We start from the raw sequence: 144179 nt of genomic DNA, 5'->3' as shown, positions 1-144179 counted from the left end.
CCCCCGGGTCCGAGAAGAGAGAGTGAAAGTGAGATTTCCCCATAGAGGACAGTTCCTCAAAAGAGGAGGCCTCTCTGCCTTCAGCATCCCTTAGCTTCCATATCGTGTTTGCATTCCTCCTCCCTTTTGCATAGTTATGGAAGAATTTAGTATTTTCATCCCCTGCTTTCAACCAAATAGCCCTGCTTTTTAATCTCCACTCCTCTTCTCTATCCAATAGAATCTTTGCCCTTCTCTTTTCCAGAGCCAGAATTCTTTCTTTCGACTCCTGAGATGAGTAAGAATCGTTTGCTGGATCTTCTAGAGTCCCCAATGCCTCATCAATACTCACTAAATCTTCCACTTGCTTTTTCCTCCTAGCTGCTGCCCATTCAATAGTAGCTTTTTTCAGTCTTTTAAGGTTCTCCAAGAACCGGCCAGCTTTATTCACCGAGGGCTCCTGACTTGCATGTCTCCAAGTCTCATTAAAAAGCTTAATGTATGATTCCTCCTGAAGCCAGGAAGCATTGAATTTGAAGGGCGCCGCAGGTTTTGTGGGTGGTTTAGAGAACTCCAGAAAGATAGGAAAATGGTCTGAGTTTCCCCCATCACCCACCCATTGTCGGAACAGAGGAATACCAGAGGCCAATCTTTCATTTATAAGGAAACGATCTAGTCTTTTCGCAATTCTGTCTTCCCCCGTTCTTCTATTTCTCCAAGTAGGTTTTGCTTTTATGATATTGACATCAATCAGATGATGCGAGAGAAGAATATTTGAGAAGAAGTCAGTCAATGGATCCTCCCTCGCAAGTGGCCCCCAGGCTTCAGCAATTCCCATCGAAAAATTTAGATCTCCCCCAATGATAAGATTTCTGTCTTTTAACAAATCTTTTGAGAGAAGGTCGTTCCAGAAAGAGACCCGCCCTTGACAAGGGCCGTAGACATTTACAAATAGGAGAGGGATGTCGAATTCAGGGGATACCACCTCCACACCCAGCACGTTTGGTAAACCCCAGGAACTTAAAACCTTCAGTCTTCCCTTTTTAAAACCCAAGGCTAGACCTCCTGAATGCCCACTAGCATCTGCAGCTATGAATACCCATCCTGGAAAGAGAGAAGCCAAAGAGGATTCAACATCCAGACCTTTCCCCAGAGTTTCTTGAAGGAAGACTATGTCCGGATTGTTTCGAGCAATAAGGTCTTTTAAAGCTAGTTTTTTGGGTTTACTAGCTAAACCCCTGCAGTTCCAAGAAAGGCAAATCATTTTATAACCGACTCTGGGGGTTTTGTTGCTCTAAGCGCCCCGGGTATTGTCATTTGTTTTCCATCTGCTACATCAAAAACGGCTTTTGCTTGAGTTTTTGACAACATAGATTTTCTTCCTCTGCCCTTCTTTGGGCAGGATTTTGGGGTTTCAGTGCCCAAACCTCCAACAGGGTCCAGAAGCTCCTTTGAGCACCCCGGTTTTTTGCTATGAGATCTAAGATTATATTGACAGCCGCCAGAGGAGGCTCCAACACCGGAAACCAAAGGGGGGAAATCCTCACAGTTCAGATTTAAGGAGGGAAGAACAGACGTAATAGTTTCAATATTTTGCATAACAGACTTAGCATTTTCTAACTTTGAGACCCCCCCTTCAACAGATTCATAACAAGAGACAGAGGTATGTTGAGGGAAAAGCATACCCGATTGATCTTCCGGTGAGACCGCGGCCGGAACAGAAGGAGAGGGGTCCAGAGTTGGTTGGTCCACAGTCAAAGTCCTCGCGTCTCCGACATCCTTGATTTTTCCTTCCGTTGTCTGCTGCGGTTGCTCCTCCACAGGCTTTCCATCTGGAATGACCTCCTCCTGCTCGCTCCCGACCCGCCTGCTACTCCTTTCCCATTCCTTATCATCTCTATAGGTCCTCCTCTTCCTCCTACCCAGCGGGCAATCTCGAGCCAGGTGCCCATATTCATGGCAGCAATGACAGCGGAATGGGAGTAATTCATAGTCCAACGGCTGCTCAACCACGTACTCCCCATATCGCAGCGGGATGGTTTTTGCCAATCCCTCCTTTGGATTTAACCTCACCAGTATCCTTGCCACCCCCATTTCGAAAGTGTCAAGATACGATCTATCTGCGTCCAGGTATGTTCCCAAGTGGTTCCCAATAGACTTGAAAACAGAGTCCGCCCAGAGATAAGGAGGGAGACTCGGAGCCCTTACCCAGACGGGAAACTCATCAACCTTTTCTTTTGCAGCATCAAAGAGCGGCGTCCATCGCTTAAAGAAAACCGGTCTGTTCCCAAATTCCCAAATTTTTCCTTCAACCCATTCCATGGCTTCTTTACTGCTGAAACGGGCCATGAACCAGCCTTTGACCAGAGAATTGATCTTGCATGAAGCCGCTGGGGTGTTTGCCCACTGACACGATGCCCACTGTCTAAGATCTTTACCGGAAACGGGCCGCCCCCTGATTCTGCCCACCAGAGTAACTTCGGCGAACTCTAGGACGCCATTCACATGCAAATCCATACCAAGAACGAGTTCTGAGAGGGTCTTAGTCTTTAAGGGTTTTGCTTTCTTTCTCTTCTCCCCAACCCTTGTCACCTCCGGGTGTGCATTCTGATCCCCGAGCTCTGGATCATGAAAACCCTCATCCCTTTGGGTCCCCAATTCCTGCCTAGTAACCTGCACGTCCCCATCCGATGTAGGGGCTTCGACCAAACCCTCAACTGGACTACCTACCCCTTCAAGCTCCGAGGTAACCTTTCCTTGAACAGTCCCGGCTACCGGTGAAGTCGAAACCGTTCCCTGTGAAACTTGTCCGCCTGCTCCGGAGAGCAATCCTACCGACCCACCGATTCCCAAAGGAGGGTTCTCTGTAAAAAGCCCCTTGCTTACTGCAGATGAATAGGAGCCCTTCCCGATCTCCTTCCCTGAAACGTTTAAGCCTTCAACCGATCTCCACACCCCTCTGTTCTGGACTGAGTTTATAATGTCTTCTAATCCCCCTGATGGACAAAAAATCTTGGCTGGAGAGGTTAACTTACCAGACGGCACTACGGAACCTTTGTCTCTCAACCCTGACAGTGAGGGTTCCTTCTCATTTCTCCTGCCATCGACGCCCAAAATGCCCGATAGATCCCAGCTTTCCTCCAACAGTCCCTTAGCGAAGCTTGCTGCCCTAGAACCAGCCGTCAAAACCGCTCCAGCTCCATTCCTTTCGAGCTTTTCGATCAGTTCTCCAATGTTCTGCTCGCTTAAATCCTTCCCCCACACAGTGAGCACATCCTCTGGCGAAGGGTCAAGTTCCACCGACTCGCTAGCAATAACCATTGTAAAAACCTAGAAGTCCGTAAAATGGTAAAAACCTTCCAACCGACGCCCGAAAATGCCAGCTGAAAAACCGCCTGCACAACCTAAAAAACGCATACAATGCTAAAGCCGGAACAGCTTCAAGGTAAAAGTCACGGGTTTTCGATAAACCGCTCATTCAATCCGCCTTTGGTAACAATAACCCGCCCGACTGTGTGAAAAGCTCCTTTGACCCGCGCGGCCCAGACCGCTTGACCGCAGATGCACCCGTCTCCTTCTGTGTATGCCAGCACCGCACCTACCGTACCTGCGTGTCAGCTTGCAGGAAAACCCTAAGCTACCTAGGCCCTAGCCCTAGGGGACCAGGGTCGAATCCCTGCCTCGCCATCTTCCTGATGGTTTCCCTCCAGCGTAGGAAGCCTTTATCTTCTTCACCCTTTTATTTAGTTACTAATAGAATGTGCAAAGGAACTTATTTATTTTGGAACGTGGAAGATGGATCTTGCCTTATTTACGTGCAAGAGAGGTTGTTCCTTGTTTAAGGGATTCATATAGATTTTGAAGCTGAAATGCTCATTTAAAGTTTTATCCATTCCCTTATCTACTCGGTTGAGTCGATAGGTTGAAACACCATTCAATACAGGCTAAGCCAGAATGAAGATCCTAAATAGACACAGGTTTTGTAGTTTGACAAAGGATTTCCATCTGGAACAAATCATATTTTTTGTTCATACGTCATTGACTTTAAATAAATGTAAGTCAAAACAAAGAAGAGGATACCATATTAGCTAAGCATTTTTGATCCTCACAAATTCCCTTTTCAAGATTTGCCACATTATATTTTGAGCCATACAAGAGAAATTTTCATGCACTGTATTATTACATGAAAGACCAAAAAAAGGGTAAGGAAGATACGAAGGCAAGTGTAAAACTAGAGCAAGATGCAAAACAAAATTGATAAAATGAAGAAAAGATGGAGAGAAGAATAGAGGGCACATGCAATTCAAAGGGAAACTAAAATGCAACTAGACCTACTCCTATCCTAACTGGCTAGAATGTTAGAGCTAAGTGTAATTAAATTTCCAAGGTAAACACAATAACTTGTCTTGACCTACAAACACAAAGATACGAACAACTAAAAGAGATATAAAGTAATGTGAAAAAAGTAAAGATAAGAGCTTGAACTACTTACACAATAAACTGAAGGTGCTACTTATCAATAGAAATATGTTCCATACCTATTGGTTTGAACTAGTCTCAAACTTTACCTCGTTGATTGAAATGACAATCATACAAACCATGAAGGCTTCTTTCGAATGTACATTCATTCATGTTTTTAGTTCTTGCAAACATCAAGAAATATCGAAACTTATTATTTGCAACGAAGCTTTCCAAGTAATATTTCTCTAACCATTCAACGATTGGATCATGGTATTCAAAAGAACCAATTTGAAAACCTTGAGACTCTTGGGAAAATAAAATTTTAATTAGTGTGTTCAAATCATAAAGAGAATCTTAGAAGAAAATTTTGATTTGATCTTGCCAAGAAATATTGTCAAGATGGTGACGACCTAAGCTAACCATAAACTCATGTTGAAGTGCCTTAACTATTTGAAAAGTATTTGCACAATGAATTTATGAATTGTGAATATCAATAGACTTGAAATGATTTAGGTGGGTCTCTAAAAGTACCAGTGGCATGGTAAGAAGGATCAAAACTCAAAGTGGTAGAAACTCTATAAACTTATTATCGGATCAAGGTGCTCATCATCCTAATTCCAATGGTGTGAACGACACTCAAATCTGACTTCATATGAAGAAGATAAAGCAAGTTAGAGCTCAAGTTTGAATTGGACAGGTGGCAGGAGGAAGATGACGTGGTAGACACTCTCAACGACTGGGGATGTTCCAACTGGCAAGCTGCCATTGGCCCCACATATCGTAGATCATAGAAGGAAGCTGTTGGAGTTAAAGAAAATAGGCCCCAAGCAAGTCAGGGATGTGATGCGATATATCACAATCGTAGAGTTAGGTTGCGATTTGTGATATCGCAATTTCACATCGCAAAAAGGGAAAGTTTAAAATAATCGGCCCATGGAGCAAGCCAGGTTGTGATGCGATATATCGCAATTGCAATTCAAGGGGAAACTGTTGCATATTGTACCAACGTTTGTTCTCGCCGATTGCGATATGAACTTCCAGGCTCGATATCTTGTATGTTGTTTTTAATAGCCCATCAGGTCCATGGTCATCACATGGTGCCTATTGTAAAGGTTTCGGTCTATATGTCGATGGAAAACATCAATTTTGATTTGCGATGGGTTATCAGCGCCGACAAAACCATCGGTTCTGGAGTAAGTGTCGATCCTTCGTATTCATCTGTCGTTTGAGGTTTAATGCAGTAAACATTCTATGGACTATTTTTCTATGTTTGAAAGGGTTGTTTCCGCATGCTATTCAGGGGCTTGAGAATCTCTACCTAAAACAAACCCACCATTTAAAACTTGTCATTTGTTTGGAATTGCCTGGAAATTGAGGAGTTAGCCACCAACATATATATATATATATATATATATATATATATATATATATATATATATATATATATATGTATATATATATATATATATGTATATATATATATATATATATATATATATATATGTATATATATATATATATATATATATATATATATATGTATATATATATATATATATATATATATATATATATATATATATATATATGTATATATATATATATATATGTATATATATATATATATATGTATATATATATATATATATATATATATATATATATATATATATATATATATATATATTGGACTGTCCGCATAGGAAAAGAGGAGGAGACTGGCCGATAGTTTAGAACATTGTACGCAGTAGTAACCCGACTTGGAAGTAGGGGTTAAAACCTCGCCTTGAGCAGCAGGGAGGTTCTGAGAGGGTGTAGAAAGCCCGATTATCCGAATTGGGTGTTCGGATAAGTGTTTTTGCACGATTTTTCGCCAGGATTTCGGTGGTACTATCTATTTATGAAGCTGGGCTCTCCATTCTTCATCCATATTCCAGCTTGGAGGTATAAGGATTGTAATTGAATGTTGCTTGTACTTTTATCTCTTTTTATGCCACTTAATGAAAGAAGGCCTCCCCACTATTGAGTAGGGGCCAAAGACGTAGTCCAAATTGGACGAACTCCGTAATCAAATATTTGTGTCATGGTTTCTTTCTTATCGTGTTATTTCGGCATTGCTTTATGTGCTTTTAAGTTCCATGGTTTATAAGCTCTGTCTCATGTAATTATGATGCATTTATAAGCAAAATATCTTGGATGATGAAAACATCAATCGATGTGAAACGACCATCATCATATGTCTTAGTGAGAAAATGATTGATTAAGTAAGAGTTGTTAACACCAGTATCATGATCTAATTAGTCGATTAAGATATAATATTTTCGATTCTCTATTGGTTCCCTTTGTATCCGATTATATACTGATATAACAATATGAAAGCTAAGGGAATTTAAAACAATCACTTTCATTGTAAATTAAGGAAAATAATTAGGATACCAGGTTGGAAAAAGATTAAAAACAAGTGTCAAATCAAACCAAGTATTCATATCAACACGAGGGTCTTGATTCACCGAATGAATCAAGCATTTGCTTGCACTCAAGAAGAGAGGTTGTACAAGAGAGATGATTAACCTCAAAACACGCACAAGAGAGATAAGAAGATAATCAATATTAGAAGAGTTTGGAAGGGAGGGATCCTCCAACCAAAGATGAAATTTATCTTGATAATCAAAATGATAGGCTTTGAAATTGTGTATCTGTAAAATATATTCTCTCTAATCGTGGGTCTGATACAAGGGATTCAAAAGCAAAGGGACTAACCAAACAAGAATCCTTTATCCAGGCAGAAATTCTATCTTGAGGATTAGGAGGATTAACTTGAAAACGTTGAAAGTCCTTCAAGAATGAGCTCACATCCAATGCATGAACATTACAGAAAGAATTATGTATGAAAATATGGATCCAACTTAGATCAAATATATCAATTGAAATGTGAGAGCCTAACATGACTATCAGTAAGAGCTAAATCACCTCGACTTCCTGACAAGTATATGAACTTTCAAACGATGTACAGTCGAATTTTGGTGGCTTATAAAAATCAATAGATAGATATGCACCATTATTGTCAGATGTATCAGTAAAAACATTAGTAATTCCACTGGTTTGATAAAATTTAAGATTAAGCATATTATACTCTTCATGGATGGAAAAATTATATACATCAATCATAAGATCCCTTGATCATTTAGAGTTGCAACATCTTCCTCTTGACTTATGAAATATTTACAATTGAATATATCATGAATAATGGATTCAAGATTTTCATCCTCTAATTATAGGACCACACCATCTTGTACCTTATTGTAATCACGACCAATAGAATAAAGATCTAAAAGATTTAGAGGAATTTCTAGTATAAGAAACTTATCAAACATATATGGGTACAATGAGTAGTGTGGTAGAGGTGAGAAAATATGAGAAGACTCAAGAGGAGAAACACCAGTTGTAACTAAATCAGATTGATCTTGTAACAACAATAGATAAATATGCATGTTATACTCTATGAGATTATTTTCATCAGCATAATAGTTAAAGAGAGGCATACCAATGTGACATTCAAATTGTCCTTGCTTTTCTTCAACATGGTATACCAAAGATTCAAAAAATGAAGAACTTACCTCTTTAGGTTTTTCATATAAAGATGTATGGATCAAAGGAATTTCAGGATCATTCTGAATTGAAAGGGTATCCCAACCCATAAATGGAGATTGTAAACTATGAGAAGAATATTATGGATTGATAAATTACAAATATATGTCCTATGAAGAAGAAAATATATCATCCCATTTACTTGGGCACTCATCACCACATGTATTAGTGGAAACATGGATGTCAAGGTGATGGTTGTCCAAAGTCTAAACTTGAATGAAGGGTTTGGAATCATTTGACAGGTTATCAAGATTACAAGTTCATTGATTAGTCATAAATTTGATATTATCATCTTGAAAGAGGGAATAAATATAGGATATATCTTCAACACTTTTCTCCTCTACATGTGAAATGAAACTACCTTCTTCTTGATTACTGCTTGAAACAATAGGTTGAAACTATAGAGAGTCTAAAGTAGGTTGATCAAGTGGAATAAGTGATGAACCCCAATATTGCAACAAGAATGTTGCAACTCCCAATGCTACCAACTTAAATTATCAACCTGAGGTTCGTACAAACTTAAGAGATGTCATCACTATATGTGTAGCATGCAATGTATCTTTCTTTCATTGATTTGATGCAGTGAAGTGAATGCCATGAAATCCAAGCCTAAACTTATTGCAAAAATGGAAAGGAAACCTAATTAATTTTGTTGAGAGGAAATACTAGTTAATTTTGCAAAAAGGAAGGGCTATTCTAATTTTCATGAATGTAAATGTTAATCCTATTTGTAGAAATGCAAACATTAACCTATTTGCAGAGTGTAACTGGTACATCAAAAGGAAGCCTAGTCTATGCAATAGAAATAACGATGTTGGAAATGGAAACCATAGCTTAAGAGGTATGAAACAAAATGAAATCATGAAATACTTCTTCAATCATTGAATTCAAAATATTTTTTTCAATAGAGTGAATAAGGTACTTCATGAAGTAATCATGAAAATCATCATTATGCTTTTCAAGTCATGAATTTGTCCACTAATCATAAATGCAGAGGTGAATTACAATGGATAAGAGGCAAGGCTTAAGAGGTATTTTTGTCTTACTCAATCATGGTTCAAAAAATAGAGGTAAGTATTCAATATTAAGGGGAAAAAACCAATCTTTTGGAGCAGATCTAATTAAGTTTACACGTGCTACAGGAGTGTTAATATAGGGGGTGCTACATGACGCTTTGTTTTGCTACAGGAGGAGATAAATTGCCGAATTCCAAATTAAATCAAATGAAAATGGGATGGGAATTTTTTTATTATTAAGTAGGATGTCTTAGGACTCCATTCCAAGTGGAATCACTCCAAAATACCCTGTTAACACATGCTAAAAAATAGCAGAAAATTACTACTCTAAAAACTGGAAATTCAAGAACTAGTGAGCTAGTTAACCTACCAAATGCCTAAATTAATCAAGTGAAAATACTATTGGGTAAATTTTGTTGTTAAATTGATTTTTTTATGACCATAGATAAGTATAATCAACTCAAATGAATCTTATTAACACGTTCTAAAAAATAACAGAAAATTACTACTATTTTGCTACAAGGGACTTCCAGAAATTCTAGATTTGTGAACTAGTAACCCAATCCAAGTAGCTCAATGATGAAGATAAATTTTAAAAGTTATTATAAGGATGAATCATGCTTGTGAATTTGTAAATAACCTGCAAAACAAATTACTTCAATCATTTAACCAATGTAACCTACAACAAAAGAAGCATGAATAGTAAATGCAAAAATAAGAGATGGAAGTGAAAAAGACATTCAAAGGACATAAAGAAATTATACAAGAGGGCTCTGAGGCTCCTAGGATGGCAAGGCCTAGGGAAAATAAAAGTCCTAAGAAGGAAACCAAGCTTTAGAAGCTAAAAATGCCACCAAACTTCATTATTTGAATCAATCCAAGTACATCCCTGCTAGAAATGAAAGTGAAACTGCTAAAGAACAAGGTTTCTCCACAAGAAGACTAAGAAACACATGCCTCTAGATGCCAATTTGAATTGGTAATTAGACAAAGTTGTTAGGTGTGGAGCCTGATTATCTTCTGTATTCAAAGGTTTCAACCGGATGTATACCCCAGGAAGACTGTACACCCCTCCAAGGCGGGGGTCCAGGGGGACTAATCCCCCTTGGTTGGGGGGTCCGGGGGCCAGCAGTCCCCCAGCGGGGGTTTGGAGGCAGTGCCCCTGAAGCTAAAAAAAGATGTAAAATTTCCTTGTAAAAGTCTAGTAATTTCTAGTCAATCTAGGCCGTTCATTAGGTGGATGATCTGACAGTAGAAGTTATGTTTAATTTAGGGTTTTTTGCCCTAGAAGGCAACCCCTCACTATATATGAGGGAATTGTATTGCGTCTATGCAGATATGTATTCTGAGTGAAGAAGAGAGAGGAGATTGAGAGCAAAGAGGGTGTTACAACAGATCTGCTGTAGGTTGTATCTCTTCAGTTTGCTGGATAATATAAAAGGAAGGATTGGTTGTTTCTCCGTGGACGTAGCCCAAACTGGGTGAACCACGTATATCTGTGTCTCTCTTGTTTTATGCATTTTCTATGTTTATATTTCTGCAATATTTTATGTGTTCCATTGCTCCGTAATATATAATTTTCTAACAACTGGTATCAGAGCCGAAGGTCTATTTGGCTGATAAACTCACAGGAGAGAAGGGTTCCTGGTTTGAGTGGGAGCAATGGCAGAAGATGGTAGGTTTAGGGTCAAAAAATTCAATGGCCAAAACTACCAACTGTGGAAGATGTAGATGGAAGATTATCTGTATCAGAGAGATTTGTACCTACCATTGAGCGGAAAGACAAAGAAGCCGATGAGTATGACAGACACAGAATGGGATATTCTGGACAGAAAGGCACTTGGAACAATACGGTTGTGCCTAGCGGCGTCGGTAGCATTTAATATTTCAAAGGAAATGACAACAGAGGGTTTAATGTCGGCATTGGCCAAATTGTATGAAAAATCCTCGGCCTCAAATAAGGTATTTCTTATGAAGCGTTTATTTAATATGAAGATGTTAGAAGGTGGATCTGTTGCAGATCATTTAAATGATTTTAATATAGTTACAAGTCAGTTAAGTTCTGTAGGGGTAAATTTTGATGATGAAGTTAGGGCTCTGTTATTTCTGTGCTCATTGCTAGAAAGTTGGAATGGTTTAGTTATGGCCGTTAGTAACTCTGTCTCTGGATCTAGTACTTTAAAGTTTGATGATGTTGTTGGTGAAATCCTTAGCGAGGAAATGCGACAGAAAAGCTCTGGTGAGACATCAGGTAATGCTTTGACTGCAGAGACTAGGGGAAGAAAAATGGAAAGAGGAAAGAGCCCAGGATATCGCAGTAAGTCAAGAAAAGGCAGATCCAAATCCAGATCAAGGATAGTGTGCTAGAAATGCGGGAAAAAAGGACACCTGAAGAAAGACTGCAAGTCTCAGAAGGGAAAAGAAGGAGATGCGTAGCAAGAAAATAATCATGAAGCGAATGTAACAGGTGATGTCTTGCAAGATGCTTTGATTCTTTCATTAGAAAATATTATTGATGCCTGGGTGATAGATTCAAGGGCCTTATTCCATGCCACACCTGATAAGAAACATTTTCATGATTATGTTCAAGGATATTTTGGACAAGTTCGATTGGGTGATGATAAACCTTGTAAAATTGTTGGAATGGATACAGTTTTCATAAAACAACAAAATGGAAATCAGTGGCTATTGAAGAAGGTAAGGCATGTTCCAGATCTGAAGAAAAATCTGATTTCAACAGGGCAGTTGAGAGGTGAAGGTTGTGTAACTACTTTCACAGATAAAACCTGGAAGGTCACTAAAGGATCCCTGGTAATAGCGAAAGGAGAAAAGGTTGGTACATTATATTTATGCAATGGTATTTCTAATTCTGTTAATGCTTTAACCTCTACAGGAGAAGATACGGCATTGTGGCATCATAGGCTCGGGCACATGAGTGAGAAGGGGATGCAGATTCTTCACTCAAGAAATTTGTTACCAGGTTTGAAGCATGTTGATTTAAAATTCTGTGAGAATTGTGTTTATGGAAAACAGAAGAGAGTCAGATTCCTTAGAGTTGGGAAAGAAAAGAAGAGTGAAAAATTAGAGCTTGTGCATACAGATGTATGGGGACCTGCTCAGGTATCATCTCTTGGTGGCTCTCGTTATTATGTTACTTTTATTGATGATGCAACCAGAAAAACTTGGATTTATTATATTCGAAATAAATCTGATGTATTTGATACTTCCAAGAAATGGAAAGCTTTGGTTGAAAATGAGATAGGGAAAAGGTTGAAGTGTCTCAAATCAAATAATGGAGGGGAATATTGCAGCAAAGAGTTTGATAGGTACTATGCAGAGAATGGAATTCGCAGAGAGAAGACAGTTCCAAGAACACCACAAGAAAATGGTGTGTCAGAAAGGATGAATAGGACAATCATGGAGCGTGCAAGGTGCATGAGATTGCATGTAGGATTGCCTTTAAAATTTTGGGCAGATGCTGTAGATATTTCTATTTATCTAATAAATAGAGGGCCTTCAAGTTCCTTGGATGGTGGTATTCCAGAGGAGGCATGGACAGGTAAAAAGGTAAACTACTCATTTTTAAAGACTTTTGGTTGTGAAGGCTTTGTCTACATTAACAAAGAAAATAGAACAAAGCTTGAGGCAAAATCAAAGAAATGTACCTTTATTGGATATGGTGGTAATGATTTTGGTTATCACTTATATGATTATGAAAATCACAAAATCATTAGGAGCAGAGATGTAATATTCAATGAAAAGGTCTTGTATAAGAATTAGTTGCAGGAAAAGAAACAAGAAAAAGAAAATAGGGAATACACAGTGCTTGACGATATCACAGGAAAAGTGATGGTGCCTGAAAATCATAATGATCAATAGCTAGAACAACAACCACAACAGCAACAAGCAATTCAAACACCTGAAAGTGGTGTTATAAGATCTACCGGGATAAGTAGACCCCCTGAACGATACTCTCCTTCATTATATTATGTATTGTTGACTGATTCTGGTGAACTAGAATGTTATGAAGAAGCAGTGAAGGTAGAAACCAGGAAGAAGTGGGAGCAAGCCATGAAAGAAGAGATGGACTCCTTAGCACATAACCAGACTTGGGACTTAGTCAGGTTGCCTGCAGGTAAAACAACATTGCAGAATAAATGGGTTTACAGGCTGAAGGAAGAAGGTGAAGGGGTTTGCATAGAAGAAAGGTATTGATTTTGATGAAATATTTTCTCCTGTTGTTAAAATGACTTCAATAAGAACTATTTTAAGTCTAGTAGCAGCTGAAGATTTGCATCTTGAGCAGTTAGATGTAAAGACAACCTTTCTCCATGGGGATTTGGAGGAAGGATATATATGCAGTAGCCACAAGGATATGAGCTAAAAGGGAAGGAGAAAATAGTGTGCAGGTTGAAGAAGAGATTGTATGGCTTAAAACAGGCTCCAAGGGAGTGGTATCTAAAATTTGACAGGTTTATGTCTGAAAAAGGTTATACTAGATGTCACTCTAATCATTGTGTTTATCTCAAAAGGCAAAATGATGGCAACTATATTATATTGTTATTGTATGTAGATGACATGCTTGTTGCAGGTTCTAACATGTAGGAAATAAATGTGCTCAAAAGGAAATTGGCAAAATCATTTGCAATGAAAAATTTGGGTGCTACAAAACAAATCCTTGGTATGAGAATAATTAGAGACAGAAAGAATCACAAATTAACATTGTCTCAAAGTGAGTACATAGAAAAGGTGTTGAAAAGGTTTAATATGTAGAATGCAAAACCAGTTAGTATACCTTTGGCTAGTCATTTCAAATTAAGTAAGGAGGCGTGTCCCAAGACTCAGGAAGAAATGGCTCATATGTCTCAAGTTCCATATGCATCAGCAGTTGGAAGCTTAATGTATGCAATGGTCTACACAAGGCCTGATATTGCACATGCAGTGGGAGTTGTAAGCAGGTACATGAACAATCTAGGAAAAGAACATTGGATGGCAGTGAAGTGGATTCTCAGGTATTTAAGAGGTACCACAAATCAAGCATTATGCTTTGGTGGTTCAAACATTTCTCTACAAGGATATGTTGATGCAAATATGGCAGGTGACAGAGATAATAGGAGGAGCATTACAGGATATGTATTTACTGTAGGTGGAACAGCTGTTAGTTGGGTTTCAAAAATCCAAAGTGTTGTTTCACTTTCAACAACAGAAGCAGAGTATGTTGCTGCTACAGAGGCTAGTAAAGAAATGATTTGGTTACAAAGGTTTCTGGATGAATTGGGCAAGAAGTAGGAGTTGGGTAGGTTATACAGTGACAGCTAGAGTGCCATACATCTTGCAAAGAACTCTGCATTTCATTCCAAGACTAAACATATACAGCTCAAGTACCATTTCATATGATCAACATTGGAAGATGGACAGTTGAAGCTGGAAAAGATACACACTAGCCAGAATCCTGCAAATATGTTAACAAAAGTTGTAACTAGGGAGAAACTGAGAATCTGCTCAGTTTCAATTGGTCTTCAAGTATGATGAAGAAGATGAGAAACAACCAGGTCCAAAGTGGAGTTATTGTCTAGCAAATGAAGCAGCGGTGGAGTTGCTATAATCAGTCTCCAAGTGGGAGATTGTTGGGTGTGGCGCTTGATTATCTTCTGTATTCAAAGGTTTCAACCGGATGTATAACCTAGGAAGACTGTACCGTGGGGGTCTGGGGGGGCTAATCCCACCTAGCTAGGGGGTCCGGGGGCCAGCGGTCCCCCGGCGGGGGTTCGGGGGTAGCGCCCCCGAAGCTAAAAATAGATGTAAAATTGCCTTGTAAAAGTCTAGTAATTTCTAGTCAATCTGGGCTATTCATTAGGCGAATGATCTGACGGTAGAAGTTATGTTTAATTTAGGTTTTTTTGCCCTAGAAGGAAACCCCTCACTATATATGAGGGAATTGTATTATGTCTATGCAGATATTTATTCTCAGTGAATAAGAGAGACGAGATTGAGAGCAAAGAGGGTGTTACAACAGATCTGCTGTAGGTTGTATCCCTTCAGTTTGCTGGATAATATAAAAGGAAGGACTAGTTGTTTCTCTGTGGACGTAGCCCAAACTGGGTGAACCACGTATATCTGTGTCTCTCTTGTTTTATGCGTTTTCTATGTTTATATTTCTGCAATATTTTATGTGTTCCATTGCTTCATAATATATAATTTTCTAACAAAAGTGATGAGCAAGAATTCTCTTTGAAAGGAGGAATTTTCCCTCCAAAATACCTCAAATAGTGGATCTGGTTCCCAACACTAGGAATATGCATTAAATTTCAGGGAACACATTCTTAGATTTTCTCAATCACTAGAGCTCCAAAATTTGTCAATAATTTCATGATATGTTGTTCTTTTATTATCAAATATTTATCCTCCTATAGTAGGGATCAACTCCCTAGATTATCTCATCCTCCAAATCTTTATAATCTGCCCAATATTCTCAAAATATTCTTCAAAAATAAATAATATTAGGCACAAATATGCAATTATCTCTAAACCTTCCTAATGAAGATATTAAAGCTAAAAATATGTCATCTAATGAAAAAAAATAGGTTTAATGTGTTAAAATATGGTCAGATGGGACTTAATTTATGTCTAATTTGGAGGCCCATCATACCCCCTGCTGAAAATGTTGCTCATCCTCTGAGAAACTTAGTGACCTAATTGTACCTCATTCATGGCCCTAATGGCCTCCTTAACATCCAAAGCTACCTTAGAAGGAATTTTGACACATCTTATCTTGCTCAATTTTCTTCCTCTTCTTCTCCAGCTCCTTCTTCTGTAGATCCAACCTCTTCTCCAAGTTCTAATCAAGCTTATGCTTGTGTCGTAAGAAAAGTCTCCTTGTTAATGTCCACAATGTTTGCCCATGATACAAGTTTTTGAACATTCTCCATAACATATGCTATAATTAGCATCCTTGATGAGTCTATGGACCCTCTTCAATTGAAACTAACCCCCCCATGATTTGTCATTGTTATTTTCCAAATTTTGGAAAACCAATACTCCCAATCATTCTCTTAGACATCCCTCTTCAAATGTAGGTTAAAGTTGCTCAAAATCAGGTTTTTTGCAGCTCTCTAGACTTTCCTGAAGCATAATGTCTTCTCTTGTAGCAAATTTGTTTCTTCTATAACACATAGTCTGTCTCTCCAGTGGTAGCCCTATTTCTCTTGTAGCAGCCTTGTTTCTCCTGTAGCACCTGCAAACACTATTTGAAGCAGCTTGGTTGCACCCTGGGCAATATTTGATAGCATTTAGCTCGTACTTTTGTAACTTGATGGGTTTCTCCAACTCTTTCTTTGGAATGAGTAATTGTGCCAATGAATTTGAGCCTTGCAATTTTATTCCCTTTTGTGGTAATGGCTCAGAGTGCTTTGGTGACTTTTCCTTTACACGAATTTCCTCTTTTAACCATTGTCCCCACTCCTTGTAATCATCACCTTTCTTAATTTGGCTTTTCCATGCTGCATGAGTGAGGGAGTTAGTTGCACTTAACTGGTTGAGGGTGGTCGAGTCTTCTAGCCCATCCTTATCTTATAAAACCTCATCTTTCATGCATTGACAACAAACTTCTAACCATAACATGCTCAAGAGAAGAGGTGAAGAATATTGCATACCTGTACCTACCTGATGGTTGCTGAAAAGGCATGCATGCCGCTGTTGAGTTGATGATCGATCCATGGTCCTCTGGAGGTGCTAATTTCCTTGTTTTTCTTGTGTATATGTCTTCACATGATGTAGTTGATTGATGGAACCTTTATTTCTTGCAAGTATCTCTCAAGTTTTCGATATGTTGTTGTTGGAGTGGATGGTTGACCTTACAACTGCTCCTCAGCAATGGTGTGGCTTCCTCAAGATTCAAGGGTGGCCAAATCTTCATTCTAGAGCAATAAGAATCCTTGGATCATGTTTTTTGATGAATCTATGAAAGATGCTACAGGATTGCTTTCCTCTTGTAGCAGTCATTCAGTTTCTTCTCACAATCTCACACTGCATTTAGGGAATGGACAAATGATAGTGGGTTTTAGGTACAATAATAACATATTCAGAAGGTGGTGAAATTTGTGGGAAAGGGAAAAAAATATGAAGTCAGAGTCCTTTATATGTGTTTTTTTTATGTGTGGTCATAGGTGGAATCTTGGTGATGGATTTGGCTAAATGGAGTGGTGATTTGGGTGAAGGAATTTGAGTGGACCTCTCCCAACATTTCCCAAGGAAAATAGGACCTTTGGGGCTCTTTTTCCAAGTTGATCTCCCTCCTGTAGCACTTCTGGTTGCTCCTATAACATTTTAGTACAATCTCTTGTAGTAGAACTGTTTTATCCATATCTCTCAAACGGTAGATTGGATTGACCTACAATATGTTTAGCATGTTTCCATCATCCTTATGCACCTCCTCATAAAACATATTTACCAATGGATGCATGAATGTCAGGAAAAATAAAAAATGGTTTTAGGTGATGGAGGTTGATTTATTGAAAAGTGTGCACTAAAATTTGCTAAAATTCCTTGACCATGTTACCATCATCCATATGCATCTCTCCATCAAACAGCTAGGCCAATGGATGAACAACTTTCAAGATATGGTAAAAACAATTTCATGCCATGTGTATTTTGGCCTCCTGTAGCAAAACAAAACCCTCCTGTAGCATTTTATGACAATGAGGAGAATGATGTGAAAGGATTGGAAATGATGGGTGGATGTTGGAAATGGATGAGGGTGATGGATTGACATGGCCTCGGTCATGTTGGAGCATTTGAGTAAAGGAGGAGAAATCCAAAGTTTGACTTTCTTTGACTAGGTTTTTTATCAACTTTTTTCTTTTGGTGCTAACTTATTCTTCTTGCTTGCAAAGGTTGGAGAGCACCTACATTTTTCAGAGAGAGATACATGGATTTTTTTTTTTCATTTTTTCATTTTTTTCTTTTAGGCTTACTAGCTTCCTCAATGAGGGTTTCAACTAGTAGGTATGCCTAAGTGCCTCAAAGGAGGTTTTCACCTAGGATTTTTTCTTTTTCTCTTTTTCCAACCCATTGACCACCTCATGGAGGTTTTCAATCAATGATCCAATCTCATGTGCCGCAAAGGAGGTTTTCACCTAAGATTTTATTTTTCCTCCTATTTTTTCATTTATTTATTTATTTCTTTTTTCTATCCTACTCTACTTGAAAAAAAATAATCTTTCCAGTATAGGAATACCTCCAATGGAACCATGTGCACATCAAGATGACAGATAAACTCATGTATAGGCTCAAAATATACGCTTTGAAATGTACCTGAATTTTAGAGACCATGCTTTGACTTTGACAATATCAAGCATTTTTGAAGAAGAGAGTGATGCTCCATCTTGTTGATTTTCTGGAACAAAACCTCAATATAGATTTAATGCCCTTGGTTTTCTTGTTCATATGGATCATTATTCATGTATTATTCTACTATGACATTCAAATATTCCTCTTTTTGTTGATTATTCTCTTGAACACATGGAAGATCTGATGGTAAACCTGACGAAACTTTCTCAATTTCTGATTTTGATGTCCGCTCTTCATCAAGTGTAACCCATGATTCTTTGGTCTTCTCATTTGAATCTTATTTTTTTGAATGTTGTCCAATAAAATCTCATTATTTAGAAATACTCTTCCTAAGCTATGATGAATACCATTTAGATCAAGAGGATATGTTTGGAAGTGTGGTCCCTCGGCATTGTAAGTGCATTGAGCTACTTCCTTGTGTGGGTTTGGAAATGGTGGTACAAGTAGTTGAGTGGGAGTGGATATTTGAGATGGCCAAGGTTTCCAAGGAAAGGGTGTGTTCCAATTACTTTGAGATGTGTTATCACAAAATCAGTACTAAGGGCTGCAACCAAGTAAGATTTTATGTAACTCTTTCAACCAAACTTTAGACTAGGAATTAGCCTTCCTAGTTAGAGAGGGCTCTCTCACAGACTTTTGATAGAAATCAATTACAACAACAGATGGCTAACTCTTCACACATTCATGAAAACAAAGCTGGTTGAACACATATCAAATTGGTCTTCATTGGGCTATGGAGTCTTACACATTTAATAAACAAAAGCACAGTCATTTCATGGAAGTCAAGGCTCTTTGCATTAGATGTTCAAACATATCTCACACAAACCACAGCTTGCCAAACATACAGGAAGTCAGAGCATTAGAAATGAATTCTGAGTGATTATGTTATAACAAGGCTATAAAAGAACATATAAGAGAAAACACCACCATCATATTTGAACAAAATAATCCATTGAGAATCTTGAGAAGAAACAACCACCGTTTTACTATTACTGTAACAAGTCTTTACATTGGCCCAAATAACTCTGTTTTTGTATAAAATGTCCAACCCCTATTACATCCTAGTTTTCACCATATATAGGAAAACCCCCAAAACTATCACTATCTTGAGTCTCCTCAACAAGCATGAAGGGAGAACTCGATGATCTACCATTAATTACCCTTATCTATTTCTAAACCAACTCATTAAATACATGAAGTGTTGGGCTGTAAATACATAGAAATATTTCAAATCCAACTCCATCTCCTCGTATGCATGATTCTCCTTGGATCCTTGACAGCTGTACAATTTCTGTTGTGGCTGAGACATGTTGAGGAACATTCACTGAACGAGCTGACCCTCGGGTGCTAGCTGTATAGATAACTCATAAATTGGCAAACCTGAACACCCTATTTTCATGGTCCCTGTCTTCCACTTTTCTTTACCATTTAAAGAGCACACTCCAAGTTCTTTAATACCTTTAATAACCACGCATAACACCATATGCTTTATGATCTGGATGCCTTGTGGAGTGAACAGGTGTGCTAGCCAAAATCTCGGTAACCCTACCAGAACCCTAATATTTCGGTCATAAAGTGCCTTTAAGAGAACTTTTAGCAAAAAACAAAATATTTCACTTTTTCTTCAAAACTCACACCTGTCACTATTTGAGCTGCTATGATATCCATGTATAATCTCCCTCCTGTCCTCGAGACATTCTTTTCAAAATTCGCTGACCTCATCATCAAATTTCATTATTTCTTTATAAAACAGCGTTCTACAGTAGTTTCGTAGCGCGCTACGAAACTACTGTTTCTTGCCAAAACAAAGCATATTCATCTTGCAGCGCTTTCAGCTTAAACTCATGACTTCTTCAGATATTTGTACAGGTGCATAGGGACCTACATAACTTCAAAATGATAGAAGTTGAACCAAAATTTATCAAAACTTTGAAAAGTACCTTTCTTCTTAAGTCAGTGAGCTAGTTTACCTAGCTTCTTCTTCAAACTGCTAACCTCTTTCTTCAAAGCCTTATTTTCTGATCTCAGGCTCATGTTCAGCTTTCATCAAGGGTATCTTCAACAACAGCTTTATTAGCACTATCATTTGAGAAAACTTCCTTCACTTCAGCTTCATATTTAACCCATAAATCTGCAATCGAACCAACTACTCCCATATGTTCTGGCTGAAAAATATGTCTTGAGACAGAGCTCGTAATTTCTCACAGAAGACGTATTTGGAAAAACTGAAGGAGGTTTTTGTGAACCCATCCGTGCTTAACAAAAACCTCTTTTGGTTTTTTGAAAAACTACTCCAGCTGCCCAGAATCGATCCTTGAAGAAGATGTGTAAAACAGGAAATTAAAAACTGCATCTACAGCAGTTTCGTAGCGCAACCTTTAGTCACTCGTTTCTCCCAGCTCATAATTAATTTCAAGAAAATGAAAGAGGTTTTTCTAGTTCAGTATGTTAGGAATAAAAACCTCTTTCAGTTTTCGAAAATATTCTTTCAGCCGCGCTAAATACCTCCTGGAAACTGACTGCTTAAAACAGAGAAATATGCCTTGTTTCAATATCATGATGACAGGACCTTGAGTCAACACATGAAGCCTGAATGCAAGCATTTGTTACAATATCATCTGCTAGTTCAGTGCCAACGGCAAAACTCAAGTTTTCTTCACGTTGTCTTGGAGAGAGAAAGCATGTGTGCTTGAAATCATAATCATTGTAATACAATGGTGAACCTTCCAAAATGCAGAGAAACTTGGGCATGTCTCAGCAATAGCACGAAGTGATGATGGCACCAAATGGTGGAAAGAGGACCACTCCTGCTCAAGCCTAGGAGAAATTGAAGCAAAATCATGTGTCTGAGTTGTGAAGATCTCATTGCCAGCCACTTGAATGAGTCGTTGCAATCGATGCTTGTCCTTCAAAATCCGTTACCAAAACAGAATTGCACAAAAATTTGCCATAAGAGTCTTTGTATGATACGAAGAACCAACAGATCCATTAGCATCATTATAATAGCTGTCCACATATTTATTGAACAAAGATTGCTGCCCAAATGGCTGTATGATAGGCATTGGTCGTGCATCCATCAATAAACCAATTATTGCACCCTCTCTAAGAAACCCACACTGACCAAACTTAATGACAAGCATTGATGCCTCCAAAGAAAGGGGAAGACTCCCAAGCAAATTGCCATACAATGTTGGTTCATACTTTCCCCTATGATGAGATGGTGCCTTCAGAGCATCTAAAGAAACCAACAAATCTAGTGCATCTTGAAAAACAGAATGCTGCACTAAGGAACTCGGCAGTGCAATCACTTCAACCCTTTCATTCTTACCAAGATCTTTAATGTAGTCCCTGTATCTTGTTATATCTGCACCTTTGGGGATTAGGTGGTTTTGCAGCTGCAATACCTCAGACTTTTCCTTTGTCTCTGCCCCAGAGCTATTTTGCATGACAGTTGCTATGGATTCGAACAAATCCCCAATTTCGTAGCGCAGCCAGTGCAAAATATGGATTATGCGCTACGAAATCACCTAGAAGATGTTGCGCTGTGAAACTGTCTTCAAGCTAGTCTGAGAAATTTTGGCATTAGAATTTTTAGTGATAACAAGATGGATGTGAATAAACTTGAAATTGTGAATTAGGTTCTTGCACCATATCAGGTTGACTAAGCTTCCATGGTATTCTTTGAGCTACATAACATAGCTGCTTTAGTGATTGAATTGCTCCATTTTCCTCTTAGTAAACTTCCTTCAACCTTGATAACAATGGGAAATATCTAATAACATGTGATTCTGCATGGACAATGCAAATATCAACATCTTCATTTTGCTCATATTGCATTCTTAACATTTCTACTTGTTTTCTTAAATTTCTAAGAATCAAGTAAATTTCTAAGTTCAGCTTGACTTACCAATCTTGATGTTGATTTACTCACCCTTTCCCTTCTTCTTGATATGCACTTGTATGTTTCAAAAATTTCTTCAAATAATAATTGGTATACATCACCTCTACTCATGAGATCAAGAAGATCAATCCACTCATCTCTATTTGTTCTAAGTAAGAGGGTTTTTAGTGTGTCAAACTCTAAATGATGTAATTTTTCCCTCTTAACATTATACATGAATCTCTCTATTAGATCCTCTAGGCTCTCATCTTATTTTTTAGTCATTCTAAATATTTCGTCTTTAAGATCATTATCTTTATATTTTTCTAGAAATATATTTTCCATATTATTCCATGATCTTATTGAATTAGTCCCTAAAATCATAAACCATTTAAGAGATCTATCTTTCAATGTTGTTGGAAACAATATTTCAATGTTCCAAGAGGATTATTGTCATCATCTTCATCCATTTCTTCTACCTTATTTGCCACATCTTCTTCTTCTACTTGCAAAAGTGGATGGTGATGTGGTTCTTACTGCAACATGTGGTAAAATGAGGGGTTGGTGTTGGAGAAGTATTTTTTTGTTTTTATAAAAAAGAATTGAATGAGATAATACAATGCAATTTTCTATTCTTGAAATGAAAGATGCCTAATTCAATGCAATTTGTTTCTACCATTGAAATGAAATATGCCTAATGAATTTTTTTGTTCTTGTAAAATGTAAAAGAAATGAATCAACTATGGAAGAAAACAATGCATACTTTGACACCTCTTTGACAATGGCACAAAAAAGTTATGAGGCCCAGTATTGCAGCAAGAATGTTGTGACTCCTAAGGCTACCAACTTAAATTATCAGTCTGGGATTCGTACAACCTTAAGAGGTGTCAGCACTATATGTGCAGCATGCAATATGTCCTTCTTTCGTTGATCTGATGCAGTGAAGTGAATGCCATGAAATCCAAGCCTAAACTAATTGCAGAAATGGAAAGGAAGCCTAATTAATTTTGCAGAGAGGAAATCCTAGTTTATTTTGCAAAAAGGAAAGGCTATTCTACTTTTCATGAATGTAATTGTTAATCCTATCTACAAAAATGTAAACATTAACCTATTTGCAGAGTGTAAATGGTACATCAAAAGGAAGCCTAGTCTATGTAATAGAATAATGATGTTGGAAATGGAAACCATAGCTTAAGATGTATGAAACAAAATGAAATCATGAAATCATTCTTCAATAATTACATTCAAAATAGATTTTTTCAATAGAGTTCATAAGGTACTTCATGAAGTAATAATGAAAATCATCATTATGCTCTTCAAGTCATGAATTTGTCCACTAACCATAACTGCAGAGGTGAATTGAAATGGAGAAGAGTAAATGATTAAGAGGTATTTTGGTATTACTAAATCATGGTTCAAAGCCTAGAGCTCATTACTCAAGATTAAGGGACAAAAACCAAGCCTTTGGAGCAAATATGGTTAAGTCTACACATGCTACAGGAGGCCCTGTTTTGCTACAGGAGGATATAACTTGCCAAATGCCAAAGTAAATCAAATGAAAATGGGATGGTTAAATTTTTTGTTATTAAGTAGGATTTATTAGGACTCCATCCCAAGTGGAATCACTCCAAAATACCCCTATTAACATGTGCTAAAAAATAGAATAAATTACTACTCTAAAAACTGAAAATTTAAGAATTAGTGACCTAGTTAACCTACCAAATTCCTAACCTAATCAAGTGAAAATGATATGGGGTAAATTTTTTTATTAACTTGAATGTTTTTATGACCCAATACAAGTGGAATAAACTCAAATGAAGCTCATTAACACATTCTAAAAAATAGCAGAAAATTACTACTATTTTGATACAAGGGACTTCCAGAAATTCTAGATTTCTAATTCTAGATTTGTGAACTAGTAACCCAATCCAAGTATCTCAATGACGAATATGACTTTTAAAAGTTTTTATAAGGATGAATAATGCTTGTGAATATATAAATAGCCTAAAAAATAACTTCAATCATTTAACCAATGTAACCTACATCAAAAGAAACATGAATAGTAAAGGCAGAATTAAGAGATGCAAGTGAAAAAGACATTCAAAGGACATAAAAGAATTATACAAGAGGGACTTGAGGCTCTTGGGATGGACAAGCCCAAGGAAAATCAGAGTCCTATGAGGGAAGACAAGCTTTAGAAGCTAAAAATCATACCAAACTTCATTATTTGAATCAATCCAAGTACATCCCTGCTAGAAATGAAAGTGGAGCTGCTAAAGAGCAAGTTTTCTCCACAAGAAGACTAAGAAATACATGACTTTAGAGGCCAATTCAAATTGGTACATGTAAAAAGTGATGAGGAAGAATTCTCCTTGAAAGAAGGATTTTTTCCCCTCGAAAATTCCTCAAATAATGGATTTGGTTCCCAACACTAGGAATATGCATTAAATGATAGGGAACACATTCCTAGATTTTCTCAATCACTGGACATGTAGAATTTTTCAATAATTTCATGATATTTTGTACATTTATTATCCAAACTTTATCCTCCTGTAGTAGGGAGAAAGTCCCTAGAATTTCTCATCCTTCAAATCTTCATAATCTGCTCAATATTGTCACAATATCCTACAAAAATAAATAATATTAGGCACAAATATGAAATTATCTCTAAACCTTCCTAATGAACATATTAAAGCTAAAAATATGTCATCTAATGCAAAAAATAAAGGTTTAATGTGTTGAAGGATGGCCATATGGGCCTTAATTTATGTCTAATTTGGAGGCCCGTCACTAAGGAACAAGGAATCAAGAGAGATGATTGGTAGAGTTTGATGGATATCCCTAGAGGAAATCATGTTTTCAATTGGATATGGTTCAAGATTAGGATTATGTACATTGATGTGATCTTAAAGAACCATATGATTAACTTTCACTTCAGACTTCTTGTAATTATTGAACCATTCCAAGTTCTCCTCAATAGGATCTAGATCATGGAGAGTAGATGAAGGTGGAAAAGAGGGATCAACAATTTGATTTCCAAATTTCCCAACTTCAACATCATCGCAAGGATGAACCAAAATTGGTACTGTGAAAGGAGGAGGACAATGAACAAAAAGAATAGTAGGTTCTTCCTCACATATTTGGGGTGTTTCATAATCAAGATAAGTTGGAAGAGTAGAATCATTTTAGGGTTTAGATTCAAATGATTTCACGGAGAGAAGAATGAAGCTCTAAAACTTTTCACTCATAAAATTATAGTCAAAATATTCTTAAGGAAACTCATAGTAAAGGTGAAGAAATTGACTAAGAAAATCCTCTAAGGATTCACCATATTTCATTCTAAGCCGATTTATTCTATCATAGACATCCTGATAACCATATCTATCAAAACTTTAGGAAGCTCCTAAATAAGATGCTCAAATGAATGGATAGAAGCACATGGTAATGTACGACACAGTTTCTTCATTCTAAATTCAAGTGTGAGGGTGAACAACCTGCTTTGAACATCTTTACAATGGATTCCATTAGAGATACAAAAATGAATAAATCGAAAGAAGTGTCCAAGGATAGTTAGTCCACCCTCACCATCAAACTTAAATTGAGACAAGTTATGAAAAATTATCGTAGGGATGGTTAGATAAAGATCCTTGGAAAAACATCATGGTATTATGATTTGGGAATGAGCCATTTATGATAAGAGACTAAAAACAAACTCAATGGGTACAACTTTCCTTTTGTCCCTCCTTCTAGCGCTAGAATGATGATGGTGTTGGATACCACTAATATATAGGGTATGAATTCCCAATCAGACCTCAGACCATTTGGAGTAGGAGCCTAGCCACCATAACTAAAAGGTTTGCCTTAGTTGCAATGGATAAAATAAGAGAGTATGCACATAACCTTTCAAATTAGCAATAAATTCGACACTGTGAAACACTGATTGTAATGTGTAAAAGGAGGCTTTCCCAATAGGGGAGTAAGAGTGAGTGTCTAGAAGGAAAGTAATTCTACTACCCTAAGAGAGTCACACGATTCAAGGAAAGATTCATTAATTATCTAGCGAAGTAGTTCACATAGACATAACAATCATTAAATAAAATACAACACACATTCAACAAGATAAGACCCAAAGGCAATGAAGTAGTTCAATTTATTTAGTACATGTGAAAATAACACATACTCCAAACATATAAATAATATTCGTACAATAGTCATGATACATACATGAAAATGTTTTGGATCAATGAGATTCAGATGATTGAGTGAAAGACCCAAGTACATAGTTACAATGGTGAGCCACTAGCTCCAGTAGTGAAACATTAATTCACTTCTTGCTTCTCCAAAGAATGATCTTCTCTCCTATGCCAAGCTAGAGAAGCCAAGGCTATCTCTCTAAGGTCTAAGACTCCAAAATCCATTTGCTTCAGTTAAGAGGGTGTACTCATAACAAGAGGAATGCCTTTTCATATCCCCATGACTCTTGAGCTAACCTCATGACTCTTGGACTCCTAAGTGACATTTGAACTTCCATTGACTCTTTGGTCCACATGTAATTTTTCATATTCCACATGTGACTCTTGGAATTCTACACATTTACATTTTTTTCATTTTCTTGAAAATACATAATTACATCGCACATCATGTGGCATGACACATTGACACATATGACATTGTGATGACACTTGTACAAGAAATAACTTGGAAATGATGACATGACACTTCAAGATGATGCACCAATGCCAAGTTGCTTTCCTTGCTAATATATATTTAAATTCTTCATAATAGATCTGATTTGTATTTAATCTTCACTCTCCAAAGGGCCTAGATCAGAGTTGGAACCTTCCAAGGAAACATGAGATGCCATCACTCTGTTATTGTCCAAGATTTCTTCATATCTTCATGATGGTTATTCTTTGTGTTGATTCTCTGCAAGTTCTTCCTTGTATCCTCTCCTTGACATTTTCCTTAAGTATCACCTTTCCATGTTGATATGGTACATCTACAGATGAAACTCACTCATGAAAAGGCAAGACCAGTCTAGAAAATTCTATTCAATCTATACTTTTCTCATGGAAGAGGCTAGTGGTGATGAGCTTGTGTGAGGGATGTGAGAGGAAGACTTGTTGAGGATAGCATAGTTGAGTTGAATAAGTGGTTGAGAAAGGCATCACTGCATACTAGGGATGTGAAATGCACTATAAGGAGGCGCTCTTCGTGGTCTATCACAATGAGAAAGTGCATGAGACAAGATTGATGAGCTTATTGATTGAAACTACATATTCCTCGGGGCTAAATTGAGAAGCAAATAATGATATCACATTTGAGATTCATAGTTACTATGAGAGGACCTCATTGTCCACTATAACTATGCAATGTGATGAGGGAGAAAAGGTAAAACAAGGCATGGGGTAGTGATAGATTCTAGTCAGCATAGATTGAAAGGCTAGGTACTACAACTATGCAATGCACAGTTCTTGAGGGGTAGGCTCCTATTTGGTTGAAGGGAAAGTACCCCTAGAGTCCTTTGGGCTGAGACTCTACCAGACTGAAAATTGCTTATACAAAGAAACACACACACACAGCCATCTTTTTTACTTTTAAGCAAATTCTAATGTTTAGGGTACATACCTAAGGTCCTACGTCCGAGAAGACCGTTAGGGTGCAAACCCTTCTTGGAGTTCCCTTCTTCTTTCTCTGACCTGCAAGACAAACAAATCAAAGAACACAACAGTACATGTATAGAAGTTTATGTATAAATCATCTTTATGCTATAAAGTTAGTTATAAATAATCTTTAAGTAACTACTTTCATAAGAATTCAACACAAGAATCTCGTAAGCATAAAGAAAGATTATTCGGGAACAAAGACGTGTTTCTTTATATATAAAGGCAAATAAAGTACATATATCGGAAAGATATCACCTGAACACCTTCAGCAGGCTCCAAGCAAGCTTCCTCCCGGATTCGTTCCAGCCTCCAGCCTTCAACAAGAGCTCCTTCCAAGTCTTACTCAATGATGATGTCAAGGATGAATGATCACCAATACACATGGAAACAAGGGTTTCCTATGCAAAATGGGGGAAGTGCAGGATGCACCAAGGACTTCAGACCTGGTCTAAGGGAAAAATCTCAGCATAATAATCTTGCTCTCCTTTCTCTCTCCCGTTGGCCTTCCCTTTGATGTCTTTTTATACCCTCTCCAAAGTAGTTTTTTAGTTAGGAGTTGGTTGGGAACAGTTGGGCCACGGGCACTAACAGGTGATCCAGCAGGTAAACCCGCGATCACCGCCCGAAAAAGAGGAAATTATATTTTTTTAAGTGTTTTAATAGATACACGCGGGTTGGGTATGACAGACCCGCGTGTACACGCGTTTAACACAGGGCAAAGTCGTGTACAGGGAATAAAACACTGTTTTTTAAATTTTTGGACCAGGTCTGGAAGGAGGGGTTGCCCTAGGCCATAAGTGCAGCATCACAAACCATAAGAGTGAGATTTGGAGCTATAACAGATGCCCCCTAATGTATGAGGTCAGAAGGGGAACATGATGGCCGAAATACATTAAGTAAGTACAAGGAAAGGAACTCTGCCGAAAAACCGAGGAGGACTTCACCAGAATTCAGCCTGCCAAGCCACCGAAAGGAGATCAGAAAGAAACACTGTCTGAGGCGGGCATACCCATGCTCAGGAAAAGTAAAGCATGTCCGCATATCGAGTACAAGCGGATCCACTAAGTATACAAGTATAAATGACTGTAAAAATACATAATGGATCATCTGATCATAATGAGTAAGTACATGTCTGAATATCACATATAAAACTGTCAATGATGCTGAAAGATGCAACGGATCACTGAAATCAAAGACTGATCCCATAAGGTACCAACTGAACATGATGGAATAGGATGGTACTACACTGCAAACTCAGGTGCCAGCATATAGAATGTCGCCATGACTGACTGCAACATATAAGGTGGAATGGTATCAACTAGCAGCAACAGGAGCAACTGTCAAGTGAACCAATGAATGCAGATACAACCTGAGGTCTTCACCGACCGCCGTGGTACATTTCTACACCATGGGAATAAATGATCTGAAGTCGACCATGTGAGAAATCGTTTGATTACCGGTCATTGATGTATACCGTTAACAAACGCGAGACTACTCACCGATAATGATAATGAGCGTCAAGGTACCCAGTACAATCTAACAAGTGTGAATAGATGAGCTGAAGTCGAACACCTGTAAGAATCTATCAATCAGGAGACAATGATGGTTTCCCACTGTCGATAGCGAGGAATCTGCCACTAATGACTGCAAACCCCAAGGTACTGCCAAATGGACTCTAGATCTTTGCCCCAGAGCAATGAGTCGGAGTCGATAGGGAAAGATCCGCTAGAAGGAAGGCATTAAGGCATCCTCCATCAATCTAGCGCGAGTGTAACCCGTAGGCCAATAATGTGGAAGGAATCGGACGAAAAAGATGTAGTAACCCAACCGAAGTACGTTTCCGGCGTACACAAGATGTGGCTAGCGCACGGCAGAAACCCTCTGAACCAACCAATAATGAAAGCTGACACAGAGGCGAGGTATCCACCAATAGGGTCAAATGGAAACCAAGGTACTGCACGAATCCCAATGTGTGATAATGTATGCTGATGTCGAACACAAGGGAAACCACTCAGTCAAAGACCCATGATACTGATCGATGCTGAGCACAAGGTGACCTATCAATAATGAAAATAGGGCCAGGGTGCGGTCTCTAGGTCTGCCCTCAGAGCAATGTGTCATCGTCGATAAGGACAAGACCCGCCAGCAAGAAGTCAATGGGGACCTTCTCAAACCGGCACGAGTGAAGGACCAATATAACTGATGTGATGATAGACATGACACTGACAACCAGGGATGGCCGACTGAAAAATGAGTCAAGAGACACCGCAGAAAGGCCGACTCAGGCTAACTTCCCTTGAACAAAAGCACGACTCAATGTGACTATGTGGCAGCATATAATGAATCTGTATAAGTTCGTCATGCAGGAGGCACGAACGAACCCTCCATATGATTGGAAGAGATAACCAATCGGGGGAGAACTGACTCGATAACAAGGTTATGGCTTACCTAAGTCAAACTAAATCCCACCCAAGCGGAGGAGACTTTGTTTTGAGTGCTTTGTTCAAGGGCGACACGACTGACTCTAGCTGCCAACAATAAATGGAAATAATGTCCCTGTTCCCGCTCTTTTTGGAATATTTAATTTTTTTGTCTTTTTCTGATAAGCCGGAAAAAGAATAAAAGAATGCTATGGTACAGTGGAAAGAACGAGTGTCGGTGAAACAGATGCTCTAGTTCCTGGGAAAGGAACGTTCCTATGCTCAATGCAGGGAGGTGAAAAACTGGTCAGTGACACTCAAAGGTATGTTCCTTCCACGGATCTGGGTATGTCAAGCTGCAGAGATCAAGGGGATGCAAGGTTGATTTTTGCAGACGCCATGGTCAAAAGTGGGCTTAAACACGAGTCCAAGTGAAGCCGGCTATAGGCCAAAAGGTGCAAATGGTCAACATGCAATGCAGAAGTACAACTCAACACACATAGGAGCCTCTAGGGTATAAGGCCAGAACGAAGCGAAGAAGCAAGGAAGAATGAGTCTTCAACGCATAAGTCATGGCGGGACTACAGAGGACTCCCGAGCCTACTCAAAACGAAGCAGCATGGGCAACAAATGTCAGTGAGGTGCTAACTAGGATGCCCATGTAAAAGGATGGCTCTACCATCATGTCATGATTTAAAGAATCGGCGAGTGAAAATGGCTTGCGAACCATAACATGATGGGGTCGACCCTACGGCAGATGTATCGGTCAAATGGAGGCTAGTATGCATAATGCAACGGAAAAATGGTGTCCCTAACCTATATGCCAGTGAGAACACGATACCTGCCATGACGGGTCAGAAGTCATGGAACCGCCTTGAATCGTCGAAAAATGTCCAAAATGTCCTGAAAAACAACTCAATCTCGACATTCCAAGCTCCCAAGTTAAAAGTGACATGAAACCAAACAAAATAAAATTTTGAAAAAATTTTGCATTTTCAAAACTTATAAAAAGAAATTTTGGACTTACCATTTTCACCGTTTGACTTGGAGAGCAAATTGTGGAGCAAAAGGAGCAAACTTTCCCCGTGACTTATTCAACCGTTCAAACTTGCCGAAAACTTCCAGGTAAGCACTAAACTTGTCTTGCAATCAATTGTGATAGTTTTTAGGAAGTTTAATTAATGTTTCACCGTTAGATTTTTGCAAAAAATTGCTCTGCGGCGTACACGCGGGTTGGATGTATATAAATCGCGTATACGACGGCCCTACACGCGACTGTGTATAGGGTAAACCGCGTGTGCGTAGCGAAAAATTTTTATACAAAAAACTAATGGATGAAATTGATTTTTTCTTCCAGGATGACTCTCACATGGCGTGAAAGAGAGCACTCAGCTGTAGATAATGAAGTTATGGAGAATGATGAGGCATTAGATGCCTTACGGGGGTGCGGATTGTTAAAATTCTTCAAGTTGCCGAATATGAAAGCAAATGTGCGTCTGCTCGAGAGACTTATTGATTATTGGGATGTCGAGGAAGAAGCATTTATGATTGATCAAATGCCACTTAGGATAGAAGTGGAAGATATATATTTCATCACGGGCCTTTCCCGAAGGGGAGAGGTAGTCCACTCCCGGGGCAGGACCCGGAATAGTCTCAGCGTAGACGACTATGTACAACTTTACTGCCCAGGTCATCGGAAGGTCAGGAGTCAGATCTCGATCCCACACGTGGCGAGTTTGTCACTGCGGATAATCCTGTTCACCATAGCTCGAGTGAACGGGTCATCTTCGCTACATCAGGCATCACGAGTAAACATGAGCGTAGCAGTGGACTGTCTCACCACGGTGTTTGACTGGTGTACTCCTCTACTTGCCAACATGAAGGAGCAGCTTGCTTCTATCAGGAAGGGACAGACCAAGAACTTTGGGTATGGAACCATTTTATGCACATTTTTCTTCGAGAAGGTTCCTGCACTCCGCCCCAGGGTAGCAGTTCCCATCAGTAGTCCACGTGATCCACGTATGGGCCGGTGGGCTGACTTGATGAAACGTCTGGGGGGTGGGGAAGTGCCCAGGAATGCATTCGACGACGACTTTTTTGCTTGGTGGGAGCAACAGATCATCGCCATAGACGACTACCCCTATGCTGGACTGGATTTCCGAGGAGATCCTGACCTAGTGCTGCCACCAGATGCAGCATGGGGCGAGATCGGTAAGATTTTTTGATTTTTATGATTTTATGATTTTTAGGATTTTTCAAGCATAATGATGAACTTTGAAAAATATATTTTTTTGATGAGATTCAAATGACTGATATGATGATCATGTTTCAGACATTGGGCCTGTGCGACCAGATGGATTCCCACGGCACGGACGGCGTGGCCGAGGAGCCGAAGAGGCGGCTGCGGATGCGGAAAGGACCCTCGCCAACGTCCAGCGACACTTGGCGAGATTGAGCTATCAAGTACCGATGGCCGAGATAGAGGACCTTCCTCCAGATATGCAGCGTCATGTGGTTGGGATGCCACGTGACTGGGTTCGCGTTTTTCGGCGCGTGGCCAATGCTATAGTTAGTTAATTAGCTGCTCATCCAGAGCCGAGGCATTAGATATGCCTGACATGATTATGGGCATTTGAGTCCCAATTTTGTATATTTTTGGACACACATATGTACACTCGAGACGCTTTGTGATATATATATATATACAGTTTGACTTGTTGATGCATGATTTTATGATGATGAATGATTGATATGCCAGTCTAATGCTTGATTAGCGATAGAATCAGCTAACCAATTTTGAGATCTTGGAATGTGCAAATAATTAATGTAAATAAATGATCTTTGCAACAACCTCACCCTTAAATATTGGCGATATAATGATGGATCTCTAACCCGATAAATGTTATTTAACTGAGACACTATCAATTGAGAATCAAGATAAACTACCAACGAGTCGATCCCGTAAGAGATTGCCTCGGATAATAAATTGATAACAGCTGTATACTCGGCCATATTGTTTGAAGCAGGACCGATACACACGCCTCTCGATGTCATCAACTGACCAGTTGGGTAATAAAGTACCCAAGCTGCGGAAGCAAGATTCCGAGTGTGCCGACTAGCACCATCGGCGAATCCAAAATAAACCAAATCATCCATCAACACCTGCCAAAGCAGACCAAAAGTGCTGATATCAGAAAAACGCTCGATAAGATATGTACAAATATACATAAAATACAAAGAAGCCATTGCCTGGTAAAACTAAGCAAAATACTTCTTTAAATAGAGCCCATTTCGGGGCTCCGCCAGCTTGTTTCCTTCGAAATCAATTAACTCATACGATCCTTTTTCTAAGACTCGTTTGATAATGAAAGGACCGTACCACATAGGCTTGAATTTGCCTGCCCCCAAGGTGTCCTTATCTTGGTCATAGACCAAGACAAGGTCACCTTCAGAAAAAACACGAGGTCTGACAGACTTATCATACTGAGTTTTGACCCTTTTCTTATGGGCCTCATTCGTCGTGGCGGCATCTCGACGCTGCTCATCGAGATGTTCCAGATGAACTAGGCGCTCCTCGAGACTCGAAGTCTCAGGAAGAAGCTCGACAGCCAATTTCAGAGATGGAATTTCACATTCGACTGGAAAGATAGATTCCACCCCGTAAACTAACTGAAAAGGAGTAAAACCAGTAGCCGTTTTAACGGAGGTTCGGTATGCCCAAAGAGCCGGATACAACATAATGTGCCAATTGGACCGATTTTTATCGATTGTCCGTTGGAGTATCGTCTTAAGAGTTTTATTGACCGCCTCGACCTGTCCATTGGCCTGAGGATAGTAAGGAGATGAATGCTCTTGACGGAAACCTAATTTAAAAGCCAATTCGGACATTAGCTGATTTTGGAAATGACTGCCATGGTCAGTGACAATCTCTCTTGGGATACCGAATCTTGAGATAACTTGATTGAAAAGAAACAAAGCTGCCGTGTCACTGTCGTTCTTATAAGTAGGCATGGCTTCAGCCCACTTCGTGAAGTAGTCTACAGCCACGATAATGTACTTGTGATTTGCCGCTGAAGGCGGATTACAAGTCGTAAAATCAATACCCCACTTAGTAAAGGGACCGACGGTGACAACGGGAAAAAGGGGAGCTGGATGCGCGCGCATCTTGCGAGTAAAAATTTGACACGGGTGACAGCGTTTTACCGCTTCCACACAGTCCTTAAAGAGTGAAGGCCAAAAGTAGCCGGCACGTAAGATGCGCTGGGCTGTAGCAAGCCCGGATAGATGACCACCACAAGCTCCACTGTGGCAATCATTAAGAACAGACTCTGCTTCCTCTAAGGTTAAACAACGTCGAAGAATTGAATCAACCCCTCGACGGTATAAAGTGTCACCAATGATAACATAGTTTTTAGCCAGGTGACGTAACTTGCGACGTTCATCCTTGGAGGAAGTAGAGGGAAACTTCGAAGTCTGGAGATAAACAATGATATCTCCATACCAAGGGTCTTGTGAAGAGATGAGGAATATATGTTCGTCGGGTAAACTTTCCTCATAAACAACATCCTCTCCACAAGGAAGCTCAGAAATTAGCTCCGCGAAGACCATAGATTTCTTAGACTTGGCGGACAAGAACTCGAGGTCGAATTCTTGTAAAATGACTATCCATCTATTATATTTGCCCCCAATCACTCGCCTACTGAGGACAAATTGGAATGGATTGACCGCCGCTAAGACAAAAGTTTTGCGTAGCAAAATGTAATGACGGAGCCTCTGGACAGCATGGACTGCTGCCAAGGCCAACTTCTCAACAGGAGAATAGCGGAGTTCAGGGCCTATCAAGCCTCGGCTCAAATAATAAATCACGTGCTCGACAAGAGCATCGTCTTCCTGAACTAGAACCATACCAATGGTAGATTCTGCTGCAGCGAGATATAAAAGGAAGTCTCTACCGTAATCCGGTGGACTCAAAAGCGGGGCAGAGACTAATGCCTTTTTCAAAGCATCAAACGACCGCTGCGCAAAGTCGTCCCACAGGAATGGAACTCCTTTCCGTAGCAAACGCATGAACCCTTTAGTGATCTCGGCATAGTTTGCTATAAACCTTCTTAAGAAATTGGCCTTCCCTTGAAGACTTTGAAGTTGACGAATTGAAGACGGGGGAGGCAACTGAACTATTGCCTCAACCTTGAAGGGATCAACTCGAATCCCTTCATTGGAAACTATAAACCCTAACAACCGACCTGATGTAACCGCGAAAACGCACTTATTAGGATTCAACCGGATTTTGTAAAAACGACATCGCTCAAAGACTAATCGAAGATGACTAGGATGATCAGTTCTCTTTCGTGAACGAGCAGCGAGATCATCTAAGTATGCCTCGATGATATGTTTGATGTCGTGGAAAGCGTAAGACATGGCCCGCTGAAAGGTGGCTCCAGCATTTTTAAGACCGAAGGGCATCTTTCGATATGCAAAGGTACCCCAGGGACATATGAAGGCAGTCTTATGCTGATCCTCAGGACGAATAGAGATTTGATTATAACCTGAGAAACCATCCATAAAGGAGAAAATCGCATTACCCGCACACTCGTCAATAATTTGATCAATAAACGGCGTGGGGTAATTGTCTTTTGGACAAGCCTTGTTTAAGTCCCTAAAATCGATGCATACGCGGATTGTTCCTTGCTTTTTGTCCACAGGGACTGGATTCGAAACCCAATCCGTAAGAGGAACAGGGTATATAAAACTCGCCCTTAGCAGCTTCTCAACCTCAGCTTTGATAGCCGCTGCTTTCCTAGGGTTAACCGGCCGAAGCCTTTGACGAATTGATTTTGCGTTTTCGTACGTCTTGATCTCATGTTGGACTATAGAAGGATCAATGCCGGGCATTTCCTCATAAGACCAAGCAAATACATCACGATATTCCTTGAATAGGTCGGTGTAAATTTGAATTTCTTCAGGGGAACACTCACTTCCGATGAAGATATTCTCGATGATGTTAGGATTTTTAGAGATGTTTATAGGTATCGTTTTTGAGATTACCGACATATTACCTTCAGCACGTGTGTGTGTTGGAGCCAAAGGGTTCGATACCGTACAAACATCACTACCAACGAGCTCGGAGAATCTAGATTCTACTTCCTGCAATGGAGGAAGAAAATATGAGCGGTGGTGTAAGTCTTCCCAAGGTCGATCTATACCCATCATAATTTCGAGGATTGCTTCTTCAGAAGGTAGAACCGAATCTAAGCAGTCCAAGGCAGAGTTAGAATCAAAGCTCCAAGCGGGGGCCACATGACCATCTAGCTCCTCTTCGGAAAAAGGAGTAGAATGGTTATCTGCAGAGTCTACGATAGCCTGATATCTAAGCTCAGCTGCAGATATAGGAAACGCCATTCCATTAACTTGCCCTTCAACTAATGTGGTCGTAGGTGAAGGCAAGGTCCAAGGGTCGGAAAAATGATGAGTTCGGAAGAACCCCTCTCGAGAAGATTCCTTGGATGATGAAATAGCATTGATTCTTGCAAAAGGAGAGGGAAGATCAAACGTACCCATCAATGAGGAATACATCCCTACTCCTAAATTCTCAGTCGGCGGGCGAGGGTTATCCACCAAAGGAACAGTAGAGTCGGAGGTTGCTTGAGGATCGATTGGAGCATAGTCCAATTGATCAACCTTAACGATTTTCCCCTCACGAGGAAAGCAAATGACACGAAACAAAGTCGAAACAACGGCTTCCATCTCGTACACCCAGTTCCTTCCTAATAGGAGATTATAGTCTAGGTTAGCATCTACGACTTCAACTTCGATATTAACGACCTTCCCTCCAACACATATAGGAAAGGCCGGGATAATCCCATGCGGCTTGTGAGAATGGCCATCAAATGCAGTTAAGACGGTTGGTGAAGGAACAGCCGAAGGTGAACCAATAGCCTTCCAACAAGACATGGACATGACGCATGTGGAAGCTCCTTCATCTATAACGGTGCGAAAAATATTGATTTTCCGGTATGTTGACTTTACTTGAAAAGCCATATGATGAGGGAGTCTCTTTTTGACATTTGACATGTCAAAAGAGAGCACTAGAGAGTTAGCTGAATCGACTGCTCCAATGGCGGAGAGTAAAGCACTTCTCTGAGACGGACACGACTGGAGAACTTCCAAAGCGGACATAGCACATGGGCTTTGAGCCAAATCCTCCACAATGGAGTAATTTTGAGCAGCTCTAGCATTGGGGTTAATTGTCGCGCGTTTGACGGAACCTTTCGGTATCCTAGGTACAGTCTCAACAGGAGGTCGCTCAATATGAAGGTCATTACTTCCGGGAACCGTTTTATCCTTAGATGTTTCGGCTTCACCATAATCACGTGACCGAGTAGTCACGTTAACGTTTGAACCCATCATAAAAACATTTGATGCTTTTTCCCCTTCCTGGTTGCCCCCTGAGGAGGTCCCAGGATTCGAATTCGCGCCAGCAAGAAGTTGCTGCCCTTGGGGAAACGGGTTAGTCAACACAGCTTGCGAACTAGAAGTCCCTTGCTGTGCTAACAAGCGCTGAGCGTCTTCGATTTTAGGGCAAAGATGAGTTAGATGGTCTCCACTGCATAACTTGCAAGGAAACTTGACTTTCTTTCTCGACTCACCCTTACCACCACCAGCGTTGTTGCCGGATTTATTTGCATCGGGCTTCCCATCCGAGTTCTTCTTTTTACCACGTCCTTTCTTTTTCCCATCGGAATTTTGATTTCCTTTGGGGTTATTGGATTGGATGGCGTTAATGGAAGAATTTTGGGAAGCCGGAGGATTAGACATTATGACTTGGTTGTTAGGAGCAGTTTGTAATGACAACTGCTGCAATTGATTCAACAAGTTCACTGTAGTCGAGTCTACAAACCCCACGATACCATCCGCATGCGGACCTGGCTTTGGCTTAGCTAAATCAACCTTAGATCCAGGAGCATCTGGCAAGTACTTTTGGAGGATCCCAGACTGAGAGTAGATCAGTTCTAACTGCTGGGCCCTGAAAATGGCTTGCTCCTCAGAATAGACCCCAGACATGGAGACATCCTTGGAGATCTCAGGTTGCAAAGACTTCAAAAACCACTCTAGACGGTACTCCGGAGGGATTTCGGCTTTAATGAGCCTTTTTCTCCGTCTCCATTCCTGTATGTGATCAGAAATGTGGGTTGCCTTATCCTGACGAAAGGTAGCCAGAAGTTCAGTTCCGGCATCATAGCGGACAGGCAACTGAAAGTGATTCAAGAAGATATTAGCTAAGTCTGCGAACGATGTAAAGCTGCCCCCTGGCAACTCTATGTACCATTTAGCCGCATTACCAGTCAAGGTGCGCTGAAAAAGTCTCAACCTAACCGAATCTTCGATGAGGGAGTTAGATGAGCACCACAAATGGAATGTGGTTACATGATCGCCCGGATCTTCACCACTCTTCCCTTCGAATTTTGGGATGTCCGAAGGGAGTTTGGTTGGGACCGGAGGCCAGGCTGGATTGTATCTGATAGGGTCGTTCGTTAGCTTAGTGAGATCTGGCAAGTTTAACGTTGCCAGAAATGGAAGCCTAGGAGGACCTAGGGGATTCCACCCAGACTAGGCAGAACTCCCCAAGTTCTGAAAAGATTGTCCTGGGATTTGAGAGGCACCAGGCTGCCCCAAGTGACAAGTAGAACCAGCTGAACCAAAGGGCAAGCCTTGTGGTCCAGCAAAATTCGGAGTTTGACCAACTCCTGCCGTATAAGCTCCATAGCTTGCAAAGTTTCCTCCTATAGAATTGTAAGGAGTCGATAACCCCTGATAAGGGTTCCAAGCCGAAGCGAGGGGAGGAATACTTTGAAACATGCTAACCGTGGAATACGGCATACTTCCTTGTTGGCCAATGAATGGATTCATAGTTCCTGCGTTACTAGCCCCAGGGTTATTCCAACCTTGGAAAGGATTGCTGCTTTGTCCTATTGAAGAAAAAGGCATGGATCCTACCGTTGGGTTGGAATGTGGAATATGACCACTTCCAAAAGGAAAACCCTGAAATGAAGCCGATCCGCCCATCATGGACGTAGCAGCATTGAACGGAACTGACGGAATACCCTGTGATTGGGTGCCAAAAAGGAAGGAACCAGTACTAAAAGCATTGGTTTGGGCATTTCCACTCGTGGACGGAATGGAGGTAGACCCAACCAAAGATGTGCTAGCAAACGATCCGAACAAAGAAGCGGAGGGGATGGAAATGGTTCCTCCCCCTTGCACCGATGTTGGGGTTTGCATAGTCGCAGCACTCGTGGAAGCCATGCTTCCAGTAGTGATCATAAATGGTAAGCGCGTAGCGTAACCTGGACTCGCTGGTCTATATAAAGGAGGCCCAACGTATTGCAATACGTCTGGGTAACTAGATGGTAGTGGAGAATTTGGAATCACTAATGATTCTGAAAGTTCTTCTACCTCTACGTTATCCTCCGCTTGAAAGCGAACTTGAGAAAAGACTGGAGCGTCCCTCTCTTGTTCAAAAGTACCAGGCCTTGCTTGGCCGCTAATATCCCCGAGAGGAGGATCAATCCCCGATGCGTCAGCCGGCGTGGGACGGACCCCACCGGTAGTATTCCCTCTGCGCCTTCTAGGAGAAGGCTCTAAACTAGGTGGCGAGAGACCACGAAGTCTTCGAGACCGTCTTGGAGACCGGTCAGCCACTTTGAATTTTTTTAAAGATCTAACTAAAGACTCAAAAAAATTAAAAGCTAAGCCGACTAGGAGCACAGAGCACACACTAAAAAGTTCCTAAAGATACAGCCAGTCAAACAACTTTCAAGTATTTCCGCTCCGGGTGATTGAGACCGGACACCAAAATACGAGAAAGTGAATCAAAGGGCCTTCCGAGGATAGTCTGGGATGATGAGGGCCCAGTCCTATCAGTGAAGGTATCAGAGGAAGTTACGCTGACCTCCTAACAACAGTCTGCGCCGGTGCAAGCCCCCAAGCTTCGCAAGGGTGCCCTCCGGAAGTACTGTCGAGAGTGATACAACGTCGACCTCAGGTGCCACGGGATTCCCCTCCACAGCCACCTATGCAGATCCCTAGGAGAGGCAACTATGGGTACCAACTCGTCGCAGAAGCCAGGCGGAACAGTCGTGAGGTAAGTTCGGACAAGTAGGAGAGGGGGTATCTCTCTTCCCTGTCTTCACAGACCCTCGTGCTTAACTCCCAGATCCGGAGTCTTCCTGGTCTCCCTAACGCTATTGGATTTACTCTCTTTAATCAGACTCTTATGTTTGACGTTTTGTGTGGCCTTGGAGAGTTAACTCTCCACTCGCCTAATCCAAGGCCCTAAAATCCTAAACTTGTTGGTGTAATAACTAAAACAAAAAGTTCTAGTGGATTTTAATTAAGCGCTTGATTTTATTAGGCTGTTCTTTAAGTCAAAGGTAATGTAGGTGAAACTTGTGGTGTTTTATGGACGCAAAAGAAATTAATAAAACCTAGCTACATGCACATGCACTTTTGTTTTCGATGAATAGCAATTTCTATGAGGTTCAGAAGGCACTTGTAATATAAACAAAAAATTTTCCTTTTTCTTTTCAGACTCCACACTCACAAAAACTAACAAAACTAAATATGCCTAAAAAGAGATGCAAATCTTTCCCTAATGCAAGAACTAAATGTGGATGCACGATTCAAAGACTACTCTAAAAACAAAGAAGGAAAGTTGCTGCTTTACCAAATTTTGTCTTGCCACTAAAATGCTTAGATAGAAGATGATTTGTTACTAATCATTTCGTCCAAACAATAAAAACAAGTTTTAAGATAAAAAACAAAGCACTTTCACTTCGCAAAAAAAGGAAATCAGATGAGAAGCAAGTTTAAGAAAGCGAAACTCAAAAACTTTCAAAAGATTTTCTTTCAATCAAACCAAAAAGTCTTTTTCAAAGGAAAAACTCTCAAAAAAAAAAACTGACACTAATGATTGATAAACAAGCGACCATACACTTTTGTGAATTGACACCAATGAAATGATGAGAACTCAACAAAAATAAAATGTGTTCGAAATCGCTTTTGACAATCAAAAGCAGCAATGAAAGTCCAAGAAATCAAAAGACGAGTTTCAAGGAAATGGTAACAAACAACTTTCCCGAAACGAAGGAGCAAATGGTCATAAAAATGATTTCGTTAAGCAAACACAAATGTCATGAAAACAAAATGGACACAAAGATTTTAAGACAATCTTCCCACTCTGCCGAAACAGAGCAATCAAGATTCTTAAACAGAAACCTTGTGTGTCAAAAATCAATGACGCTTGCAATCAACGAAAAACAAGACTAGCACTCCTAGAGAGAGTTCGAAACAAGATGCCCCCTGTTAAACAGAGAACTGTCACTGGGAATTGACTGCTTTAAACTGACCCAAACCACCAGACAGACATTCAGCCAAAAGAAAAATTATAAATCTTGAAAATTATGTGATATACGCGCCTGCAATTATTTGCAGAATGCATGTATACGCGACTGTAACTAAGGAAACCTGCGTATACGCGGGTTTACTTAGTGAAACTTGCGTATATACGCTTCTGTAATCCAGAAAAAGTGCGTATATGAAGTGTTTCAAGAAAAATAAAAAACACAAACTGAAAAACTGGAAAAGCTTGGAGTTCAAGAAAATATCAAACAGTCAGAACCAACAAACAGAGGGACTGAGCCTTGATTGGCTTGAGGACTACCCAAACTAGGAACAACAAGAATGTTGTCCCCAGTGGAGTCGCCAATTCTGGTTGAAGGGAAAGTACCCCTAGAGTCCTTTGGGCTGAGACTCTACCAGACTGAAAATTGCTTATACAAAGAAACACACACACACAGCCATCTTTTTTACTTTTAAGCAAATTCTAATGTTTAGGGTACATACCTAAGGTCCTACGTCCGAGAAGACCGTTAGGGTGCAAACCCTTCTTGGAGTTCCCTTCTTCTTTCTCTGACCTGCAAGACAAACAAATCAAAGAACACAACAGTACATGTATAGAAGTTTATGTATAAATCATCTTTATGCTATAAAGTTAGTTATAAATAATCTTTAAGTAACTACTTTCATAAGAATTCAACACAAGAATCTCGTAAGCATAAAGAAAGATTATTCGGGAACAAAGACGTGTTTCTTTATATATAAAGGCAAATAAAGTACATATATCGGAAAGATATCACCTGAACACCTTCAGCAGGCTCCAAGCAAGCTTCCTCCCGGATTCGTTCCAGCCTCCAGCCTTCAACAAGAGCTCCTTCCAAGTCTTACTCAATGATGATGTCAAGGATGAATGATCACCAATACACATGGAAACAAGGGTTTCCTATGCAAAATGGGGGAAGTGCAGGATGCACCAAGGACTTCAGACCTGGTCTAAGGGAAAAATCTCAGCATAATAATCTTGCTCTCCTTTCTCTCTCCCGTTGGCCTTCCCTTTGATGTCTTTTTATACCCTCTCCAAAGTAGTTTTTTAGTTAGGAGTTGGTTGGGAACAGTTGGGCCACGGGCACTAACAGGTGATCCAGCAGGTAAACCCGCGATCACCGCCCGAAAAAGAGGAAATTATATTTTTTTAAGTGTTTTAATAGATACACGCGGGTTGGGTATGACAGACCCGCGTGTACACGCGTTTAACACAGGGCAAAGTCGCGTACAGGGAATAAAACACTGTTTTTTAAATTTTTGGACCAGGTCTGGAAGGAGGGGTTGCCCTAGGCCATAAGTGCAGCATCACAAACCATAAGAGTGAGATTTGGAGCTATAACACTATTCTAATGCAATTGAGGGTTGAAGTGACTCATAGGTGGACTCCCTATCCACTAGAAATGTACACTAAGCTAAGGGAGGTTCATTGGAAGAGAGGATTGCGTAGTTGGTCGAGGCAAGAAGCAGAAATTCAAGTCACTTTTCCAAGAAGGTTCTCATTGCACTATGAAGGAGAGGGAGCCTATGTATTTCACAATTTGTTATTGAAAGGAGATGGGGAAGGCCTTTCTATCAACCATAAATGATCTATGTGTTATACAAGGTAGAACTAATTAGATCTCAATGAAATGAATTAGTACAAGTAACAAGGGTTAATGATTATGCTTTGAAGGTTCTCAATGCATAATGATAGGAGTTGACCTGAGAAAATATCCAGTGCTCAAGTCCATGGGGGTAAAGGTTTGGTCAATGAGGCTCATGAATAGGAAATTGTCATCAACTAGTGCAATATTAATGCTTTCATAACTTGCACTGAGTAGGAGGACCAAGAAGAGCTCCAAGATGGCTAAGAGAAAGAGTCAAGCATGTGTATGTAGTGTTGGAGGCAGTGACCAGGGGCCTTGGGATTGCAACTTCCCTAGAGATAAGGAGGGAATTCATAGTGAAGTTTTCAGTTGCATTGGTCAAGGGGTGTCTCACTACTAACAAGAAATGCGCACTACGTAGTAAAGAGGGAGTCAAAGCAGTTTCTCTACATAGTGGGAAAGTCTAGTGGACAAGGGTTTATGGCTTGATGAATAAAACAACGCAACGTATTGTGACTAAGGAGAAATCTCAAGGAAATGTGTAGTTTTATTCAGTAGTGGTCAAGGAGAGGCTGCACTATTCGCTAGAACTATGCCATGTGCTAGGGAGGCAAGCAAGACTTGTTGGGAAAAATACTGAGAGGGGTGGTGAATCAGTATATAAAAAAATCACAATAATAATTTTATTTTTTGAAATATATACGCGACTTTACTGAAATCAACTAGCGTATATACATGACTGTTGTAAAAGAAACTAGCATATGCTCAGTAAACTTGCAAAACAACTAATTCTTTATCTGTTAAATTTTGAACCAGAATGTAAGATATTTATTAGGCATTTGATAAGAAGTAAATAGGTGCAGTAAGAACAGAATAAAGTATCACACATAAGTAACACACATGAACACCAGGATTTAAGGTGGAAACCCAATGTGGGAGAAAACCACCGTTGTTGTCGTCTCAATCTTCAAAACTTATTAATATCAAAAACTTCCTACATTCTTGTACTGGTCCAAACTCATACCACTTTGCAGGCACCCACCTTGCTAAAGGCTACAACCTTCACTCATTCTCTAGCTCCTATGGAAGGGAGCTCCAACCCCCTGATATAATCACCTTCTACTACTAGCAGGAAGCTTTGACTTCCTTACTGAAGGCTCCAATCCTCAGAAACATCCATGGACCACGTTTCATAAATTTTCACACTGGATCCAATATCAACACTTATGCTCAATCATCACTGTAATACAATCATCAATCTCTGACACATAGAATCAACCAATCACTGAAACCCAATCAATTGACACTTAATCAAAACTCAACCAATCAACTGGAACAGTCAAATCACTGTAACCAGTACACAGAACTTAACTCTAAATACTCCATAACCACATAGAATCAAGTGCAACCTTGATCATTCAAATGCTAGAATGTATACGCTACTTCTCTTAAGGAAACCCACGTGTATACGCTCTTTTCTGTAGAGAAACCCGCATACAGATCTTAATATACTCAAAACTGGAAACTTGTAATTTTGAATTAAACACAGAGTTTACCAAAGATATTTTGAAATATTATGTTAGCTTATAGATCCCTCATATAGTCAGCAGCTGTCTAGTCAATTTAACGTCTTAAATTTCTCTACATAAATTATCAATCCGGGTATCGTAAACTGATGAAGTGTGGTGCACCATATGTGCTTAGTTAACCTTTTTCTTACTTCGTTGTTTTATAGTTTATGTTGTTTTTGGGGTTTTGTTCTTGTTGGTTTCCTAAAGTGTTTAACACAAATGGAAATCCTATTCTAAGGTCTTAAGAATACTTTTAAAGGTCAAGTATGGATGTAGATTTCAAGACAAGGTTTATGTCCCTTATGGTAACTTCCAAAACTTAGCACTTCAAAAGATCTCAAAACATGCTATTAATACTTGAACAGGAATGTAAATATGCAGCTACTTAAATCAAACAAAAGATGAAATACTGATCATGAAATCACTGTCTCTGCTACCCATCTAATTACAGAAATAAAATCTAAACTATTGCACTCAAACAAACCAAAAATTGCAGACTAACGAAAGCAAGATCAATTTACTTCACTTATAATCCGATAGCTCGCCAAGTAGCTTTTCTGGGTTAAGCCATGGCTCCGGAGATAATGTCAATAACATGAAGAATTGATATCTAAATTACCTATTTGCAAATGAAAGTAAAATCAAGTCACTTCACTTATAATCGGATAGCTCGCCAAGTAGCTTTTCGGGGTTAAGCCATGGCTCTGGAGATAACGTCAATAACATGAAGAACCTAATATCTAAATTACCTACTTGCAAATGAAAGTAAAATCAAGTCACTTCACTTATAATTCGATAGCTCACCAAGTAGCTTTTCGGGGTTAAGCCATGGCTCTGGAGATAACGTCAATAACATGAAGAACTCGATATCTAAATTACCTACTTGCAAATGAAAGTAAAATCAAGTCACTTCACTTATAATCCGATAGCTCGCCAAGTAGCTTTTCGGGGTTAAGCCATGGCTCTGGAGATAACGTCAATAACATGAATAACCTGATATCTAATTGCAAAGATGAAAGTAAAATCAAATCACTTCACTCATAATCCGATAGCTCACCAAGTAGCTTTTCAGGGTTAAGCCATGGCTCTGGAGATAACGTCAAATGACATGAAGAATTTTATATCTAAACTAACTAACAACAGCAAATAAATAAGACTAAAATCAAAGCATAACTGAAATTGAAAAGTTTAAGAAAAGGTTCAACAGAGAGGCAAATCTCATGTCACTATTTGATGCAAAAACATGTAAAGAAAAACTAATCTACAATCAACCAGTTGAACACACTTGCATGAATTAAAATTGCATCAATGGAAACTCTAATCTATCAAACTTGAAAGCAATCAAATGACATAATGAAATCAAAGCAACATTACAAAATAAAATCTACTCTACCTTACATTCTAATATGCTCCATGACATCTACTTCACATCTCCTTCCATGTTGAGAACATCAAAGCTTTATTCAAATACTTCAAAATTACAAAGTACAACAAAGCTTTCAAAAGCCATCAAGGAAGAATTATAAACTCCAAGCTAAGCTATGACTAACAAGCTAACAAGCTAACAAATGAAGGAGAGAGATCTCCTATATATACAAAAAGATGAGAAGCCATCTCATTAATGAGAGTCCATGAATCTCTCCCTCTACTTCTAGAGTCTTAATCAAAATAGGAACTGATAAGACACATGTCTTCTTAGAGTTTCAATACAATTAGGAGATGTGACACATATCCTCATGATCCCATGATTCTTTCCACTCAAATTCGAATTTTGCCTTAGAGTGCAACATAAGGGTCTTCTAGAAGCCTCCTTTTGACCTACACATGTCAACAATCTCAACCCATTTGTTAGGTATAAGCATATGCACATTCTTTTCTAATTTTTAACCACAAATTCACTTAAAAAGGCTAAGAATTAATAAATTTTGGAAAAACATAAATGTGGCCTAATGACAATGAAAGTGGGATGAATGTAGTGACATAGTAGTAAAATGGAGGTGAAACGGAGGTGATATAATGGACATAATAGTGAAAGTGTAATGGAAATGAATGACATTTTCAAGACCCAATAGCAACATCAATAATATTTTCAACCAATCAACATGTAAACAAATTCAACTTCATCATTCAATTAGTTCTACTTATCACACTATCACTCAACCCAGATCAACATGAGGACATCATTGACAGACAATAGAGAAACAACAACATTGATCAGGTTGATCAATCATTTATGAACATAAAGCCCTTACTTTATATACGTGACTTTGAATAAGCTAACTCACGTGTATACGTGCTTTTCCCGAGACCAACCAATGTATAGATTCACAAATTTTGACCTAAAATTGTGCAGTTCTTCAGAACTTCAAAAAGACCCAGATCATAATATTCAGAGATAAAAACATGTGTCAATACTATGATCTAGTCAATCCATGAGTAGATCATACAATGAAAACTCATTTCAGGTCTCATGATCCTGATCCATCATTGTATTCATTGGTGCATAATTATTTCAGATCTGTGTGACAATTATGGCCCTTACAATGAAAATATACTTCAGATTGAATTATACATAAAAAATAATTTCACTTGAACACTTAGCCCTTTGATCTTCACCTCTTTGAAGAAATCTAATAAATTAATAATAAAACACTCATAAAACAAATAGCAGAAATATACACAAATTAGACATGGTGGAAAAGGCATGAGCCTCACTGTATTCCTCTCATGATGCAATCCAATGTACAAAGAATGGTAATAGTACAAATAAATACATGAGGAAGTTTGTCTCAAGATAGTATGTTTATCTTGGACACTATGGTTGAGAAAATATCTCAACAACACACTAATCTAGGAGCCTAACTAGTTGGAGAGAATCTCTCAACCAACTAAGCCTAAATTGACTCCTAACCATGAGGAACAAACTCAATCTAGAAAGTAGGATTAAATCCTAAGTTTCATGGTTTTAATTAATTTAATTATTTGGACTTGGAATTGTTTTAACATATGAGAGTGAGGCTAACATTCCCCCCTCAAAGATAAGTCCAAAATAAGAACCCGGTACCATCTCCAAGTCCTCATGCTGAAAGTGTTGATCCTCAAAAAACACTGCCTGAAAAACTGCCAAAGATGGATGCTGAAAAAACTCAAATATGAAGAGAACATGAGTCAGCTGCAAGTCTGAGTCATCTCTAAAATTTTCCTTGACAACTCCATCATGTACCAAGATGAAAAAGGATCCATCTGTCATTTTCTTTCAATCAGCATCCTTTTTCCACTGACAAAATGTTGATGAATGCCCACTGGCGTATTTGTTGATGATGGTTGCCCACTGGCTGATGATGTTGAAAAACAACTCACTATTGCTTTTGCTGTGTTTAAAAACTGCTTACTGCTGACTTTGCTGTCGATCGCCCACTGGCGAATTTGTTGATGCTCACTTGCTGATGAAAATTCCCACTGGCTGCTTCGTGGATGTTGTCAAGACTTTCAGTCTGACAACCATTGTCAATTTCATTGACATTTCCCCCCCTTTTTCAGCTGAAAGGAGAGCAATATTCTTCAAATTATTTATGAACTCCCCCCCTTTAGGTGTAGGAGTGTTTCACTGGTGTACTCTCCCGTTCAACTGCACGAGAGTACCATCTTCATTTTTACTGTTGACTGCAATATGTGTGAGTGAATTCGATTGTATAACTTATACAATCTTCTGACCGTGGATGACCATTCCCAAGGATCAATCCATGAATAATTGATCTTTAATCTGGTTGATTGTTGTTGTTTGTTGCATTGTGTTGATGAATGATTTGACTTGCCACAATGGTGACAAGGATGGAGATCAAAAAACTGATCTTCCAGATGACGGTTCTTTGACAATGAAGGCATTTTGGTTTGACTGCAACTTCAGTTTGTGTGTATTTTTGTTTGTCTTCAACTTTCTCAGAACTAGCTGATGTGATTTGTGCAAGAAACCCTGCACTGACAAACTTAATGGGCCTTGAATAATCTGGGATATGCAATTTGACGTCATCTTTGACATATCCTAAGCCTCGTCGATTTCTGTTACTTTGGATTTCTTCCCATGGCTTGGTGATTGGATTGGAAGAAAGTTGAACTGGATCAGGGACCAATTCGACACTTGAAGTTGGTTGGGTTAGTGACTTGGAATCATCAATTGTATTTGTATTGTTCAAAGACTTGGAAGCATCACTCTTCTCTAGCAACTCAATTCTTTGTAGTTGCGACTCCAGTTGAAGGAACACAATCATTTCATGTGCATGTTGAAGATGCACTTGAATATCAACAAGAGTTGTTTTGCTGATGTTCACCATGTCGTCAGCTGATGATAAAATCAAATTGTTAAGAATTTGGGACATTTGAATGTGTGTCGCCATGTTAGCTTTCTCTCTTTGAATTCAGGCTCTCTTGTGCTGTTGCTTACTGCTCACTTGCTAGAGTTTTATAACTTGGTTACTTGAACTCTTGATTTCACGCTCACTTGATGATGATCGCTTTGCGTGAATGCTTCACTGACACTTTGTGATTGCTTCAATCAACTTCACACTGGCTCGTTTGTTGTAGATGTCGTGCTTTGAAATTTCACACTTAATTTTGACACACTCACTTGCTTGGTTGTTTGAATGACACACTCGCTTGCTTTGTTGTTTGAATGACATGCTCGCTTGCTTTGTTGTTTGAATGACACACTCCCTTGATTTATTGCTTATTGCACTTGCGTTAAACACTAGCTTGATTTGATGCTCACTTAAAGAATAGAATACTAGAATTCACACTCGTTTGATGATGATTGCTTGCTAGATGGCTTGCTTGAACTTACTTGATTGATTACTGACACTTTGTGCTTTCTTGAATGTACTCACTGAATGTGCTGATTTTAAAAATGAAGGGTGTCGAACACTGTCGAAAATGCACCCAAGAGACAAATGACAAGTTCAATCTTGATGACTCAGTTGAAGACTTACTTGACTTAATGTATTCACCTTAACAATTCAAATTAGGGTGTCAGTTACAACTGATAATTCACCCTTACAATTCAACTCAATTTAACTTTGGTTACAATCCAACTTACAAATTATGATTTGCAAGTTACAGTTTTGTATGAGCTTATTAAAAAAAATGGTGCAAGCACATTTTCCAAAAATTGCAGTTGAATTGTGTTGATGTAGATGACAACTTCATTAACTTGATTGGATGTTGATGTAGAATTGTCTTTGACAACTTGATTATGTATTGCTGCTTCTTGATTTCTTGTAGTTTGCTTGATTTGAATGGAATTGTTTATGTGCATGCATTGCCTTAATTTGTTGTGTACTTCATGTGTACCATATTAGAAGGATAGTGTCAAAACTAGACACAAAAAATAAGCTACATCAAAAAGCATGCGCCATCACAAACATACACACGGTGTACCTAAGATCCCCTTATTCAATTTCGGGCGGATCTAGGACACAAGCACCACAAAAGTTATTATTTTATTAATTACTGAAGTACATCATTCTTCAATGTCACAAATTTGTCGTGGAAACTTCTCAATGGGAATGTCACACTTGCAAACTTTGGAAGCAAATTGTCTTCAAAAACTGCTTGCACTGACTCAATCGCTCTCAAAGTAAAATATTACTTTGAATTACAATAATGACTTTCACTTATCACTCCAAATACAAAAATTCACTTATGACTTCATTACATAAAAAATTACAAATACTCCTTATCGATGTATTCGGAAGAAATTCTACATAATCATGAAACTTGCAAAAACCTCAAATACAAAATACTCCTTATCTCTCCAAAATGTACAAAAATACGATCATGCTTTTCTTCAAAATAATGGAATGATTTGTATGAAGTTACTTTATAAAAAGTTATTAAAGGTTTCCTTTTTTGAAAGCCATTCATCCCTCCTATATTCTCCACGCTTCTTAAAATATTAGAACTTTTAACTTTGGAAAAATATGACCCTTTCAACTTTGACTACAACCCTTTTTTTTAAAAAAAATTGGAAAACCTTTTAAACAATTTTTAAACTTGCCTCAACATTCTACAAACTTGTTCAAATTGTCACCATCTCGGAAGCCAGCATCTCATAAGAATTTTTTCTAGTCAGTGGTGGCTTCTGGTTATTTGAGCTTGTTGGTTACTCAATTCTCAACTTTCACATCGTTGACTGGATTTAGAACATGTCATTGTTTCCTGAGCCTTGAAAAATCCTACCTGGGAAAAGAATAAAGACCAGTGAACTGAGTTTGCACCACCTCTGGTGAACTTGATTTTATAGCTCCATTGTCCACATTTTTTCTTCTCCATACTGGACAATTCTTTATGCAACAATATATAATCATTCACATGTTCTTCTCCACTTTTGGCTTCACGCAACGTTGTTCCAATTTGACCTCACTTGGAGAACTATTTTTTGTAGGTACAACTCTCTCTAATTGACTATTTTGCAAACATCATGCTAAAAAACCAATGCCAACAATGACTATTGCATTAATATCTCCACCTCACAAGCAACACTCTTTCACATACAAGTGGTTGAAACTTATCTTTGCAACACTTCTTATTTAGACAGAAGGCCCACTTCTCTTCATGGAAAACAAAAGATTAGCAAAAATGGTTCCACCTCAGTGGCTCGAGGTTGCGTTTAATGCTAGAGAAACCCTCCATGAAGTGGCATGGTAAGTAAAAATATGAAATGCTTTCCTTACCCCATAATGCAAATAGCCATGGAAAAAAATTGATTCGATCTCCTGAGAGTTGATCGTAGCACATCAATATGTTTGCACTAGTAACATTGGAATTGCTAATCCCTTTAAATCCAACATCTCTTCTCTCTCACAGAGCAATGAATTGACCCTTATCCACACGTGCGGGTCACTCTCTCATGCGAATGATTCCTCCAACAACTGTATTTTTCTGTGTCAGAGATGGTAGTTATCTCTCCAAACTATATTCCCTATAGCTACAACAACGTGCATCTACCCACAATGTTCACACAACATTGCAGTTACTGAGGAATCAAGAATTCTTCGACCACGATTTGATCCAAGCACAAAACAACTCTTTAGGGTTTGTAACATATCTCTACAACAGCAAATCCTCCCATCATAGAAATTTCACAATAGCCATACTATCGATTCTTGTGGATTCAAATCGATCTCTCACATGATCGCGCAAGAATCTTTGTTGAGACAGCTTGATTTGGAATTTGACTTGGAACAACAGGAAATGTGAGCAGCAATTTGGAGAAAATTCTTGTGAACGCTATTTCTTATAGCATATTGCTACCATCATCGAAGAAACCAATGCTTCTCTTGTTGAAATACATTGCAGTCTTTATTCTGGATACCAACTCATATTCTAAACAGACAACAACTCACACATAGCAACTCACCTAGGTAGGAATCATCATGCTTAGAAAAAGCAGTGACACCACGGTCAAATGCCACATTAATGCTTGAATCTCTCAATTGGCTTTGTGGCTCCATGCATAGGCAACTGCACTAGTTAAGACTTATAAAGATATATTTGTCACTTCTCTATAGGCCACAGCCCATACCGCTTTGATACCAATTGAAGAAATCTAATAAACTAATAATAAAACACTCATTTAAATAAATAGCAGAAATATACACAAATCAGACATGGCGGAAAAGGCCAGAGCCTCACTGTATTCCTCTCATGATGCAATCCAATGTACAAATAATGATAATAGTACAAATAAATACATGAGGAAGTTTGTCTCAAGATAGTACGTCTATCTTGGACACTATGGTTGAGAAAATATCTCAACAACACACTAATCTAGGAGCCTACCTAGTTGGAGAGAATCTCTCAGCCAACTATGCCTAAACTGACTTCTAACCATGAGGAACAAACTCTATCTAGAAAGGTAGGATTAAATCCTAACTTTCATGATTTTAATTAATTTAATTATTTGGACTTAGAATTGTTTTAACATATGAGAGTGAGGCTAACACTCTTTATAAAGTTTAGACTTTATCCAATACCACGAGTCAAAACTACACTAGTGCCGGTGGTAATATTTGACGAGATCAATATATGTTGTCGTGTTCATTACTATGGGCCAATACCATGGTACAGACCCCTTGTATTTAGAATACCATGGTGAAAAAAACCATGCACTACTTTGTTTCACTAAACTCACGTGTATATGCGAATTTGCCTTGACAAACTTGCGTATAGATTTTCAAATGTTCACATGTATCAAACTTATGATTCTGATCTATAAACCTTTGCCCCATCATTATGTCACCTCTAAACTGACCTGTGAACTCATCTAGTTACCATATACGTGTTTTGTTACAAGTGAGTTTCCATCTAGGACAACACATGCATCATAATACCAAAAATCTCCCCCTTTGGACTTGATGGAAACCATGTTGGTGTTGATCACCTCAAGCTCTAGATATTCTCCTCCTTTGACATCAAGGACAAAGGGATGACCAATGTTGAATGAATACTTCTATATTTGAACTGCTGAATACTGATCTCTGATCATGCATCCCATGAGCACATGTTGAAATCTCTGACAGATGTACAATGAAGTACATGACTCTATGACTCATAGAACTTGTCCTATCACCAAAAACTTACATCAATCACCCAATCACAGTGGGTTTGCACATTTTATATCATTATTACATCAACTTCCCAAACATAGTGGGGATTCAAAATTCATCATATGTCCAAAAGTACTTGATGACAATAGTCCATACATGATTGAATATGAAAATTATTACATCATAGGTCTCCACATGACCTTTAAATTAAATGAAAGATATGACATTAATAACTGAGATCAAAAGATCTTAAAAGTAGCATAATTCAACAACTAGAATGCAAATAATGCATTATATTCTGCAAGGCTGATGCTCCCCCTGAACCTATGCTACCTGTTTATTTTCAACAACTCATTCATCAAAGCATCTTCATCAATCAGATAAATATCAGTGAGAAAAACATAACTCAATACCATATCAGTAGACTATACCCATCAACACTAGACCAAGAGAAATAAAATCATAGCTGCTAGAAGCATGTCATAGGCTGATCTTGAGTCTATCCCACTATTTTTTTCTATCAAATAAAAACATACACGAATGTCTGCAAAGAAAATCACGTATATACGTGACCATACCTCATGAAACCTGCGTATAGCCAACAAGCTTATGAATTTTCATCTCTAGACTGAGAAGACTGAATTAACAACAAAATGAGGCAGAGACAACTCCTAGTTTCTATCTGAGATATTCAAATGCTTCTCTGGGAAGGGGTTTAGTAAATATATCAACAACTTGTTCTTTGGAGGGAACATACTCCAATTTAACATTTTTCTCAAGCACTTGTTCTCATAGAAGGTGATACTTAATACGAATATGCTTGGTCTTGGAGTGCATAACAGGATTTTTCAAAATACTAATAGCACTTGTATTATCACATAGGATCGAGATAGGTGGAGAACATTTGATTTGTATATCTTGTAATGTTTGCATCATCCAGAGAAGTTATGTGCAGCAAGATGTAGCAACTACATATTCTACTTCCGCTGTAGATAAGGCAATGGAACTTTGTCTCTTGTTAAACCAAGATACCAATTGGGGTCCCATGTAAAATGCACCTCCACTAGTTCTTTTTCGATCATCAACATTTCCAGCCCAATTTGCATCTGTGTATGCATGAAGGGTAAGATATGCATCTTTAGGATGCCATAGACCAAAATCTTGGGTTCCTTGGAGATATTTGAATATTCTCTTTACTGCCTGAAGATGTGATTCCTTTGTATTTGCTTGGAAACGTCCAACAATCCCAAGTGCATGCATGATATTTGGTCTGGTACCTGTTAGATAAAGTAGGCTGCCAATCATAGACCTATACTCTGGTTGGTTTACTATGGAAGAATCATCATTAGAACTGAGGCTATATCCTATCATCATGGGAGTACATATAGGTTTGCAATCTTCCATCCCATACTTCTTCAAAATTTTCTTGAGATATTTTGTTTGTGAGAGAAATATGCCATCTTTTGCTTGTTGCACTTGTAGACCAAGAAAATAGGTTAGTTCCCCAAGTAAAGACATTTCAAATTCTTGCTGCATAATAGAAGCAAAGTTTTGAATCATAGATTCTTCATTACTTCCAAAGATGATATCATCAACATAAACAACAATAATTAGTAGTTTATCACCCTCAATTTTTGTGTACAAGTTGTTGTCTGTGGATCCTTTTGTAAAACCTTGTTGTTGAATATATTTGTCAAGACAATAATACCATGCCCATGAAGCTTGTTTTAGCCCATATAAAGCCTTTTCGAGTTTGCATACAAGGTTTTCATCATTCCCAAAAATGAACCCTTCTGGTTGTTCAATAGATACTTCTTCTTCTAGATCTCCATTAAGGAAAACATATTTTACATCCATTTGATAAACTTTGAAATTTCGAAAACTTGAAAATGCAAGAAACATTCTTATGGCTTCAAGTCTAGCTATTGGTGCAAATGTTTCTTCAAAGTTTATTCCTTCTTGTTGAGAATACCATTTACAAACAAGTCTAGCTTTGTTTCTAATGGCCTCTCCATTTTCATTCAACTTATTTTTGAATATCCATTTTGTCCCAATAACATTTTCATCATGAGTGTTATAGACATTTTTGGGCACTGCAACCCCAAGCATAAATGTCCATAAACCAAGGGCTCCTAAGTCCCTAAAGGTGTTTTTCCAACCCCTAAAAGAACAAGGTCAACTGATTACAGCATCTCCCAGAAGTTCTCCATGAAAAACTACTCAGAACTGGTCAAAACTGGACCATTTCACCTGCTCCATAAGCAAAGTGCGTTGCATCCCACCTGAATACACACAGTAGGTGCGATGCATGTCAAAAAGCCCTTCTATGGGGTGCGATGGACGAGAAGGGACAAACGGCAGGGTCAATCCGCAAGGTGGAGGAGCATGGAATCTTCCAGAAACCTCTCCTGTGACACTTGCCTCTCTGAATTCGACCAGGGATGAGTAAGAGATCATCAATCTCCAAGTGGAATCAAGAACTATCAGAGAGAAGACACTAATCAAATCTCAAAAGCTGACTCACCTCCCTTGCAGACATCTATATATGGATCCCTCATCCCAGAGATCCAGAGGCTGGAATTTTGTATCTTGTAAGGAAGTGCTATTGGTTTCTTGGTGCAATATCATAGTGTTGGGTGATCTAAGCTTTTCATGAGGTGAAGAAGGGCTTTCTTGCTGAGAGGATGATGATGGGTCAGAACAATTGGTTGTAATCCTCTTTGCTCTTTCTTGATTATCAATAAAGTTATTCAAGTTTTCCTCCACATTCTTGTATGATTGATGATTTATGCATTTGTGTGGTCAATGTACATCTGATCCTATATTGTTTATGATAATAGATCTATGTTCTTGGATAGTGTTATGCTGCTTTGATTCTACAGGTACTCCTTGAAGCTGGGTAGACAAGGAAGCGAGTGGCAAAGACCTACCAGAAGAGAGAGGAATCAAGTAAGGAACCAAGCACAAGACAAAGGTTAGTCTCCTTATTCTTCTCTTATCTGTTGCTCATAAAGGAAAACAAAAGTAGTTTTTAGTGTGTTTGTTTCTAAGGTAGCTACCAGCCTTAGTGGGACTAGCAGCTCTGCATAGACACTAGTTTTCGTGATAACAAAATGGCGACTCCGCTGGGGAACAAGTAGATTGTTTGTCCATCTACATTTGTTTACTTTATAAACTTACAGACGGAGCCTGAAGTCAAGCCAGCTAGCCTTCGAACTGCATTTGCTATGCAAGTGAAAAGTAGATCAACGCTGCTTCGGTCAATCTCCGGGTTTTGTTTATAAATTAAATGATTGATTTACAAGCTTTCTAATTGCCCTCGTGGTGGCTCTAGTAACCTCCTTAGATATACCCCTGTGATTGATTTACTGATTACCACTTGCTTGGCCTAAATACCTGAACTGAACTGCAAACTGTGACCCAGAATCCAATCAAATTCTCGTCCCTGGTCCAGCGCACTGTCTGTTCTGTGAACTTCAAATGCATCGCACTTCCCAAGTGTAGTAGGTGCGTTGCATTTCAGTTTCACTGTGTTACAGGTGTGTTGATCAGACAAGGCCTTGTTCCCAAATTTTTGTTTCTGTGTTCACTCTTTTCAGCTCTATTTAGGAGTTTTGCTGCCTGTAGTGAGTACACCTCTGTTTGAAACCCCTTTTCTTGCTGTTATTCCGCCTCCATTGTGCAAAGAACTGTAAATGTTTTTATGTATTTTGAGTCATTTTCAGTTCTCCTTTACAAAGAAGTAGCATAATTGTACTGTCGTTTCTTGATTTGAAAGTGTCGCAAGTGTTGTTTTTAGTCATAAAAGAGAATTTGATTGTTCTTGATAGTCGGTTACACTGTTACTCTTGTATTTGATTTGAGTTAGTAGTTTTCCAAGTGTCGAAAGCAAGTTTTAAATTCCAAATAACAAAGTGTTGTCATTGTCCTCATTTTGTTTTGAAAAGAAACTTGTTAGTAATTGTCGCTTTGGAAAATAATTCAGATTTGCACTTAGATTTCTTTTTATCATTCACACATTAAGAAGGCTGAAAACAAATACATGCATGTGCATTTGCATTTAGACTGTTTGTTGGCTTGATTTAGGATAGTGCATATAGTGTGTGCTCTATGCTCTTTGTTGAAAGAACGCCATCTCTCTTTCCTTAGTAGCTAGGATTTTCATTGCAAAAAGAATATTAAACAACTGTTTATCATCTTAGATTGCATTTTAGGAATTGTACATCTACATCACGTGGTGAACCTGAAAGGAAAATTTCTTAAGCAAGATCAACCATAAAATAAATTTAATGAATCTAAAAACGCTTTGGAACCTAACGCACAACATCTAGAAGTCTAGGCTAGAGACGTATTCCGGCGTCGTAAAGCCTGGTAACTGTTGTTTTCACTGTTGGTTGGGTGATTCCTCCACTTTGAGACGATAAGTGCCAGTACGGACTTGTGCTCCCATGTACCGTCGAGTATATTTTGGGAGACCACAATAGGCTTTATCCTTTATCCATAGGAAGCTGTGTCTGCCGCCCTATCGATCACAATGCACTGAACACAACATTCGGGAAGATTGATTGTCGTACCATAAAAAGTATTCTGCAGTTTTGCGATTGGTTTGTTAATCCCTCTGTCTAGATTTCCAGAGCAGTCCCTTTCGTTCCTTTTCAGACTCCTTAACGGAAAAGGTCCATCTGAGCACTTGTCACTTCAGGCTCATTAAAAATCGAAGGCGACTAGAGTCATCTTTTTTTTTTCTCGACTCTTAAAAATTGAAAAAACAAGTTGTGTCAAAGCGTCTTAAAATTTATTTTAAACGGAATAATCATCACCTTTCCTACATTGATCTTAAGTTAAAAAAAAATGGAGTCCACCAACCAAGGAGTTCCCCTTGGAGGAAATCCTAGTCCCTTCTCCTCTTGGGGAGATGTTGGTGCACCCCATATGGCCACATTGTCTCTTCTAGGATTGGCAATCGGCTTACCCGTATGCCTCTTCTCAACTTCTGTCGTTCAGAATACCGTGATTCCTGAACAGTCAAGTCAGCAACTAAACGATATTAGAGTTACCCCCCGACCCTCTACTTCGTCCAATTCTTCCTCTCCTCCTTCCTCTTCACTTGATGAAGCTGGTAAAGCCCGAAATCAAGTAACTGAGAAGAAGAAGGAGAAGAAGAAGAAAGAGAAGAAGAAGAAGGAGCCAAAGGCGAAAAGGGGTAACCAAGCATCGTCTAGCGAAAATCCACACACTGCACCGACCAGGCCTAAATCGCCATGTGTCATTTGCAAAGGAGACCACTATCATCGAGATTGTCCTTGCATCCCTCGGATCTTAAGGGACTGGTCTCCTCGTTTGCACAATCCGGTGTCATCAACCTCTGACGATCATGTTGAGCATACACCGTAAACTAGTGAAAGTGAAGCCCCTGGACAAAAAGGAAAATATAAATTTCCTTGTAAATTGTGTGAAGGCGATCACGTCGTCCACCGTTGTCCCTTCTTAGACGAAGCTAAAAGAGTTTTGGATGACCGTCCAGTTTCACCGTTACGGCTTCCTCTTGGATACAAAAAACTCTTGCTGAGTTCGTCGCTAGTTGAAAATCCGGCTGACACGCCCTTGTGGTCGGCCGAAGCATCTATCATTAAAGATAAACCATCTGAATCCATACCAGACAAAATTCAAAAAGTCGAGGCGGTAGTTGACCCGGTCTTGCCTTCAGAAGGTCCATCTTCAGATGATACAGTCACCGAAGAAAACAAGAACGACACCGTTCAAATTCTCTTCATAAGCACAGACTCCGATGAACATGGGGGCAGTCTACCCGTTCCTTTACCGCAGGAAGGAAGTTCGTCAGAGTCGTACCCGGCCATCTATTCCGTCCCACCTCTAAGCAACCTGGTTGTTTCCTTTGACTGGAATCTACTAGGTAGACCCCGTTTACCAGCTAGTGTACCATTCCGAATCATTGCTCAAGTATATAGAATGGTTATGGCCGGTACCATCATAGATGAAGGGGCTTCTGTGAGTATCCTTTCCTCAACTACTTGGAAAGCGCTTGGTTCGCCATCACTTTTGCCTGAGATGAGAAATCTAACAGGCTTTGACAAAGGAACCAGTCGACCGTTAGGGATCCTTCCCGATGTGTCGATAACATTGAGAAGGAAAACTGTTCACATGAACGTAATGGTAGTCCAAGGACCCCTGGATTATAATCTACTCCTTGGACGAGACTATATTTATTGCATGGGAGCCATTGTCTCCTCACTCTTTAGAGTAATGTGTTTTCCTCACGAAGGAAGAGTGGTCAAGCTTGTAGACCAGCTTTCATTCCTCGGTTCACACATAGCAAATAGTCATATACCAACCCTGAATGGTCTTTTCATGCAATGAATGTCTCATCAATCCCCAGTCCATCTTCCTGATGAGCGTGAGTGATTCGGAGGGCATGACTGAAACCCAGGGGGCATGCACCCTGGTCTGCTTCGGCAGGAAAACTTCAGGTATAGGGTAGGTTTCCGCGAAGGATATATGACTAGTCTGACACACCCGTCCGTTTAGGAAAATGGGACTAGGCTAGAATAAGATTCCCTCGTCAAAGTTATGTGAGTGGAGGCATCTGCGCCACTCACCTTTGTCTATTTCGGTAGACATCGCCAAAGAAGTGTTTTGTTTGTGGTACAGATAGAGAAATCTTTGGTAACCTAAAAAAGGTAGGCCTTTCCTGATAAAACAAATGTTTTGTCTGCAAATTGAGGGGTAACCTGAAAAGGTAGGCCTTTCCCGATAAAGCAAATGTTTTGTCTGCAAATTGAGGGGTAACCTTGAAACTCTATTTCACTATACCTGGGGGCATGCAAGCGAAGAGCGACCATTTATTTTTTAAATTTATAGGCCCTCTAACCCTTTAAACTCGTAGGATTGGTCGTTTCCTAACTTGCATAAAGAAAGGACGTGGGGCAAAGCTTTAAAATAATGTCGTTTTTGTGTATGAGACATCCTTATTATGCGACTGGATTAATCGAGCAGTTTTAACGCGGACTTCAAGCTCGTTAAAAAATAAACATAAGCAATGAGCAAGTGTTTCCCCCAACGTTTAAGCTCATTTTAAAATAAAAAATGAACCAATTTCCGGTAAATAACCATCGTGAATGTATTACTTCAGCCTTTGAAGCCTTGGTCGTGTTCTCATCATCACCTCCACTCTGTATTGGCCGATCATTCACCTCCACTTGATTGTTTACCCCTTTTGAGGAACAACTGTGAAGAGTGATCTTGTTAGCCATCCTTGTGACACTGCCGCGATTGGAAAATTCCAAACCTTACCTGGAATCAGCTGCTACCCGAATCTATCACTCGTTCCTAAAAAAACGAGTCTCCTTTAAGCTCTTTTCAACTGACTCGTAAAATATGAAAAGATTGCTGAGCCATTGGCCTCTCCAACTCATTAAAGTGACTGGAAGTGCTATCCCTCCTTTAGATTTTAATCTTTTTGGACCTGAGGGATTATTACACAAAAAGATCGAGCGCTTGTTTTGTTCGGCTCATTAAAATTACCGAAAATTCATCCCTTTTGTATTATTTTATACTTTTTCGGACTTAAGGGATTAGATGACGAAAAAGGATTTTTGGAGTTTCCTTTATGTCCCTTTTCAGACTCTCTAAAATTGAAAAGGACCGAGTTATCTTTGTTGTTAAACTCGTTAAAACCTAATAGCGACAAACTTGTCCATAACAGACAAGAACGAGTTTCACTATCGCTAGGCTCGTTAAAACATAGCGATGGGTTTGCCCGAAGGGAAAATTATAGAACAAGCATATGTTATCCTCCTCAAGCTTGACAAAAATAAAGAGGTACTGGTCAGCAATGACTGGGGAAAAATTGGGAAGAAAACTTGAAGAAACTTTGTTGGTAGCAAGTCACTCTTGAACATGACACTTTCACTCCGCATCCGAGTCGAGTTGGGTTGTTCCATTCACTGGTCACATCACCATGGTTCCATCACACCATCCACATTTGGGGTTAATGCTACTAATCCATCATGTCAGTGTCACTGATATGTTCAAGAGAAGTCGCTCAGAGAATTCACCTGTGTCTCACCCACTATAATACATTTTCGCTCCATTCTTTCATGACCGCCACCTTGAACCGTATATCACCAAATCGTTTTCACCTCCATTAAAATCATTTGCTCCATTCCGTGTCATTGATGTGGGATTCACTAAGGCCCTCCTATGACAAATCGCTTCTTGTCGACATCAGCTCATTATCCAAGAAGTCGATCTAGGAACAACCCTTTCAGTACTTTGAAGCTTGCATGCCTCAATGGCAAGTTTCTCACTTTCGGCGACAGGTTTACATCAATGGCCTTCGACCGAAAGATTTTGCGTGGTGTTCGACGCCAAGTCCCTTATTCACACCACGTGAATTGTACTGCAGTACCTTGAGGATCATTATCATTATCGGTGATTCCTCTCGCGCCTGTTAACAACTTACATCATTGGCTGGTAATCAGGCGATGTCTTTCCATGTTCGACTCCAGAACATCTCTCACATGGATCAACTTGTACTTAGAGTGAAGATCGAACGAGATTGAAAACCCCGGATCTAGTTTCATCCATCCGGGCTGCGATATATATTCAGGAAAATAAAGACATCAAATGTACATCATTGCTGCACAGATAATCATCCAATCAAGGGATGATGGCTCTATCAGAATCATCAGTCTACACTCAGACGATTGTCTGTCCTATGTACATGAAAATGAATTTATAAAGTTGAGCATGGGAATGCCCGCCTCAGCTAGATCATGAAAATAATATGAAGATATTGTATTGTATTATATCTTATTACAGGTCGCCTTCCAGCTCAAAAAAACTTCAGATCCTCATGATAAAGCATTTCACCCGACATCAAAAGATTAACAACCTCATGCTTTAGGGGGCAACTGTTATAGACATTTTTGGGCACTGCAACCCCAAGCATAAATTTCCATAAACCAAGGGCTCCTAAGTCCCTAAAGGTGTTGTTCCAACCCCTAAAAGAACAAGGTCAACTGATTACAGCATCTCCCAGAAGTTCTCCATGAAAAACTACTCAGAAGTGGTCAAAACTGGACCATTTCACCTGCTCCATAAGAAAAGTTTGTTGCATCCCACCTGAATACACACAGTAGGTGTGATGCATGTCAAAAAGCCCTTCTATGGGGTGCGATGGGCGAGAAGGGACAAATGGCAGGGTCAATCCGCAAGGTGGAGGAGCATGGAATATTCCAGAAACCTCTCCTGTGACACTTGCCTCTCTGAATTCGACCAGGGATGAGTAAGAGATCATCAATCTCCGAGTGGAATCAAGAACTATCAGAGAAAAGACACTAATCAAATCTCAAATGCTGACTCACCTCCCTTGCAGACATCTATATATGGATCCCTCATCCCAGAGATCTAGAGGCTGGAATTTTGTATCTTGTAAGGAAGTGCTGTTGGTTTCTTGGTGCAATATCATAGTGTTGGGTGATCTAAGCTTTTCATGAGGTGAAGAAGGGCTTTCTTGCTGAAAGGATGATGCTGGGTCAGAACAATTGGTTGTAATCCTCTTTGCTCTTTCTTGATTATCAATAAAGCTATTCAAGTTTTCCTCCACATTCTTGTATGATTGATGATTTATGCATTTGTGTGGTCAATGTACATCTGATCCTATATTGTTTATGATAATAGATCTATGTTCTTGGATAGTGTTATGCTGCTTTGATTCTACAGGTACTCCTTGAAGCTGGGTAGACAAGGAAGCGAGTGGAAAAGACCTACCAGAAGAGAGAGGAATCAAGTAAGGTACCAAGCACAGGACAAAGGTTGGTCTCCTTATTCTTCTCTTATCTGTTGCTCATAAAGGAAAACGAAAGTAGTTTTTAGTGTGTTTGTTTCTAAGGTAGCTACCAGCCTTAGTGGGACTAGCAGCTCTGCATAGACACTAGTTTTCCTGATAACAATGAGGCCTTGGAACCAATTCCCAAGTATCATTCTTTTCAATTTGATCAAGTTCTTCATTCATGGCCTTAACCCAACAGTCATCTTTTCTAGATTGATTTACATTTTGCGATTCAATGGTAATAATCAAGCTAGATAACTAGAAGATCCTATAAGGGTTCTTCTTGTTTGTACCCTAGATTCCTTTTCTCCTAGAATTTGAGTTTATGGATGATTCTTTTGAACATACTTGGATGGAGATTTTTCTTTATCTGATGTATCTTCTTTTGTTGCTTCATTAGTTTCTTCTTATATATCATTGAGATTTGATGTGGGGAAGCATTCATCATCATCCTCTTTTGCTGATATTACCTTTTTGGGCCTTGTGCATGCTTCATCAATCACAACATCAATGCACTCAACAATTTTTCGAAGTTTCTTATTGTAACATTTGTATCCTTTGCTTCTAGATGAGTAACCAAGAAGTGTTCCTTCATCTGATCTAGCTTCAAAACTTACCAAGTTTTTCATCATTATTTTTGATGAAACATTTTCTTACAAAAACTATGAAATGCTTTACATTGGGAGGCTTACCATACCAAAGTTCATATGGAGTTTTATCATTATTCACATGAACATGAGCCTTGTTGAGAATATTTACTACAATATGTGCAGCTTCACCCCAGAAGGTGTCAAGAGTTCCAGACTCATCAGGCATAGCACGAGCCATTTGTTGAACAATTCTACTCATTCTTTCTGCCACACCATTTTGTTGAGGAGTTTTAGCTACAAAAATTGTCTTTTTATGCCATGTTGTTCACAGAAATCAAAGAATTCATCTGATATGTATTCTTCTCCTTGGTTAGATCTGAGACATTTGATTTTTATATATAATTCATTTTCATCTTTGTGTTTCAATAAACCGATCCAGCACATTCTAGAAAAGTCATCAATAAATAAGATATAGTATTGTTCTCCACAAGGTGACTTTTTCCTTACCGGTCCACAAAAACTAGTATGTATAAGTTCAAGAGGATTACTTGTTGATCCTTCTTTGGAATTTAATTGAAATCTGGTTTGCTTATCGAATTGACATGACTTACATATGGTACTTTCTGTTATGGTGATGTAGGGTAGATCACGAACAACTTTGAGCCTGCTTAATTTTCTTATTTGAGAGAAGCTTAGATGTCCCAACCTTTTGTGCAATACCAGTTTGTTAAGTTATGGTATGTTCTATGCTTATAATAGTTTACTTCTTTTTCTTATTATATTCCACAGATTAGCAATCACATGTACATAAAGTAAAGTGCAGATAGAACATTAAACGATCGACAGAAAACAAGCCAAGACAAGAGACACAAGATGTGGCGGCTAGCCAGGGACAAACCCCACAATGTGTGGGGAAACCCTTTGATCAAATCTTCTTTTATATTCAATAATTCAGCAGAGAGAAACAGTACAATAAATCTGATTCATATTAGCAGTAGCAAACCGTAGATCAACAACATCAGCATTAGCGGCTTCATTACCAAACTAGGGCAGACGATATCTCACAAACTGACCGTCGGATTGACTTCATTCCACCACCAAAAGTTGTGGCTTTCAAAGGAGGTTCAGATGAAACTACAACGTAGTTCAAATGAGGAGATCTTCTAGGCCACGCAGGTCAATCTTTGGATCTGCAGTTGCAGCTTCAGGTTCAACAGCTTCCGGCTTCACATGTGTGAGAGAGACCCATTTCTGTGCATTAGAGAAGAGACTCATTTCTGTGCAGTAGAGAGAGAGAGATGTGATGAGAAGAGTGAGTGAAAATGAGGAAAATTCCTCTTATATTTATACACAACGTTGGTGTTTGAATAGATGCGACTGTTGGGCTTCTGAGCCTACATGAGTTGTAGGTCGGCTTGATAATAATTCCATAATCAAAATAAATTCATATCTCCATGAATACTTATCAGAATCGGATTATCTTTATATCAATCCTACACCTCTCGATGAGAGGAATCTAATAAAAATATTATCAACCATGAATAAGATGGCCCACATGAAGCTTTTCCCTGGTTGCCAATTTTAACACTCCCTCTCAACCAGGGAGAACTTCATCTGCAATCTTTCTATTGGTCGTTACTATTCATCCATCAAATGCACTGCCCTGTACAGCCTGACCCTTGCCCTGCTCTGCTCTATTCTGCCTGTTCTGCTTTGTCTTGTTCTGCCCTGCACTGATCGGTACAGTTTTGCTCTGTTCTACTCTGCTCTTGCATTGTTTTGTTCTGCTTTGCTTTTGTCCGAATTATGAAGAAGAAGAAATGATCAAGGATGTATCATACTGACTCAAAGTCAGTCTCAGAGTATGTACCACTGGTCCCAGACCAGTCTCAACCAACCCAAAGTCAGCGTCATAATGAGTACAACTCCACTGGTCCTAGACTAGTATCATCCTCCACTGACTTAAATTCAGTCTCAGAGTGCGTACCACTTGTCCTAGACCAGTCTCAGCCAACCCGAAGTCAGCTTCATAGTAAGTACCACTCCTACCACTGGTCCCAGACCAATATCGCAATCCGAGAGAGTGTACCACTAGTCCCAGACCAGTCTCAACTGACCCGAAGTCAGCATCATAGTATGTACCACTCTCACTGGTCCCAGACCAGTACTGCACTGACACGAAGTCAGTCTCGGAGTATGTACCACTGGTCCCAGACCAGTCTCAACCGACACGAAGTCAGCGTCATAGTATGGTACAACTCCTACCACTGGTCCCAGACCAATATCATTGATCCCAGATCAATGGAGGCATCCTAGTGTAGGGAGTACGGTAGATACAATGATGCGTCCATCGGTACTACTATGGTCCCTAACTTCATTTCCTTTCTCATTGATTAGATGAGAGGTACTTCCCATGAGTCCCAAACTGCATGGGTAGGATGCCTTGACAAGGGAACTAATCAATCCCGTCCTCACAGGAGAACACGTCAATCCTGCTACAATCGCCATGGAGAAAACATCAATCCAGGCCGCCATGGAGAACACATCAATCCTGCTACACAAGAGAGCGAATCATCCTATTCCACAAGAGAGCGAATCATTTTGTCCCATAATAGAGCGAGTCATCTTATTCTAGTGTGCACCACTAGGGGAGGGTGAGTCACCCTGTGGTCGTATGTTGCTCTAGTAAGAACCACAAGCCCTTAGAGCTCCCAAAGCTCAATGTATGCAACATGCAGGACCCTTGTACAAGGGTTTCTTGACAACTCCAAGTCGTTTGGGAAAATCACAGATTAGATCTTTCCTCGGGGCTTTGACAAGGTGTATCGACCTGTACATCATCTTAATGCGATGGAGCCTCCTTGCTCATCAACTTACCATATCCCAGATGATGTCTATTTGCTGGAGAAATCGACGAATACATGATTCCTCAATAATCGAATCCCACCTCTGATTGTTACAGAGAATCACAATGGCATGTGTTCAAACAGCTCACTGAAGAGCTTCCCTAACTAGGCAGCTTCATACGAGATCATACTCGTAGATATGTATCCGGTATCGGTGGTGCTTATGGCAGCTGACTTTTGCTTCCTGCTCATCCATTATATCGAAGCAGAATCCAAAGAGAAACAACACTAAAAAGTGCTCCAGTGATCCTCCACACTACTTGCCTAATCAGCATTCGAATAATCATGCAGTTTCATATTTCTGGTAGTGTATCTCAATCCATTAGTAATTGTGCCATGAAGATATCTTAGAAGATTCTTGGCATCAATGTAGTGAGGCTCAACCAAATATGAGCTCACAATGCTAACTGAAAAACATATGTTCGGACGGAGGTTCACCAAAAACATCAACATGAATGAGTTTTTGAAACTCAGAGGCATTTCCCAAATTTGGTTCGACATCACTACCATATAACTTCTAAAAGTTAAGATCCTCGAGGTAGTCACAAGCTTGCAGTCCATCATACCAAGTCTTTCCAATATCTTTACCACATATTTTCCTTGAGATAGGAAAATTTCCCTTGGCTTCTGCCATACTTCAAGTCCTTGGTTCTTCATTTCAAATTCAGAAGCCAACTCCCTCTTACATTTGTGAATGAGAGGGTCTGCACTTGTTAGAAAGAGGTCATCCACATACAGCACCAGTATGAGAGGCTTGTCATCTTCAACCTTAAAGTAAAGGTTAGGATCGGCTTCACTCCTAGTGAATCCCAGCTTCATCAAGTAGCTATCGATCCTCTCATACCATGCTTGGGGTGCTTGCTTCAGCCCATAGAGAGCCTTCTTCAACCTGCATACATGAGATTTTCGATCATAAATCTCAAATCCTTCAGGTTGCTCCACGTAGACCTCTTCTTTGATAGAACCGTGCAAGAACGTGGTCTTGACATCCATCTGATGTAGGTTCCATCCTTGTGAAGCGGCAAGGGCTATGATCGAGCGGATGGTCGTATATCTGGCAACAGGTGAAAATATCACATCATAGTCTATACCTTCCTTCTGGGAGAAACCACGAGCAACAAAACGAGCCTTATACTTTTCTGTACTTCCATCTGCTGCATGCTTTATCTTGTAAAGCCATTTGGAAGTAACAACTGTCTTGTCCTGGGGTCTGGGAACTACTTCCCAGACATCATTCTTCATGATAGACTCATATTCTTCGGTCATAGCATCCTTCCATACTTGATGCTTGACGACGTCTGAGAATGATGAAGGCTTATTTTGTATGATCGTGCTCATGATGGTCAGGTATCCCTGATACCTATTAGGTTTCTTACTTTCATGAAAGGTTCCTCGGGGTGTAGCATGTCCTTCAGCATCATCAAGTAGCCCCCTAAGCCATGAAGGCCTCTTCCTAGAAGAGGAAGGCTCATGTGGAGGAGGATCAATTGGATCCATGGGTTCTTCTACATCAGGCATTGATTCATCATCCTTTTCTTTCGGTTCCCTGGTGTCAGCTTCTTGAGAGCTCCTCAAAGTCGGAAGATTTTTCACCTTGCTGAGAGCCATATCTTCGTCAAAGGTGACATCATGACTAAATATGACTTCCCTTTGATCGGCTACATAGATTCTATAGCCTTTAGTATTTTCACCATAGCTCACGAAAATTCCCTTCTTTCCAGATGCACCCAATTTATTTCTTTTCTCTTTCGGCACATGAAAATATACAGGGCTTCCAAAAATTCTAAAATGAGAAACATCAGGTTTCTTACCGGTGAACTTTTCTTCAGGAGTCTTGGAACCCAATGCTTGATGAGGGCATCGATTTTGTACATATACGGCAGTGTTTGTAGTTTCAACCCATAGAAACTTCAGAAGTCTTTGATCATGTAGCATGGCCCGGACAGCTTCCACAATCGTGTGGTTCTTCCTTCCCACCACACCATTCTGCTTAGGAGTATGTGGTGTAGTAGTCTCCCTCTTAATGCCAACCTCAGGTATGACTGAGTGAACCAACTGTAATATATCAGAGGTCTTGCTTTGGCTTGAGGGGAACAGTCCCCTTTTGAGCTTTCCTTTGGTACATCCTGGACATATACCTTCTTTCTCTACTTGGAATTCAGGCATCACTGTTACCATCTATCTTACATCGGGTAGAGCTTTGTAATGAAGGTGGGCAAACCTCCGATGCCAAAGTTCAGACTGAAGAGTTGTGTCACAAGACATGACACCTAGTGGACTTCCATCGACCTGATATAACACTAAACCCAAGAGTAAAGGCATATTTAACATTATTTTTCCATATACATACCTTGCCATCGCTGAAGGTTACCTTGTAGCCTTTGACTTCCATTGCCGAGATGGACACTAGGTTCTTTTTGAGGTCAAGTGCATTTAATATATCCTAGAATTTCTAGCCTTCTTGAATGGTTGTCCTCTTCCTCGATTCCTAGCTCTCCTCTTACATTTGTTATTGAATTTGTCATTCCTTTGATTTGCCATCAGAGGGATTTTGATCATCGTCTTGGTGTGAGTCCTTTCTATCAGGGCACTCCCTTGCATAGTGACCTGCTTTATCGCAGATGTAACATCATCCTTTTCTTCCACCCTTAGGTCCAGCCTTTCCTTTTGATTTAGTCCCAGAATTATTTATTTTCTTCGCATGAGAAGAAAAGGTAGCAGGAGGACCTTTAGGCATGGGCATTTCTTTCTCTTCTTCCCTTGTTTCTTCTTGAATGCATCTAGACATTAATTCTTCGAAACTAGGAATTACATTATAGTTCAGAAGAGTAGTCTTGAACACGTACCATTCGGATGGTAATCCTCCAAGAGTCGTGAGTGCCATTTCCCATGCTATCGTAGATTTCCTTGGAGGTGTCTAGTTCAGAGATGTAGTCCACCAAGTGCTTGTCGATAGAGTCCCGGATGATCTTCTTCGCTTTAACTTCTCCATTCTTCCATTTGTTCCTGGCAGCAGGAGGTACATTTGATGGAGGCTCAATAATATTGCCTCTCACATGATGCAACACTCCTTCATCCTCAAGGGTTAGATCGATAGACATCTTCCATGTGTGATAGTCATCTTTCTCATGAAGCTTGTCTTCAGCAGGAAAGAGTGTTGAGGACCCCATAGTTCTTTTAGGATAGCCTTTCCAATCTTCTTTTCGGTGATTGATCTTGCTCTTGCTCGGGCTTTGTCTTCACCTCAGCTCTGATACCATGTTAAGTTATGGTATGTTCTATGCTTATAACAGTTTACTTCTTTTTCTTATTATATTCCACAGATTAGCAATCACATGTACATAGAGTAAAGTGCAGATAGAACATTAAACGATTGACAGAAAACAATCCAAGACAAGAGACACAAGATGTGGCGGCTAGCCAGGGAAAAACCCTACAATGTGTGGGGAAACCCTTTGATCAAATCTTCTTTTATCTTCAATAATTCAGCAGAGAGAAACAATACAATAAATCTGATTAATATCAGTAGTAGCAAACCCTAGATCAGCAGCATCAGCGTTAGCGGCTTCATTATCAAACTAGGGTAGACGATATCTCACAAACTGACCGTCGGATTGACTTCATTCCACCACCAAAAGTTGCGGCTTTCAGAGGAGGTTCAGATGAACCTATAGCGAAGTTCAGATGAGGGGATCTTCTAGGCCACGTAGGTCAATCTTTGGATCTGTAGTTGCAGCTTCAGGTTCAACAACTTGCGGCTTCACATGTGTGAGAGAGAGACCCATTTTTGTGCAGTAGAGAAGAGACTCATTTCTGTGCAGTAGAGAGAGAGAGATGTGATGAGAAGAGTGAGTACAAATGAGGAAAATTCCTCTTATATTTATACACAACGTTGGTATTTGAATAGATGCGACTGTTGGGCTTCTGAGCCTACATGAGTTGTCGGTCGGCTTGATAATAATTCCATAATCAAAATAAATTCATATCTCCATGAATACTTATCAGAATCGGATGATATTTATATCAATCCTACACCTCTCGATGAGAGGAATCTAATAAAAATATTATCAGCCATGAATAAGATGACCCACATGAAGTTTTTCCTTGGTTGCCAATTTTAACACAGTTTTATTCTTCCTTGCCTAGGTAACATTGTTCTTGGCCACCTTTCAATATATACAGATTGCTCAGGGTTCTTGTTAATTTTATTATGGTCTTTCCTATGTCAAGTTCATGAACCACACATTCTTGTGATCAGAATACTACCTCATTTCCTTGATAACACATTTGGCTAACAGTAAAAAATTTATGCTTTAATCCATCAACATACATAACATTACCATCTTTAACTTTTTATTTTAGAAAAACATAACCTTTACCCTTAGTGATAGCAGGTGAGTCATTTCCAAAAGTGACATTCTTTTCTTTCTCTAAATAATTGCATGAAATAAGTGTATCTTTATCACCTGTCATGTGTTTTGAACATCCGCTATCAATGTACCATTGATTTTCTTGTCCTTATGAAAACAATGCTATGCCACAACTTTCAGACTGTAACTCCTTCCTTTTCCATACCTTAGAATTTGTTGATATTTTCTCCTTTTGAGATGTTGGCTGTAATTTTCTCCTGCATTCAGATTCTTCATGTCCAAAGTTATTTCAAAATTAGCATTCAATTTCATCTATAAGAGGTGAGAAGATATTATAAGTGTTCTTCTTGACTCCTGTCTCATTCCTTTGTTTTCTTTCTTCTCTAGTCATGATAGTTTTGTATGCAACACATTGAGTAGCCTTATGACCAAAATTATGACATGAGAAACATTGTCCATTAAAGAAGAAATTTATGTGATCATAGAATCTTTTGGTGTTGTTTACCTTTTGATTGGTGCTTCTATTGTTGTTCATCCTTGGATTGGAGTGAACATGATTTACCTGTGGAATGCCTTTATACTTTTTTTGAGGACTGAAGCTTTGCTGACGGGTTTTTGTTGCATTACTAGAGCTTTGCTGACTGATTTTTGATGTATTATTGAAGCTTTGCTGACTGGTTTTTGTTGAATTTAGATAGCTTCTGGTGGTGGTTGAAGAATTTTCTGTTCGAGATGTTTCTCTAGTGTATCTAATACCTGTCTTCATAAGAGGAGAGCATTGTACCTTGATAATTTCATCTAAGGTTTCAGATCCTTTAGCAAGTCTAAGATTCAAAGTTTTTATTTTCTCAAGTTCCTTTATTAGACTTACTATTTCACATTCTAACTTCTCATTATGATTTTCCTTTTCTATGAGTTGATGCTTCAAAGTATCTATGACTACTTTGTTTTCTTCCAAGAAAATTTTGAGTTGAGTAATTTCTTCAAAGAAATATTTTTCCTCTAAATCATCCACAAATTTATCATTAGAATCATTAGTATTTTTCTCAAAACCTGTGAGTAATTTAAGATCTTGATCATATTCACCTTCTTCACTATTGGATAAGCCATCACTATCTTCATGAGTATAATAACTTCTTATACTGTCAAACCGTCTCCTATTTCTTTTTTCAGTATCCTTCCCTTTGTCATGGTTGTCTTTATGAGGACATTTAGCATCATAATGACCAACTCTACCACAAGAAAAACACTTGAAGGGAAGCTTATCGCTGAATATTTTGGTGCCCAGTTGAAGTTTCTTTGCAAAGTTCACCTCATCTTCTTTTGATATGTATCCAGATTCCTTGCATTCTTCCTTTTCTTTTCCTTTTGTAGATGCTTTAAATGTGGCTTCTCTGACTCTTGAGGCACCTCCTTTCCTCATTTCAAAAGTAGTCAGGATCCCATGAATTTGAACAACAGTAAGAGTCCGCAGATCCTACTTTTCTTCAATGGCAGACACTTTTGAATCGAATTTAGGAATTAGAGATATTAAGATTTTCTCAACTAAAGTAGTGTCCTTTATATATTCACCCATATTTTTTATGCAATTTACAATCTCATCTATATATAGAAAGAAACTAGAAATACTTTCATCATTATGCATTTTGAGAGTTTCATATTGAATTCTAAGAGTTTGGAGTTTAGCACTTTTTACCTTGGTATCGCCTTCATAGATTTGAATGATTATGTCCCATATTTCTTTTGTTGTGTTTAGCTGCATAACTTTGACAAATTTTGATTCTGTCAGACTTCCCAATAATGCATTGACATCTTTGGCATTGGTTTCATACATCTTCTTTTCTACTGCATCTGTGGGAACTGCAACTGGATATTGGTAACCTCCTTCCACAATTGCCCAAACATATGCTCCAAGAGACTAAAGATAGGATCTGGTTCTTGTCTTCCAATATATAAAATTATTTCTGTTGAAGAGTGGTGGTCTGATAGATGTCGTTTCGTCTTGATTGCTCATCTTGGGAGATCTTCCTTCAAGCGATCAAGCTTCTTTTGAAGGACCTGCTCTGATACCAATTGTTGGGAAAAATACTGAGGGGGGGGTGAATTAGTATTTTAAAAACTCACAATAATAATTTTATTTTTTGAAATATGTATGTGACTTGACAGAACCCAACTAGCATATATACATGATTGTTGTAAAAGAAACTAGCGTATGCTTAGTAAACTTGTAAAACAACTAATTCTTTATCTATTAAACTTTGAACTAGAATGTAAGATATTTATCAGGCATTTGATAAGAAGTAAACAGGTGCAGTAAGAATAGAATAAAGTATCACACATAAGTAACACACATGAACACCAAGATTTAATTTGGAGACCTAATGTGGGAGAAAACCACCGATGTTGTCATCCCAGGCTTCAAAACTTATTAATATCAAAAACTTCTTACATTCTTGTACTGGTGCAGACTCATACAAGTATGTAGGCACCTACCTGCTAAAGGCTACAACCTTCACTCGTTCTCCAGTTCCTACTGGAAGGGAGCTCCAACCCCCTGATGTGATCACTAGCTACTATTGATAGGAAGCTTCGACTTCCTTACTAAAGGCTCCAACCCTCAACAACATACATGGATCATGTTTCATTAATTTTCACATTGGATCCAATATCAACACTTAGCTCAATCATTACTATAATACAATCATCAATATTTGACACACAAAATCAACCAATCACTGAAACCCAATCAACTAAAACAGTTAGATCACTATAACCAGTACACAAAACTGAACCCTAAATATTGCATCAACACACAAAATCAACTACAACCCTGATCATTCAAATGCAAAAATGTATACGCTACTTTGCTTAAGGAAACATGCATGTATACACGATTTTCTGTAGAGAAACCCACGTACAGATATTAATATACTAAAAACTGAGAACTTGTAATTTTGAATTAGACACATAGTTGATCAGAGATATTCTGAAATATTACGTTAGCTTATAGATCCCTCATACAATCAACAACATCAATAATCTTTTCGACCAATGAACATGTAAACAAATTCAACTTCATCATTCAATCAGTTCTACTTCTGACATTATCACTCAACCCATATAAACATGAGGACATCATTGGCAGACAATAGAGAAACAATAGCACTGATCATATTGATCAGTCATTTATGAACAAAAACCCCTTACTTTATATATGCGACTTTGAAGAGGCTAACCTGCATGTATACACGCTTTTCCCGAGACCAACCAGTGTATAGATCTGCAAATTTTGACGTAAAATTGTGCAGCTCTTTAGAACTTCAAAAAGACCTAGATCATAATATTCAGAGATAAAAACATGCATCAGTATTGAGATCTATTCAATCCATGAACAAATCATACAATGAAAAGTCATTTCAAGTCTCATGATCCTGATCCATCATTGTATTCATTGATGCATAATTATTTCAGATCTATGTGACAGTTGTGGCCCTTATAATGAAAATATACTTCATATTTAGGTATTCATAAAAAATCCTTTGACTTTCACACTTATCCCTTTGATCTTCACCTCTTTATATAATTTATCCCTTATCCAATACCACAGGTCAAAACTACACTAGTGCTGGTGGTAATATTTGACGGGGTCAATATTCGTTGTCGCACTCATTACTATGAGACAATACCATGGTAAGGACCCCTAGTATTTAGAATACCATGGTGCAAAAACCATACACTACTTTACTTCACTAAACTCGCATGTACACGCGACTTGGCCTTGACGAACCTGCATATATATTTTTAAATGTTCACCTATATCAAACTTCTAATTCTGATTTGTAAACCTTTTCCCCATAATTCTAGTATAATATTCCATAATTATGTCACCTTTGAACTGCTCTATGAATTCATCTAGTTACCATATACGTGTTCTGTTATAATTGAGTGGCCATAAAGGACAACACATGCATCATAATGCCAACAGGATTGAGTCTTGGGTGCAATTTTCAAGGATACGTAGGAATCAAAGACAAAGCACATTCAGGTTTAGTATCATTTTGTGAGGGATATGATAGAAGACAAAAAGATGTTGTTGGTAAAGGTGGACACTTTGAAGAATACTACAGATTCATTGACAAAATCTGATTGAGTCACAACAGTTCAAAATTGCATAAGGGATTGAAAGGAGGATGCTCTTAGGATGGAATAATGCACATTCACAAAGGGTAAGGGTGCATCATTATTGAATACAAATTCTAGATGCACTCAACCATTGACTAGGAAAGGTATGAGGAGAGAGAAAAGCCCAAAAATAGCTAAGTGTAGGATCAGTGGATCAAGAGAGGAAAGAACATACAAAAAAGTTCCAAAATAGGATCACACACATGAATTCCATCAAACACAAGCCAGAAATAATCATAGTACTTGAAATCATTATGCATACCTTGAAACCACAACAAAGTGACTCTTATTTTTAAGTGTGAAAGTTAAAAAGTAGCATTACGACACTTAGAGTACTAGTTGCAACATAAGTGTTGATTACGATAAGAAAGTGTGCTAAGCTATGGGAAAGTGTCTAGCGCATATTCTTATGATATATAGGACCATATAATGTATAAAAATGCACTAGAGATTCCTTTCGTAGTATACCAAAGTGCGACACATGTAGTAGTAAACATAGTCAAAATGGCACCTACGATAGTAAGAAAACATGAAAACGAGTCACGACACTTGAAAAAACTAAAGAAAGTGAAAGAAAGACATTCCAGAGTGAAGTTAAAGTGAAAACGACACTTGTTAAAATGAAAGTAAGAAAAAATGACAGTTGTGAAAGTGAAAGAAACACTTGTGAAAGAAAATGTGTGCATAAGTGATAGTTGAGAAAACTCACGAAAATAGTAGTACAATTGAAACCAAAGTGATAAGGATAATGACAATGGAGAGTGGACATTGACTATCAACATAGTTTGCATAGTGCACTATGATGAACATTTCACAAGCACTCTTCCTAGAGACTGTGCAAGCCTTACTTTCAGTAATTTTGCGATGCCTATCTAAGCTTGCATAGAAAGAAGTACATTTATGAATTTATCAGCATGTGTGAGAAAGTGACTTTGCCACTTAGCCATAGAATGAAAAATCACAAGATCCTTAGTAAACTCCAAAATTCAAGTATATGCAAAATTTTGGATGGTGTTGATCACAACATCAACACTTGGAGACACATTGGTAGAACTCCAATTTCTTTGTTTACATTTTTTCCTTTAAGTGCAAGGTCACAGTATTTTGGGAAGTATTTATTTTCCATGTAGATTACCCCAACTTTTATACTTATCACAGATAGAGATATAGGCTTTTCTTTTCCTATCTCATTGTCAAACACATTTACAAGGCTAGTCATACCTCAACTTTTTGATAGGGGAGAAGGATAGTAAGTATACCGAGATTTTGATAATAAAAGTTAAGCACATTCCTCTATGTTTCTTCACTACCAGTGAGCCTATTTAGTACCCTATAAGAGTCACCCCAAGGAAACAAAACCATTGCTTCAGTGCTAGCAGACCTATTCAGTAACCTGGTGAAGTTGCTTGCTTCACCTCTTTGAACAAGAAGCCTTTATATTCTTCCCCCTTTTATTTAGTTACTAATAGAATGTGTAAATGAAATTATTTATTTTGGAATATAAAATATGGATCCCACCTTATTTTACGTGCAAGAGAGGTTGTTCATTGTTTAAGGGATTCATATAGTGTTTGAAGTTGATATGCTCATTTAAAGTTTTCACTTTTCTCTTATTTACTCGGTTGAGTCAACATGTCAAAAAAACATTCAATACAAGGTTGAATCGGAATGAAAATCCTAAATAGACATGGGATTTTCAGTTTGGCCAAAGGCTTTCCATCTAGAACAAATCATATTTTATGTTCACACATCATTAACTTTAAAGAAATGTAAACCAAAACAAAGAAGAGGATAACATATTAGCCAAGCATTGTCCGTCACCAAAATTGCCATTTCTAAGCTTTGCCACATTATCTTTCAAGCCATACAAGAGAAATTTTCATCCATGGTCTTATTAAATGAAAGACAAAAAAAGGGAAAGGAAAACAAGAATGAAAGTGTAAAACTAGAGCAAGATGCAAAACGAAAGTGAGAAAATGAAGCAAAGACTAAATGGAGAGCATAACAAAGGGTTGATGCAATGCAAAGGGAAACTAAAATGAAACTAGACCTACTCCTATCCTAACCATATAGAAGGTCAAGGCTAAGTGTCATGAAATTTCTAATTTAACTATCGTAACTGCTCCCGACCTGTAAACACGAAGATACGGACAATTAAAACCAATATAAAGTAATGTGCAAAAGTAAATATAACAACTTAAACTAGTTGAACAATAAACTGAAGTTGCTACTTATCAATAGAAAGATGTGCCATATCAACTAGTTTGAACCAGTCTCGAACTTGACCTCATTGATTGAAAGATGATCATGCAAACATTGAATGTTGCTTGTGAATATACATTCATCCATGTTTTAAGTTTTTTCAAACATCAAGAAATATCAAAACTTTATTATTTGCAATGGAGCTTGCTAAGTAAGATTGTTTTAGCTATTAAGAAATTGGGTCATTATATTCAAAATAACCAATTTGAAAAGCTTGAGACTCATGGGAAAATGAATTTTCAATTAACATGTTCGAATCATAAAGAGAATATTTGTAGGAAAATTTGATTTGATCTTGCTGAGAAATATTTTTAAGATGGTGAGCACTTGGCATAACCATCAACTCAATTTGAAGTGCCTGAAATATTCGAAAAGTATATGCATAGTGAAGTGATGAATCACAAAGATCAGTAGACTTGACAACATCAACCGATGTGAAACAACCATCATCAGATGTCCTTCTGAGAAAATGATTGATTAAGTAATAGTTGTTAACACCAGTAATATGATCATATTGGTCGATTAACATATAATATTCTTGATTCTTTATTGGTTCCCTTTGTATTCGATTACATATTAATCTAGTGATATGAAAGCTTAGGGAATTTTAAACAATTAATTTCATTGTAAATTCAACAAACTAATTAGGATACCAAGCTCGAAAAAAGATTAAAAACAAGTGTCAAATCAAGCCAAATATTCATGTCAACATTAGGGTCTTGATTCTCTTAATGAATCAAGCACTCACTAGCACTTAAGAAGAGATATTATGCCAAGGAGATGATTAACTTCAAAACATGCACAAGAGAGATAAGAATATAATTGATCTCGGAAGAGTTTGGCAGGGAGGGATCCTCCAACCAAATATGCACTATAAGGGAAATACCTTCTAGCAGATGTTATAAGGGAGGTTTTTAGTGTTATCAAATTGGAAAAAATTGTCAAAAAAACATTCGTAAAACATATGTTTGTGGTAGCAGATTTTTTAATGGATGTTATAACACAACTGAAAAATTTGGGTGGCCGAAGATTTGAGCAGATATTTTTTTAGTGGTATGATTCATGGACAAATAACAATGGTACTCTTCATATATAAAAGAATTTGGGTTTCATACATAGCCAAAATCACTAAGGCATTGAATGCAAAGAACACCGATGCATGAAATGTATACTGCCCTCATGCATATATATTAACAAAATTCCTTGGGGCGTTCTTTTCAGGAATGACACTAGGGAAGGTAAAAAAATATTGTAGACTTGGTGCTTTTATTTAAAGTCACAATTTTGATGTGTATAGTTTGTATAAAAGAAACAATGCGATAATGATATAAATGACCCGGTTCTGTTAATTTGTATAATGCATCTGGCCAAAAATAATATTATGTAGCACTCGAACATTAGTTCTATGAAAGCACTCGTGCATTAAGAATTATAATTCATCGAGGCATTACTTTCAAACAATACCGTGCTTGAAGAATTAAATTCCTCGGTGCTATGGTTTTCATAAAAGGCATCGACCATGCAAAAACTACCATAAGGGTGCTTTTAGGTAATATAAAACACTGGTGTGTGTTTATGTTATGGATGCACCATTTTTTTGTATGAGATTTTCTCTTTTCTAGAAACATCAACCTGTGATAGTGCAATTATTGTTATTTTTAAAATCTATTATTCATAAAAAATTCAACATATATCTTATAACGATATTCATATAAATTACATTTTGATTAGTGAATTTGTATATGATGTTTGGATTAATTTATTATATTATCAGATTTTGCATCTCTTCATTATAATATTTAATCATTCATATATTTAATCAGTGGTTTAACATTTCACAATGACATTAGATAACACAATAGAATAAATTAAAATGTATTTTATTATATATCAATAAGAGCCTATTTATCATACAAAATGGGATTGTCATTGGTAACCCCTTTTCTTTCAATTGGGACGCTATATCCATTATATTAAACAAAATGTTTGATTTTCATAGACATTTATTTCAAAAAATATAACAACTTGCATTGATATCCAATTAGATCATCATTCTTTGTTGGAGTTGTTGTCAATGCTCAAGCTACTTCCATGACTTTGGTTATTTGGCCGAATGTTTTCTTGATTGCATTGGTTGTTTTCCTCTTCTTGATCTTGTTCCATCTACAAACATGAAAATAAAGTCTAATGAGTATGATATACATTGGTGAGAATAATGAAAATTGAAATAAATAATATACAACAATGTAAATCGAATAGAAATGTATCATAGTAAGAAGTGACTCATGAACTATACACATGGTTTCAAAACCACGTCTCATGCCTTGTTGCAACAACTCTTTTGTTGGTGTAGTTCCATACTTTGTTTCCTGCAAGTTTAATACTCCATTATAAATCATAGCTTTAATATAAAGTATGTGTTTTGTTCTATTAATTATAAACTCATAAAAGTAAAACAACATAGATACTTACAAATTCCACAATTAATTTTTGATAAGCCAACATATACTCACAACCCATATTTAAAATGACGTCAATCAATTTTTCTGATGGCTCTTCTTTGTATGTTAGAACCTATTTGAAGAAATTAAAGGATCATTGTTGTAAAACAACTTAAAATATACAAAAGTGAAAAATTGGGTTGTTATAAGGAAATATTAACAATTACTCACAAACTTTGATATCAACCCTTTTCTTCCTTGTCATTTGGTTTTAGGTGTTGAATAAGTTCCATTTTGTTTTCTTTTCTGCAAGAAAATACTTGAAATTAATATTTAATGCTAAATTATTTGTTTATATGTACAGATTCTATAATGATTACATACATTTGAAGCATGTTGTTGTTGAGATGGCTCCTCCTGTGATGCAATTATGTCCATTTCTTTGACCATATCCTTGTACACTTTTTAAGACATTCCTACTGGCCTATTTCACATATTAGCTCATTGATCCTTTGGGATTTTCATAATCTTCCTGAAAAAAGTAATAAAGTTTTTTATATTGATATATGAAAACTAAATATAACAAACTTCATATTAATAAATGGATGGTGTAGTAATACATACATATAATTCTAGAAAATCATTTTAATTAGGAATAATATTGCTGGTCGTCGAAATTGTCTTGTTTTACCTTATCCTTACCGTCAATTATCTTACTTTAACCTCTATTTTACAACCTGAATTGAGCCTTTCACATATGTTTCTGGTTCCTTTTAATGAATTTTTGGATATTGGTTATGTAGGCTTATTATTGACTAAAAAGGCTAAATAGGTTTATGTTTTTTCATGTAACTTATTATTTACATTACCTTATGGCTTGACAAGTAATGGTCATTAATCGAATTCAAAGTGGTTGGTACAGGATCCCGATATTCTTGTACTCCCTGTGGTTCCTACACCAGAATTGGACATCCGACCGATTTGATGAGGATTATCGCTGAGTGCATTATAGTTGTCAGGAGGAAATGGCGTGCACCGACTGTTGAATATTTGTTTCATTTCCTATATATGGTTTGGGGCGTTACGAAGTTTCCAATGATGGAGGTTTTGGGTAGCGGAGGCCCCGCGTAATGGTTTTGGGGCTTAAAGCCCATAATTTAGGGTAATGATATTATAAAAGTTCCACGAAGTGTGTAGAGCGCAAACTGTAATAGGTCAAGTCAAAGGGTTGTCCACCCGAAAATAATGTAAAATAATAGAAAGTGAGTCAGCTTGCCCACGGTCTGTGGACCATGGGAATGTATAAATAGAGCAAGGCTCTAAAGGTAGAAGGTAACTTTTGGGGGAAAGATCTGATGTATTATGGGTTTTTGATTGCAATACTCGCTATGGGTCTAGAAGTCTGAGTCTTGGGTCATAGTAGGAGATAGAGGCTTCGCATCTGTGTGTGCGGAGGCCTAGTAAAGTTCGCAGCTGTGTGCGTAGACCCATGCAGCTATGTGCGCAGGGTATGAAGTGGATTGTACTGAAATACAGACATTAATAAAGATAAGTGTTTCTGAATTATTGTGTGTTTTATCACAGATCTATATGTTTATGCTTATGTTATGAGTTTATGCAAATTTTTAAGATTTATGGGTGCACGCTCTAGTTATAACTATTAAATGCTTGCTTAAAGACCTTAAGAATTAGATATGATCTATAATAAACTCATTAATAATAAGAATTAAGAAGCGCCTCGTCGTGGATCAACTCAGAATCCTGACAGTAGTGCGGAGTAGTGTAAGTGCGTAGATAGGGTTGCGACCCCTCCAAACCTCATCAAGACATCCCAAGGGTGCAGAAACCTGGTTCCAGCAACCTCCCCTACTACCTCGGGTGAGACCTTAGTTCGCACTCCACGGAATGTTGTTGAAAGGGCCAGTAGTGCGGGATTTGTTTGGCTAAATCATTTCCGAACCTGGGTCAGGCCCCAACAAGCCAACAAATGGTTCTGTTGCCGGGACCGGGATCTACCTAAGGGATGTCTGATGTCAGAATATTAGAACCCTACGAAGAAAGAAATTGAATATTGGTTGGATCAGAAGTTGTACGAGTTCGTGGTTGGCCTTAGCACACATGCGTACACCACCTCTGCCAAACCAGAAGTTTAACATGGAGAGCACAATCAAGTTGCCAGTATTCAGAGGAGAAGGAAGCGAAGATCCAGAATAGTTTTGGTTCATAGTAAGGGAAGTGTGGGAAGCGCACAAAGTTACGGATGATAACATAAAAAGGCTACTTTGGTAAGCACATTGCAGGATCGTGCATTGATGTTGTATATAAAGCACTCTAGCGATCATCCAAATGGGAGAATAGTGAAGATCCAGGATGCATTAAACAAAGAATTTAGCTGGCCGAAATCAGCGACACAGTCGATCATTAGGTTCAAGGAGATTGTGATGCTACCAGGTGAAACCCCTTGGGATCTAGATAAGAGATTGAAGAGTACGATCCGTGAGGCTAACATGACGTTGACAGATGTGCAACACCGCGCGTGGTTTGTGGCGTCTTTGACACCACATCTGAGGACGAAACTATCTTAGCAAAAGATCTCAACCCAAGCTGAAGCATTAGAGATAGTGATGAGGTTGCATGAAACTCCTATACAAGATCCAGGGTTGGGAGTTCAGCGAATCCACGCAAAAATAAAAAACCTATGCTTGAAAATATAGAGTTTAAAGCAGGAGAAGGCGCTCTGACCAAAATCGCGAGAAGAGGTGTGGTGCATAAAATGTAAAGGCCAGGGCCACGATAAGGATCATTGTTCGGTATTCGCGAACTATTTGGTAGGGGGAGGACCGAAGCCATTAAGACCAGAGGCGCAGGTAGGGCCAAGCGCGGTGCCTGTGCTCTGGTGCGCGATTTGTCAGGTGGGAGGAAAGCACACAATGGATAACTGTCACATATTGCAAAAGTTTACACCAACCTCCCAGCAACTATTTTGCAATTTTTGTAGATCAGTGAGTCATGATGAGAAAAACTGTCGGAATTATGAATTATTGATGGATCAAACACCTACCTACAAGATGCAGACTAAGGCACGAGGTTAGGATCCAACTGCAGTGATAGTGTGCGGTGGTTTCCAGGGGCGAGGATGAGGATGGGGAGGAATGGGGCTAGGAAGGGGCCGCGGGCAGCTAATCTGTTATAACTGTGGAGGACCAGGGCACTACACTCGTGATTGTACCAACCCAACTAGAATATCGTGCCCATACTGCGAGAAATTCGATCATGAAATGATAGATTGCCCCACGTTGATAGCGCAGATACGTGAGAAAAGGGCAGTACAACCTACACCGATGCAGAATGTCCAAATGATGAGGTCTGAACCGCGCGAGGAAGACCCCAACGTGAACATGATGCTCAGAAGTGGCACGGCCATAGGGGAAGATAAGGGGAGACTAACCAAGGAAGACATAGGGGTTCACAAGGCCCCACCAAAGCAACCTAAGTTTGACTTGGAAAGTGCGAAGAAGACATGTATGGAAGCTAAGAAGAGCTTCGCGGAGGTCTCTACTTTAGGTAGTAAGGATCAACCCGAGCTGGAAATGGATCCCTCTATGCTAACTACCTTTTTAGAGACATGCATGAAGTTGCTACATGAAAATAAGGTAGTTAAAGGATTACAAGAGCTGATAACTAGGTGCGCAGGGTCAGGTGAACCTCGCGTGGTCCGAAAACTGGGGAAACATGCTTTGCGCACTGGACAGGAAATGCGATTAATGACGTAGATCAACGACTATGAGATGGATCAGATCATTGTGGACTTATGCTCTGATGCAAACCTGCTACCTAAACAGACCTGGGAACGCATGGGCAGGCCCACATTATAGTGGTCTCCTATTCAATTATGGATGGCAAACCAACAAAAGATTTTTACCATGGGGAGATTGCAAGGAATCATAGTGGATATAAAAGGCACGAGCACACGAACGAACTTTGAGGTAATAGAAATTGTGGATGATAGTAACCCTTACCTTGCATTGTTAGGGATAGACTGGGCCACAGATATGAATGGAGCCATTAATTTAAAGAAAAGAAAGATAATATTTGAGAAAAAGTCACTCTATGTAGTCATTTCGTTAGAGCTGACTGAAGGAGCGTGCTACACTGAAACCGTGTGCGACGAAGGAAGTGATGATGAATTGGATTGTATCTACAAGATAACGACGAGAAATTCAGATTAGATAAATCCGATTGCAGAGGGAAGAATATCATGGGAACACGCAGATTCCTGCCCCTCGGATTCAGAGGAAGAAGACGAGCGCTGGCATAATCAATTGAATGGAGTAACAATGTTAAACTGCAACATGATGACTCGGTTGCTGTGTTGCATAACCGCTCAGGATCGAGATATGCCGATGTATGATGGGTTGACAATGGTGGATGAATTCCTTACCAAGTTTGAGAGCGTGGTACCAGAGCACCAAAGGTTCGATGCATTAAAATGGGCGTTGCCCGCAACGCCTACGCATTGGTGGGGAACACATGAAGGAACCTTTGAAGACTGGCAGGGCTACAAGCAGATGATGTAGATAAGATTTGGGAAGCTAGAACTACGAATAACCAAGAAATACGATGGACACGATGACCTGCGCATGCACCTCACAAAATGGACCAAAGCCTATGGGGAAGAGCCCCAGCTGGAGTGGGTACACTTATTTTATCATACCCTGGATGTCATCCCAAGGAAGTGGTATACTGAGACAGAACTTTGACATGGTATAGGTGAATGGGATATCTTGCACGAAGGATTTTTATTAACTTTCTTATTTGAAGACCAATGGATGGATATTGTTGATGATGCGTTGCAAGTTGTTAAAGCCGCCGTTTTCAAAATACCACCGGAACTAGAAGAAATAGCGCAGCCAGAGTGGTCACATCAGTTGAGCCAAGCCCTTGGATGTTACAACATGCAGGTAGAAGATGATGAGGATGACCCCAGAAACATCAATATTCTGGAAACAGAGGGGATTCACGAGGTTTGCGGACTAGTGATTGAGTACCCTGACATCACCATGCCACTGAAGACAAAACAAGTGAACATTGGTAAGGAGGAGGAGCCAAAGTATGCAACGCTTGGGGACTATTGGGACGATACCACAGTGAATAAGGTCATTGAGTTACTTCGCGAATATCAAGACTTATTCGCTACCAAAATAGCCGAGTTAAAAGGGATCCTCGTCGATCTAGGAGTGATGAAGATAAATCTGAAACTAGACGCGAAGCTAGTTAAGGAGCGTCCTTATCGTTTGAATCCGAAATACAAGGAAAAGGTCTGCGAAGAATTGGACAAAATGCTTGCAGCGAGAATTATCAAACCTGTGGAAGAGTCTGACTAGGTGAGTCCTATGATAGTACAGGAGATAAAACAGAAGGGCGAAATTTGAATTTGCGTGGACCTCTGGAAGCTGAATGATGCCTGTGTTCATGACCCATTCCCAACACCGTTTACAGACGAGGTCCTGGAGAATGTTGGTGGATAGGAAGCGTACTCATTTACGGATGGGTTTTTAGGGTACCATCAGATCAAGATCATGCCGGAAGATAGAAGCAAGACCACCTTCGTGACTGAATGGGGATGTTTTCAGTACACGGTTATGCCCTTTGGGTTAAAGAATGCCCCAACGATATTTTCACGTGTAGTAGTGGCCGCGTTCAAGGAATTCATCCATAAGTTTTTGGAAGTTTATTTTGACGATTGGACTATATTTGGGCTAGTCAAGAAACATATTGCGAGCTTACAGTTGATGCTGGATACTTGCTGACAGCACCAGATTGCGCTAAATCTCAAGAAGTGCACTTTCCTCATCCCCTTCGGAAACTTTCTCGGCCATGTGGTCTGCAGACAAGGCCTGATGGTGGACCCTGCGAAGATTGTTGTCATACTCAATTTGCAAGCGCCGCGAAGTGTCAAACAACTCCGCACCACGTTGGGGCACACTGGCTACTATCGCAAGTTTATTAAGGGCTATGCACAAATCATGGCACCAATGGAACAGCTGTTGAAAAAAGATGCTACATATTGTTGGAATGATGATTGTAAGAAGAGTTTGGAGATTCTCAAGGAAAAAATGGCATCCACCCCCATTTTGGTTTTCCCAAAATGGGACATTGAATTTCATGTCCATGTTGATGCATCATGTATCGCGCTGGGCGCTGTACTCACACAGGAAGGAGTGGAAGGAATTGATCACCTGATCGCATTCGCAAGTTGACGATTGTCCAAAGCTGAAAAGAACTACTCCACTACTGAGCGTGAGGGGTTGGCGATGGTATACGCGCTCCAGAAATACCGCCACTATCTTCTTGGTGGGCACTTTAAGATGTATACTGATCATTCCGCATTGAAATACTTAGTGAATAAGCCTGTGTTGGGGGGGTGCATTTTTCGATGGTTGTTACTGCTTCAAGAATATGATTTTGAAGTCATTGTGAAGCTGGGACACTTAAATGCAGGCCCAAATCACCTGTCCAGAATTGAGAATGGTGAAAAGCCAACAAATTTAGAGGAAGGACTACCAAATGCACAACTCTATGCAGTGCATGTCACGGATGGCCACTTCAAGGATATCATTTACTTTTTAACCATAGGGACTGCGTCGCAGGGATATTCCGTCCAGCAGAAGAAAGAACTAGTGATATGCGTAGCGGATTTTACTATTATTGCGGGGCACCTTTACAAAATGGGAACCGACGAAATCTTACGCAGATGTGTACCTGAATTTTAAAGAGGACAGATCCTCACAGAAGCACATGGAGGGGTTGTCGGAGGACATTTTGCAAGAAGGGCGACAACACAGAATATTCTTCGCACCAGACTATGGTGGCCAACCCTACATCAAGACTCAAAAGCGTACTATTGAGCCTGCGACGTATGTCAACGGACTGGGAAATCATCGCGGAGGGACGAAATGCCACTCAATCCACAGATGATGTTGCAACTGTTCGAAAAGTGGGTGATCAACTTTGTGGGGCCTATCACACCTCAAGGAAAGATGGGTGTGCGTTATATCATCACCGCGATAGAATACTTTACTCAATGGGCAGAATCACAACCAGTTAAGGACTGCGCGTCTGCTATAGTTGTGAATTTTTTTTTCGAGAATGTGTTGATGTAGCTTGGATGTCCAAAAATTCTAATGAGCGACCGCGGAATGCACTTCCTAAATGAAACTATAAGTGCACTCACTAAGGAATTCCAGGTATATAATCAGCAAAGTACGTCGTATCATCCACAAGCAAATGGGACGGTCGAAGCGTTCAACAAGATTTTAGAAACTGTGTTTACTAAGGTCTATAACGCGCAGTGAAATGATTGGGATTTGCACATACCTGTTGAGCTATGGGCATACCGAACCACTTGCAAGAAATTGATGGGTTAGACACCTTTTTGGTTAGTCTACGGCACTGAAGCCATCATGCCAATGGAATACATTATACCCAGTTTATGAATAGTAGCAATGACAGGCATGGCAGACCGTGGAGCATTGGAAGAAAGGCTCGCGCAACTAGAAGAACTAGAGGAGGAACGGTTTCTAGTGGGATTCCATCAGCAAGTACAGAAGCAGTGCGAAAAGGCTTGGCATGATCGCCATATCAAGTTGTGCACATTCAAAGAAAATGATTTAGTATTGTTGTATGACAGTAAGTTCGAGAAATTCCCTGGAAAACTCCAGATGCATTGGTTGGGACCATATGTAGTCAAGGAAGTCACAGATGGAGGCGCGGTCTAGCTCGGAAAGCTTAATGGAGAATCCTTCACAGGAAGAGTAAATGGCAGTTTCCTGAAGCTCTACATGGGTGGGCCGACTGCCTCACTAACTGATGCAGGAGCATCTAACCCCTCCTTAATTAAAGAGGAATCCGAAGCTGAGCGAGGAGGACGTGGACAGCGAAACTGAACAAAGGGAAGATCTGCTCTTAAATTGATTTAAAATGAGAGATTTAAGTAAGTTGTTGAGTGATTTCAGGAGAGATTTTGTGGATCTTAACTGATTCACGCCTTGTAAATACTTTATAAGCAAGTATGTATGCGTGAGATGGAAGAGAGGAAAAATACAATGTAATCGGTGTGGATTATTTGGCTAAGGCTGCAATGCCTTAGATGTAAGCGATTTTTGTATATAATTAAATAATATATTCTGTTGATTTCCTGCGTGTCGAGCTATGGATTTGTAGTTTAAATCTATGAGTTAATTCTGTGTGAGAGTTTATCAATCGACATCGATCAGTTCAGGGTCGACGACGATCTGGATTGTTGTGTATCTGTTGATCGAATATAACTATATGCGTGTGATGCAGTTTGGGTTAATGTTAAGTTTGAACGCACAATTGGATAGTAGCGATGAAGCCATTGTACTGTGGAAACATAGAGTACGAGGCTCGGCAGTCAGAAATTGAGCGTTTATTTGGCAAATATGGAAGAGTCGAAAGGGTCGATATGAAATCAGGATATGCTCTCATCTACATGGAAGATGATCAAGATGCCGAGGATGCAACACGAGAGCTTGATGATCCAAAATATGGCAGGCAACGGCGTCGGCTAAGCGTGGCGTGGAAGAAGCCTGCTGATCGAGGTTTCCGCCGATCTGAGGATGGAAGAAGGTCTGTTACGAGTTTGACTGTTTAAAAAAAAAGAAGTATACAGATCGGAGGATCGGCTAGTCAAAGGCTAAAAAAGGCGATATTGAATTATAGTGATTTCGATTCCAAACGGAACCGCCTCAGAAGCGTGAAGTGTCCAAAGGTGGGAGTCGACCTCCTATCGCCGATCGGTCGCATCGGAGCGGTGGCAATTGGAACAGACCGGAGGATCTCCGATTCTGATCTATTGGATCGGAGCTGCCCACTCTTAACACGTTTGGTGTTTAAACGACGTGATCGCCGATATTGTAGTGTCGGTTGCCTGATATTTAAAATACATATAGCTGCGTGTTGTAATATTGCATGGGAAATCAAAACTCTGATAATGTGATGCTAGATTTTAATGAAGACCCACGGTGTTAAAAATGAAAAGGTTTAAGCCTAGAATGCTTCCGATTAGGCCTAGTGGCCATAACCCACAGGCCCAGGTTCGCGATTTTATAAGAAAATGGATTTTGGGCTTACCCCAAGATCTCATTTTCATCACTAACCGACCGAAGTGCTGTCTCACTGCTCCAGACAATTGAAAGAGAGTGCGAGACGATAAAGCAGTCTGTGGGGGGAGCTGCGCGTAGAATTGGTATGTCACAAAGGTTGTGATTACGCAGAAGGGGTTGCGCTGCTGCGTGGACAAGCAGGGAAGTGACCGTTGCTATCACTGTTCATGACAAGAGGTATGAGTTACGATGAAAAGGAGCAGGCGTTGGGCAATTAAGAAATGAAGTACGAGCCAGATCTAGAACGATCTACCGTAAACTCAACATTAATGCGCCAGAAAAGGAGGGAACGACTGAATTTGAATTTCAACATGCCTATAAATCATAGGGGGGAATCCACCAAATGATCTATAGTATCGGGAGAAGTAAGCTATCGTGCCTTCCAATTGGTATGGAACTGTTGATCATCGACGCTCAAGGAGTAAGCCTGGGGGTTGTAATATGGCCAATGGAGATGCAGGACCTTCTGGATAGTGTGATTTCGACGGATACGGACGTCGCACCGAGTTCAGCATTGATGGTAGGGGATGTACTAGAATTTCTCAAACACAAAGCAGAATTGGTTCAGATGTCGCTACCTAAACCACGGGCTGGTTGGCGACCCATGAAAGATAAGGGAAAGAGGGTGAATCATGAGACAAATGATGGAATTGTAGTTAACAGTTCATCTTTGATGCATCATGAAGATTGGGATCTCACGGATAACAACATCTTTCTTGCTAAAATGAAACACAAGCTACAGCAAACAGTGCATATAGTAGACCAGAAACTGGAGACTTTCTGCTTTGGCACTATACGGCACCCCAGCTTGAGCTAAAATCCTATGAGGGGGTGCTCTATGTTAACTAAGCAGAGCAGAATGAACGTCACTAGTTGCATGAATTAGTAAAGGTAATGGAGAAGGAGCTTGAAGAAGAATTACAGGAGGCAAGGACGGAGCAACAGAAAATAGTGCGCCACTCACAGGGATAGTGGACCGTGAAACCTTGGAAGCGTGTATCGCCGCACCGACGAGTGACTCAAGACGAGTCATGATGATTATGTTGGGGGCCTGTTGGGTAGCGAAGGCCCCGCATAATGGTTTTGGGGCTTAAAGCCCATAATTTAGGGTAATGATATTGTTAAATTTCCATGAAGTGCGCAGAGTGCGAACTGTAATAGGTCAAGTCAAAGGGTTGTCCGCCCAAAAATAATGTAAAATAATAGAAAGTGATTCGGCCTGCCCATGGTCCACAGACCATGGGAATGTATAAATAGAGTAAGGCTCTAAAGGTAGAAGGTAACTTTTAGGGGAAAGATATGATGTATTATGGGTTTTTTATTGCAATACTCACTCTGGGTCTGGAAGTTTGAGTCTTGGGTCATAGTAGGAGATAGAGGCTTCGCACCTGTGTGCGCAGAGGCCTGGTAAAGTCCGCAGCTGTGTGCGCGGACCCCTGCAGCTGTGTGTGCAGGGCAGGAAGTGGATTGTACTGAAACAAAGACATTAATAAAGATAAGTGTTTCTGAATTATTGTGTGTTTTATTGCAAATCTATATGTTTATGCTTATGTTCTGAGTTTATGCAAATCTGTAAGATTTATGGGTGCATGCTTTGGTTATAACTGTTAAATGCTTGCTTAAAGACCTTAAGAATTAGATCTGATCTATAATAAACTCATTAATAATAAGAATTAAGAAGTGTCTTGTTGCGGATCAACTCAGAAGCCTGATAGCAGTGCGGAGTAGTGTAAGTGCATATATCGGGTTACGACCCCTCTAGACCTCATCAAGACATCCCGAGGGTGCGAAAACCTGGTTCCAGCACCCTCCCGTACTACCTTGGGTGTGACTTCAGTACGTGCTCCGCGGACTATTGCCGAAAGGGCCGGTAGTGCGGGATTTTTTTGGCTAAATCACTTCCAAACCTGTGTGAGGCCCCAACAAGCCAACAGGAGGTCAGCTACCAGCTGCTACATTTTTCGATTATTTATTCAATATAGTTGATGGACGATGTAAACATGTATAAGTTGGGATTCTGCAATAACATAGGTTAGCAATATTGTTGAAGACTTTGGTTCTCTTGTATTGTATTTTTGAAGATCTATATCGCCACAACGCTCTGGGGGTTGGATCCATCATTTTGTAATGTATACTTACAGATATTTTCTATTTCTATAATAAAAAGGAGTTAATGCCAGTTTTGATATATTGTTCCTATTATTTTTTGTAATAGTAACTTTGTTCATATAATTTCAGCGTTTCCTTAAGAGAAAAAACGAGTTGGTTGACTAGGGCCCAACCAACCCAGCTTGTTCTCCCAGATTTACAATTGAGTGAAAATTAGGTACAAGAGTGATTGGTGAGAAGTTGCTTTTTAATGGTGAGAGTGCAGGATTGGCAATGCTCTTGTGTTCCTTTCTTTTCATTGAGTGATCTCATATCTGAGGGCTTGTGTGTGTGTCAAGTGTTTTATTTCTATCAAAGCATTTTTTGTATACTTTCTCAACACAACAATATGTATTTTATCTGAGAAGCTTCCTCTTGAATCGTTTCTAGAGTAATGGTTAGGGTTTTAGGGTTTGATTATTTAAGTTTTATTTAAAGATTTATTTCTTTACATCAAGCATACTCTAATCAAAGAATATATATTGTAACTGGTTAGTGGTAATAATCCTCCTATGTAAATCATTAAGTTTAAATCGTATTCCTTGCTTCAATAAATATTTGTAAACTGAAGTTTAAGTACAGGAATTGTTGGCTATCATTTTCAGATTCGGGACTATAAGATAGATCTTTTATTTAATGATTGAATTTGTTTATACACAGGACATATTCAACACAGTGATAAATGTTCCGAGAGGATATGAGTAAAGAATATTTTTAGTGGTGATCTTTTATTCAAATGCAAGAGTTTACTATTTGAGCTAGGATTAATGAAATTTCCCTTTTACTTTTTCAATTAATACTCTTGAGTTGTAGTTTTTATTTGATTTGGGATTTCTTTTGTTATCGAGTGAGTTGAAGTTTTCCTTCCCGCACTTGTCGATTTCGCACTTGATAATACAAAATTTTTCTTTATAGATTAAGGGATGCAAGGTTGTGAACTGTAGATCTATTATGGCACAAGAACATAGTCATACCAATATAGGAACATACTTGTTTTGAGTATGAGAATAAGATCATTCCAGTGCAGGAACAATCTTATTCTTAGTTCGAGAATAGGGTCATTCCAGTGTAGGAACAAAATTGTTTTGTGTACAAGTATAGGATCATTCCAGTACAGGAATAGGGTATCTCTAGTAAAGGAAGAAGAATTAATAAAACACAGAAAACATACTTACTATGCCTTCTCAATACTAGAACTTAAATATAGGAACACATTTTCTTTTTGAATTATTTCAAGTTTTATTTGAGTGGCATACTTCATTTCTTCCAGCAAAGTCTTTGATTGTTGTTTCTAAGTGAATCCAATTTCCAGAGTGGAGTGGTGTCATTTTGTTTGCAAATGAAAGTAAGGATTGAAAGGTTTTCTTGTAATTTATTCTTTCAAATTCTACATGATTTAGTTGTAGGAAAAGAGGTAGGGCTTGCAAGGTTAAATCCATAATATTCGGCATTTATTGTGATACACCTCAAAGCTTACGTTGCCCTGGTTTGACAATTAAGTGTTGAGGAATTGAATTTCAATTTTGGCACCCAACATTTTTACAACGTTGTCAGGGAGGTGTTGAAATAATTCAAGTAAGGCTTGGGTTTTTCTTTTTTTCTGCAGTAGGGGTAAGATTGCTTTATTTTTTTCAAGTGCAGTGTGCTTCTATTTCTTGAAGGAGTTTTCTTTGGAATTGATTGTGTGTTGTAGACGTATTCTTTTTAGCTACAATGTTGGATTCAATTTATTTTAGTAAGTTTTTTTCATTCATGTTTGTATTTATGGTTTATTTCTTTAAAAATGTATGACTAGGGGAGGTAGGTGACCGAAGCCCAATAAGGGCCAAGGAACCAATGATAAAATGGAAATATTTTCTCACATTGGGCCTTCTATTGCAGGCGGGAATTCCAAACAAAGCTAGACCGATCTCATAGGAACTGTCTACCTGGACTCTAGAGATAGGAGTGCAGGAATTTCACAACCAGTGAGAGGGAAGAAGGAGACTACTGGGGTTACAAAGACAAACTTGAACCAGAATCAAATGTCGCACTACGTGGGAAGTGGCCTGTTTAGAGGGAGGAAAATGGTAGATCATGAAGATCATGCAAAGGGTACTTATGATAATCAACTAGTAGATGAGCAGACTATTTTTGAGTTTCTGATTGTGGATCCACATGTAGTAGTCCAAATGAAGAATATCCCACCATCTGTTCTTCCACATTTTCATGGTAAAGTGCACGAATATCCAAATTCCTTTTTTTTTTAATTTCATATACTCTGTAGGAGTTACGATTATTCTTCATATTCCTAGAAGCTAAAACATTTCCCTACAACTCTAAAGGGCTCATCTTTACGTTGGTTCATGGGACTAGGAGGGAATACTATAGCTTCTTGGGAACAAATGAAGAGGGTGTTTTAAACAAATATTAGGAATATTGTAAGACATGAGAGATGCAGGATGAAATTTTCACTATTGCAAAAGGAGATGATGACACCTTGGAAGATTATTTGGAAAGGTTTTTATATATCCTTCAAAGTTTGAAACATAAATTTGATCTAAGCACTATTAGAACCTTTGTTTCTACGAGGGATTATAGATGACTCTAGAAATAATTTTAATTTGTTAGGACAAGGAGATATTTCTCAAAAGACCTTTGATCAAATTTGTGACTTGTGCAAGAAATTTTCATGAAATCAATCTAGATATAGTAAGGGAATCAAGAGAAATTCTAAAAATAGCAGATTTGGATCTACAGATGCTATGATTATTGGTTTGGAAAATAAAATGGATAATATGAAAACTGAAATTATGAATATTGTTAGTAAACAGATAGATTCCTTAAAATTTCAGTAGAAAGTAATAGAAGAGAAAGAAACATTATCCATTTATTGTCCAAAGTGTAGAAAAAAACATCTTTACGTGAATGTCTTGCAGATGTTAAGAGTGCTAATAATTGTGTAATATGTGCAGGGAAGCATCCTACCAAATAATTCCCTTCTATCCTAGGATTAAAAGAAACAATTGAATGAGAGCATTTGGAATTCGATCCATTGCATGCTATGGGAGCGTGGAAATCATGGCCATAGGTAGGTACAGGTATGATTCCTGAACCTGCACCATATTTTTCTAGTTATAATGCACCACATTATTCCTATCAAAACACAAATTACCCTAAGTCGTGGCAGCATGGGAATCATTTCTAGTATGGGCAATCTCCCCCTCCTTGGAAACAAGGATGGAGGGGACCACCACACTCTCATTATTCCTATCCCATGCCTACATAGTCATATCCTACACCATATGCACCGTATCCCATGACACAACCTACTTTACCAACAACCTTTCCTCAGTAGACTCAGTCTATGCAACCATTTCCATTACCACCACCTCTTTGACCACCTCATTTGCATGCACAACTAGTGCCTAACCCAAACAATAAAGTAGTAAAATTGATTCATTCTATCGAACCGCTTCCTTTCCCCATTTATCAGACTATGCCAGTTGGGGTCAATGACCTCCAGTTGAGATCAGGAAGGGTAGTAAACTCAAAAACCCACAGTGATCATTGAGTATAAAATTGAATAGGAAACCCCTAATATTTCAAACAATGATGTCACCATTCGACCTATTCACACACACTCAGAGCCTTTACCTTCTTCTTTAAACCAACCTCCCTTTCTAAAGAGGTTGGTTATGGAGAAATTTGACCCTACCCCTGAGTATGAACTGCTTTCGGAGCTAAGGAATATTTGTATAAAGGTCCCTTTTCTACAGGATATTAAAGAGATTACCATCTGTACCAAGATTGTTAAGGAACCTTTTCTTAAGATGCCAGGGAGGAAGAGAGTTGAACCTCATACTATCTAGTTTTTTGGGAGAGTAGTTGAGTTGATGATGGGATGTGTTCAAATGGAAAAATATACTGATCCCAAAAACCCAGTTGTCTTTGTTCAGATAGGTGATGTCCTTGTCCCCATTCTGTTGATATATATTGGAGCAGTCACCATTGTTATGACTAGGAAAACCATGGAGAAAATTCGATTGATTCACATTCACCCTACCCCTGTTGTGCTTGAACTTGCTGATAGATCTACAATTAAGCCAGATGGTGTGTTAGATGATGTAGTTGTCTCGACTGATTCATGGGAGTACCCCATAGATTTTATTGTGTTTCAACCAAAGAATAATATTGGGGGGTACCCTTTGATCTTAGGATGACCGTGGCTTGCCACAATAGATGCCTATATAGGATGTTGCTCAAGTGATATGTATATTTCCCATGGGGATGCTAGGAAAAATATCATGTTGCACCACTTGCTAGATCTATCCAGGAACTTCGAGATAATTTATGGTTGGATTATGATAGTAGTGATGAAGAGAATCGACATCTTTCTTTGATCCATCAATATACAAATTCGACTGAAGAAGGTAAGATCCAATATTTCCTAAACAACCTAGACACTATGCGGAATTTTGAGTCACTTCATCAGACCTTTAGTCTATGTTTTTAGGAAAACTGTGATCCCCCTTCCTTATCCTCATCGCTACAAAGCCTAGTATCCACTACATGTATTCTCGAGTATGACACCACTCTTGTTGATATTAGTCCTGGAAAATATTTACACATTAGCTTAGACCTAGACCCATCCCAACAAGAGCAACTTGTGAGCTTGTTACAAGACCATCTTGATTCCTTTGCATGGAGTTATGAAGACATGAGTGGCATCCCTCCTTAAACATGTACTCATCACATCTATATTTAGGAAGGTTCCCGACATGTCCGACAACCCCAAAGGCGAATGAATCCTACACTAAGATAAATCGTTAAAGAAGATTTACAAAAACTCTTAGATGTCAGTTTTATCTATCCTATATTTGATATTCAGTGGGTCTCTCCATTGGTGATAGTCCCAAATAAATATGGGAGATGGCATATTTTTATTGGTTTTATAAAATTAAACAAAACCAGTCTCAAGGACTACTTCTCTCTTCCCTTCATCGATTAGGTGCTAGATACCCTTGCCGGTAAAAAGTACTTTTCATTTTTAGATGGCTTCAGTGGTTATAACAAAATACAAATCTTACCTGAGGATTAGGACAAGACCACCTTCACTTGTCCATGGGGGACATTCGCTTATTGAGTACTCCCTTTTTGACTTTCTAATGCTTCAGCTACCTTTAAGAGGGTAGTCTTGGCCATTTTTGTTGATCTTGAGTGTGTAGAATTTTACATGGATGATTTTCCAGTATTTGGTGATTCTTTTTAGGAAGCCCTTGAGAATTTAAATAAATTACACACTTGGTGTCAAGAATATTACCTTGCTTTGAGTGATAGAAAATGTAGATTAATGTGCAAAGCAGGGGTGGTTCTTGGCCATCTTATTTCTGATAAGGATATTTAGGTAGATACAACCAACATAGAAGTTATTTTACATCTTTCTGCACCTAAAACACAAAGGGAAGTGAGAGGATTCCTTGGTGATCTTATTTAGAATATCAGTTTGCAATGCTAAGATCTTCCTAAAATTATAAACAAAATCCTTTCATTGTGCTTAAGGATTCATCAATTTTTGCAAGTGAAACAAAGAGTTTTTATGTTAATTTTATGAGAAATTTAACATAAATCAGAAATTGAACAACAACATAAACATGTACAGAACATCATCAAAAAAAAAATTAAAACAAACACATGATAAAGGAGTTCACCCCTCTTGCGCTATGTCTCCTTGGTCCAGTTTCCATTGGCTTGGGCCTCTCTTTTATTCTCAAAAGTGTAAGAAAAATTCTTTACAATGCTCAAATGCATCTGAAACCTGCTCCAATCAGTCCAAAATACTAAAAAATGGCTATCTAGCCTCTTTTTGCATCCAATTTGGTGGAAAACTGAAGAAATTATGACTTCTCCTAGTTCTCCCACTATTCGTTCCACAAATTGCTCCAAATCTGACATGATCCTACAAATTAGCTCTGAAAATTTGCTAACTAGGTGAAAATTTCATAACGTGGCGGGCCATAATCTGCCAACACCAACTGTATTATCACAAATCACAATCGATGGAGTTCAGTTGGCTTATGGTCTTGTGAACACGGTGGGCGATGTGTGATTTCGATGTGGCAGACCCGATGAGAGTATTAACCGGAACCGATAAACATCTCGCGTCCGGGGACTTGTCACATTTTGCAATTCAGAGGACAACTGAGATTTTGTATATGTGGAACTTTGCACCATTGCAATTTGTGATTTCAATATAGCATAACAACCCAGTACCTACCAGGGGTCAATTCTATAACACCGACGATTCATAGATTTGCGATTGGGATCCATCGCATCGTGCCTCTGGCTTATTCTTGAAAACCTTCCCTCCTGCCTTATCGCATCGCACCCTTCCTTGCTCGGGGGACAATTTTTAATGTCGACCTGCCTACGATTGCGATTTGTGACATGTGGGGGACAATGGTGGCTTGCCACTTAGCACCTCCTCATTCGCTGAAGGACCTTGCCACATCATCCAATCCTCCCATGTGAGCAAGTCAAACTTGAAATTTGACTTGTTATGACTTCTACATACAAGCTTAGATTTGAGTGTCGTTCACACCATTGGAATGAAAATGATGAGCTCTTTGATCTGAAGCTAATTTTAGTAATATTTTGACACTTTGATTTTTGAGCCTAATTTTGAGCACCTAATCACTCCTCGCTACTGGAAGTCTTTTGGACCCCAAAAGGATCACTTTCAATTGCTCATCAGGCGAGGGTACAATTACCTCACCTTTCCAACCTCTATCCATTTGGATTTTGAAGGAATTGTGCCCTTGAGCTCCACTCAAAGATAATTGATACTTCCCCTTTTTGATGTCCTTGTTTTTCTATCAAGTATAGTGTCTTGCTGAAGCACACCAAGGAATTCTGGAGAAAAATCTTCAATAGATGGAATTTGAATATTCTCTCCTTGATATTCAATCAAAGGAGGCTCATATAACCTTAAATTCTCAACATTAAAAACAACATAAATTTTCATATATGAAGGTAAATCCAACCTGAAGGCTTTATTACCAATCTTTTCCAAAATTATTAATGGACCATATCTAATTTGTTTCAGCTTTTTACCTTCTCCTTGGAGCCTCTCTTTGTTAATGTGAAGCCAAACTTCATGACCAACTTAGAACTTGAGATCTTGACGATGTTTCTTGTGCCTTTCTATGACACAGGCAAGTTCCCTCTGCAGACAGAGGCAACCCCTCTAGCCCTAGAGTGGGTCTAGTCACTGCAAAGACAATACCAAAGTAAATTTCCATAGAAAGTTGGTGTTATGAAGGCCTACCTTCAGTCCGTCATTCAATGAAGTCCTCTTCACATTGCTCTATTTCTTGTTCTTCTAATCACTTATACCTGAAAACAACATGTAGAGAAACACCACAAATGCAATAGAAAACGACCAAACAATCTACTTGAAGAGTCAAGGAACCTCAAGCTATCGACATACAATTCAACATATGATATAGGAAACTAGATATTGATTTTTATTAATATAAATCAAAGTAAAACTTACAACCAAGCCATGACGTCGTAAGTCTCCTCGAAGGGTCTCGTCGGCATGTCTCCATAAGCATTTACTTGTGAACCATCTCCCAAGGGAACAATTGACTCTCTCTTTTGTTCAAAAGATTGATGCTAGAAAGTTTCAAACCAACTCTACTCAAACATCTCTCAAACCAAAATACATGTGAGGCTACTTCCCCACTCCAATAACACTCTCTACCTTTACTCCTCTCTTAGAAGCTGGAAGCTACCAAATTACATCTAGCTATCATCTAGATACATCCAAACTAGTTGATCTCATTCATGGAGGAGACATTTATACGAGGGAGAGGTTCCATAAGAGATGGAAGGAAGAGCTTATCTCTTAGGGAGGTTGCACAAAAGGTGTAACAACTATCCCAAAGGAGAGAAGAGAGCTCATTTGACCCAACAACTAACCCTAGGACCACCCATGAAGCAGTCTCACCACGAAGCTCCGATGAGTTTGTTAAAAATCTTGCCAAAAGTAGATCGGTGCAGGTGAAACATAGGGACAAAGCGAAGACTTTGCTAGGGCTAGTATTAAATTGACCATTTTCGCAGGAGGGATAACTTCTGACTCACGACGACCCAGAAACTTAGGAAAAAAGGGGTCTGCTTCAGGGATAATGAACTGAGACATTCTTCCTGAGATTACAAGGAAGGTTTTGACACATTATTGGCAACATGACACAGAAAAAATGTCAGTAACATGGACCAGAAGTATCCAGGATCAGGGAATTCAGAATCGGTGACAAATTACTGTGTAATAGATCCCCCCTAAAGCATGAAGGCCGAGAGAGTGGGAGGGGTGAAATGCTTTACGAATCCATAACCGAAGCAGAACATCTTCGCGGAGAACCTACAAATGCAAGTACAACTGATATCTCGAATACATGAATACATAGTGAAAGGAAATACATGTTTATAAGGCATGGGCGCAACCATCCAGAAGATAAGCATAAATGGTTCGTGGTATGAACGCAACCATCCAATTAGAAAGACCATAAAAAAGACTCAAGTATGGTCATATCCATCCAATCAAACGAGTCATATATGAATCAATCCACGCAACCTGGATTTGTGTAATCTGATCCCAGGGTCTTGAACCCCAACCTGACCAGGTACAAATTCTAATATGCGAATAGATGTGTTGAAGTCGAGCATACTAGAAAATCACTTGATTATCGGTCAATGATGTAAACCATTAACAAGCATGAGAGAGACCACGAGTAATGTCAATGGTTCTCAAGGTACTACTAGTACAATCCATAAAGTGCGAAGAATGAGCTGAAATCGAACACTTGTGAAATCACTCGATCGAATACCAATGATGCAAGCCTATTGTCAAATGTGAAGAACTTCCCATTGAGGCATGCAAGCTCTAAGGTACTAGTAAGGAGTCTCTAGATCAACTTCCCGGATAATGAGCTGAAGTCGACAGGAAGCGACCGATCGAAGGAGGGACATAATGTTTCGCACATCATCGACGTGAGACAAAGGAACAAGATGAATGTGGATAAAACAGGGAATCTGAGGAAGGTGTGTAAGGCTACAAACTGTAGAAGGATTAAGCTCTTGAACATATAGGCAACATAACTCTGGAATTTGGCAGCATTTTGGGACCAAGGGATCGAAAGTCATGATGACGTAGCAAGGATCAGATGGAATGAGGCAAAATGAATAATCCAAAACCCAGAAGGCCAATGATAGAATGAGAATATCCCAACCAGACACGAAGTAGAAAGAGTGTCTATGTCCAAGAGCGACAAGTTGCCATGATAACTAATACAACCAACAAAATGTTTCCAAATTTTCCCCCACCATTTCTGGCTAGTACCCCAATTATTTTTGAAACACAAGCTTCAAGGGGATAGCATATGCTTGTAATGTAAGTTCATCCTTCAGACGAATCTGACCTAGTGATTTTTAATGAGCCCTAGGAAGGAGAAGCTCGGTCTCATCATGGTCAGAAGTCCAATGTCGTCAGGGTTTAACAAGTCCGAGATAGGTAAAACTCAGATTCTTTTTCATGTTTAGAGAGTTTTAAAAAGACACAGAAAAGAAAACTCCAAAGCTCCCTTTTCATAAATTTGTCCTTCAAATCCGAAAAGGTAGAAAACAATATCCAAGGGAACCTATTGACCATGATAGATCAATGTATACCTTTTTTGTAAGTAATCTATCCCAGCCTGTAAAAGGGGTAAACTTATACTGGGTAGATGACACTTTGTAGCCTTTAATGAGTTCAAAGCGACAAGAGCTCGACAATCTTTTCATGTTTCGAGAGTCAGAAAAGAGCTTAAAGGTGACTCCAAAAGGGACTTTTTCGTGTTTTTACCGAGTCTGAAAAAGTATAAAATCTAACTCGTAAGTTCATTCCGCGGAAACCTGTCGCTGCACAAAAATGAGTGTAAGATTTATTTTTGATATAAAAATACATGAAATATTTAAAGATAGATAAAAATCCTAATTTTACCAAAAAGGCTTATAAAAGAGTCATTAGGTAAAAATCAAATTACTTTTCATTATTTTACCTCAGAGTGAAAAATTTACCCTTGCGCATTCAGAATTCCAACGGTCGTCTGGAGGAAGATCAGCACCTTGTCAGCAAATTTTTCTGATCCACATAGGTACTACTCAATTTCCTGGATATTTAGACAGATTGTAATCTATTTTGGGCAGTGTTAGTCGCTTCTTAGGAATGTTTTAGGGCAAACATATGCGCGGTGGTTGTTGTGAGTTGCCAGCTCAGGACCGCGACGAGACAAAATTTTCCACGGGGAGAAAACATGGTCTTCGCGACTGTATACAGAAAAGTCACAAAGATCCCGATTTTTCTGAATGGTATATTTTGTCTTGGCGAACCTGTTAGAAAAACAGGCGTGCCGAGTGCCGATATTTGATATTTCTCAAAACCTAAGCAATTTCAGTGGGTTTTAAGCACAAATGGAGCACTTATGATCGCTTATGTGTGCATGCAGGATAAAACCATGGTGATTGAGTGGAAGGAACGGGAGCACATTGGTGATGATGAATTAGCCATGGGGGATCAAAACTGCCTGGACGTGCTCCGGAATTGCGGGCTTCTGAAATTTTTCATGGTGCCCTGTCTGAGGGCACAACCGGACCTACTCCAATATCTGGTTGGAGCATGGGATCTGAATGAGGGTAAGTTCAACATCTGAGGGAAGGAGCTGGAGATCAAGGTAGCAAACATTTATTTCCTAATAGGGTTGTCACGGAGGGGGGAAAGGCCTCGTATGACTAGGACTCGTATCACTGGAGAAACCATGGATATGCTCATGGGAAGATTGTGTCTAGAGGTAGAGAAATCAGATAAGGGTAGAAAACTCAAGATCGCTACAGTTAGAGACTTGTCTCTTTGAGTTCTCCTCTCTACCATCACTAGAGCAGCTGGCTCACAGGCCCCTCATGAGGCCACCAAAACCTAACTCTGACTGGCAGCCGACTGTATGGATCCCACCGTCTTCAACTGGGACGAGGCTGTAGTAGATAACTTAAAACGACAATTAACAAAGTTCTAGCGGGGGGATGTCAAAAAATTTGGGTATGGGTATATTCTCATATCATTCATCCTTGAGCATCTTCCTATCTTCCAGAGGTAGGAAGCAGTCATGGCATGTCCGACTCTGCGGGAGCCACGGATGACTCGGTGGGCAATGCTTATGCCCTGAGGAGGTGGGGATCAACATATGTCATGGAGATCTGAGTTTTTCCAATGGTTGGATCGCCAAATAGTTGTTCTCAAGGACTGGCCATATGCTGGGATAGACTTCAGGGGTGATCCAAATTTAGCAATTCCCCCCTGGGAACACTGGAACAACAGAGGTAACAAATTTTGATTTTTTGATTTTTTTAAAGATTTTGTAATTTTTATCATTTTTCACATATATGTTCTAATCATTTTGCTTCAATTTTGCAGATGTTGGGAGGGAAAGGCCTACCAGTTTGTCTTTGATTGCTCAGAGAACTGAGCAGAAGTTCAAGATTCCTCCCCCCAGTGGAGATGTAGAGGACGAGATTGCTCGTGACCTAGAGGGGTTAACGGAGGGGATCCATGACTACGCGAGATTCGAGGATATCCCTTGACAATACCAACGACACACAGCAGGGGTGTCAGGAAAGATTCACTGACTACTCAGACATGTCACCACGCAGATTAGACTCCTAGGTTTAATTTCTGCAATTTTGAAAGATATGTTATCTTGCGATGTAACCCGAACATATATTTTTTGAGCACTATGATGTGAAACACTTGATATACATATATATATATATATATATATATATATATATATATATATATATATATATATATATATATATATATATATATATATATATATATATATATATATATATATATATATACTTTGCTATATCAACTTATTATGTCTTTAATGTTTATTTTTATAAATGTCGCAAATGTCTATCTAATACATGATTTGCCAATGCATCAGTTAATGTATTTAGTCTTCTAGGAATATGCTGATATGTAAACGAACACGTAAATACAACCTTAAAATTTGAGGGTTTCTGATGGAATAATGCCCGTTGAGTTGAAGAACAACAAGTTGTGAATCTAGATTTACGATCAATGTGTGAATATTGAGGGCAACAGCCTTAGTCAATAATTCAATGACTGCACTATATTCAATAACATTGTTCGTAGTACACCCTAGACAAACATTTTGAATATCTACCAACTCACCATGAGGATTGTAGATAACCCATGCTGCGAAGGAAAGATTCTAAGTACTTCGACAAGCACCATCAGTGAAACCGACATAAGGTGCAACAAACATCTGCATAAGAAGAAAAAAGGACACAATAAGCGGCAAACACTTACACACCAAGCCAAACATGTACAAAATGAAAAACACACTTATGTACACAGAAATGCACAAAAGACTCATGCATAGTATTTCTTGAGATAAAGCACGTTCCGGGCTTATCTACAAGGTTGCCTTCGTAATCAATTAGTACATAGGCCCCTTTTTCCAAAACACATTTGACAATATAGGGCCCATGCCACATGGGCTCAAATTTGCCTGCCCCCAACTTGTCATTAGCTTGATCATATAGCAGGACTAAATCCCCCTCCATGAAAGAACGTGGGTTGACTATCTGATTGAAGTGAGTTTTCACTCTCTTCTTCTATGCTTCAATGACTAAAGAAGCAAGTCGACAAGTCTCGTCAAGCCATTCTAGATAAAGAAGGCGTTCCTCCACTGGAGTAGTATTTGGTAGCAATTCGATAACTAATTTGAGAGAAGGGATTTCGCATTCAATCGGAAGGGTAGTTTCTAGACCATAAACAAGTTCAAATGGCGTGGATCTAGTCGCATCCTTAACCGAGGTATGGTAGGCCCATAGAGTGGAAAACAACATCAAATGCTAGGTTGACTTGTGCATTACAATGGTACGTTGAAGCATAGTAACCAACACTTTGTTTACTGCCTTGACTTGGCCATTAGCCTAAGGGTAATATGGCATCGAACTATCGTGATGCAAGCCTAACTGGATTGTCAACTCAGTCATCATATAACGACGAAAATGGGAACCATGATCAGTGACTATAGCTTGAGGGACTCCAAACCGGGTAATTACGTGATTGAACAGAAATTGCACATCTGTCTTACCGTCTCTAGACAATGTAGGCATTGCTTCGGCCCATTTCGTAAAATAATCGACGAAAACGATGATATACATGTTCCCCCTAGCCAAGTGAGGGTTACAGGTCATAAAATCAATGCCCCATTTAGCAAAAGGGCCGACGGTAATGACAAGATGCAAAAGGGAAGGTGGCACATGCATCTTCCACTCGTAAATTTGACACGTGTGATAGGAGCGAACAGCTAGAATGCAATCCTTGAAGATGGATGGCCAAAAGTAACCATCACGAAGAATCTTTTGAGCAGTAGCATAACCAGACATATGACCATTGTAGGCACCGGAGTGGTAGTCATTTAAGACTTTTTTAGCATCCTCGAAAGTCAGACAGCAACGTAGAACTGAATCAATGCTGAGACGGTATCAAGTGTCTCCAACAATACGATAGGGTTTAGAATGGTGGCGAATGCATCGTCGAGCATACTTAGACAAATCAGGGCAAAATGAAGACTTCTGGAGGTAAACAATAATGTCATCGTACCAGTGATTGAAGGTACTGATTAAGAAAAGTGTGTCATCTGGAATGCGGTCCTCTATCCAAGAGGGAGCGGTAGCAGACGGTTATGAGCAAATCAACTTAGCGAAGACTAGTGACTTCTTAGACTTGGCAGTAGTAAACTCCAAATCAAAATATTGAAGGATAACAATCCATTTCGAGTATTTGTGCCCCAACAATTGACGCAACAAAATGTATGCCATCGGGTTGCAATCTAAAATCACAGTTGTAGTGCACCACAAAATGTAATGACAAAAATGTTGGACAGCCTGGATCGCTACCAAGGCCAACTTCTCGACATAAGCATAGTGAGTCTCGGTATCAAGAAGGTTGCAGCTAAGATAATATATGACATTCTTGGAACCATCGTCGTCATCTTGGACCAAAACCATACCAATGGTACTATCAGTGGCAGCTAGATAAAGTGAATAATCACGATGATAGTTGGGTGGATGCAATAGGGGAGAAGAAACAAGAAGTGTCTTGAGCTATTCAAATGACCTTTGATCGATGTCATTGAAAATAAATGGAATGTCACACTTAAGGAGATGTGTATAACCTTTAGCAACCTCGACATAGTTAGGGATAAAACGACGGAGGAAATTAGCCTTCCCTTGCAAACTCTGAAACTGGTGCAAGGAAGTAGGAGGTGGGAGATTCAGAATAGCTTCAACCTTGAGTGGATCGAGATGGATACCCTCCTTAGAAATGACAAACCCAAGGAGTCTTCTAGATTCAATGCAAAAGACACACTTATGTGGATTGAGACGAATACGGTAATGTCTACAGCGAAGAAAAATCTGGTGGAGGTGGTTTGGATGGTCTGTGCATTTAGCTGAATGAGCTGGAAGATCATCCAGATAAGGCTGAACAATGTGTATGATGTCATGAAAATCATAGGACATTGCTCGTTGGAAAGTTGCACCGGCATTCTTTAGACCAAAAGGGAGATTTTTGTAAGCTAAAGTACCCCACGGACAGATAAAGGTAGTTTCGTGTGTTGGAAATAATACTGAGAGGGGGGCGTGAATCAGTATTAGAAAATCACTAACTTTTTCATTTCCATAATCAGATTCATATACGCTACTTCAGTTAAGGGAACTCGTGTGCACACGTAACTATGATTAATGCAACTAGCGTATATCCAAAAAACTTATGATTCAATTAATTCATCATATGTTGATCTTTAATCAGTGCATCAGAACTTCATTAACCATATAAATAGTAACGAGGTGCAGTAAAAACAGAATAGATCATCACACATAAGAAACACACATGAACACCATGATATAAGGTGGAAACCCAATGCGGGACAAAAGCCACCTGCTGCCGTCTTCCTTTAATATAAGAAAAACATGTTTACAATCTTGTACTGGCACAGACTCATACCAGTACGTAGGCACCCACTTGCAGAAGGCTACAACCTTCTCTCATTCTCCAGCTACCACTGGAAGGGAGCTACAACCCCCTGGCTCTTGTACTAGCCGATATATTTACTAGTACATAGGAACCGACCTACGGAAGGCTACAACCCTCTCTCGTTTTCCAGCTGCTACTGGAAGGGAGATCCAACCCCTTGGCTCTTGTACTGGCCGATATGTTTACTAGTACGTAGGCGCCAGCCTACTGAAGGCTCCAACCTTCACTCTTCCTCCAGGGACCATGTTTCATAAATTTTCAGACTGGATACACCTGGAACACAACACCATAATCTGAAGGCCACGTTTCATCCAATTTTCATACTGGACCCATCAACAACATTGAAGCACAAAATCAATCACCACTACAATACAACCATTGCATCAACCAATCATTAAATTTTGAATCACCCACAACTGAATCACTGAAGACCAGTCATCAAAACACAGTCACCAGAACACATAGCAGGACCTAGAACTCTGCAACAACCACCAGAACTAATAGCAACCTCAAATATCAAATCTCATAATGTATACACTGCTCTAATGAAAAAAACCAGTGTGTATACGTGCTTTTACCAAATCCAACCCGCATACAGATCTGCAAATATTTACTCATAACATTGCCGCTATTCCAGACATCAGACATACCCAGATCATAACATTTATAGAATAAAATATGCGTCAATAATTCAGATCTAGTCTATCCATGATCAAACCAAATAATGATAATACATTGCAAGCCTTAAGATCTTGATCCATCATCCATCATCATCCACATAGGTGCATCCTTGGTTCAGATCAAGTAAAGCATCACAAACCCATAACCTGCATACTGGATCTCACACTTCATCAGATATTCAATACTTGCACACCTTGCACACCTTGGCCTAATGATCTTCTCCTCCTTATATAGGTTTAGGCCTCTCTCAATACCATGGTCCAAAATCACATAGGACCAATACCTTGGACTCAATACCTGGGGTCAATACCTCGGACCAAATACCACGGACCAAAACTTATTTTTCCAACATGTACACGCCTTTACTTCTGTGAGAGTGCGTGTGTACATTATATGTGCCTTTTGGTCTGTATATGCTTCTTTGTCATGGTGAACCTGCGTATACCTCTCTCTGATCATTAATTCTTTTCTATTGACTTGCTGCACTATGATCTATCATCTGAGTGAGTTTCCATGAATGACAACACATGTATCATACCTGTATCATAATGCCAACAATCTCCCCCTTTGTACTTGATGGAAACAACAGCACCAAGTCACTCTCCCCCTTTGACATCAAGGGCAAAGGGCGGACCAAGATATTCTCTCCCTTTGATATACATTATGTTGTCCATACTCCCCCTAAGTACATGCTAAAATCTCTAATTGAGCTCTCCATTTGTACATGCTGAGATGTACCAATTCGTCCATGCTCCCTCTGAGCACATTTTGAATTCTCTGATCGAACTCCCCCTTTGTACATGCCAAGATGTACCAATCCATCCATGCTCCCCCTGAGCACATGCAGAGTTTGCAAAAATATTTTTCAAAAGAATAACATGACTCTACAACTCAACTAAGTGAGTATGACCTTCCTATCACCAATGACTCATACATACATCAATCTCCCAACCAAGTGGGGATACACCATTTTGACTCATCCACCCAACCAAGTGGGGATATACCAAATGTTTATACATGACTGAAATAGACATTATTACATCATCCTTCCCATGCAAAGTGGGGTTACAAATTAGGTCTTTTCATGACCTTTACATCAAATGATATACATGACTTTTATAACAATGACCAGCAATCTAAACAAGACCATGATAGTCATCAGCAACTATCATACACCATATATGGTCTGTACCATAAGCATCTGTTACTAGCATCCAGACCTGTAACTTGCAATACCATTCTCTTGGCCAACCAACAATAAGTAGCAAGATGTATCATTTTAGACACATAAGCATCAGCACCAAAGATTTCTAACCATAATTCCAACAACGCATTATTCGAAGTATATGCTCCCCCCTAAACCTGTTCCATCTGTTCACTGTTAGATCTGATCATGCATATATCAGCAAGAAGTATCAAGGCATCATCATCATCAAGTTAGGATCAAAAGCACTTCTAAACAACATCTTATGAGTACCAACACATTTCCACACATCATCAACAAATTGTAACCATCATCAAACAGAGCAAATAATTGACTGAACCACATCAAACCCTTTTTCCTGAGTTTGTCCCACAGTTTTTCCTCAAACTAACATATACGTGACTGTGCAACTTCGAACTAGCATATATACGCGACTTGTCTTCATGAAACCTGCGTATGAGATTTAGAACACTGAAATTTCACACTTTCAGCTCCCTCTGAGTCTGTCATGTCTGTATACTCTGCTATGCCACATCTTTCTGACTGTACTTCCTTCTTCTTCCATATCTTCGACTGTGATGATGTTTTCTCCTTTTGGTATGGTGCCCAAAATCTTCTCTTGCATTCCTTTGCTATATGTCCAAGCTTGTTACATGCATAACATCTCATATGTTTCATATTCCTTCTATAGCAGTCAATGGCTTTGTGACCAAACATATTGCAAGCAAAACAATATCCCTTAAAGTACCTGGAACATGATGATCTTTTTGTGTGATGGTCTTGAACCATTCTACTTCTGCATCTGGCTACAACATGCCCAAAATTATGACATATAAAACATGCAACATTATTCATTGGAGGAAATAACCGTCTATCACTTCCACAATTAGGAGTAAAGGATTTTCATTGAAGACTTTCTTTCTTTGGTTGTTGATGGGGTTGACCTCTCATCTCCTTCAAGCGATCAAGCTTCTACCAAAGGACCTGCTCCGATACCAATTGTTGGAAATAATACTGAGAGGGGGGGGGGTGAATCAATATTAGCAAATCACTAACTTTTTCATTTCCATAATCAGATTCATATACACTACTTCAGTTAAGGGAACTCGTGTGCACACGCAACTGTGATTAATGCAACTAGCATACATCCAGTAAGCTTATGATTCAGTTAATTCATCATATGTTGATCATTAATTAGTGCATCAGAACCTCATTAACCATATAAACAGTAACCAGGTGCAGTAAAAATAGAACAAATCATCACACATAAGAAACACGCATGAACACCATGATATAAGGTGGAAACCCAATGCGGGACAAAAACCACTTGCTGTCATCTTCCTTTAATATAATAAAAACCTATTTACAGTCTTGTACTAGCGCAGACTCATACCAGTACGTAGGCACCCACCTGTAGAAGGCTACAACCTTCTCTCGTTTTCCAGCTACCACTGGAAGGGAGCTACAACCCCATGGCTCTTGTACTAGCTGATATATTTACTAGTACATAGGCACCGGCCTATAGAAGGCTACAACCCTCTCTCGTTTTCGAGCTGCTACTGGAAGGGAGGTCCAACCCCCTGGCTCTTGTACTGGCTGATATGTTTACCAGTATGTAGGTGCTAGCCTATTGAAGGCTCTAACCTTCACTCTTCCTCCAGGGACCACGTTTCATAAATTTTCAGCTGGATACACCTGGAACACAACACCATAATCTGAAGGCCACGTTTCATCCAATTTTCATACTGGACCCATCAACAACATTGAAGCACAAAATCAATCACCACTGCAATACAACCATTGCATCAACCAATCATTAAATTCTGAATCACCCACAACTGAATCACTGAAGACCAGTCATCAAAACACAGTCACTAGAACACAACGCAGAACCCAGAACTCTACAACAACCACCAGAACCAATAGCAACCTCAAATATCAAATCTCATAATGTATACGCTACTCTGATGAACCAAACGAACGTGTATATGTGCTTTTACCAAAGCCAACCCGTGTACAGATTTGCAAATATTTACTCATAACATTGCCGCTATTCTAGACATCAAACATACCCAGATCATAAAATTTATAGAATAAAATATGTGTCAATAATTCAGATCTAGTCTATCCATGACCAAACCACATAATAATAATACATTGCAAGCCTTAAGATCTCGATCCATCATCCATCATCATCCACATAGGTGCATCCTTTGTTCAGATCAAGTAAAGCATCACAAACCCATAACCTGCATACTGGATCTCACACTTCATTAGATATTCAATACTTGCACACCTTGCACACCTTGGCCTAATGATCTTCTCCTCCTTATATAGGTTTAGGCCTCTCACAATACCATGGTCCAAAATCACAAAGGACCAATACCTTGGACCCAATACCTGGGGTCAATACCTCGGACCAAATACCATGAACCAAAACATAGTTTTCCAACATGTACGCACCTTTCCTTCTGTGAGAGTGCATGTGTACGTTATATGCACCTTTTGGTTTGTTAACCCGCGTGTATATGCTTCTTTGTCACAATGAACCTGCGTATACCTCTCTTTAATCATTAATTCTTTGCTTTTACCTACTGCACTATGATTTGCCATCTAAGTGAGTTGCCATCAAGGACAACACCAATATCATACCTATATCATAATGCCAACATTATGTTGATTGACAAGCGAAATATTGATCTAGTTGTAACCAGAAAAGCTGTCCATAAAAGAGAATATCTCACTCCCAGCACAGTCGTTGATAAGCTGGTCAATAAAGGGAGTAGGATAGTTATCTTTCAGACATGTGCGATTGATGTCACAATAATCAACACAAACCCTAATAGTGCCTTTCTTTTTGGTCACAGGGACAATGTTAGATACCCAGTCTGTCAGTGGAATAGGGTAAATGAACCCAGCCTTGAGAAGTTTTTCAACCTCTCCCTTAATGGCAGCTACCTTTCTCAGGTGCATGGGATGTAAATGTTGATGAACTGGTTTCGCATTAGGATACATAGGTATCTCGTGTACCACAATACTTGGATCAATACTGGGCATTTCTTCATACGACCAGGTGAACACATCATGAAACTCTCAGAAGAGATTGGTGTAAAGCTGGATCTCCTTAAGAGAACACGTCACTCCAATGTGGATGTTCTCGACAACCCTTGGTTTAATAGAGATGTCGATGGGAATGGTTTGCGTAATATTTCCCATATTCCCCTAAAAAAAAACCTCATGAGTTAAGATGGGTGTCTGAAGCGGTTGGGAAGGAATATGGGAAGCATAGCATACGTCCAAATTCGACCCAACAAAAGGTTGTAAGTTAGATTAGCATCAACAACTTCGACTTCGACGTCAACCGTCTTCCCTTCCAAGGTGATAGGCAAGCGCGGGAGAATACCAAATGGACAAGAATCTCTTCCATCAAATGCTTCCAAGGTATTGGGAGATTGACTCAAAGACAGGGAACCGATGGCATTCCAACAAGCAACAGACATGATGCAAGTTAAGGCGCTTTCATCAATAATAGTGCAATGAATATTATTCGAGTTAATGATGACTTGGATGAGAAAATCGATTTGATGAGGCAAATGTGACACACGATTTTCAAGATCGAATGTAATTAATTTAGAATCTGTCGGATCGATGCCACCAATGGTGGATAGTAGAGACTTCCATTGGGGAGGACAACTCTGGAGAACCTCCAACGCGGGCATAGTTGAAGGAGCTTGGGCTAGGTCTTCAACAATACTATAGTGCTACGTGGCATGAGCACTGGGGTTATAGGAAGATTTCTGGAGAACTCCATTAGTAGGCAGGCTAATGACAGACTCAGTGCTGGGCTGTTCAATATGAAGAGGGCCAGAACTGGACAACGGAAGGTTAGAAAGTACTTCAAGTTCCTTCCCGGCAGACAGAGCATAATCTTTTGATCGAGTACTTACATGTATAGGGGTAGTCCTAGCCATAAAAACTTGGGAGCCAAAAGTGGAAGAGGATTGAGGTTGGTCTACCACCATTTGAGTTTGCTAGGAGGGAAAAGGCTCTTTAAGTACAATAGGAGTCCCCGAAGTCCCCTTAAGAAAACGACTAACCTTATACTGTCTAGGACAGTCTTTAGTGTAGTGATCCTCATCACAGATAAGACAAGGATACTTAGGTTTTCGTTTAGAACCATCATCGGTAGGAGTCTTGGGAGGTTCTTTCTTTGGTGCATTGGCCTTGTTTTTACCTTTCGAAGTTTTCTCTACCACAGTAGACTAAACGACATTAACCTTTGAGGTCTTCCCAGTATTAGATGAAGACTGAGAAGCATTTTGAACATGAGCAATAGATTTCTTCTTCACAAGAGTCATGGAAGACTTACAAGAAGATTGAGCAACGAAACCAATAACACCATCAACTGAAGGCATCGACGGGGCTTTAGAAGTTCTAGGTCACGGAGCATCAGGTAAGACACCATAAAGTGTGCCAAATTGGGAATATACCAAATTAAGATATTGAGCATGCATGATGGCTTTCTCTTCAGTAACACATGTCCCCATTGCAATATCTTTGGCTATCGGATAGACAAAAGAGGTAGTGAACCAGTCAGTCAGTAGCTGATCAGGGATCCAGAACTTAATCAAATGGTGCCATCTTCTCCATTCATGAATATGATTGGATATGTGGGTAGTCGTGTCCTATTTCAAAGAAGTGAGGAGATGCATTCCCATTTCATAGCAAATCAGTAACTGAAAATGAGTAAGAAATGCCATTGCAAGGGAGTTAAAGTTTTGGAAAGTTCCACGAGCAAGTTCAATATACCATTTCGCGGCGGAACCGGTAAGAGTCCTCTGAAAAAGACAGAGACAGATAGAATCATTAAGCCAGGAATTAGATGAACACCAAAGGTGATAATTCATAACATGTGCTTGGGGATCCTCGCCAGATTTACCATCAAATTTAGGACAATCACCGAGAATCTTGGTCAGAACTGGTGGCCAATATGTATTATGAAGTATAGGGTCATTTTTCAACTTCGACACATCAGGCAGTTCCAAAGTCGCAAGAAAAGGTAATTGAGGGTTGAAAGACATCACAGGTCTTTGATAAGGGCCAGCGGTAGGGTTCCAACCAGATCCCTATTTCCCCCATGGATTTTGTCCATAAGGGTTATAGTTAGGCGGATTAACACCATAACTTGGTTGTTGACCCAGATTTTGACTGCCAGCAAACCATTGATTACCATCTTGACCAACAGGGGCAACATATGGCTGCTGAAAATTCTGATAAGGATTAACCTGAGGTTGTTGATAATTTTGATACAGAGTACCCTGAGGTTGCCCTTGGGGTTGCTGAGGTACTTGGAGACCGTATTGCAACCAAGGTCCAAACTATGCTTGGGGCCTAGGTTGCATCTGATAAATAGGTTGGGGTTGGAATCCAACCTGAGTCTGGGGACCTTGTTGAGTTTGGGGTCTAGCCTGAGTCTGGGGACCAGGTTGAGCTTGGGAACCAGCTTGTGTTTGAGCGCTAGGTTGACTAAGAGTTGGATTGACTTGACCAGACTGATGTCCTTGTTGGAACTGGGGTTGACCCAACTGACCAGAAGGTTGGCCTTGTTGGAACTGAGGTTGACCTATCTGACCAGAAGGTTGGCCTTGCTGAAACTGAGGCTATCCTACCTGACCAGAGGGTTGTCCTTGTTAGGCAACAGGTTGGCCTTGCTGGAATTGAGGCTGACCTAGCTGACCAGAAGGTTGCCCTGAATAAACAAAGGAGGAACCTGTGGAGGCCAAAGGTTGTCCCTGAAAGGGTTGTCCTTGCAAGCCCAAAGGTTGTCCTTGAAAAGGTTTCCCTTGCAAGCCTGAAGGTTGTCCTTGAAAAGGTTTTCCTTGTGGGCCGTGGTAAGTAGTGTGATTCCAGGAAACTGAAAGTGGAACGTAATTCTCAACTGGGACCCCCGGAGGAAGAGACCCAGTGTAATAAATATGAGCTCCACGGTGATCAATGTAGTGCGGAGGGTTATGCGGAACGGAAAGTGGTTGAGAACCTAGAGGGTTATGAGTCAGATTTTGAAGAGCAAACAGATACTGCTCATACGAAAATCCCGCCAGAATGGAATTCGAAGAGATCAGTACATTACCCGTAGGTTGGCTGACTCTAGAAACCAGAGGTGAAGGACCACTGCCAACGGGTCTGGAAGATATCCCAGTAACATTAGTAACTACCGAAGATGTGGTAACCGAACTAACAGAAGGAGTTGTAGATGCCACACAAACGGTGGGCATCGATGGAACGAAGGTAATTGATGCAACCTGTGTCTGAGGAATAGAAGTAAAAGACGATTGAGTAGACATGAAAGGTCCTAAAGTTGGAACTGTAGTATGAGACCATAAAGGGCTCTGATGTAGAGATGTATAACCAACTATGTCAACCAGAGTGCAATAGCGAAGTGGCAACGGAACATTTGGAGCGGTGTGGAAAACGGAAACCTCTTGGAGGAAACTAATGTTCCCCATTCGACACAAGGCTCTCTTAACTACTAATGGGACTTGACTCATCCATGTCGGAGGTGGCCATCAAAATCGAAGCACCAAGAGGAGTAGATAGGAGGTCCTCATCTAGGAATTCCCAAACGTTAGGAGGAGTCCAATTGATATCAAAAGGTTCCTCACCCGGAGCTCGAGAGGCAAGAGGCTGAACACTCAGAACAATAGGAAGAGTACCAGTAACAGATGATACCTCAGAAGAGACAAGAGAAAGGGGCTCTCCATCACTTGGTAAGGATGATGGATTCGGTGAGTCTGCCAGGATGGCCTAAACTCAAAAGTCCAGGAGAAAAGATATAATCAATAGGGTTGCAAAAACCTTCCAAGATATAACTCACAATGTGGCCAAGATTAACAGGTAAGACGTTATCGCAGACAAATAAATTTTATGACATTGGAATGAAACTTTGCCTTTTCATGTTTAAAGAGTCAAGAAAAAGGACAAAAGATGACTTTAGTCTCCTTCGAAGTTTAATGAGCCTGAAAGGACAAGTGCTCAGATGATCCTTTTAATTTTAAAGAGTCAAAAAGGAACGAAAGTGACTTCTCTGGAATTCTTGGCAAAAGCTTTACCAGACAAATCGTAAAATTGCATATACACCTTGGTAATAAAATGAGAGAGAAATGACCAAGGACTTCCCATACGGTAGTCAATCTTCCCAAATGTTGTGTCCGGTGCATTACGATTCGTAAGGTGGTAGACTCGGCTTCCTATGGATAATAGGGTGATAACCTAGTGGGGTCTCCCAATATATACACGATGGTACAAGGAGCACAAATCCATACTAGTGTCTATTGAATCATAAAAGGAGGAATCACCCAACCTTAATGAAAACAATAGCAACTAGGTTTAACGACGTCAGAACATGTATCTAGCCTAGACCTCTAGATGTGTGAGCATTAAGTTCCAATGCATTTTTAAGCTTACTCAATAAATTTTAACAGTTAATCTTGAATTAAGTCTAGGTTTTAAGGCCCTAGAATGCAACTAAATGAGCAAAAAGACCATTTTCGTTGGATGAACAACTAGCTAAAGAAGAGTGAGAGGTTCAATGCATAACAGCTGAATGGCAAGAAAGCAAAACAATCAAAGAAAAAGGAATACTTCTACCATTTACTCAAACTTGAAAACAATCTAAACAAGAAAATGGAAAACACACTTTTTTGTTTTCAATGTCTTAATCTCAAGAATCTACTAATGCAAAAATCGTCTTTCAAATATTAATACAAGATGAATGCAATTTTTGATTTTTCAAATAAATGATAAGCAACCAAATGAAAAATGAATCAAATAATCAAAACTAAGGACATATTTCTTTTGCAAAACTGGAAATTTATCTCACTGACTCAGAAGCAATGTGATCTATGCCGAGTGAAGGAAGGAAACTGCACAAACAAGGCATGAAAGTTTGATAACCAAACGTCACGTACCCATCAGGAATATGACAAATAGCGAATAGGAAGAAGCGTCAAACAAACTCAAAGATTATACCAAGCAGAGTCTAAACATCCTAATGAATGAGCGACCCAAGCAAACCAATCGTTCAAGAAACCCTAAGGCATTAGGTCACACAGTTCAAGAGGAAGGGTTTCAAAAGACTTGAAATCCGGAATTGAAAATCCTAACAACCAACACTTCTAATACAATAAAGAGGCAAAAAATAAGCTTAGAGGACAAGACACATTGGCCAATCAACCAAAAAATTTCAAAATTTGAAACTTATAGGAATCGTCGCAAGTATAAAACTAGCAATGTGTGCCGACAACAAATCATCGCACCCCTCTAACTGAGAACTTTGTGATGACGTCATGAAAGTACACTAGTTAGCTGCATCGAGCCGATTTCAGGACTCATCACGATAGTTAGGCAATTTAGTCGTGCCGTATAGTAAAAGGCGCAACCAAGAAGACAGCGAAGGTGCGACTACCCCGTGACTGTGAGAAGATAAATAGTGACGACCTCAGATCAAAGGCAAAAAATGAAAGTTGGGCTGGAACAAGACCAGATCTATAACTCATGAGAGTGGGAAGGCTACATGAGTATTCTAACAACGTCCATAATAGAGAATGCTACCCAAACAATAAGTAAGACAACAAACAAACAAAACCAATCAACAAAAAGACAAAAGACAAGGCGGTCCCCAGTGGAGTCGCCAACTTGTGACACAGGCAAGTTCCCTCTACGGATAGAGGCAACCCCTCTAGCCCTAGAGTGGGTCTAGTCACTGCAAAGACAATACCAAAGCAAATTTCCTTAGAAAGTTAGTGTTATGAAGGCCTACCTTCAGTCCATCATTCGATGAAGTCCTCTTCGCATTGCTCCAATTCTCGTTCTTCTAGTCACTTATACCTGAAAACAACATGTAGAGAAATACCACAAACACAATAGAAAATGACCAAACAATCTACTTGAAGAGTCAAGGAATGTCAAGCTATTGGCATGCAATTCAACATACGATATAGGAAACAAGATATTGATTTATCTTAATATAAATCAAAGTAAAACTTACAATTGAGCCTTGACGTCATAAGTCTCCTCGAAGGGTCCCGTCAGCTTGTCTCCATAAGAATTTACTTGTGAACCATCTGCCAAGGGAACAAATGAATCTCTCTTTTGTTCAAAATATTGATGCTAGAAAGTTCTCAAACCAAAATACATGTGAGGCTACTTCCACACTCCAATGATACTCTCTACCTCTATTCCTCTCTTAGAAGCCTGAAGCTACCAAATTACATCTAGCTATCACCTAGTTACATCTAAGCTAGCTGATCTCATTCATGGAGGAGACATTTATAGGAGGGAGAGATCCCATATGATATGGAAGGAAGAACTTATCTCTTAGGGAGGTTGCACAAAATGTGGAAAAACTATCCCAAAGGAGAGAAGCGAGCTCATTTGACCTAACAACCAACCCTAGGACTGCCCATGAAGCAGTCTCACCACAAAGCTTCGACGAGTTTGTTAAAAATCTTGCCAAAAGTAGATAGGCATGGGTGAAACATAGGGACAGAGCGAAGACTTCACTAGGGCTAGTGTTAACTTGACCATCTTTGTGGGAGGGATAACTTCTGACCTGCGATGACCCAAAAACTTAGGTAAAAAGGGGTCTGCTTCAGGCATAATGAACTGAGACATTCTTCCTGAGATTACAAGGAAGGTTTCGACACATCATTGGCAACATGACACAGAATATATGTTAGTAACATGTACTAGCAATATCCAAGATCAGGGAATGTAGAGTCGGTGACAAATTATTATGTAACACTTTCTTTGTACTTTCCTTAGCTTTTCTCAAGTTGTTCTTGAACCTTTTCGTGTGCTAGTTGTATTTGTTCAATGAACTTTCTTGCTTTGTCTATGTCGCTATCACCTTCAATAGAAACATCTTTGTAAAAAATAAAATCCAAAGGAGATTTAGGCAAGTATCCCATGCATGCCTCAAATGTTGAAGTTTGACTGGAAGAGTGCTTGGCTTGGTTGTAAGCATGTTGAACATAGTGCAACTGTTCATCCCACAACTTAGGATGCTTGCTGCAATACCCACGGAGAAGATGTATCACTATTCTGTTCACTACCTCTGTTTGACCATCTACTTGTGGATGAAAAGTTGTGCTCTTTTTCAGTTTGGTGTCCATGAATCCCCACAAATTTGACAAAAAAATTCCCCGCAAAGCGAGAATCTCGATCACTAACAATGGATGTAAGCAATCCAAAATGCACCCAAACATTCTGAAAGAATAACTGTTTTTTCAGTTGTAACTTGGTTTTTACATGGCATCAAAATACACATTTTGCTGAAGTGGTGTGTACAATCCCAACTTCCTATTACTAGGCTTACTGATTGCACATAATGAACATCCCTTAATAAAACGAGACACACTTTCAAGCATATGATGCTAATAACAATACCTCTGTAGATGTGCCACCATCTTACTTACACCGAAATCACCAAAAATAAGAGAAGTATGTGCCTCTTTTATGATGTTAACTCTTTCTCCCTGCAGAATAAAAAGATTGCCAAGATGGTACAACAAGTTATCATGCAAATGATAATCCAATTCCTCTACCTGGTTACTGTTGTAGTAGCTACAACCACCCTCAAAAAATTTTCCTTAGCTTTGTTTTGGAGCCTTCCTACCAACCTGTCACAGCAGCATGTCTTGCTTCATCTAGTACACAAGCTTCAGTGATTTTCTTGCAGAAAGACAACTTATCCATCAAAACGTGTTACATTTCTCTCAAAGGTTGTTTCTCCGGACTTGGTCTAGCTGCAGGCTGAGTAGCTCCCTCAAGAAATTGCATAATTCTAGAGGGAAACCAGCCTTTCCTCTAGAAATTGCGTAATTCTGTCTGGCAACCTGGTGGGATCTAGAATTGCGCAAATCTGCCAGTCAAGATTCATCTAGAAAATTGCGCAATTCCTCCAAGTAGGGCTGCTCAGCCCAGGAATTGCACATTCTTGGGCATCAATCAGCTGCTTTGCCCAGAAAATTGCGTAAATCTCCTGGGAAACCAACCCAACTTCCTCCCAAAAATGCGCATTTTTTTCCAAGCAGTTGAGCAGGCTCTTGCATGTGCATTTGGCTTGACCGGTTCCACCCGGGACAAAGAAAACTTGACTTGCTCGCATGGGCTACTTTTTCCCAAAATAGAAAAAGAAACATGCAAAAAGAATCCCTAGATTTTAGGGAGCTATTTTTAGTAGTTGGAGGTTACATGCAAATATCATTTTAGAATCTTTCCTCCAAGTGTCACTTTTTCCTAGATTTGTGGCATGCGCGTCATGAGCTTCAAAATTATTTATTCATGATTTAGAGCTCATTTATTCACATCGATCTTGGAGCTCTAACATCCCACAGCACATCCAGGACTCTTTGACACATCCAGCTCAGCTATTCATGGGTAAGTGGTCATAACTTGTCTTTTGCAACATTTCTGTCGCTTTTTTGTTTTGCTTGTGTGAGTGTTGTTTTCTTGATTTCTTTGAACGTTTTTTGTTGTTTACATCCATAATAGCTTGTACTAGCACCGTTTCAGTTTTTGTTAGTATCTCACTATTTTCACATGCATGAAACTGTTTTGCATGAACGGTCGCCGATTTGGCAACCCTCTTCCCTCACATGCATGTTGTTCTGTTTTTTGAATCATTCATTCACTGTTTGCATGCATAATCATTTTCTTCTGCTTACGCTTAGTATCACCATGCATTCACCATCACATTTACTTTCAGTTGCCTGTTGGCGGGTCTGGGCAGCCTTGGCCCAGACTCTACCTCACAAAGATAGCATTGTGCAATCCTGAGAAGGAAGGCTCTATCTTCCTCTCAGGAAATGCACATTTTTTCCCAGGAGTTTTCCTCTAGGCTTGCATTGTGCAATTCTGAGGGACAGTGATTACTAGACCAGAAAATTGCGCAACGCAGTCACTGGGCCTGCAACCAATGCCAACTGAAATTGTGCAATTCCAACAGCGAGCAGGCCAGCCTGGATTGCACATTGCGCAAATCCAGCAACTAGCCAGCCTCCCCAGACAACCCAGACTGTGTTTTGAGCAGTTCTGGCAGCCAGTCAGCCAGCCTCACAGAAGAAATTGTGCAATCCTTGCTTATCAATCCCCAGGTATGTTGCATGTCTTTCCCCAAGTTTGCTTTGGTTTTCGCTGACAGATTTATTTCCATGCATGTTGCTTTGTCTCCAGATCTAGCAGGTGTTCGGCTGCCTCTTTGCAATTCAGGATCAATGGCCTCCAAGAGAGTAGGATCAAAGCACACTGACGGAAGTGTAACTGGAGTAGCAGTTGAGCGAATGTCTGCAAGTCTATTGATCTATGAAGATACCAAACTGATTCTACACAAGGACATCAAGCTGAAATTGCAAGAGGTCAAGGATACATTTGTAGGCACATTTGGGGAAGACCTCGAAGACCTCTAGGTGTATGTGAACATCCACAAGTACGACTTGTATTAGATTGCATGCAGGTATCTTGTGTTCCCATGTGCAGACATGATACATTGGATCGTCTCACACACTAATCTTGAGACGATGAAATTGAGCAGTGTCAGTGGGACAAAGATTGCTACCTTCATGGCACAGGATTATGATGAGATGTATCAGATGTTGGATCCTGTGACCATCATGGAGACTCCCTTCAGCTTACACAACAGTAATTCCAACTCCAGAGACATTTTGAAGAACTGGGTGAAGGAGCCAACTAAATTCAGGATGACACCCAACTAGGTCTACAAGATGAAGATACTGCGAAAGGCATACTAATACTTGGTCATTTTTTCATGTCGACTGTATGGCCAAGAAAGCACAGAAAGCTTCCCACAGAGTTGGGTGATCACACTACACTAACTGGCCAGAGAGGGAAAAGCATGTAACTGGTTTGATATGTTGGCTCATCAACTGAAGGAACAGGTAACAAGGGCTTGACAGCCGCCCAAAGGTATGCAAGAAGAAATCTACATGTCCACCTACACCTTGGATGCAATCAGTGCCCGCAAAGAGTTTTCGGGCTTGAAGTGGGAATGGACACCAGCAAAGACTACTATGAACACTTATTGTAAGATGTTATCTGAATGCAGCTTCAGAGGAGTTATCACACAGCTATCTGATCATTTTTTCACCCCGGTTTACAAGATGATATTCAAATAGGATCCACCCTCTATGTTGAAGGTAGTAATGGAGGCACTGATAAACATTGCTGATTGGTATGCCTCACCTTCCAGCACCTTCATAAGCCATCGAATGTTCTACTAAAGTTTTCCTTGGACATACTCATCATGTAGGAAGTAGCATATCACATCTCGGCAGGATTGACAGCTAGGCTACATCGGAAGAAGAAGGCACCTTGGCCCGCTCTTCCACTATGGATTGGGTTATACCAGATCCAAAGTTTCAAGCATGTAGATGTTGAAGTAGAGCAAATGAAGAAGTATCCATTTGACCTTCGAAGTTTCAATCCGTATGACCCGCATTGTCTTGTGAAAGATCACTACACGAGAGTACAATTCAACTGGATCCATGGGGCATGTCATTGGGCGAAGTAGGACACATGGAGATATTGTTACAACTCCTCTAGACCCAATGAACCGATTGGCTTCACTATGGAATGGTTAGCGAAGTAACGTGAAGCAACATCCTGGAGAGCACTAGAAGGAACAACAACAACAAAGGTGATCATACTAGTGCACCACAAGGGCAAGAGGAAGATTACCGATCACATGGAGGAAGAGAAAAGCTACAAGTTCCGAGCATATCCACTTGTGGAGAAAGCAGCTATGGCTATAGAGGAAAAGAGGCAACAACGCGAAAAGTGAAACGCGTAAAGGAAAAGAAAGAAACAGAAAAGGAGTTGCATGAGTTGAAGGAGCAACTTCGGAAAGAACAGGAGTTGCGCAAACAGGAGATGGAAGTGTAGCAAGAATAGGTACAACAAGGGACATAAATTGTACAAACAGATGAAACATCACCCGTACAAGTAGTGGACTAATTAGAACAGTTGGCATCAGGAAAACAGGTTGAGACATCATAGGAGCAGCACTTCACTTATGAGATAGATCGAGAACTTGAACAAATGGATACGGATATGGAGTGGCAGGAATTAGAGAAAGACACCAACCTCATGCCTTGCTACCAAGAGGTCGACCCACCAGCTTCACCGCATCCAGAAGATGAGAAAGTCCCAAGCGACCAAGGAGATAAGAAGATCCTTGGAGATCAGCTGGAAGGAGAGATGCACAACATCTCATTCGACGAGTCTCAACATAGAGTTGTGAAATCTCGTAGAGTGTCAACTCTAGAAGATCATACATATCCTGCAGAGTATGAGGAACAAGTGATCATGTCTGACGTGGGCAAACATCTAGTTTCATTGGTCAATGCTACTAAAGCTTATGCCAAAGCCACTAGCTTTAGTGTTCACTTTCTGATAGCTGAGAATGAGCGAATGGCAAAGGAGATAAAGACACCCAAGTAGGGAGGTGAGTTGGTTACAATGTTCACTCAAGAATAATTGAAGAAGGCAATACTAGATGAAGTGTTGTCCCTTGACACAATCATGTGGGTGTTGTATTACAAGTTTGGTACCATGCATAAGGCAGTCATCCATCTCAACAGATGGTAGCAACGATGTGCTATAAGAGCATGTATCTTGTCAAATGTGCATGCTGCTATTTTTTACATGCAAACATGGACGATGAGATACTAGGGAGCCCCACTACACTTACCTAAGATGATGAAGCCCAGAGCGGTCGAGATGAAGGCATGCATTCAGAGTCAAATCCAAAACTATGAATAGCTTTCGCAGCTCATCACTAGTCTATAGGATTCCCATGCACATGCATGCAAGAGTATGGATGTTGTGGTGCACACACATGCGATCCCATCTATTGGGACTCTCACCCAGGCAAAGACAAAGGCACAAATCCGACTAGAGCTTGACTCATACTTTGATGAGTTGATGCGCATAGCCACCAGCCCAGACTTACCAATTAGTGTAGACATCATGCACATGTATGTTGTTGTTCTGACTACGCTAAAGACAATGATGCACATGCTTTTAGACGAGTTGGATAGAGGAGCCTGAGTAGTGTACTCGGATGCTATGGAGGAAAGAGTTAGGTTCCAAAAATATGTCACCTTCGAGTACACGGACACCATCGCGTACTACCGATCTTGGCATCAGTTCGCTATTGTTGATCATCATGAGGATGTCAAAGATTTGGACTTCCCATGGTTGTCCGAGTCATAGTGATGTCTTACATGGCTTTCTCAAGCCATTTTGTCTCACATGGGTACATGTGCATTGTAATTTAATGTCTTTTCAAGTGTAAGTTCAAGTGTTGATAGTTGGATGTAACAATCATTGAGTAGATGAAGATTCATGAGGGTAGATGAACTGTCACAAAGGGGAATGTCAAGGGTAACCCTGCCCTTTGCTATAAATAGTCCCTCATAACTCATTGTATACACTTTTGGTCAGCCAAGCTTTGATAGGAATTTCTTAGAGAAAGCTTGGACAGTATTGTAACACACCTTGGTTTCTCCGGTGCACAGAGCTAGTATATCTCTTTGGAGGAGCAGGCAGTTGTGGCTGTAACGTTCCACTACTGGAACTGGCGGTTGGAGATGGATGAATTGTATGATTGGAACTTACACTTCTTAATATAACAGAGCCAACACATTTTCATGCATATGTTGTTATTGTAGTTGGATTCTTGTTGATGTAGCAATGTATGTTATTTAACTTACGCATTTGTGTATGAACTATTTTGTATGCAATTGTATGAATCTTATTGCAGATGTGCTGTTTGTTTAACATCACTTTGGATTGCTCGCTATCTCACTTTCTAGTTGGTGATGCATCTTTGATCGTGTGTTCCCTTACAAGCCGAGTACTATTACAAGTTTCCAAGGGGTGCACTCACCTCACTCTCCATGTGTTAGAACCTCTCATGCACCTTCCTTGACTGGCCACAGGTGTCACACCCTTGCTACCAACAGGGACATCTTACTTACCTCTGTGTGAAACAACGATCAAGGCATTACCGTACGATTCACTGCTGGGACTCCTACACCAAACAGTCTCAGGTATAATTGGGACTTCTTACTGGGGAAATCCCCTGACATGTTGGCAGGTCCAGCACCATCAACATTTCTGGTGCTAGAAGGAGGGCCAGATGACAAGTTGTGTCCTCTCATCCTGTTTTGAACCTTTGCATATCTATCATGGAGTCTTGCACTCTTCTCCCTCCATGATGTTTTTTTCATGTCGAATCTGTTACCATCACGAGGGAGTTTTTCGATCTCTTTTCCACATACACATATGATGGTGAAGGCAAAGTGGCTAGGCCTAAGTTCTTACATGACTTTCTTTCCTTGCTTCATGAGGAAGATGGATGTTCTAACGAAAAGGCTAGTCTGTTTCTTGCATACACACTTCGTGAATCTCCACATTGATGGTTGTGCATCCTGTCAGTTGAAAACGTGCACTCACTTGAGCACATTTTTGATCTCATTGAAGACACTTTCTATCATTTTGATCCAGAACATCTTGACCAAAAAATATTACAACAATGGAAGGATCTGCATGAATCGCCTATGGATTTTCAATTTCAAGCTCCGAAGAGCCATATGAAATTTTTCTATCTTTGGGATTGATTTGAGTACTATCTTAAGAAATATACTCATCCCAAGAAGAAGTTTGAACTCAAGCCTCACTCAGCATTCTTCAGTGATGGAGCTACGCAATCACAGACGGATACGGTCACTGTCACAAGTGACTATCCATCATCCCCTCATCAAACAACTCCACCACTGCAGAGTGATGTGGGAGATCATGATCACACATTTGTTCAGTTGTTACATCCTCCCAACATCACTTCGCTTAATTTTCACATAGATTTGGTTGTGAGTCCATTGAGTTGTCATATGCATTTTTTACCACAACCTTTGTCTTCATACCCAGTTGTTCTTCCAGATGATACTGTCTTGTGTTCTTCCATTCCAGACTCTACACTTGTTCTGAACGAGGATCAAGCCACTGATGGAGCTGGTGTTGCACAACCAACATGCACTGTCATTCATGAAGAGTATGACTGGGAGCTTGAGCATCAACACTCGGTGAAGGATGACTCCCTTCCATCCAAGCCTCCTCTGTTCTTCCCTGACATCTTTGGTGAACCTTCCATCCATGATTTCACATGTGTATCTTCATCCATGGATGCACCCACTGTTGATGACTCGCAGGACACACCGGATTTCAGTCCATCATCCAACAACAGAGAGGATACGTTATTCTTTGAAAATCCACTTGAACTTTCATTTTCCTTTTCCAGAAACATAGAGGATGAATTTGTTTGTTTCTCATCTACCCCTCTGTTTGATTCATCAGATCGTGAGGATGCCGATGAAATCATTGATTTTTCTGATCATGGTTTTCATGATCCATTTACTCCCATATTTGATCACGACCATGATTCTATCGTAGTTTATCTTTTGAAGCCACCAATTTATGATGATCTATCTAATGATGAAGTCAAAACCCCACAGACTGTCTAGGTACTTCAGCCCAAGCTGATGGTTATGTCAAGCCCTTGCTGTCTTGAGGTTAGTTTCACTTTCGATCAGGAAATTGTTCAATCACTTGAGGCTCCTCATCACTCATCTATATGCATTGAAGATCAATCTCACACATAGATCATGGTTCCTCCACTCGAACTACGTGATCCCATTACTCATGCATTAGAGGAATCTTACATTACAAGCACACATGCACGATGCAAGTTGTCTTTGTTTCTTTCATTTGCTTGCATGTCACAGTCAAGAGTATGCATATGCTTCAAAGCTACACGTAGTGTCACACAACACCATGATAAGTCCACGGATCACATGTCATGTAATTGCACTCACTTATGTCCTATGGACACTTTGAAACATGAAGTATGTTTGTCTTCATTGTTATATCTTTCTTGTTTGATGGTTCACACAACTAGATTTCTCGCAGACCAAGCCTTCACCAACATGGGTCAACCAATGCACAATGGATGCATTGGAAATATCACTTCACGTTATCAGACCCATGCACCATTAGCTTAGGAGTAGGAGTAGTGTTTTCTTTTAGTTTGTTTGCTTGCATGCTTTGCTGCTTTGTTTGCCTACTTTGTTTGCTTACTTTGATTTTACATTTTCTTATGCTTCTTCTTTTCTTTGTTGTTCGTTTTCTTGTTTTGTTCGAGGTTAGTTTTGAATGAAACCATGTCTAACTCTTGAAACAAGCTGGGTAAAATACAAGAGGCCTTATGCAACTATCACTACTTGGTTATCTGTCATCCTACCTCTGTATGAAGGACTTTTTACTTTTATTCTGTGATACTTCGATGGAAAATACGTATTGTTCGAAGTGAACCTTGGTGAAAACACAACGCTTATGCGCTAACTAGTGTCACCTACTGTAGTCAGTTGTTTCTGGGTTAACCCTTGTCAGCTCAGTCAAGTAGAGTAAGGTGAGGGGGGGAAATTAACAAGCACGTCAGAAGTATACAATGAACTACTTCTCTGAAGGAACAATCTCTTCTACTCTAAATAATTTGGGATCCCTCTTCGCCTCTGAAATGAATAAGTATTATGCACAGTTATGAAAAAAAATGAAAAATGAATAAGGCGAAAGAAGAGGAAGGCTTCTTGTAAAGAGAGGTCATGCAAGTATCTTCGCTGGGGTATTGACCAGGCTCACTGGAAGTGGAGCAATGCTTGTGTTCCTGCGTGACTCCGCCGGGGTACTGTCCAGGCCTGCTGGTAGCGAAGCAACACCATAGATGAAACTAAGACTCTGATGACTATACTGCTTGTGCACTAATATAACCCTCAACCCCAATCGAAAAAACTAGGTTTTCTTGGCTTGAAATGTGTGTCAATCAACCAAAATCTTGGTAGATGCTACATCTTACAATCAGGCTAGTGGGAAACTAGGATTAACTAAGAACTGAACAATACTTCCAGAGGTGTTAGACTTGTTTTTCACGAACAAGGTCCATTTAGAGAGTTGTAGTTCTACCAGTGTGTTGCCAAGTGTTGTAGCAGCTACAACCACCCTCTAAATTTTTTCCTTATATTTGTTTTGGAGCCTCCCTATCAAACTATCGCAACAACATGTCTTGCTTCGTCCACTATGTTATCCCCTACAGTGTCCCAAGTTGAGGAGGAGATCGAAAGAGGTAACTTCAAACAACTTGTAGTTCAGAAGCTAGCCTTTCTAAACCAGAGAGGGATCTCTCTAAGGATTTCATAGTCAATGACTGGAAGAGAAATGGATTTTAGGCTAGATATAATAGTTTTAGTTGAGTTTTTGAAAATTTAGGGTTTTTAAGTTGCTGGACCAGGGATGAGAGCAAGCAATTAGGTCAAGGTGTTAAAGGTTTACAATAGTAGGCATAAAGAGGAGCAAGATAACAATGTTTTGTGGTGAACTTAAGATTTAGTCAATGTAGTATAGGTCTGAAAGCTTAAGAAATCATAATGAGCATGTATTAGCATGAATTCATTAATCTAGAAGAAGAGATACATAAACATGATTTTCCACATAAACAGAGCTTTGAATCTAAGAATTCTACCTATATGACTGTAAGGAAAACCATATGAAGAAAGAAAAGCATGTTAAGAGAGATGAATTCATCAATAAGAAACTAATATGAAAGGAAAACAACACCACAAACTCACTGAACAAGTATTCCTAAAAAATAGCTGCAACTGCTCCTTGATTAACTGTATGAAAGCATAAGGTACAAGTCTCTCCTCAAAAGTCCAACCCCTCTCTCTAAATGAGAAATGATACATATAGACTCAAAAGAAAAAATTCCCCACCTTTAGGGGTCGAGTCCCTAAGTGGTGGAACATTTTCCAAGAATCTCTCAACCAACAAGTGAGAGTGAGAAGGTAAAAAACAAACTCTTCTCTTAGACTTTGATTTGAGTTTTGCTTCATTTATGAGGCCTAATTAACCATAAAACAAACCTATCATGCTAATTTATTCATGATTACATCATATAGACTTCTAAATATTGAATTTACATCATTAAGTTACCTTTGACCAAGTCAAACTAGAAATCTAAGAAATTACATAGTGGAATTTTTAATTAAAAACTCAGAAAATTGCAGAAGCGCAACGCTAATTTTAAGGCCCCTTTTAGGTACCTTTAAGAGGTCAAATATCAAATATGAGAGAATTGTAAACTAGCCTTTCCTGTCTAGTTTCCAGAACATCTTGAATTTTTGAAAATGACCCATGATAAGGCCTTCAAAAACTGATTCTCCCAAGGTGTCCCCAAAAGCGCAACGCCTGTCAAAAAGAGGGACAGAATGTTGATTTTTAACCCCTTTTTCTCAAAATTTGAGCCATGTTTGAGAAATATGATGAAATGGTTTTGAGAGGAGGCCACCATATTTCCAAAAATGTAAGCCAATTTTCATTTGGAGCTTTGAGGAAAAAGTGCAACGCCAAGGTGCTACGTTTCTGTAACTAGTGTAATTTCTGAACTTTGCACCAAATTTCACAAAAAACCAAAAATGCTCAAAAAACTCCCAAAATTGGTCTAGAAGTTCCAAATGAGGTATATTATGCTATCATGGATGCCTCAGCAAGCATCTCCAAGTTTTCCTTCTCATTTTTACTTTTTAGGGTTTTCATTGAGTTTGGCCTTCAATTGCTTGATTCTGACCTTGGCAACATGCTTCCTTATGTAATAATGGATGGCCATCTTCCTTTGCAACTTGTTATCCCTGATAACCTTTTCAAGGAGATTCTAAAATTGAAGATTGATCTTGTCAAGCCAAAACTCCCTGTCTTCGTTTATTTCCATGGCAATCCTCTCCTCAAAGGTCAATTCTTCCATTGGTGGCTTTTGCTCTTTTCTAGGTCTAGGTTCATGCCTTTGAACCAATACTCCTCATGATTTGGTATCCTTGTGGCAAGAGAGATGGCATCAATTGATAAAGTGAAATCAATCCCTGCAATGGTGGCCTTTTCTCCTTTCAGATTGGTGGCAATCAAATAAGTGAGTTGCTCATGAAAACTTGCCTCTCCCACTCTTTGACAAAACCCTAGGCAGTTGACATCTTCAAAGCATTGTCTTATGAATGGTGAAGAATTGATCTCATTGCAATTTTTGGACTCATACCTCAGAATCTTCCCCGTTTTATGATGTTTTCTTTTCTTTGATGGTGAAGAGTCTCCTTCCTTTTTTGAAACCACAGATGATAGGAAAAGGGAAAAAAAACAGTTAAAAGTGATTGAAATGGTGAAATGAGGGAGTTAGGGAATGGATATGGGAGTAGGGAAATTTCGGGAGATGGACAAGGGTTTTAGGAATCCTTAGGAAGTTAAATGAAGGGAAATGAGTAAGAGAATTTAAAAACAATCCTAGCTAGGGAAACTGCTCAAATTCATAGGTAAGAGCTAGGGTTTGTAAGAAGATGAGGTAAATTGAAGGGAAAATACTTTTCTGGTGGATGGGATGGTGATTTGTATGCAAAAAGATGTATGGATATCAATTTCTAGGGTTTGAATGTTCCAGCTGATCATTTGCAAGCTTTAAAACATGAAATTCATACAAACCCTAGATGACTAAACTCACCATCATTCATTTGTTTTGCCAAAGAAAAGAGGGAGTGAAATGATTATACTTACTTTTTGAATGGATTAGAGGAATAAAAATTGGAATGCAAGCTTAATTTTTGAATTTGGACAATTTTCTATGGGTTTTGGGATACGTTTCCTTGTGTGTAGCTCAGTTCACAGAAGCGTAGTGCCAACTTGCAACACACTTTTGGAGGCATTAAATTGCTCCAAATTGCGAACTTGATAGCTCGTTGGAAAGATATTGAAGTTTGATACAGTATGGACTCCTTAGGAATGTAATTTGGACACTCTAGCAGGGATAAAATTTGATTTTCTGAAGGTCACTCCAAAAACATAAGGTGTCTTTGACAAAACCGTAGCACCAACTTGCAGAGAACTTTTGGATGCCTTCCACTAATCCAAATCATGATCTGAAGGTACCATTTCAAATATTAGTATGTCTACTTGTCCATAGAGTATTTAAGAATGTAAAAGGGCCTCTTCAAGGCTGAGAAAAATGAGTTTTACGAGGGTCACTCCAAAAACACAGTGTGCTTCTGACAACAGTGTAGTGCCAACTTGCAGAGCACTTTTGACTGCCTTCCTAGAGGATTTTTGGGCCTAAAGTGGTATGGTTGGAAATATTATGATGTATTCTACACAATAGAGTCCTTAAGCACTACCAACACCTACTCTGAACCCCTGAAAAACTGTCATGAAGTCAAGTTGTCCAAAAGTGCAACAATTCTCTCGTAGCAAGTGTAGTTTGGGCATGTATTTCAAATCATAACACTTGTACATAAAATGAAGGAGGTTTTTGTTCCTTTGCCTATTATTAACAAAAAAATCTTTCACTTTTATAAAATTATTCTCCATTTTTTCAGAAACATATTTTGAAGAAAAATTGTCCCTATGAGAAATGATGAGACGAGGTAGTGTACTGCAACATTGTCTTATTTGAAATAAAACATTACCTTTACCTTTATTTTTCTTTCTCTAAGCTACTAACTCCCTTTACCCACTGAATTACTTGATGGAATTTTTTTTGTTTTGACATATGGTATCATGATGACACATGGAGTGAAACCCTAAACCATGACCTAAAATGAGGAATTTAACCATTTCGTGACCCAAGACATTTAAATGAAGATATGATACCTCGAAGGAGACAATGACCATGATGAGTGATGAAGACCATGAGTAAGTGAATGGAGTAGAAGTGATCTAGACACAATAGCCAGTGACCAAATTTTTATTTGAAGATTCACTGAAATGACAAAAATTTGACTTGACACCCGAAAAACACCTTGTAAGAGCATATTTGATCACTAGCGATAGGTTGAACTGACTGACACTAACATTGGCTCGAGCTGGGGATGGAAGTTCCTTGGAGGTGTCAAGAACACCGTAGACCAAGTAGCCTTATTCATTGGGCATGGAGTCAAAATGCAAAGACTAAACTCAATTTGAAAACTGACAGACTAACTAAACTGACTTAACTCTAAAAAACACACTAACTGAACTTACTTATGGCAACAGACCATTGGGATCTTAGGGCCTTCACCTCGGGCTTCAAATCCTAGTGATAACTACCCACCTACCGAAGATGTATATACAATCATGTTAATGATCCCTCTGGTGTAACCAATATAGCAAATGGATACTTATTTGAATCATGCTCATACTTTCCTCAAGCAGGTAAAAAAAACAAAAGATTGGCCACTCCAAGTGTCCACTGAACATGCACTCATGATCCATAAATACAAGAAAATTCATCTTCCCATATGGCTGAGTGTTGGCTGCCAATTCCTCAAGCATGATCAACTCTGATTCTATCTCTAACATATTGTCTATGTAGGACTCATACTATTCCAATTCATAGTCTAAATCATCCTTAAACAGAGCACATTATTCAAGATTACTAAACATGTCAGCCCTATCCTCTTCATGAAAGAAAACAATCCCTACTAGTTTATCTCCTTGCAGTAAATATACATCAAAAATTGGCTTAGTCATAACAACTTCCTGTATAGTTTCATCAGTCTCATGATTGTCATAATTTAAACCTAGATTTTCATTTTCAATAATGGAAGAATTTCCCTTACACATTCTTGACTATGTGAGCATTGCAAACCTGCCTTAACTTGCATTGTAACATGGTTTTTCAAGGGATGATCTATTTTATCTTCAGATAGAGGAGAACATTGAGTTTTATAGAAATTAACATTAGCTTGGTGATTTTAATTTTCAAGATCAGGAATAGGCCTTTCTCTATTTTAATCTCGGTCTTCGTCATCCAAGGAGGAAGTTGCTAATTATTGTTGGGAGGAAAAATAATAAAGTGATTCTAATATACCTTCTTCCATACATTCTTCATCCTCATACAAATTTTCAAGGAATTTAATGAATTTTTCAGAAATCTCGCAACATCTATCTATAATTGATAAGGAAAAATTGCATCTTTGATAATGTTGAGAGAAAATTGAATGAAAATTATTTAGAGAATATAAACTAGCAGATGGTAGGCTCTCATACCATTTCCTCGCTATTTCCTCCAAGGTAGCCATGAAGATCTTCATCAGGCAATCTTCAGGAAACTTAGTCCTTAATCTGTGAATATGAAAATGAAATTTAACCAAATGCAAACTAGTATCTTCTCCATCCTGGCCTTTAAACTTTGGTAGCCATGTTTTCCAATCTATACAAGGAATACAATTTGGAAAACCAAGAATGTGAGCTCGATTCATAGGAGCATACCTTCGTGCAGTTGAATCCATTTTGAAAATAGGTAATTCATTAAGAAGTTATTCAAACTACTGGTTTTTTAATAGTGGAGTCACCATGAGAATTCTAATTCTTTGGATTCTTCGACATTGGAGTTTCCAAGTGAAAGATGCACAACCATTCTTGTGTCTGATCACTATTCACCATCAGTAATCAGATCTGATCCTTATCGTTCTTTCCCATGGAAGATATGATCTTTCATTCCCCGACAACAGCGTCAAAACGTTATCCCCAAGAATGTCCTAGGATGAGGAGGAGATCGAAAGAGGTAACTTCAAACCACTTGCAGTTCAGTAGCTAGCCCTGCTAAACCAGAGAGGGATCTCTCTAAGGATTTCACAGTCAATGACTGGAAGAGAAATGGATTTTAGGGTAGATATAATAGTTTTAGTTGAATTTTTGAAAATTTAGGGTTTTTAACTTGCCGAACCAGGGACGAAAGCAAGGAACTAGGTCAATGTGTTAAAGGTTTGCAGTAGCAGGCATAAAGAGGAGAAAGATAACAATGTTTTGTGGTCAACTTAAGATTTAGTCAATGTAGTATAGGTCTGAAAGATTAATAAATCGTAATGAGCATGTATTAGCATGAATTCATTAATCTAGAAGAAGAGATACATAAACATGATATTCCACAAAAACAAAGCTTTGAAACTAAGAATTATGCCTATATGACAGTAAGGGAAACCATATGAAGAAATAAAATTATATTAAGAGACATGAATTCATTAATAATAAACTGATATGAAATGAAAACAACACCACAAACTCACTGAAGAAGTATTCCTGAAAAATAGTTGCAACTACTCCTTGATTAACTGTATGAAAGCATAAGGTACAAGTCTCTCCTCAGAAGTCCAACCCCTCTCTTTGAATGAGAAATGATACATATAGACTCAAACAAACAACTTCCCCACCTTTAGGGGTCGAATCCCTAAGTGGTGGAATAGTTTCCAAGAATCTCTCAACCAACAAGTGAGAGTGAGAAGGTAAAAAACAAACTCTTCTCTTATAGTTTGATTTGAGTTTTGCTTCATTTATGAGGCCTAATTAACCATAAAAAAAACCTATGATGCTAATTTATTCATGATTACACCATCTAGACTTCGAACTACTGAATTTACATCATTAAGTTACCTTTGACCAAGTCAAACTAGAAATCTGAGAAATTACACAATTGAATTTTTAATTAAAAACTCAGAAAATTGTAGAAGCGCAGAGCCAACTTTGAGGCCACTTTTAGGTACCTTTATGAAGTAAAATTTGAAATATGAGAGAATGATAAAATATCCTTGCATGTCTAGTTTTCATAACATCTTGAATTTTTGAAAATGACCCATGAGAAGGCCTTCAAAAATTTATTCTCCCGAGGTATCCCCAAAAGCGCAATGCCTGTCAAAAAGAGGGGCAGAATGTTGATTTTTGACCCCTTTTTTCTCATTTTTCTCAAAGTATGAGCCTTTTCTGAGAAATTTGATGAAATGGGTTTTGAGAGGAGGCCACCATATTTCTGAAAATGTAATCCACTTGTCATTTGGAGCTCTGAGGAAAAAGCACAACACCTTCTGTAACTAGTGCAATTTCTGAACTTTGCACCGAATTTCGCAAAAAACCAAAAATGCTCAGAAAACTCCCAAAATTGGTCCAGAAGTGCCAAATGAGGTATATTATGCTACCATGCATGCCTCAGCAAGAATTTCCAAGTTTTCCTTCTCATTTTTACTTTTTAGGGTTTTCATTGAATTTGGCCTTCAACTACTTGATTTTGACCTTGGCAACCTAATTCCTTGTGTAATAATGGATGGCCATATTCCTTTGTAGCTTGTTATAATTTTTAACCTTATCAAGGAGCTTCTAAAGGTAAGAATTTATATTTTCAAGCCAAATGTTGGATTGTTGGAGCCTGACCCAAGTTTAGCGTTAATTAGCCAAACAAATCCCTACACTACTGGCCCTTTTGGCATCAGCCCGCAGAGTGCGGACCGAAGTCTCACCCAAAGAAGTATGGGGGGATGTTGGAACCAATTTTCCACACCTTGAGATGGTCATGATGTCGTTTTATTCCTTCTATTCCTAGCTTAACGTAGGTCACTTAGTTCTAGGGCTCTGTCTACCTATCCCCTTATTCTTGCCTTCGATACCTCCACGAAAGGGGACGACTAGCCTTCGTAGCCCTAACCTTCGATATAGACTCTTTCACACTACTAAGGCAGCATATTGCACAAATTTTCAAGTTATTTTAAGAATCTTACTTATATTATTAGACACTCACAGTTAGCAATGCGTAAACATATATCCTTATTTGTGTTCAGTTAACCAACATAATTACACACATTCGCGCATCACATAAGAATTATAAAAGAAATTCATACATAACATGTCAAGATGCATTAACAGGAACAAAGACACAAAAATTGCAGAATACTTCTCTTTATTGATATCTTCCAAGTGATTACAGACTCTATCCACCCTGCGCACACAGTTGTAGGGGTCTGTGCACTCAGCTGTGGACTTCTACCCTAGGCCTCTACGCACTCAGATGCAAAGCCTATACCTACGCTACGACCAGAAACTTAGACTTCTTACTTTAGAGCTATGACTCTCTTACATGATCTTCTGATTGATGTCTCTAAAACTACTTAGAGCTTAGCTCTTTTTATACAATCCCATGGTTTGCAGACCATGGGTAGATCTCTTACAACTGACTTTACTTTACAAAACTAAGGGCGGAGAACCATTTATGACTTATGACACCTTCATGCTCCGCGACCACAAAATGCAGAGTCTTTACAAGTTTATTACAAAATTTGACCAAAACATGGGATTTTAGCCCCAAAACTATCCTTTGGGGGATCCCGTTCCCAACAGGCCCCCAACACAAACATCGTGACTCACCCTCGAGTCACTTGGTAGGTGCCGAGATCTTTGCTCGAAGCCCTTCTAGCTTGATTTGTATAACTGCAACCTCGGCCATGCACTGAGCTGCCACCTGTTTCACGTCTTCCATTATCTGCTCAGTCACTACTCCTGTGTTGTCAGCCTGAAGCTTTTGTTGCATCGCTTGTAGAGTCGCAAGATTGCCTTCGATAGATCTTGTCACTACGTAAGCCTCATCCAGGTAAGGCTTTAGTCTTACCTTCGGCACTTCTTCCTTGTGCATCGTTGCATCCACCTGTTCCTTCAGTTGCTTGGCCTCCTACAGCTTGGCTAGTCTCTGTGTCAGCGTGACGGTTCGCGATGTGCCCTTAGTCTCATCGTAGCACTGTTATAGCTCGCGTGCTTCTGTATCTAACCATTGTACATTGGGGTCCCCTTGCAAGCTGGTCAAGACCTCAAATGACTACTCAAACAATTGCGTGTAGTCTACTACTGCACTATCCACCACTGCTACTGCTTCTGTTACAGCGGTCGCCCACTGTTCTTTTACTTCTGGTAGAGTTGAAGTCTGGGCCCTCAATTGTAACTCTGTGATTTGTAGGTTCAACTCCAACTGAACCTGCTCCATCTCAATACGAGTGTCGTGCACCCATATGGCTAGCTTACGGATGTGGACCTCGACTGGATCCTCCTCTGGAATGGCCAACTCTGGGACCATTCAACATCCCTCCTCAACGACCTGCATAATCCGCTTGCTTTGATTGGTCATCTCAGTCTCAGTGGTGATGGTAACATTTCTCTGTAGGGCCATCTACTTATTGTTGATCCACTATTCACTGATCACCTAGAGGGCACGGTGCTCATGGTCCCTCAGCTTTGCAATCACTCCATCTTGCAAGAGGTGGAGCGCTTCTCGTAGGGGCACTGCCAAGTTCAACCCTACTCCCTTTAGGACGCTAAAAATGGGCCTGTCAGCCTCATTCTCCATGTTCAATGCTCCATCAGGCAGCACTATCGCACTAGAGGCCTTCACACGCAGCCTATCGGTAGCCTCTGATGTGCCGATAGCCAGGTTGGTAGACACTGTGCCAGCCTGTGACGCGTTGATCTGCAGCTCTTGCAACCCTGTCTGGATAGCCCCTAGGATGATCTGCTGCTACTACTCAAATTGTTGCAGGGCCTCCGCGGTGACATCCCTCATTGTGTCATCGATATCATGTAAGTCACCCTTTGTTAATGTGATGGGGTCCAGTGAGGTATTGGTAGCATTTGATTTCTTTCTAGGCCCTCCATTCTCGAGCTCTCTTGGGCGCTTGATACGGGTAGACGTCTCCTGAGGGTTCGTGACATGCTGCTTTGTTTCCTCCTCTATCTCAGGTGAAGGAGACCTCGCGCCTTTGTCAGAGCCCCACTCTATCCCACCTGTCTGCTACGCGGCCTCGTGCTCTGCCTGGGCCTTATCAGCGGCCTCCTTTTTCCTCTTCTCGGCCATCTGTGTCATCTTAAGCTTGGCCTCCTCCTTTTTCTTCTACACGACGAACTTTCTCCCTCCCACCACCAAGTCGGTTGTAGAGTGCCACTCTATCAGCCATTGATCAAGCACTGCATCAATGGCATCATCTGTTGCCAAATAAGGAAAGTCGTACCATTTTTGTGTAGGGTCCTTTCGTGCCCTGATGGATACTCGATGGAAGTCTGCTTTAAATTCGGCATAGCCCTGCAGGTTGGCGTACACCGTAGGTGACAATCACGGTTTGCGGTTGATGGCCATCTGGATGTTCATCTCCATCAAGATCCAAAAGATCTTGTTGTCCCTGACTCGCTGTGCATCCTTGGTCGCCCACAGCGAAGCGTACTTCACTGTTTTTGGGAGGTCTAGTGTGACTGAAGGGAACTAGCTATTCTTTGGCAGCTCCCATGCTACCATCACAATTGACAGCAAGAACCACGCGTAGTGGAATGTCTTGCTGAGCTCCTATGCTTCGCAACAGTTTTCCAGGAACTCTCCGCGAAGGTAGTCCAACAAGTTGAACCGGACTCCTTCAGCACACTATGCTACTAGCGCAACGACAGGTGTCGTCACCTCATCGGCGTGATATTTCCTCATCACTTTCCCTGTGAGGATCTGCATGGCTTCCTTCACAATAGGGTCGTAGATGCTAGATATAGAATACCCGCACGACTTCTTCACCAACTTAAATTTTTCCTTCATAGACTTCGCTAGAGCCTATTTGCCACCTTTTCCGCCAAATATCATGGCCGGATTCTTGCCTGTATATGACAATTGTGTTATCTTGTGAATCAACCTATCTATGATGGGTATTGGCTTCTTTGGCCATAGATACCCCTCATGCACTAAGTAGAACAACTGCTTAATGACCAAAACTGTCACTGGGGTGCGGTTGTAGTGCAGCACCCAGAGCAGGTTGATAAACCCTACCTTTTCTACTCCCTTGAGCCACCTCCATGGCTCCAATGTGGTCATTTAAATTTTGGTATCAATGATGTGGCGCATCAGCTGCTCAGTCGCCAGGTGTGGGAACTTCTCATGATCTTCCAAGTCCTAGTCTTCAAGTTTCATCAGCGGCACTCATGCCAAGTGCAGTCCATCGAAAACAATTTCATCCGGCAGCAGAGGGGTTTGCAAGGGAGTCTTACTCTCATCGATGTCATTTGTCACCTTGGTCTTAGGCTGGCATGGAGGGAAATACTCCAGCAACCAAGTAATAGGGCCCACACCCTAGGTTTCAACTTCCTCCACTTCAACTCCCACATCCTCATCGTCCATCAAGATGTCTTCATTGTCTTCCTCCTCTGGCTCCAATTTTATAGCTTTTCCCTTCTCCTATGTGGTGGGCTTCAGTGGGTTTCTCCTTGGGGATGCACGCACTGGCATGGAAGGCTTCTTGCCCTTCTTGTCCTTCATGGTTTCCTTGGTTGGGGTCGACTTTGGTCTTGACATCCTCGGTGATTTAGGGACTTCAGCTAGAACTTTGGCGACCTCTGGAGCAACTACTTTTGCCTCCATCTCAACTTCCAACACTGATTCTTCGGTATCTCTAACTTCTGAGGGTGCCGACATGATTTTATGCAAGGACTCTTGTGTTTCCATCGGAAAAGTCTCAAATACTTTACTGGCTATCAGAAGCTCGTAGTGCTCATGATTCATATGCGCTTGAGAGCTCAACAACTCAATTATCAAAATGCCAAGTGTTTTTCGCTGGACAGCCACTTGTAATTTATAGGTCATTTTGAATTCAAATTCGACCATTCCCCCTGAATTCGGTTCATTAATGTCATGTTGGCAGCGAATTTTGAAGGATCTGAGCCATAAATTTTGTCTTAAATACTGGTCACCTGCTCCATTTGGTCGCATTTCAACTGTCAAATCATGATCAGTGACTTTAATGGTCACTTTTCAGGAAACTTGTGCAATTTCTCCCTGGCTAGCGTAGCTTCTTCATGCTGCCGCGAACCGTGTGACACTTCCTTGCTTTGCATAGTCCTCAAATCGCACAGCTCCCCAACCCGGGTAGTGTAGTTTATAGTCTCGCACCTCCTTTCAGCTACCTGGAGCGCTAAGATTGTGCTACCTTCATCTAGTCATGTGGCCAGAATGCCGATGTATGGCTTCAATCGACTGCCATTCACCTTTCCTGGGAAGGGATCTCCATTCAATTTGACCAACTGTACTGCTCCTCTATCAATAATCTCCTTAATGACATAGGGCCCTAACCATCACATCCTGAACTTCCCTGGAAATTTATCAAACTTACTATCATATAACAAAACTAGGTCATTTACCTTAAAGGTGCGTAGCTTAATGTGCCGATCATGCCATGATTTTTCGCGCTTATTTTGGACCTGTTGGTGAAATCCAACTAGAAATATCTCTTCCTCAAGCTCATCTAGCTGTGTGAGCCTTTCCTCTAGGTCTCCACGATCCATCATACCTATGAGCGCCACTATGTGTAGACTAGGCACAATATATTCCATAGGCATTACCGCTTCAACGCCATAGACAAGCCTAAAGCGAATTTGTCTAGTCAATTCGATGAGCCCATAGTACTACAGGGATGCGTAGGTCCCAATCACTTCACTGAGCATTGCAAACCTTGATCAGTGCGTTCTCCAACACTTTATTGAATGCTTCCACCGTCTTATTAGCCTGCAGGTGATAAGGTGTGCTCTTCTAGTGATATACCTGAAATTTCTCTGTTAGCGTGCTCATTGTCTCATTCAGAAAGTGCGTACCACGATCACTCATCAAGATCTTTGGACAGCGAAATCACGTCAATACATGCTCAAAGAGGAACTTTGCAACAGTCGCGCCTATGCAATACTTCATAGGTTGTGCTTCTGCCCATCCAGTCAAATACTCCGTCGTAGTGATAATGTACCTTGCTCCCGTCTTTCCATGGGGCTAAATGGGTCCCAAAAAATCTATTGCCCATTTCTCAAAGGGTTGCAACGTCATCTATGAATTCAAAGGCATCTCATCCCTCTGCGATGGCCTGCCAGTCCTTTGACATACATCACATGCCTTGCAGTGCTCTTTCAAATCCTAATGGAGGGTTGGCCACCACAACCCTGCGTGTAGAATCTTTTGCGTGGTCACTCTACCTGCATAATGTCCTCCCACGGCACCCCCATGAGCATCTGCGAGGATGCTGCTTCTTTCAACTTGGGTACATATCGTCACAATATCTCATCAAACCCCATTTTGTACAAATGCCCAGTAATGACAGAGAAATCTGTCGCGCACACCATTAATTCCTTCTTCTACTGGACAGTGTATCCTTCCGGGACAGTTCCTGTCATTAGGAAGTGTATTATATCCTCAAAATTACCATCCGTAATGCACACTACAAATAGTTGCACATTAGGAAATCCCTCCTCCAAATTAGTGGGCTCTTCCCCTATTTCAATGCATGAAAAATGGCCTGGTCCTACGTTCAGTCGTCTAGGCTTCATAATAACTTCAAAATCATATTCCTAGAACAGTAACAACCATCTACAGATTCTCCCCCCAACATAGGCTTATTGACCAGGTACTTCAGGGTGGAGTGATCTATATACATCTTAAAATGGCCTCCCAGCAAGTAGTGCCTAAACTTCTGGAGTGCGTATACCATAGCTAACCCTTCATGCTCGGTGGTGGAATAGTTCTTTTCCGCCTTGGACAACCTTCTACTTGTGAATGCTATAGGATGGTCCAAGTCTTCTCCACCAACCTGTGTCAATACTGCTCCCAGTGCTATACATGACGCATCGACATGGACATGAAACTCCTTCTTCCAATTTGGGAAGACTAGGATCAGTGCAGTGACCATCTTTTCTTTCAATACATCTAGGCTCTTTTTACAGTCCTCATTCCAGCAAAATGCGACATCCTTCTTCAATAACTTTTCCATAGGCACGGTGATAAGGGCATAGCCTTTGATAAACTTTCTGTAATATCCCGTATGTCCTAAGGTAGCGCATAGCTGTTTCACACTCCTTGGCACCTCCAAGTTCAGTATCACCATGATCTTCGCAGGATCTACCATCAGCGCTTGTCTGCAAACCACATGACCTAGTAGGGTCCCAAAAGGAACACAAAATAGACGCTTCTTTAGATTGAGTGTGATCTGGTATCTTCAACAGGTATCCAGCATAAGGCGCAAGCTTTCTACATGGCATTTCAATAGCCCAAACACAGTCCAATCATCAAAGTATACTTCTAGGAACTTATGAATAAACTCTATGAACACAGCAACAACTACACACGAGAAAATCACAGGTGCATTCTTCAATCCAAACGGCATTACAGTGTACTAGAAACAACCCCACTCAATCACAAAGGTTGTCTTGCTCCTATCCTTCGGCGTGATTTTGATTTGGTGGTACCTCGAGAACCCATCAGTGAAGGAATATGCTTCCTAGCCACCTACATTGTCCAACACTTCATCAATGAATGAAGTCGGGAAAGGATCATGTATGCAAGCATCGTTCATATTTCTAAGATCCATGCATATCCTTATTTCATCCTTCTGCTTCTTTTCTTGTACCACATTGGGCTTAACCAATCAAATTCTTCCATAGGCTCAATGATGCCTGCCACGAGCATCTTGTCTAGCTCTAAGCGAACCTTTTCCTTATACTTCGGGTTGAGATGGTAAGGCCTTTTCTTAACCGGTTTCACGTTGGGCTTCAACGTGATCTTCATAACACCTAGGTCCTCGATTATCCCCTTTATATCATAAACTTAGTATGGAATAAATCCTGGTATTCGCAGAGCAATTCAACGACCTTATCCATCGTCGCATCGTCCCAGTAATCTCCAATATTCACGAATTTGGGCTCTGCCTCCGTACCAATGTTTACTTGCTCGTTTTTAGCGGCATGGTTATATCAGGATTCTCAATCTGCGGTCCTTCGACCTCGCGGTGGACTTCTGATTCAAGGATGTTAATCTTTCACAGATCCTCATCCTCTTCATCCTCTTCTTCAACAGCTACATTATAACATTCTAGCACGTGACTCATTTGAGTAGCCCACTCAGGCTAAATCAAGTCTAAAGGATCCTGCAATATCCTAAAGGCTACTGCTTTCACCTCTTGTAGCGCCTCATCAATACTGTCAAACCCGTCTTCAAAATTGAATGTCATTATGAATCCTTCACGCAGAATATCTCATTCACATGTACCATGGTAGAGCTCTATTTCTACATACCATTTCATCAGAACAGCATCCAGGGTGTGACAGAACAAGTGCACCCATTCAGGCTGGGGCTTCTCTCCATAAGCCTAATCCCATTTGGCCAAGTGCGCACGGATCATCTTACCCATCATACTTGTCTGTCATTCGCAACTTCGGCTTCCCAAAGCATGTTCTCACCATCTTCCTACATTCGCCCCAATCATCAAAGCTTCCCTTGTGCGTACCCCACTATCTTGCGGGCGTAGCGCGCAGTGCCCAATCCAATGCCTAGAAGCATTGCTTTTCTAGTACTTCCCTCTCAAATGCATCCAAAAAGATATCTACATCATTTACACCATCATAAGTGGGTAGATTCCTTACCTCCAACGACACATAGTGCAGCAACCGGGTCATCATGTTACAACTCAGTGTATTTACTTCGTGTAACTGATTCTGCCAACACTCTAATTCTTCATCAGAGTCCAAGGTGCAAGAACTCTCGCGATCCCATGTAATTCATCCATCCACAGTGGGATTCACCCAATCTTGGTCTCACACTGTTACCTTATAGATATAGTCTAGATCATCATCACTCCCATAATTGCGGACTGGTTCAATATAATGCAATCCTTCCGCGGGATCTAGGGGTACTATTACGCGGAGCAATTTCTTCTCAAATATCATCTTTCACTTCTTTAGATTGATTACCCTGTTCATATCAGTAGCCCAGTCAATTCCCAGGAGTGCAGGATAGGGTTGTTGTCATCCACAATTTATATCACTTCAAAGTCAGCCAGTGCACTCGCACCTTCAATATCTACAGTCACCCCGTACAGCCGCCCCATGGAGACGATCTTCTGCTAATTCACCATCCTTAGCTGAATCGGAGACCATTGCAGCATGGGTCTCCCCATCCGTTCCCAAGTCTTTTTTGGTAGGACGTTCGCGTCTAACCCCAAGTCCAAGATAACCTGATCCATCTCATCCTCTCCTATCTGCGTGGTTAGTCTCATTTTCTGTCCCTTCCTAGTTTTATGCTTACCAAGCTTTCGCACTATGCGCAGCTCAGCCAGAGTGTTTTTGGTGCATGTATTTATGAGCTCCTGCAACCCCTTCACATCCTTGCTATCATGCAGTAGCTTCATGCAGGTCTCCAAGAAGGTTGTAAGCATAGAAGGATCCATCTCCTAATCAGGCTTATCCTTTCTTCCCGAGGTGGAGGCCTCAGTGAAGCTCTTCTTCACCTCCATGAATGTTTCATGTGTGCGCTATAAATCGAATTCAGCCTCCTTCGTTGAAGCTTTGCGAACCCATGTATTGTCTTCTCGTTGTTTCCCCTTGTCATCTCCTATTGAGATTCCACTTCTAAGCACTATATTTACGTTTGGATCCTCTTCGTGTGGATTAGACCTCATCATCTGCAGATTCTGAGTCGGCGGAGGTGGTGGAGCCCCTTTGTCACGTATCCTTGCTATTAGCATAGGACAATCTTCTGTTTCATGATCAAACAAGGTGCAATACTTGCACGATGGAAGTGTTGGGTTAGTGCAATCACAGAAATAGTGTCCTGGCCCTCCGAAATTGTAGTAGATTAAC

The sequence above is a fragment of the Pinus tabuliformis genome, chromosome X (assembly GCF_031772625.1).
Source record: "Pinus tabuliformis cultivar Carrire ecotype Pingquan chromosome X, CPIR1, whole genome shotgun sequence".
Lineage (NCBI taxonomy): Eukaryota > Viridiplantae > Streptophyta > Pinopsida > Pinales > Pinaceae > Pinus > Pinus tabuliformis.
Note: the sequence above shows the minus strand (reverse complement) of the source record.